This window comes from Sitophilus oryzae, unplaced genomic scaffold (assembly GCF_002938485.1).
Source record: "Sitophilus oryzae breed Bouriz unplaced genomic scaffold, Soryzae_2.0 scaffold_816_pilon_pilon, whole genome shotgun sequence".
Taxonomy (NCBI): domain Eukaryota; kingdom Metazoa; phylum Arthropoda; class Insecta; order Coleoptera; family Curculionidae; genus Sitophilus; species Sitophilus oryzae.
The window spans coordinates 25,807-140,746 of NW_022147435.1; the positions used below are offsets into that span (position 1 = coordinate 25,807).

The window sequence follows — 114,940 nt, forward strand, 5'->3', positions numbered from 1 at the left end:
TACCGAATAAATTTTCAGAATTTCATTTTGTATTATTTTTTTTACATCGCATTAGACCAGCAGTGACTGACCAACGAAGGCCATACAAAAGCAACAAGAACCGGATGCTGATCATTCTTTCTTTCGTTGTGATCTGATTTCCGCAATCTATTTACCATTTCCTTATATGTTATTATGTAAAAAAACGCGCCAGCTACAGAGCCGAATTAAGCATCAGCCGCTTTCAAAAATATCAATTTTATTCACTTATCCATCTCACTTACTTTTTACAAATAAGGAAAATCCGTAATATTTTCACTCAAAGTAATATATCTTACGTAGAAAATCGAAAAACTAACTAAAACAGCCTTTTTTCACGAGTTATATACTTCATTTCCATTAAAAAAGACAGTGGGGTCCTATTTTCTTGTACAAATTAGTTTAAGACCATCGCAGAGCTAAGGACAAACCCCCTGTGTCTATCTTAGCTAAGAAACTGCGCCCTCAATTCAAATAAATCACAAACAGTCTAAAAAACCTTCCAGTAAGCAAAATTGAAGCTCCAAGTACGAAAAGATATTATACCAAGTTCTAATAAGAATTTTTAAGTAACTTGGTCTAATTTTCCCATGTCAAACTGCGCGAATTTCGCAATTTTCAATAAAAATTCCCCGTATATGATATAACCGGCGATCTAAAAACCTACTTTTAGCAATATTACTCTCAGGGTCGACTTATTCTTTCGCAAAATACATGTTTTATTTAGAAAAATTTGTTCTAAGATACTTTTCTCGAGTAATTTTACGGATTTATAGTGGAAAAATTAAAAATATTTGAATATTTTTTTAAAAATCCATGTAATACATGTTTCCCCATCTATTAGAGTAAATCTGTAACTATTTTAAGAGAATCTGCTATATTACAGGTTTCTGTAACGTGATAAATCCGTAATTACAGGTTTCTTTACCAGCGCGTCCAACGCACCGCGTGACAGCGATCCAAAGCTGTTCCGATGTTGCAAACAATCCGCCTGTCAAATAAAACGGAGTTCATTGACAAAATAATCGTTACCCAGTATCCTCGGAAATCGTACGGTTCCGCACATTTCCTGGCCGAAAAAACCGCCTCGTAACACGCAAAGGTCAGTACTATCCCAGCGTCGGATTGGAGCGCATCTATACTCCTGAAGGAGTGTCAATTTGAATCCGCGATGCGAAGGATGCTTGATCCTCCGGCCGCGCCGCATCAAGAGATTCAAAACGTCAAAATATGGCCGACACCGTCGAACTTCTCGCAATACCAACAACAATATGAAGGTATCGCCGGTCCTCGAGTTGTTACCATCAAGAAAACGGATACAGGGTTCAGGTTTACGCAATGTCCGGGGCCAAAGTTAGCGAGGGGGCCAGCTCAGGAGCATCAACGGTGAGCTATACGCCCCTGCAGCACGTAAAGCGCTGTGCTTCCGGATCACAGGGCTGCCGAACAGGCCGGTATAAGGAAAGGAGACGGGATTTTAGAGGTGTAGAAGTAGAAGAGTTTTTGTGTTTACCTAAGGAGATTATTGATTTCTTTCCAATAACCACACAATTGAATGTTTTAATGAAAAGTAGGGTAGTAATACTAGAATGAACTATTTCTTAAGTTAAAACATTAGTGTTTTTGTCATTTTATGCTTAGAAACTTCTGTTAAATGCTAAGGAATTCTTGCTCAATGTAAATTATAAAATAGTGGGTAATGTGAGTTAATCAGCAAATAATATTGAAAATTGCTTGTAAAAGTAAAATTATCCTTATATAAGATGCTTAAACAGTTATTATTAGTCAAGTAGGCATACTTTTGAAGTGCTGTCATATTCATAAACAATTTACAGGAATCTAAAACCAATATTTATAAAAATTTGTGGGTGGATAGTAAACATTGTGTATAATTTATGTCTTTTTGATATTTTCGAATATCGGACCTCAAAATATATGTTAATTTCCTTAAAAAAAATTAATGATTTATGAATTCAATAAAAGTATGTTTTAAAATTGAAAAGACAAAATAATAAAAACAGGTAATAGGGATACAAAAATTTCAAGGATATACTTTCACATTTTCAGATCATAGTTGGCTTTGAAATAATGCTATTTCATTTGTTTATTTCCCCGAAATATAGCATTAAAAATTTAAATAATTTCGATACATTTATTAATCTTGGAAAATGTTATTTATGTTTTTTGTGAACTTTAATCTGTGGTCAGTTAATTAAAAAAAATCACTGTGTGTGCCATTACAGATAAGGCGTGTAAAACTAGCCTTCATTAATTATTGTGTTTTAGTTATATAAAAATATGTTTTGCCACCAGACATTTATTTATAATAACTTGTTTATCTCTTGTAACTTGATTTGCTCTCATTGATTGCCTGGCAGTGTACAAGAGAAAGTTAACTAAAAGCATTGAAATATTGTGAATTACATTCTTAAGTGTATTAATCTTTATTTATTTCGTTTATCTGTATAATAAGAGCATCTTGAGTGAGTTTACTTTAGATTAAAAGCAAGTATTTTGTTGGTAATAGACTTATTTTTTGATTACTATGATTTAAAATGTTGGGCAGTCATTTTCAAACTATTCCACATTCACTGTACTTAAGCTGGTGAGTTTATAAAATAGTTATTTCAGTTAATTCTTTAAACTTTTTGAGTAAAATGAATTCTTTATAAAAGCTTTTGCTTGTTCTAAAATGGTTAATCCGTTTATAGTTTTAGAAATTTTCATACCGTTTTAGAGAAAAATTCGAAAATATAGTTGAATTCTTTTCAAGTCCCAAAAGTCAAAATGTGTTACTATGGTAACATATTTTTGTTTACATTCTTTGCTAGATGGTTAATATTTTTTGATTAACGTCATATACCCATTTTGCTGTTTTAAAATATTAAAGAATTATATTACCATAGAAACAAGTTTTGATTTTGGGGACTTTGAAACAAATTCGACTATATTTTCATATTTTTTTTATTTTTCTCTAAAACGGAAATTTGGAAAAATATAAACGGGATTAACCATTTTAGAACAAGTAAAAACTTTTATGAAGAAAGCATTTTTCTCAAAAAGGTAATAATAAAAAGTATTTCCTCTTGTAAAGACATCCAAAGGGACATACTGTATACAGGGTGTTTCAAAAACATGTGCCATCTCTCATTAGGGAGAATCCCTCACGTAAAATGAATTAGCTGTAGCTACGAAACAAAAGTAGAATCGGACCTATGTTAATATGAAAAATAAACTTTATTTTTATGAGGGGAATCTCCCCATGAGAGATGGCACATGTTTTTTTTTAAACACCCTGTATCAATATTTATTGTTGTAGTAATGGAGTGAATGTAGAAGGAGCCACACACAAGCAAGTAGTAGATCTCATAAAATCAGGGGGAGACGTCTTAAAGCTCACTGTCATTTCCGTTACTCAACAGGTATGTTATTTATAAAAGACCCTGTATACAGGGTGGCCCGAACTGTATTCCGGAAACTTCGACAGCATATTCTGCAGATAAAAATAAGTAAAAAAGTTCGTATAAATGTATGTCCTAAATTGCTTAGTTTCGGAGATACAGGGTGTAGAAGTTTCATTTTTATTTCGATTTTTCCAAATAATTTCTGAAGTAACGTCAATATTTGGATGAAACACCAGTGTGTCTTGGGGTTTTTTGACATGAGAAATTTGGTTTTGAAGTCAATATGACTCCTATTTGTAGGAGGCGTTACCTAGATGTGTTATAACTGTTTTGAAGAGTAATAACTTTTCGTGTGTACCTGTATAAAACTACTGAGTGAAAAAATATACATTTCGGTGACTTTTTACGTAAAAAACGTCTCTAAATAGTCGATTCATGTCATTATTGACAAAAAAATAAACACGTTGAGTAGATAGTTATTTGACTGAAATAATAAATTTGGGAAATTTTTATTTTTTTTAAATTAATCATAAATTTTTCTTCGAAAATATTATGATAAAACAGTTTCTATTGAACTTTTGGTACAAAAATATTTCAAATTTATGATTTCAGTCTAATAACTATTTAGTCAACATGTTTAATTTATGTCAATGATGATAGGTATTGATAATTTCGATTCCAAATATCTTGAGAACCATTACTCGTAGTGATTTTTATCAAGAGTCCTTTTTTACGTAAAAAACGTCGTAAATTTATATTTTTTTACTCACTAGTTTTATACAGATACGGACGAAAAGTTATAACTCCTCAAACTAGTTAAAAAATATGTAGGTGGCGCCCTCTACAAGTAGGAGTCATATTGACATCAAAATCAAATTTCTCATATCAAAAAACTTCCACACAACAATTTTCATCCAAATATTAACGTTACTACTTCATAAATTATTTGGAAAAAAATCGAAATAAATATGAAACTTGTACACCCCGTATCTCCGAAACTATCTACCCACTGCTTTGACTGTTCCATCGTCTCTGGCGTATTGTGATGGATCCAAGTTTCATCCACGGTTACAAAACGGCGCAAAAAATCCTTCTTATTGTGGTTAAACATTGCCAAACACTCCTTTGAAGTTGTCACACGGTTTTGCTTGTTGCCGGCATTGAGCAAATGCGGCACCCATCTGGCAGCGAGCTTCCTCATTCCCAAATATTCGCGCAATATATTCTCCACTCGTTCACATGAGATGCCCACAGCCTCAGCAATCTCGCACACTCTTACCCGTCGATCGTCAATTACATACCATGGATTTTATCGACCACTTCTGGTGTGGTGACCTCTCTTGGACGACCTGAACGCTCATCATCAAAAATGATCGTACGACCGCGTTTAAATTCGGCAGTCCAATATTTTATTGTTGATAACAAAGGTGCAGAGTCCCCATACACATCATCCAGTTCGATTTTGATCTCATCTCTCAAGATTCTAATCACTGCGCGATATTCGATTTTATTCATTTTTGTAAAAATGCAAAATCTGTTCGCCTTCAATCACTGTCAAGTGCAAACTAAGTGACGCAGCTCGCTGAAAATTTGACAGAAGTCACTTGAAAGATACTTTTACGAAAAACAGTTGCGTTTGTTCCTGGCACCGCCAACTCTTGCCGAGGCCTCGTACATTTATACAAACTTTTTTACTTATTTTTATCTGCAGAATATGCTGACGAACTGTTCGGAATACAGTTCGACCTCCTTATATAGAGGAGTTTCTCAAACTGATTTGTAGCGTTATTTATTTAATATTTTTCTAGGAGGCTGAACGCCTAGAACCTTCGGAAGACAGTCAGGTGTATTATGATTATAGTGAAAAGCGTTCACTACCCATAAGCATTCCAGACTATCACTACAATGAACGAGGCGGTGAACGATATGTTTCTTTTAATATTTACATGGCGGGGAGACACTTGTGCTCCAGAAGGTACAGGGAGTTCGCCAAGCTGCACAACGATCTCAAAAAGGAGTTTATTGGTAAGTTTTTTAACAATATATTTGTCGCCTTGTTTAGTTTTGTCATGAATTTATCAGAAAAGGGTTTGAATTTGTATAGCGATGTTGGCTACAGGATGCCCACAATAGCTAGATGTGTCTAGGCAGTGTATAGTCTAAGGATACGACAAAAACAACATGTCATAAAATATTAAGACAAAATTCTATTAAATTTGCATTTTGAGACTGTATATTTATGTTGGTTACAGGTTGCCCACAATAGCTATAGGTATCTAGGTTGTTCATAATCTAACAATAGACAAAAATATATTACAGAATGATAAAAAAAATTGTAATTTGCATTTTGGGACTGGTATTTTTATGTTGGCTACAGGATTCACACAAGCTAGATGAGTCTAGGCAGTTCATAGTCTAAGAATACGACCAAAACTTGCCATAAAATCAGAAGAAAAAATCGTATTAAATTTGAATTTTGGGATTGTATTTATGTTGGCTACAGGATGCACTCAATAGCTGGATGTGTCTAGGTAGTTCACAGTCTAAGAATAGTAAAAATCATAAGATTTTTTTTTATTAAATTTGCATTTTGGGACTATATTTGTGTTGGCTACAGGATGCCAACAAGAGCTAGATGTGTCTAGGCAGTTTATAATTTAAGAAAACGACAAAAACATATCTTAAAATCATTAAAAAATATATTTTTCATTTTGGGACTGTATATTTATGTTGGCAACAGGATACCCACGGTAGCATCTAGGCATCTAGGTAGTTCATAGTCTAACAATACAAAAAAAGCATATGATCATAAGTTTTTATTGAAAATAAAGGGTCGGGGTCGAAAATGACAATGTCTGAACTTTCTTATAAAATTAATAAATAATATTTATAAGAACAATTTAATATCATAAAATTAATTTAAATAGTTTTTTTTTGACTTAAAAAAATATTTTTTATCGTCAAATAATCACAGTAAATTCTACAAAAATGTAGACCTCTAAAAATACTCTTTAAAGTACTTTTTGTTTATGTTATATATACTATTCAGCGACGCAAAGTTTTTTTTAAAAATACCTCCACTATTTATTTTAATTAGCGGGAATGTTGATTTTAACTTTTTAAAATTAAGGGAATTTTTTTAATAGAATTTTCTTAGCTTGAGTGATGTTTAATTTATCTCAAATTATATTTAAACTGATTTTTTTAAATGGTATAATGAGTAATCTATATTTTTTTGCGTATTTGTATTTAGACGTAAATATACGTATTTTATAAATAAAATATTAAAAATATTAACAGATACATTACGTGTGATTTATATTTTATGTAAACATTTCCTTACAATGGATATCTAAATGAAATTATTGGTTTTAAGGAAAACAAATAAAAAAACCACAAACCATACATATATATTTTTGTATATTTTTTTTTAGCTAATTGCATATAATGTGTACATTGTTATTGCATAAAATTTTTTAGATCTTTTTTAAATATAGGTGTCTATGTAGCTCATAGTCTAAGAAAACGATCAAAATATAAAAAAATCTTTAAAAAAAAATTCTAAATTGCATTTTGGGACTGTATATTAATATAATGTTAGCTACAGTATGCCCGCAATAACTTTTGGTATCTAGGTACCTCATAGTCTAAGACAACGACCTAAACATGTCGTAATACCATAAAAATGTAAATTTTCATTTTGGGGCTGTGTGTTTATTTTGACTACAAGATGCTCACAATAGCTAAAAGTATCTGGGTAGTTCATAGTCTAAAAATACGACCAAAAAACCAAAAAAATTTTTGGAAATGTATATTAATGTAATGTTGGACACGGAATGCCCACAGTAATAGTTATAGGTATCTAGGTAGTTCATAGTCTAAGATTACAACCAAAACATGTAAAATTACAGAAAAAAAAATGTATAAATTTGTAATTTCACACTATTATGTTGGCTACACGATTCCCACAATAACTATAAATGTCTAGGTAATTTATGGTCTAAGGATCCGACTTTTTACAGGCTACAACTTTCCTAAACTACCGGGAAAATGGCCATTCACGCTCAGCGAGCAACAATTGGACACCAGAAGGCGTGGTTTAGAGCAGTACCTTGAAAGAGTCTGCGCAGTGCGTGTTATAGCGGAATCGGACATAATGCAGGAATTTCTAACTGATCAGGATGACGAAAACAACAGCAGTCCGGTAGATCTGAAGGTAAACAAACTTTTTCGTATAAATCAGGGTCAATAGGTGTCAATTGGAGTTGAATATATGTCTGTTTGTTGACGAAAAATCTAATTTTGTAAGAGAAAAAATGTCTTTATTGAGAATTTACTTGTGAAGGCTACAGGGTGGTCCAAATTGTATTCGAGAAACTTCAAAAAAAAAATTTTAAAGTTTGTATAAATGTATGTCCTAAAATGCTTCGTTTCGGAGATACAAGGTGTAGAAGTTTTATTTTTATTTCGGTTTTTTCCAAATAATTTCTGAACTATAGTGGATTTTTGGATAAAAATTGGTGGTTTTTTGATATGAGGAATTCTATTTTGTTGTCAATATGTCTCCTATTTATAGGAGGCGCCACATACATATTTTTTATCTGTTTTGAACTTTGAATAAGAAGACTAAGGAAGGAGCATAATGCTACTACCATGTATTCATGCATGGTGGGCGGAAAAAGCACTCTAGGGTGGAGATCCTTGACAGTTCTGTTTGACAATTCATTTGACACATTTGAATTTGATTTGAAATTTTGTGGATTTGTCAGTCTTTACGGAGCTTATTTTATGGTATTTATTATTTATTCTACTACTGATAGTTGTATAAAGGTAGTAAATCTAGATGGAAATTGTGGCAGAACTTAAATTAACAGTGATTTCGCGATTTATCGAAAAAGACTCTAAAATAGTTGGTTGTGTAGCGTGCGGTAGATCTCGGCAAAAATTGAGTGAAATAATGGAACAACTTTTCGCTAGTGACTATATAATATACATACGTGTAGTAAACCGATCATTTATGAAATTCACTTAAATTAACTGAATTATATATTTTTCTTGCATTTTAGCTTTTATTTATTACTTGTCAAAGATAGATGTCAAAAAATTTAGATACGTTAATTTGACTTACCTGCTTCAGTAGCGTATCGGATGTTTGTGTTAATAAATACTTATTATAACTTATCTATTTTTATTAGAATAATATATTTTTATAACAATTTTAATAACTACCAACATTTATTCACAACGTAAAATAAAATAACAAATTATTGAGTCTACCCCACGTCTACCCTACATCATAGTTTTACATTTTTTAAATAAAATTAGAACGACACTAATAAACCGGAATTTAAGTCGGCCATATTTGATATGCTCCTTCCTCAGTCTTCTTATTCAAAGGTTTTGAAGAGTAATAACTTTTCGTCCGTACCTGTATAAAACTACTGAGTGAAAAAATATACATTTTCGTTTTTTTTTTACGAAAAAAGGTGTCCTGGTTAAAACCCCTAAGGGTAACCGTTCTCAAGATATTTGCAATGGAAATGATCATTACATGTCATTATTGACAAAAATAAGCTTGTTGGCTAGATATATTGATCGATAGCGGCTCCAATTTCGTTCAGTTTACGCATACCACCTGTGACGTCATATGCCATACAAAAAATATCCATATTGTTCTATTGCCGCTAAAAAACAAAACCTATAATAGGGAAGAATTAGGACATAACCCCAAAAGTTATGTCAAATCATCGAGCTTGACATTTAAAAAATTTATGACACATTTATTATGTGTCATCAGTTTGACAATTTGAAATTAGCGCGCGGAGCTTGCCGACCAATAGTGCCGTTTATCACCTGTGACGTAGTGACCAACCTGCGCAATATTATACCTTGTTTTCTTTGTATCATGGATACTTGAGTGAAGTGATAAATTTGGGATTTTTTTGTGTGTTTTAAATTAATCATAAATTTTTCTAGAAAAAAATAAGATAAAAATGTTTCTGTTGAGCAAACGTTTGAAATTTATTATTTCAGTAAATCTACTCAAAATGTTTAATATTTCCAATGATGACATGTATTGCCTATTTTTCTTCTAAATAGCTTTGAGAACGGTTGCTCGTAGCGATTTTTACCAAGAGTCCTTTTTTACGTAAAAAAATTACGAAAATGTATATTTTTTCACTCATTAGTTTTATACAGGTACGGACGAAAAGTTATTACTCTTCAAAAGAGTTAATAACATGTTGGCGGCCCCCTACAAGTAGGAGTCATATATACATCAAAATTAAATTTCTCAAAGCACTGTTCATTAAAATGTTGTATCCTATGTTATAGGGCTTGTTTCTCTCTACATTTTCCTGTCTCACAATGTACCGTTTGTGTCCGGGAAGAGTTCATAGTTTCATAGATGTCGAGTTTCGAAAGAAATCAGAACATGTATATTATTTCGTATATTTTTCATTTTATTGATTTTATGGAAACCACTGTTCATTAAAATGTTGTATCCTATGTTATAGGGCTTGTTTCTCTCTACAATTTCCTGTCTCACAATGTACCGTTTGTGTCCGGGAAGAGTTCATAGTTTCATAGATGTTGATTTTCGAATGAAATCAGAACATGTATATTATTTCGTATATTTTTCATTTTATTGATTTTATTGAAAGCACTGTTCATTACTACACACTAAATTATATCCAAAACTAAAAAAATGAAACTTCTACACCCTGTATCTCCAAAACGAAGCATTATAGGACATAAATTTATATAAAGTTTTTTACTTATCTTTATCTGCAGAATACGCTGACGAAGTTTTCTGAATAAATTTCGAACCACCGTGTATAATATGCAGTGGCCATATGTTTTTCGAGCGGGCCGATTTTTACACAGGGTGTTTCAACTTTCACTTTCTCCAAAATGGCAACATTTTTTTACCTTGTATATTATATAGATGGACTATCAATTTTTAATTTAAAGAGAGGTTAAAAAGTCACATAATTTAGCTATAAATTGCTTAAAAAATCATCAAAATCGGCCCACTAGAATAAAATATATCAAAATTTAAAATACATGAAAATGTTTTATTGAGATCTAACTTTTGTTGCAGGAAAAAAAATCAGTAAACTTTTTTATTATTTTATTGCTTTGTTACTAACACAAAAGAGAAGAAAAATAACGTCTTTTAGCGATGTTTACAATAATTTAATCACTAGGTTTTGCTTCCTGATCGAGAAGTCGTCACAGTAACATTAAAAAGGAGCGCCAACGCGGACGAAGTGTATGAAGCCATCATCAAGAAGATCGGTATGAGCAGGAAGATCTCCAAGTATTTTTACCTCTTCGAAATCGTGGAATACAATTTCGGTAAGTCCTAAAGGTTACCCCACACCCTATTTTGTATAACCTAAAGTTACACCTACACTGCGAAATTTACTATGGGAAAATCAGTAAGGGTGTATTCCGTTGCTTACATTGGTTATGGTTTTATGTTCCGTTTCTATCGGTTTCCTGACAGTTTTCTTATTACGGAACACGGTTCCTGAAAAATTCGGTTATAACTGTCACCAAACTAACCAGCGCGAGAAGGCTGGTTTTTCTGGTGTTGTTTGTCAAACAATGTCATTTATGTGACAGAAATCAAGCAAATATTGGAAGTTCGAGTGATCGAAAACAAACGGCGTCCAGTTGGCTTGGAAATGACGATCGATGACATATCCCATATAATTTTACAAATAATATGACAGCGATCTTCATTTCATAGCCATCGCTGACGCCGTTTTTATTCGACCATACGGTATATATTGATTATATTGATGTTTACAAACAACACGCAAAACAAAAAAGTGTTCCCTAAGTTTCAAACGAATTTTTATTTATTAGAAATTAAATTTCGTACATTCGGGCAGACTTTTATTGATTTCTCTGTACATTCATTAGAAAGGAAACTCCAACCGTCGGAATACCCACATAACCTCTACATCCAGAACTACAGCACGGCCACCAGCACATGTCTGTCCATAAGGAAATGGCTGTTCTCCATTCAGAAAGAGCTCAGCCTGATGTCGGACTCCCAGGCCACGTCATACGTTTTCTGGCAGGCTGTGGATGACGTCAACAGAGGGTACATCAACGCCGGCGAGAGGCTGTACCAATTGAAAGCGCTACAGGACAACACTAGGGCTGTGGAGTACTTGAAACTAGCTAGGGAGTTGCCTGGGTATGGGGAGGTAGTGTTTCCTCATTGCGCATGCGACTCTAGGAAGGAGGGGCACGTTGTGTTGTCGATAGGTGAGTGTTTTTGAGGTTATGTACCGTGTTTTAATTTTTTTTGTTTCAACTTTTAACTGACTATAATTTTTTTTTAATTTTTGAGTTGGTTAGCTTTGGTTTTTACGAAATAAATTTGTTCTATAATAAACGTTCTATATCCTTTTTTAATCTTTCTATAATTAGTGTTTATATTTGACAAGTTTTATGTCAACTTTTAGTAAAGAGAGATTGACCTCGCCAAAATTATCATCGATTGTCATTTTCCGGCCGTCTTCGATGCCGTTTTTTTTCGATCATACGGTACTTTTTTATTTTTATTTTTATTGTGTAAGATTTACAATAATCTCACCATATTTCAAATCCTGACACAATGTCTCTCCGGTTTTATAAATGTTGCATAAATCCAATTATAAATAAACAAGAATTAACATAACAATAACAAATAACAAGAAAGCCAGAGAAGCAAACTCAGTAAGTAATAGATAAACTCGGTACATATACTCATACATTAAAAATTATTTTTAAATTATCATTTTACTTTTGTCTAAATTAATTTTTGACCAATATTTATGTGTAAATTCTTTAAGAAATGTCATATACAGAGGATACCCGACAGAAATTATAATTTATCGTCGTGTCAAAGGCTACTATGACACTTTTTTTTCTTGATTATACAGTATTTAAAAAAAAACTGTTATCTTTGAATTGCTCCTTCTATATCTAGGTACTAGCGGTATAAAATTGCACGCGTGTCAAGAAGACGATAAGCTAGAAAGTCAGGTGGTAGTACTGAAATGGAACTTTTTACTTACTTCTCTAAAGTATTTTTTAACCAATATTTATGTCAGTTCTCTAAGAAATGTCATATACATAGGTCGACCAAATAGAAATTATCATAGATTGTTGAGTCCAAGGCTACTATGACACCTTTTTTTTTATAATTCATTTTTTTTTTTTTTCAAAAAATGATTTTTTTCGAATTTTTTCTTCTGTATTTTAGGTACCAGCGGTATAAAATTGCACGCGTGTCAAGAAGACGGTACGCTAGAGAGTCAGGTGGTAGTACTGGAATGGGACACGATAAGACAGTGGGAAGTAGATGAAGAGGGTATGGCGTTCTGTTTGAAATATAACAGACAGGACAAGACACCTCGATGGCTCAAGATCTTCACACCTTATGTAAGTATTTTTTTATTATTCGATGTAGCTTGGCCGTAAAAAACTTTAGACGCTTAAGTTTTCCCTAATTTTTTTTTAAATTATATTGTTTATGATTTGTATTTACTAATATACTAAAAAACCGTCACGAAAAAAATATGAGCCATATAAAGAAAAATTACTTCTTGGTGTATTTAAAAATTTCCTTTAAAATCCTAGAAATTTTTTTCAGAATACAAATGAGTTTAGTTTGCAAAATGTGACTTGAAACCAGTGTTGCCAGAATTAAAGGATTTCCTTCAATATTAAGGATTTTTCTCCGTTGAAGAAATTCGCTCTAAAATTTTTGGCAACACTGCTTGAAGGTCAAAAAGTTAGCGACACATACATCAAAGAAGCCGACGCTTACTGTCGCGTCTGTATAGCCAATAGCTATGGTATTCTGTGACATAAAGCCTGTCAATTTTGATGACGTATCCGCCAGTGTCTTTTCGACTTTTATTATAAGTACCGTATGATCGAAAAAAAACGGCGTCCAGTTGGCTGGGAAATGAACATCAATGACATTTCCCATATAAATTTACATATAAAATGACAGCGATCTTCATTCCATAGCCATCGCTGACGCCGTTTTTTCTCGATCATACGGTACTAGGTCTCTATTTTTTTTCTGTTATAGTACTTTTATTTGGTGGACTGTTTCGAACGGATCATAGAAGAGGGGAAATGGTTGGACGCGGGCGACTGACTGAGCACTATGAGCACTAGCTGAACACTTAAATAATAATAATAATAAGCGTTAAGTCCTCCTACTATTTCATCCACCAATAGAACATAGATATTTTTTCCCTTGTATTGTTCTGCTGGCGGAATCTGATTGGTTTAAAAGACAGTTTTTTTTTCAAAATGACAGGCCACGTCATACGTTTTCTGGCAGGCTGTGGATGACGTCAACAGAGGGTACATCAACGCCGGCGAGAGGCTGTACCAATTGAAAGCGCTACAGGACAACACTAGGGCTGTGGAGTACTTGAAACTAGCTAGGGAGTTGCCTGGGTATGGGGAGGTGATGTTTCCTCATTGCGCATGCGATTCTAGGAAGGAGGGGCACGTTGTGTTGTCTATAGGTGAGTGTTAGTGTTTTTTGAGGTTATATGCATTTTTTAACTTTCTATAACTTTTTTATTTTTTGAGTTAGAACATTTATTAAAAAAACAAATTTAGAGTTGTTTATCAAGTTTTATTACTTATGACGTCATTAATTGGCCTGTAGTATTCTAGTCGCCCACTTATTGTTTGAAAAGTTTGATCGTTTGTCAAGATTAACAAATGAATTGACTGATAGGAAATTACCGTTCTAGGACGGTTCTCTCGTCCGGTTGGAACAAACATAATATATCCTTTTCTAATATTCTCACCTTAAAAATATTAAAATGTCAGTTCTTTAAGAATGTTTTCAATATTTATTTCAGTTCTTTAAGAAATGTCATATACAGAGGTCGACCCGATAGAAATTATCATAGATTGTCCAAGGCTACTATGACACCTTTTTTTTATAATTCATTTTTTTTTCGAATTTTTTCTTCTGTATTTTAGGTACCAGCGGTATAAAATTGCACGCGTGTCAAGAAGACGGTACGCTAGAAAGTCAGGTGGTAGTACTGGAATGGGACACGATAAGACAGTGGGAAGTAGATGAAGAGGGTATGGCGTTCTGTTTGAAATATAACAGACAGGACAAGACACCTCGATGGCTCAAGATCTTCACACCTTATGTAAGTATTTTTTTTTATTTGTATATTTATAGAAATACATATATCAGGACGCCAAAAAATTGAAACTTTATAAGAGAATGTTCGGACTGAGTTGCGTTTACGTCATCATAGCGTGTTAAAAAACAGTTCATATATGCACAAAATCAGCTAACCATACAGAAGCGACACGGGCATTTTTTTTTTGGTGTACTACTACAAACTAAATTTTAAGTGAGTTCAAGATATTTCGATGTAGCTTGGCCGTAAAAAACTTTAGACGCTTAAGTTTTCCCTAATTTTTTTTTAAATTGTATTGTTTATGATTTGTATTTACTAATATACTAAAAAACCGTCACGAAAAAAATATGAGCCATATAAAGAAAAATTACTTCTTGGTGTATTTAAAAGTTTCTTTTAAAATCCTAGAAATTTTTCTGTATACAAATGAGTTTAATTTGCAAAATGTGACTTGAAGGCAGTGTTGCCAGAATGAAAGGATTTCCTTCAGTATTAAGAATTTTTCTCCAAAATTTTTGGCAACACTGCTTAAAGGTCAAAACATTGGTGACAAATACTTCAAAGAAGCCGACGCTTACTGTCGCGTCTGTATAGCCAATAACTATGGTATTCTGTGACATAAAGCCTGTCAATTTTGATGACGTATCCGCCAGTGTCTTTTCGACTTTTATTATAAGTACTAGGTCTCTATTTTTTTTCTGTTATAGTACTTTTATTTGGTGGACTGTTTCGAACGGATCATAGAAGAGGGGAAATGGTTGGACGCGGGCGACTGACTGAGCACTATGAGCACTAGCTGAACACTTAAATAATAATAATAATAAGCGTTAAGTCCTCCTACTATTTCATCCACCAATAGAACATAGATATTTTTTCCCTTGTATTGTTCTGCTGGCGGAATCTGATTGGTTTAAAAGACAGTTTTTTTTTCAAAATGGAGGAGTATATGAGAGACTATAAATATATATCAAAAAAAGTTTAGTCAATTTTGAACACTTTCGTAGGAAATATAAGAGTTTTAGGGGTTATGTCATGTATCAAGAGATTTTTAAATTAATGTTTGTTATTTTTACATTAGAGAAGTCTTTCTTTCCTGAAAAAACATAAATATACAGGGGTTTCGAAAAAACTCCTTGACAAATTTTAAAACTTTATTGTCAACTTTTAGAGCCATGACCAAGACAAAACATGACAAGTATTTATTTCTCTAAAAAAACATAATTTATATAAAACAAATATTAACTTTAAATCGCTTTATACGTGTACTTAACATATTTTTTTTAATTATATGGAATATTTTTTTAATGTTTTTTTTTGTTCATTGTGTACAGGGTGTATCATCTCTAACACACTGTACATCTTTCATTTCAAAGATATACTAGGCGTTTAATAGATGTATTAATGAAATAAAATCTCTTTCTAGTAAAGTAGTATAAGTATAGGCCACACTTCAGATCGCTCATAATATAAATCTATACAAAACTAAAATGTATATAGTATATCAAATGTCCGGGATCGCAGGGATGGGTGGATATGAAACAGTAATGTAAAAACACTGTTTTTTTACGTGTAAAAAATGGTAGGTTGCGTGTAAAAAATACTTTTTTACGTTATAGTTTTTTTGTGACAGTTGTAGAAAAATACTTTGGTTTATTATTACACAGGGTGTTCCTTTAACGACATGCTAATATATAGTGTTCACGATTTTTTACTCTATTTTACTCCAAAATATTAAAAAGGTACGCCATCCATCCCTGGTTAAGATTCACTTTATTGTGCGTCTCGAAAAATACATTTTGCTGTCCATCAAATTAAGATTAGTTGATTTTCGTTGTTGCAATGACCGTTTACTTATAATGAATATTTTGTTGAACAATCTGTATATATCGTGATAATATGTATGTATATGTAAAATATTTATTTTTCATTTTTATTTTAATATTAAAGCACAGTGATTGACGCTGTAGTTGTGATAGTGGTCGAATTATTTAAGAGATAATTTTAGTGTGATAAATCTTTGTTATTTAAATTAAAAATAAAATTGTTTAAGCAACTGGGAGCCTAGGATAAAAAAATAATTATAACATAGGATAATTTATTGTTATAGAATGGTATAATAAGCAGTTATATGTTGCTTAAACAATGTAAAATCCTATTAAACAATGCACATACTTTATTTTATCATCATTAATTGTTCAAATTTTTTAAAGTATTTTACATGTTTCCTGTTGTTTTTTACATTTTCATTGCTCTTTTTGTCATAACTCTCTGATCTATGAGACTATATATATAAGAATAATTAAAAAATATCAAACATCAACTCAATTGAATGTGTAACTAAACTATTGAATTTCATTGTTACATGTTTCTTATATATTTTATATTTTTCTGTTAACTTTCTATTGAATAAATAAGCAAATGCAACTTATTTACGTAAGTAATATGCTGAAAAATATGAGAACACAACTAGTTTCAATTCTTTTATTATCAAATTGATCAAAAAAGACCTATTTCTACATGATACCTACATTACTTTTTTATATAGTGTTTAAACGATTGCTGAAACTTGTCTACAAATAGTTATAATATGATATATCACATTTAAGGTAGTTCCAGTGAAATATTTGGCAGTTAAATATACACATACAGTATACTTTTTCCGGGGTGTTTTATTAATTAAAAATAATTTTAATTGTTCATTTTTTGAAATTTTGACGTTTACATGGATTATTCTGAAGTTAGCTGGAAAAAAAAAGTATATGATTCTGGTCGGTTTTACTAATCTGTGACTTATAGGTACAGATTAGTAATACTTTGGAGATGGATTTGTTAGATCTATGGTTGTCCCATAGAGCTATCAAGGTGACTTGAAAAAAAATAATCTGTGGTTATTCATCGAGTTGAAAATAAGGACTATAAAGAATTTTTCTTAATTTTTTTGTTTTTCCAATTAAAAATTAATGGTTTAACACACTTGACTGAAAACAAGGTATGAAAATAATAATATATTTACCTTTTACTCTACAAAAAATTTAGTATAATATTAATAATATTAGAATAACAATTTCGATATATATATATTTAATGATAAAATAAATTTAAATACAGGGACAATGTATATTAAAAAAAATGTTACGTGGAATTTTCAATTTTATTTATATCTTCGTGATCCGATTTTTCGTTTTTCTTCTCTTCTGATTCGCTGTGGCTTCCTTGATCTGTTGAAACTTTGTCCTCCCCTCTTTCAGCCATATCGACATATCTATAAAAAAGATTTTATATAAAATTAGTTAAGAAATTAATACAATTAAGAACATACTTTTGGCAGAGTTCTTTAATTTTCTGTTCACCCTCTACAAGACTCTTTTTTAAAACACTTTCTAGAGAAGGATCTTTGGTAGCGGGGTCTTCACTAAATTCGATAAAATCTAAATGGGAATCATACAAATCTTGTCTACGTTTTTTCTGAAGGATTGATCCTAACGTTTTGAGACATTTTCTACCTATTAAATACTTTTGTTAATTTTAAAATTAAATTTATATGAACTTAAACTTACTTTCTACCTTTACTTCATCATCATTCAGATTTAATTTATGTTTAGTGACTGTTTTCTTTATGAATTGTTCTAATTCATAATAGTTTGGAAAATGTAAACTATTATTGTATTTTTTTGATATTGCCTGGTTGATTTCATTGTAATTTGATGTGACAAAAGTAATTTTATCATGTGTTGCTCTACCACTATATGGATTTCTTTTAATATACTGACAATACTTTTTATACACCTTATTTAACCTATTCTGATACCTAAAAAATTAAGTATTAAGTTTGCTTGATAAATATTCACTATTATATACTATTTTTTACCTATCAAGCTGAATATACGCGGAATTATTATCTTCCTCAAAGTTAACTTCGGTAGTTTCAAGTTTCTTTATCCTCTTCTTCAATAATGCTATTGTTCTTTCTAACATTTTAACCTTAGGCAAGTTCTCCTCCTCGACTATAATAGTCGTTTGAGCTATATTCGCTTTCAGGATTTTACAAATCTTGTGAAATGCCACTATAGCTAAATTGGTACCGTTAGAATTTTTGGCTTTACTTATACTTTGGACAGAATCCGTTAGAAGGGTTTTGAAAGAATTTTCATTAACATAATCTTTACTTTTGTCAAAATATTTCTTGATAATGGGCAGTTTCTTTGGTAAAGCTTCAACATATTGTGAGTCCGCAATTTTTTCTTCAACCAATTTGAGAAATTTGTTGAATAAGGATTTAGGATCAGTTTCATCACTTGATTCTGGAGGAGTTTCTGGGATTCCATCATCAAGAGCAATTTTCTGAGTATCATCAACAGCAGTTTCCTGTGCATCATCTGAAGGAGTTTCTTGTGCATCATCTGGAGGAGTTTGCTGTGCATCACCTGAAGGAATTTCTTGTGCATCATCTGGAGGAGTTTCTTGTGCATCATCTGGAGGAGTTTTCTGTGTATCATCTAAAGGAGCTTCCTGTGCATCCTCTGGATTAGAGACACTATCAGTTATTTTTTCAGTAATTTGATTTAAGCTAGGATTTTCTTTTTCTGTTTCCTCCTCAGAGTCATTCACAATTATACTCTCATTCTTGGAATCTGGAGAAGATTTGTTGTTGCATTCTGTTCCATTTACAGCTTCTGTCTCTGAATCACTATCAGGAATCGATACTGTATCACTTACTTTCAAAGTTTCATTATTATTACTGTTTTCATTTTCACCATTTTCTGTTGTGTTTGATGGTAGAGTTGATTCATTTGCAGGAGGTATATCTTCATCATCACTAAGTATAGTTAAATCTACATTATTCACAGACTTGCTCGTATCATTCTGCTTCGATCTGGGTATTAGTTCAGTCTCATTACTAACTTTGGTAACTCCTTTTCCTAAACTATCATCATCGTCTGAATCTAATGTTACTGTAGTTATATTCTCGCTTGTCGGTTTTTTCTTTTTCTTGTTACCACTAACTACAGTTAAGGTGCATTCGGATAGAAAGAGTGTGGGTTTACTTTTCTAAAAATGCAAAATACAAAAAAATAACCCCTAAAAAACGAAAAGTATTAAATACCTTAGGCGGGGGCGGTTCAATATTTTCCTCTTCATCTGACGATGTTAAGGAAATAATAACATCGGGCATTTTCTCGTTTGAGGACCCAATTTTTGCCGTTTTTCTTTCTAAACTTATTATTAAAAAAATATCAACAATACGCTCAATACACCCGCCTCGCCAAGCGCTGCCAAGCGGGACGAACAAGTTTATTCTGTGGGGACGAATATATTTTGATCTTTTTAATCTATGGACAGTTTAGGAATTAAGCCAAAGAAATTACTAAAGAAGAAATTGTGTCTTAAATGTAAAAAAAGAGAAAAGAAGAAGAATTAATTTCTAACCCTTTTTTATAATGTCAAATTTTGAAAGAAAAATCTTTAATAATTTTATTCTTTTTCATTTTAAAGGAGTAAAACTATTTTAAAGACAATAAAATAAGTTAATAATGGAAAATTGCTAAATGCAAATACCGTATAAATGAAAATATTTAACGCTTAAATCATCTTGGAGATAGTTAAGAGAAACGGCATAGAAGGCACGGCTACGGTCTGCATCGTCTGCATCTGTAAGTGTTTGTGTTTTTAATTAATTTAGTTTTATTTAATTCAATAACAACCAATATAATACTTTCTATGATGTATAATTTTTATTTATCTGTTACGAATAAATTCTATTATGTATAGGTACAATACCATATGATTGAAAATAAACAGCATCAAAGTAGGTGAAGACATGCTGATTGCAAGTAATTTTCTCCTGATCAACCTCTAATATAATTTATTGTAAATTAACTTATAAACTTGCTAAAAATACTTTTTATATTTTAAACAAAAAGTATGTCAAGTAAAAACAGCTTGGTTCACACTTATAGTAAACAATAATTATCATCAATCGTCATTACAAAAGCTACTATGTTGCGTTTTTTTTCGATCTTCTGGTATCCTGTATGTAGAATTGATTAGAAAGTGTCTTATATATGTTAAAAAAAATTGTTTTTTGTAATGTTGGAGATGAAAATATAATTTTTATCTTCCAGTACCATATTATCTAAACGATGTCAAGTTGGCTTAGGAATGAGCAAATTGCTAGATACCATATAATCGAAAAAAAACAACAGCGTCAGCGATGGCTATGAAATGAAGATCGCTGTCATTTACTAATTTATATCCAGCCAACTGGACGCCGTTTTTTTTTCGATCATTCGGTATACATACAATGTTATCAAAAAGCTTTTATGGTGATATGGGAAAAATACCGTCTAATCGAAAAAAGACGGAGTCCAGTTGGCTTGGAAATAATGATCAATGACATTCTCCATATAATTTTACATATAAAATGACAGCGATCTTTATTTCATAGCCATCGCTGACGCCGTTTTTTTTTGCGATTATATTGTACTTAATTTTTAACTCTCAAAGCACACTTAAACATAAAACTTTTTGATCATACATTCAGTATGAGTAATAATGAAATATCGTATGATCGAAAAAAACGGCGTCTAGTTGGCTTGGAAATGAACATCGTTGACATTCCCCATATAATTTTACATATAAAATGACAGCGATTTTCATAGCCATCGCTGACGCCGTTTTTTTTTCGATCATACAGTACTTACCGTGCTGATTTAATATTAATGTTTTATTTTGTTTTCAGAGTTGAAGCTTAGCCATCGCCAGGGATCACCTACAATATCTGTTTTTTAATATATTTTTATATTGTATGTGTACTTTTTTGTATAATAAATTTTATTATTTAAAATATTTACTGTGTTTTAATTTAATATCGAGATTAACAAATATAGTTAGTAAATATCTTTTAAATTTTCCTCCTAATATTGTCAAAACATATTTGACTTATACAATTAACTTACTCTTGGCTGCTCCTGGTAGCGAAAAATACCTCCTCGCTCTTATATGCTCCTGATACAAATTTAAGAATTCTATTCTCTATCTGACATTATTTAAATATCTTGACTAAATGGCGAAAGCACCGCTTACTCCTGGTATCGAAAAATACCTCCTCGCACTCATATGTTCCTGATACAAATTCAATTTTTCTCCGTTTTTAATAAAACCGATCAAAAATAATATCGACCTGGCAAATTTTGGAGCAACTGACCAACGAGTTAGAATTGCTAGATTTTATTGGAAAAACGGCCATAACTTCTAAACTATAAGGGCTAGAGAGGAACGGAGGGCGGCATTCGATTCGCCTTTCAACCCTCTATAAGGGTGCATAATTAGGGCGCGATCGGAGACAAAAAAATTTTTTGGGCCAAAATGAAGGAAGGTTAACCCCTTACCTCATTTTTCGCCAAAATTTTTTTTTGTTTCCGATCGCGCCCTGGTTTTGCGCCCTTATAGAGGGTTGAATTCCCTATCGAAAGCCGCCCTCCGTTCCTCCCTAGCCCTTATAGTTTCCGAGATATTAGTCGTTGAAGTTTGGAAACGAGTTCGAAGTGTTAGAGATAGCAGAAATGTCGTTGAAAAATACTTTATTTAAGTGTGGTAGTAAATTTGCTCCTCACCTCTTCAAGCTTATGCGATCCTGATAGAAATCGACGATTTTGGACGCGGTTTAAAAATATTCGTGCAGTCTTTGACAAAAATTGAATTTTCTCGGATATGTATCAGGAGTACATAAGAGCGAGGAGGTAAATTTGGTACTCAGTTGACTCTACACCTGTTCACACTTATGTGCTCCTGATAGAAACCGGTGATTTTGGACAAGGATTAAAAATTTTCGTTCGATTTTTGTTAAAGGCTGAATTTTCTCGGATTTGTATCAGGAGTGCATAAGAGCGAGGAGGTAAATCTTAGGTATTATTTTTATATGAAATTCTGTTTATTTCTGAACAAATTGTTAAGTTGTTTATTATTAGAATATATTAATTTTGTGATAATTAAATGACTTTTTCCAAAGCTTTTTCTTTTTGTTCAGGATTAGACAGTATTTCTACGAGGTATATTTTGGTTAAATTAAACACATTTATTTTTAATAATTATTTATTAACATATTATATTTTATTAACAAGAGTAATATAAAAAGTATCTTAACATCCAAGATGTTATTGATGGACATGCTGGTGTCTATGTTGAGGCAAATAAATCTTCTGGCTACTCTTCTGGAAAGTCTTGGTTCTGTAACAAACATATAAAGAAATAATTAATTATTTGTTCACTAACAAGCTTGATTAAAAACTATTACTTCTATAACTTTAAATTTTCGCTAAATTGATAGGGTACATAAAATAATATAAGATATATAGGAATCTTGGTAACATAGAGCACATTTTTTAAAACTAATACAAAGAAAAACGTGTTTAAGCTGTTTTTGTAATTAAGAAATATTTTAATTATAATATTAAAGCCTGAAAAACTAAATTAAAAAATTTAAACTTTCTATACAGGCAACTCATTATACACGTTAAGTGTATTTTTAGTTGCCTATACAATAAGTAAAATAGGCGCCAAAACGTTTTATTTGAAATCAATCATTTATACATCTACATATTTAATATCTATATGTTTTACTTATAAAATACGATATTACCTATTTATTAAACAAATTCAATTTAAAAAATACATTTTTTATTATAGTTTACCTAAAATTAATAAGCATCTTCTTCAATGATGAATTCCATACCCACTCCACTGTTGAATGTTGAATTTAATCGACCTAATGGCATCTTGAAGAGGGTGGCTGCATTGAAGTGCAGCAGTTCTAAAAAGTCCTTGTTCCAAAGTTTCCAAAGCAGTACAATATAACAATATGCCATTTAAAAAATCAGTTTTAAACGGACTTAGAAATGGAATAAAAAGCAATTAGAAAATGAATCCAGAACAATACAGAAATCAAATCAAAGAGTTTGAAGTCTCAGAATAGCAGCTATAAAAAAATAAGCTGTAATTCTATACAGGCAAATCCTGATACATTGTTGGTAATTATATGCCTATATGATGGTGACGATATTTGATGATTTGGTGAAATAGAGATATTATGGATTGGAAAATGACATGAAATTATTAAAAAATAGGGGGTACATTCTATTCAGGCACTAGAATTGATAAAATATATCGTAGAAACGTCTCACAAGAATGACAAAAATAATATAGAATTATATATATAACAATCATTGGGAGAGTTTATAGAATTCATGAATGATAATATTCCAATAAAGAAAATATGGCAGACAAAAATAGTGAAATAGAGGTAGGCCAAAAGCAAGATGGGACAAAGAGTTTTAGATGATATTAACAAAAATAAAGAGGTATGTGGTCAATAAGAACTGGAAAATTGACAAAAAGTTATGCTTAGCCTCCTCTCAGGAATTTCTAGTCAAAATAAGACACAAGCACAAAAAGAAAAATCCTCCAGAGCATATAATTTCGCCCCCCTTCATCAGATTTAACCCTTGGCCGACGATTAAGCCTCACCAGTCAGTTCCCATCCCAGCTAAGCAGCCTCGTCTCAGGTCACCCTCGTCACCCATCGAGCGGACATCCACCGGGACCCCCTACAGGCGGACCCCCCTCATCATCTTCAATGTGTCCGATATCCCGCCCCCTCTACTGTCGAGACGTCACGGGATACGTGCACGAAGAAGTCTCGTAGCTTGGGTGCCAGGTCGTATCCGGCCGAAGCCTCTAGCGTTAGAACACCTAGCTCGTAAACCAGAGGGTGGTGACTCCCTTGGGTACCTATGCATGCTACATAGGTCATCGATGCCCGAACAACCAGGTTAGGGGGTGACCCGGGTCTCCTCCTCTTAAGAGAGGCTAGTTATGATGCTCTGGAGTCGATGTTACTCGGGAAAATTAATTGGAAAAATGCTGGGAAAGGTAGAAGTGATATCCTGTGGGCTAGTCAGGTTTTTAAATAAATGGCGAATGCGCCAGGAATTGCTCAGAAATTAGTCCTCAAATTTTTAAGTGTGTTTAAATTATATTTAAACACACACAAACTAAAGCAATAGAATAAGTAAAATGACAGAAATTCATGGCATATGATCTGAAAAAATGGCACGGAAATAAATCCATCAAAACTGAAATTTTGTACAAGGAATTACACAAGCAAAAAATATTAAATTACACCATCAGAAAAATAATACAAGTAAAAGAAGACTTATAGAAATATAATCGATAGAATATTTTATAGAATCAAGAAAAAATAAAGCTATTATAGAGAAAGGAAAGTAAACCAAAAACAACATGACATGAAGTTCTAAGTAGATGATCTTCTCCCAAAAGGAATAAGGAGTGACCAAAAGCCAAAAATTGGTCCAAATTAAAAGCAGATGTTCTGAATTTTCCTATGACAATAAAGAGCCATAAAAATGTAACTCAGAGACTCATTGGAATTTTTTTCCTACTTAATTAAATTTAGAAATCATGAAATCCACTGAAGAACATTAAAAACCAGTTTAAATATATTTACCCAAAAGATTTAAAATTTTAGATATACTTATAAGTCCTGATACATTGTTGGTAATATTTGTGAAAAGGATAAATGTACTGCCCTAGGAACTGTAGACATTTGTTGTACAAAATCTGTAACAAAAAAGTAAATACTATTACATTTCATCATAATTTATATCAAAATATCTTAAAACAAATCAAAATTATTAGATGTTTAATATATTTGATTATAAAAAAAAAATTTAGAATAATATTTACCTAAAATTATTTAGTTCCTCTTCAGTGATGAATTTCATCCTTATTCCATCCAGTTCCAAAGCAGTAAAATATCCCATTCACAAACTCAATTTTAAAGGGAATTAGAAAAGGAATTAAAAGAAAATTAATTAGAAAATGAATCCAGAAATAAACAATTCCATGTAGGCATCAGTAGAAATGAAATCAAAGTCTTGGAAATCTTAGAAGAATGGGGGTAAAATAAACAATAGTACACATAAAAGAAGAGATTTAGAAATACAATCAATATAGAAGAAAAATAATAAAGAGAAAGATTCTTAGCCTTGTTTGATAGCATCATATCTCTTAAAGAAAATTGAAACTTTGTGAAATGTGTTTTATGGTCAGGAGATCCTAAGATTGTGACTGTCAGTATTTGCTAGTTCATTTGGCGTTATCCAGGGTGCACCACGAGGAGGCGAACTAGCTTTGCACCCCTCCAGAATGAAGACAATAGAAAGAAAAATACATCAGATAACTAAAACTGCATAAAAATGAGAAATGAACTTAGAAAAGTCTCAGAAAAATAACACAAAAATTATACAAGGAAGGCTTTTACAAATACAATCAATGGAAGAGTTTATAGAATTGATGTATGACATTCTTATAAGGAAGAAAATATGGGGAGACAAACAATGAAACAGAGATATGATGTACTGCTGAAAAACTGGCATGAAAATGAATAGAAAAACTATAATTCTATACAGGTCATAGAAGTCACGAAATAATATGATGCCTTAGAAGAGTATCAGAAGAATGAGACACAAAAATGTATACAAATATATAAAAAAAACTTTGGCAATCCCATAATGAAGAAATTATGGGAGACACAAATAGTGAGATATAAGTTGAAAAAAAAAATGGCATAAAAGCCAGGGATATAAATTAGGAAAAAAATGGCATGAAAATGAATAAAACACAAAAAAATATACAAATATTTAAGACACTCATTGGAAAGGTATATATAGAATAAATGAATTATATCCAAATAATAAAAGAAGTATGGCAGACAAAAATAAAGAGAGGTAGGCCTAAAGCAAGATGTATTAGGTGATATTAAAAAAATATGAAGAAGTATATGTGGTCCATAAGAACAGAAAAATTGACAAAAAGATATGCTTAGCCACTTCTAACAAATATCTATTCAAAATATGACTGAAGCACATAAAGAAAAAAATCCTCCAGAGCATATAAGTTCGCCCCCCTTCATCAGATTTAACCCTTGGCCGACGATTAAGCCTCACCAGTCAGTTCCCATCCCAGCTAAGCAGCTTCGTCTCGGGTCACCTCGTCACCCTTCGGAGCGGACATCCACCGGGACCTCACCCTACAGGCGGACCCCCCTCATCATCTTCAAATGTGTCCGATATCCCGCCCCCTGCCTCTTCGAGGGTCACGGAATACGTGCACGAAGAAGTCTCGGAGCTTGGGTGCCAGGTCGTATCCGGCCGAAGCCTCTAGCGTTAGAACACCTAGCTCGTAAAACCAGAGTGGTGACTCCCTTTGGGTACCTATGCATGCTACATGGGTCATCGATGCCCGAACAACCGGGTTAGGGGGTGACCCGGGTCTCCTCCTCTTTGGGGAGGCTAGTTATGATGCTCTGGAGTCGATGTTACTCGGGAAAATTAATTGGAAAAATGCTGGGAAAGGTAGAAGTGATATCCTGTGGACTAGTCAGGTTTTTAAATATATGGCGAAAGCGCCAGGAATTGCTCAGAAATTAGTCCTCAAATTTTTAAGTGTGTTTAAATTATATTTAACATAGGGAAACCAAACCAACAGAATTGATAAAATTACAGAAATTCGTGGCATATGGTCTGAGAAAAATGACATGAAAATGAATCCATAAAAATTAAAAAATTGTACAATATATGTTATTATACCCACAACGAAGAAAACTTATAGGAGTCAAGCTATTATAGAAAAAATTCTACAATCAAAAAATATAGGCCAGCAGCTATTATAGAGAATGGAGTGAAATCAAAAACAACAATCACAAAAATAAAAAACTATATTTGATGTACATCAAGTAAAGTTCAAAGTCAATGATATTATATTAAAAAAGAAAAAATGAAAAAAAAGCCAAAATTGACCAAACTAAAATAGATGATCTGAATTTTTTCTATGATAATAAAGAAAGAAAATTTAACTCGGACACTCAATAGAATTTTTTCTACTTAATTAAATTTAGGAAATCATGAAATCCACTGAAGAACATTAAAAGCCAGTATAAGTATATTTACCCAAAAGACATATTTTAGACATACTTATTAGTTCCGATGCATTGTTGGTAATATTCGTGAAAAGGATAAATGTACTGCCTTGGAGCTGTATATGTCCATCGATTTGTTGTACAAAATCTGTAAAAAAAGAAATAAATAATATTATATTTCATTAATAATTATGCTATAATAATTGTGTTTATTTTTTTTTGTTTCATATAAGATTAAACATATCATAAAAAATATGGTTAGTCTGTTAATAAAAATTTAATAAGTTTATTAAAATTATTTTGAAAAAATAAATTAAACTTACTTTTAATCAGATTATGGAAGACCAACTTGTAAACCAGAATGTTGGCCAAACATCAGGAAAATACAAAAGGTGATCCAGGTCTGTTCTTTTAGGTGGTCTTTATGTGCTCGTGTGTATTATTAATAAAGCTCCTAAAAATAAAATTATAATTAATAAAGCTTTATATTAACAATGCAAAACTACTAACTTAAATATGACGACAAAGTATGGCATTAAACACTGAGCGTAAAAGAATTTTATCTAAAATTATTATGTAATTATTGAGAATGAGGCCCTCTTTAGGTATACTAACACTGACTTATTCTGAAAGACGTAGAAAATCATTTGTCTGTACGAATAAACAACTAAAAAAAAACTTTAGGAATAAAAACATCTTTAAACACTACCAAAAAAAACATGGTCCAAAAAATACCAAATATTTCTAAATATGGAGCATTTTTCTAAGTAACTTTATTTTTAATGTACAATAGAGACATCAAGGAATGTATTTATATATCCATGCACTCGATTTTGAAAAAGAAAATTATGAAAATAGGAAAAATTTGTCAGCTTTTGTATGATGTAATTGAAGTACTTAAAAAAACTACAGAAAACAGGCAAAATAATTGGTACTTACATTTTCACGGAGTGAAACAGGCCGTAAAGAACAGAATGCACTCAAATCCTCTACAGAAAAATCATTTTTTCTCTTAAAAATCAGAAAATTTTTGAGAACGACATAACTTCAAGCTGCTAACAACGGAAAATGGCGCACTGTCAACGTTGTCAGATTGATCATTTTTTGCTGTATATAATGCCAGGATAATGCTAAAAAATTATTATAAATTTTATTGCATTGAAACAATGTTTATATTATATTTTATTAGATTTACCATGATTTTATAACGGTTTTATTCGTTATATACTTACAAATATATTGAACTAGATTAGTTTTCATGACTTGAATAATGTCTTGGCAACACCGACGTAAAAAACAAATGAAAATCTTGACAATCCATATACAATCCATTACTTAAAATAATTCTTGTAAAAATTGTCGACTAAAAAAAAGATTTACTTAAAAAAAGAAATACTTGTAATTTCGCATAAAAATATGAAGCTTTAGAACAGAGAAAAGTGGCTCCTTCGGAAGTATGATTTTAACATTTTTGTATTACTGGTTGCATGCAACCCTAAACAAATTTAGTTGATAGGTTTTTTTTGCAAACCAAAATAAACATGGATTATAAAAAACTCTTGAATCTCTTGTCAAATAAATAAACAATATCTTGATAAAACTTCATGGTGTTTATTTTTTTCCTCTGTGATATTTATAAAACATAGAAGAAAAAAGTTGCTATTTTCACCAACAGATGTCGCTACAGGTTTTTTAATTGCTAATTAATACATAAATTTTTCAATAGATGGCGGTGTTCAATATTACTAGTGGCGCCATCTATTACGTTCTAGCAAAATTAATATGGGATTAGTGGCGCCATCTGTTACAAAATAGCTAAGTTATAAGTTAAGTGTAGCGACATCTCTCAATATTTTCTTGAACTAGGGAATGCTCGGCGCCATCTCTTGAGCAAGTGCCGAACTACATGTTCCTGTGGCTCTACCTATTGAAAAAATTGTGAACTAAGCGTAGTTCAAGCAAATTCCACCAGAGGGCGACTGCGGTTGTCATATACAGGGTGTTGGAAATTTAAATTTAGAATATATTTTTTAGTTTTTCTTTAATTAAAAATTTAGAAATTGGCCGCTACTGCAAAGTATGTCTTACATAGTAATAATGTTATGTTAAAGAACTAAATCAGGACACGAATTTTCACCAATAAGTCTTACTTAACCTAACTTTATTCATAAATTTTGAAATTGAAACATAGAAGACGAGGAAATTCTCGATTGACGCATGAAGTTTGAGATAACGTCACATGCCCGGTTACGTATTCGACTTGCTGCGGTTCTGAAGCCTTTCTACCGATAAACAGCACTTCTAACACGCCTTCGACCTCAGTCACCTTGAAAAAAGTAAGCTACAGTAGCCTGGAACAGCCAAGATAAGGTACAACTTTCCTAGTCTTTCAAAACCCCATATAGTATGGCTTCGAGGGGCACAATAACCATGAAGAACATGACCACATTAGGTAAAGTACTGAGCAGAAGAAACTTCTCCACTTCAAAGGCTTTGGGAGCCAAACAGCTTACAGTAAGGTAGATATTTTAACACAATTAACAGTAATTTATTCATTGTGGATGCTAAAAGAATCAATTATCTTCTAGAGATGCCCTGAACTCAGCTATCGATGAAGAAATGGAAAGGGACGAAAGAGTTTTTGTTATGGGTGAAGAAGTAGCTCAGTACGATGGGGCTTACAAAGTTACAAGAGGACTGTGGAAGAAATACGGAGACAAAAGAGTTATTGATACCCCTATAACTGAAATGGGCTTTACAGGTAAAGATCTTATTTTATTAAAGCCATTTTTCCAAAAAATAATCTATAAACAAAATAATTACTAAGGTTAAAGTATTTTACTATAGTTTGTGAAGGTTATTTAAAAAGTTTTTAGACTGATTTCCTTGCATTGGAAAAAAGTTTGAATGTCAAATAATTATTGAGATAATTTCTGTTATTTTCTATATAACTAATGATCATTACGATGTAGGAGTAAATTTAGAGAAGATAGGAATATTATCTTTTAAAATGCTGGGATTTGCTATTATTTTTGTCATCCATTATGTAAGAGATAATATAAACACACAAATGATCCAGAATACTTCATTTGATTTTATTTTTCTGTTATATTTCTTGAAAAAACTTTAGTCTAATAATATATCAATATTTATTTGTGGATTAATAATTTAGAACTAAAAAATTAAATCTTATAGATTAATTAAATTATTTCTCGCTTATTAATAAAACATGAAACATAATTTTAAATACATTTTAAAAATCTAGATAACAGGTAGGTATATTTTATCTACAAAATGTACCTATTAATCTAGTGTATGTCTTAAAAAAATCATACTGTTTTTATATATTTAATTATATTGACATATCTTCTTAAGATGGCTTTTAAAAAATAAGTTGTTTTTCTGGCTAATTTAAACTCAATAATTTTGTTTTCATTTCATTAAAAATAGAATTTAGAATTAAAATCCCACAAATTAATTAAAGTATTTCTGGCGTATTAATAAAATATGAAAAATAATTGTAAATACATATTAAAAATGTAGACAACACGTGTATTTATCTGCAAAATGTATTAATCTAGGAATGTCTTTAAAAAACAAGATTGTTTTTGTATATTATCATTTTTTTTATCAACATACAGGCTAGCTGATATGTATGGGAACGGTCGATTATTAGGTAAAATATACAAGGTACCGCAAAAAGTTAAGTACATAAGTTATAGGGTTTTTAAATGTCTAGTAGCTAGTAGTAAATTTAAGTATACAGGGTCGGTCATAAAGTTGTGGCATATTTATTTTTTTTAAATGCATATTTCAATTCATCCTTCAGTTTTAAGCAATAATTGTAATACACAATATACATAAATTGAAGAATTAAAATGTTAAACGAAAATTTTGTAATTTCCAGACTTGATATACTCTCATTTTATACATCTATCAATGCTAATAACTTGAGAATTAATGTCAAATATTATTAAGTACCACAGTTTACGAAGTTAATGAAATCAAATTGTTTAAGTGATATTACTTGTGAAGGTACATTGTGTGTATTTCGATTTTTGCTTAGAATTGAAGGAAGAACCGAAAAATGCAATAATATACAATTAACAAAATTAAACTTTTATGTGCCACGACTTTATGACACCGACCCGCTATACTTAAATTTATTACTCGCTAATAGACATTCAAAAACCCTATAACTTTTATATTTAACTTTTTGTGGTACCTCGTATATTTTACCTAATAATCGACTCTTCCCATACATGTCAGCGACTCTGTATTTTTAAGGAAATAACAATTAAAATATTTAATTAAATGTATATGCATTGACATTATCTTTAAGATGTCTTTTTTAAAAAATAACTTGTTTTTCTGGCTATTTTAAACACCATAATCTTGTTTTCCTTTCATTAAAAGTATGGATGTATTATTAATTATATTGGCTTTAAAGTTACGATATGGTCACGACCTTCCTTATCATCTTTATACTTGATTGAACACAAGACTTGAACAAAGAAAAATATAAAGGAAATTCCTACAAACATTTTGTAGTAAATATTATTGTTTTATATAGGTATCGCCACGGGGGCGGCTATGGCAGGCCTCCGCCCCATCTGCGAGTTCATGACCTTCAATTTCGCCATGCAAGCCATAGATCAAATCATCAATTCGGCGGCAAAAACTTTTTACATGTCTGCCGGTAGAGTAAACGTTCCTATTGTATTCCGGTAGGTAAAAATTTAAAAAATCGCGATTTTAAAACTATTAATTATGCTTTTTAATAAAAAAGGGGCCCTAATGGAGCTGCAGCAGGTGTGGCAGCTCAGCACTCTCAGTGTTATGGCGCGTGGTATGCTCACTGTCCTGGTCTCAAAGTAAGATCACTTTTCTAAAACTTTTACAATGTGTATCGTCTCAGTATTCTCTGTTTTAATAAAATACTCTAATTTTTTAAGGGTATCCTGTTAAACCAAGAGTTCTATCCTTGTTTCAATAACACGATAACTCAAAAATCGCTAAACCGATTTTAACCAAATTTGTAACAAAAATACTGTGGCACCCGAGAATCTGGCCAATAGTTTTTGGTGGGGGTGGGGGTGAGGGGTTGGTTATGGGAGGGGGTTAAAAATTTTAAAAAATCGTAACTCCAAAATTACAGTAGCTAGCGAAACGCGGTTTTTAATTTAAAATTATGAATATTATTTGCAACAAAATTTGTAATAACATCAAAATCAGTCAAAGTCGTAGTTTTTGAGATATTCCGTGTTTCCGTAGTCCGTTTTTGAGAAAATCCGTGTCGAGAACTCCAAACTCCCGACCCTGGGACGCGACCCCAGGTGGCGGATAGGGGAAATAACCGCCGACCAAAATTGGAAAAATTCCTTTACTTTGAAACTAAAAGAACTGCCTACCAACTTTTTATTAACATATTTTAGTATGGGCGGCTATACGTGCCTCCCGGCGCCAATTTTTTCAAATAAAATGGGATGAAATGATGAAATATATTTCTTCAAAAAAGTCCTATGGTTATTTCGCCACCACTCTAAAAAAATCTACAAAATAAAATAATTATTTTTTCTGAACACTGCTGCGTTAACCCAACGGAGACCAACTTGTGAGAATGAAGTCGTGAGAATGCGCCTTTAGATTTGCGAAACAAGACAAAAATCTTCAAATTTACTATGCAAAATAAAGTATTTTATTAGAACAGACATATTGAGACACCCTGTATATTCGTAATTCAAAGATATTTTCAACAGGTAATCTCCCCCTACACATCCGAAGACCACAAAGGTCTTCTCAAGGCAGCTATTAGGGACCCAGATCCTGTGGTCTTTCTAGAAAACGAATTATTGTACGGTGTTGCCTACCCAATGTCTGATGAGGCGCTAGGAACGGATTACTTGTTACCCATTGGCAAAGCGAAAGTCGAAAGACCAGGTAAGACAGGAATGGTTCTTTTGAACTACTTTTTAATTATAACACAATCAGCTACCTAGCTTTAATTTTTTGAGCTATAACACTCTTTTAAAAACTAAAATATAGGATTTTTAGTCAAGTTTAAAGACTTATTAGCAAAAATGACATACACTGTCAAATGTCACCAGTTCTTGACAAAAAATATATATTTAAATAGACAACGCGATATTTTAGAGATTCTAAAAGCGTATTGGTAATTTTGAAGAAGTATAATTTGTAATTCTTCTAATGTTATTTTTTGTGACACAGGTAAACACGTAACTATCGTAGCACATTCTAAGGCTGTCGAGACGTCGTTAGAAGCTGCAAAAACCTTGGCAGGTAAAGGTATCGAAGCTGAAGTAATCAATTTAAGGTAAAAAATACTTAAAAATCGTTAAAAATTATTTTTCATCAAGAAAATTATCGACTTTTACAGATCTTTGAGGCCTCTAGACTTTGAAACCATTATAAAATCGGTCGTCAAAACGAATCACTTGATCTCAGTGGAACAGGGTTGGCCGTCGTGCGGTATAGGAGCTGAAATTTTGGCTAGGCTGATGGAAAGTGAAGTTTTCTATCACCTAGACCAACCTGCTGTTAGAATAACAGGTAAGTACCGTCAGCACCTTTGAATAAAAAGATTAAGGAATGATCTCTCCAAAAAAAAATCCTTTATGGGTATTTCGCCACTGCACTGCAAAGAAAAATCTACAAAATAAAATAGTTATTTTTTGTAAACACTTCTGGGTTAAACCTAAACGGACACTGCGTGACAGAAGTTTTTACAGTAATAAAAATTTGCCTAGCAAAGAAAAAAATGCTTAACGTTTCGGAAAGTTTATCTCTTTCCGTCGTCGTAAGCAAAAAAATACAAATAAAGAAAAAAAACTATTTAAAATATTTAAATTGAACTATTTGCATAGACGAACAAATAAAAAAAGACTGACAAATCTCATGGTAAAGAGTGGGACCGCGTTCCCGTAGCGCAACTCAGAATAACAATTTTGAAACCAATTAGCAGGATCATAGCAGGACGTACGTCTTTATTGCTATCTTTCTTTATTATGTATGCTTTATATGAAAAAGAGAGAGAGAGAGAGAGAGAGAGATAGGTATAAAACGTATGGTAAGACATTATCGCACATTCTGGCTGGCGGAAAATTTAAATTAGCCATTATTAGTAGTATTCTTTCATTCTGAAACTGAAAATTTTCACTTAAACTGATTTATTCCCGATACCACGTAAAGGGAACGTGGTGTAGGGAATAAATCAGTTTAAGTGAAAATTTTCAGTTTCTTTCAGAATGAAAGAATACTACTATTATAAGGGAAATTATAAAAAAAGCAAAAATTGTACTGTTTTATAAACATATCTATTTATACATAAAAATAAATAAACTTTTATAATATAATAACAAAAAAAACAGTGTTTATGCCACCCACCTACCAATTTTAAATGCAGAAGAACTGACTGTTTCAGGAAACGATCGGCCAATTTTTTTTTTTTTAAGGGCATTAAAAATCTCATTTTCGAAAAAACTGCCTAATTGCAATAACAAAGTGAATATCCAAGCAAAGAAGACTTTACGAGAATCATGATCCTGAACCATTTTCAAGTCCAGTTTTAATCCTAAAACAAAAGTAAAATAGGTATATTAATAAAGTTTCTGGTTACTATAAACCAGCTATAAACTACCTACCCAAAAAATGAAAAAAATTAATTGTATTAATTTGTTATGTTAAGAGAGGGGACTTCTACTTTTTTCTTAATAAGATGATAAATATAACTACTTACTTTTATTTTACCGGGTGTCTTTAACATATCTATCAGAGAAAAGGGGCACCAATACATACAAAAAATAGATGATACTGGCTCCTGCAGCAAATAAAATAACAAACAGTATAACCGAAAATTATAACTAACAAAATATAAATACCTATATAGAATAAAGGAATTTGTTCCCTATCCATAGTCATCCATATTCATAAGTCATTAAAATGGAGAGTTTAGAAAAAAAGGTAAATCACCAAAAGAAAAATTAACAAACATGACGAATTGTCATGATGTTGTCATCTTGGTTGTCATGATGACGTAAACGAAAGGCGACTGTTCTAATTTCTATTTAGAAATTACGTTTTATATGGTTGCTTCTTTCTCTCTTGTTATATTAGAATGAGATAGTGGGCCCAATAGACGCAATGCGCAGATCAACATAAATAGAACGAAATGTTGCGTTCTGAGTTGCGCTACGGGAACGTTGTCCCTCTCTTTGCCCTTTAATTTGCCAGTCTCTTTTTATTTGTTTGTCTATGCATTATAACAAGTTAAACTTCAAAATTAACACACAATTACTACCTGATAACAATTACTTAATAATGTAAAACCAAAAAGCCCAAACTTTCTGTATGATTATTTTTAATTTTTACTTATGTTATGTTTATTTTTACGTTATGTTCTTTAAAATCAAAAAAGCGATTGTCATACATTACTATCATCTACAGATGCATGAGCAATACATTTATTTTTTATTCGATTGTATTAAAAAAGCCTCTTTTATTTTTCTTTTAGAGGCTATCGCTTCTTTCATTATAATTTTGGCGTTATTAAAATTTATTCTGTGCCCTGTGTCCCATAAATGCAGACAAATCTTAGATTTGTGAAAATCTCCCTTTCTTAAATAATCTTTATGTTCTTTAATTTGAACATTTAAGGGTCTAGATGTTTCACCAATGTAAAATGTATCGCATTCACATGGTATTTGGTATATATATTTGGTTTTTTGAATGCGATAAATTTCGATAAGTTTTTTTATATGTTCCTTCTTTAATCTCCTTATTCAAAGGTCAGCACAGAATTACTTAATCTAACTGAAGAGATAAGTAAAAGTCTGAAGAATAGGAAATCATAATATAAATCTCCATCAGATTTCAGATCACATCATCATCAGTTATGAACTAAAAAATAATTTTTATCTATAGGTGCTGATATTCCCATGCCATACACAAAAAGTTTAGAAGCTGCAGCTTTACCGCGCCCCGAAGACGTGGTAGAAGCCGTGAAAAAAATCCTCAAGGTCAAGTGAGCACGCCACTGCCATAAAAATGCTTTACCAATCGAAAAACACGAACTGCTTCTTGTCAACAGACAACGTCAAAGTTAAATGATAATACAATAAGGGCCTTGTTACTGAACGTGCTCATATTTTACATTATTTCTTTTTACCCCCACTTTATACATACATATTTATACATATTATATATCACTATTGTGTTGTTAATGTTATTTTTCTAGATTTATTTTTGTTAAAAATGTATCAATTTTCATCGAAATCGTCGAATGGTGTCACTGCCAAGGCCCTACTCTTTTTTGTTGATATTGTGTAAAAAAGATTTTTCTGTTTTATATATATTTATTTTAAGAATTGTACAAAATAGGGAAATTAATAAATAATTTGTTCTGTTTTATACGAGTGTTTTAATGAGTATTTTCCCAATAAATCAAATAAAAACACCAAAGTATGATGAAATTCCAATAAATGATAATGTGCGTAGACCTTTATAATGTTATAAAAAATGACATAAAAATTATACCGTATTTACATATAAAATGACAGTGATCTTCATTTCAAAACCATCGCTGACGCCGTTTTTTTTTCGATCATATTTTACTATAAGAACGAAAAAAGCATCAGGGTTGGCTTTGAAATGAAAACTGAAATTTCCCATGCCCATGTAATGTTTACATAGAGGATATCATCGGTCGTCGGTCTTTTGACGCTGGATTTTTATCACACGATGCATTAATATAAGAAAAAAGGCACAGCAAATTTTGAATAACAATTTTCTAGTTTAAACTTGTGATTAAATTATGTTTGAAAAATAGATTTTTGTGTTAGAAAATTTTATAGTATATAATTTTTCTATATAAAAATAATTTTTTACAAGTTATTATGTAGATATTGAAAATCTAGTAACAGAAACTTGTAGAGCCGCAAAAGTTTCAATGAGAATATGAAATTTGTATTGTCAAATACCATACAATTGAAAAAAACGGCGTCAAAGACGGCTGGGAATGACAATCGATGATAATTTTGGCGAGGTCAAGCTCTAGACGTCGTTACTTGGCCTATACTCTTCTTTATTTTTTTAATGGCGCTTACTGCCAGTTGGAATGTTGTAATTTTTAGAAGATGACTAGTCTAGAGATTGACCTAGCCAAAATTATCATCGATCTCATTTCCCACCTGTCTTTGACGCCGTTTGTTTTCGATCATAAGGTATTATGAAGTAGCCAGAAAAATAGAGATAACAAGTAAAAAAACGTCCGAAAAAAATTCCGAAATCTTCGGAAGTATTCGGATTTTTTAGATTTCGAAACCTAATGACGTTATCAGGATTCAGCAAGGCGTAACTTTTCTCTAATGGGCATTTTTACTTGAAACACCGTGTATATGATGTAGTAATTTCATAAAAAAAAATAAGATTAAAAAAACTACACAAGAAAACTGAAAACTGACAGAAACATGTTTTAAAACAATATCTCAATTATATATTATTTAACCAAATGTTTTTGTAAAAAATTAAATGCATTAAGTATACTTAAAAAGCACTGCATAATAAATAAATGCGTTTGTGAACATTCAGTGCATTTTTCGCGACATTAAATTACTTTGTTATCGTTCAATATATTTAAGCCAATATAAACAAAAACAATTTATTTTGCTTACCAGAATCGCAGTATATGCATAATCATAATGAAACAACAATATCCATATTAAAAGCATGCAAAAACTGAATCACAAATCAAGAATTTATCTTGTTTTATTTTAATTATTAATCTAGTTAATAAGTAAAAACAAAAATAAATTAAATTATTCAAAAGACAAATTAATATTTGACAGAAGAATCGCATCAGCTTTGCCATGAAACCGCGATTTTCAAAACAGCAAAATTGTTTTTTCTTGCGTTCAATCTGACATATCGATTAAAAAAAAGTGAAGAAAATTATAAACAATAATAATACATTCCAAAGAAATGAAAATTTATTAGTTTAATGGAAAATTAAATCAAAAATTCAAAAAACAACAATTTATCCTTAATTTATGCAATAATAAGGCTGTCGAAAAATATCGAAGTCGATACCGACCTTTGCCAAAACAAATCCATGACTTGAAGAACAATAGCAGTTTTTTTCGATCAAAAATCACAAATTAACAAGAAAAACTTAAAATTTCGAGTACTTACTTGATAGAAAGGCTAAGTAATGCACTAAAATAAAGATTATGAACAAATACTCTATGCTAATTTATTTTTTTCTAAAACAACTGAAAAATCGTTGAAACCTACGAGGGAACCTGCGATGTTGTCAAGTCGTTTCCGAATAGCTATATAAAATTACGTAACAGAAAAATATCATAAAAGCTAGTGAGTTTATTTTAACAAATTCGTAAAAAAACGTTCAAATAATATACATAAGTCTTTAAAACAGTAGAAGATGAAGATGTAATGATCAACGTTGTAATGATCAATACTAGCCAATAAAAATGCGACAAACCACTTTCATTGAGCATTGTTTTTAATTTATTCACGAATTAAGAGAAAATATACCGAATTTAGTTTTAAAATTGCTGAAAATAACTGAATTAAAGTTATAAATACAATTCCAGGCCCCTTATACCGTATGAGCGAAAAAAAACGGCGTCCAGTTGCCATGGAAATGACGATCGATGATATTTTACAAATAAAATGACAGCGATCTTCATTTCAAAGGTTACTGTGACACTGTTTTTTTTTTCAATTATTGTATGGTATAGGAAATAATGTTTTATCTATTAATAAAGCACGCTTTTAAATCATATTATCCTTAAAAAGGAACATATTTTTAAAATAAAGTTTATTCTTGTTTTTAAATATTTTACCAACCAAATAAACTTATAAATATAAAAATTTAGTGAATAAGTTTGTGTCAGTCACTTTAAAAACAAAATAACACCTAGTAGGTAATAATACACTATAATTTGTACTACATAGTTCTAAAATACTAAGTAAACAAATTAAATATAACATGATACGCGTAGAAAACGATATAAAATATTTTAAGTACACAACATAAATGCTCTGTATAATAACACTCTTCTTAACTATCTCTAAATCTTTTAAGTAAATTAATAATAAACTTACGAGCTATATGTGCACACAGCGATAACAGTTTAGAAATTTGGTATTAATAAAGCTCTTTATCTTAGATACACTAAAAACCAGGGATGGGCAAGCCAAAGAAAAACTTAACGTAAAAAACTATTTTTTACGTGTAAGAAATCAATTTGTTTAGTGAGACCCATCCCTGCTAAAAATTATGAACACTTTTTTTTCTTAAACTACGAAATATATCTTAATAAAAATAAAAAAATCAAAAAATGGAATATACCAGGTCTAATAAATGCTCAAAAAAGTGAACTATTTTAAGGCCACTGTTTCTGATACCTACCTGTTTAAAAACAGCCTAAAACCTATGCAAATCTATGGTGGAATCTTACACCAAACTACTAAATCCTTTAATTCTATGACAACTCCCCAATAGGAGCATTTTCCAGCCACAAAGTATGGAGAAACTGATACAAATCATCACTGACAGACACTTTGTACGGTGTGGGATTTAGCGTTCTCTTGATGTCAGGCCTCAAGATTTTCAAAGACTGCTCCACAGTTTTTCTAACCTCCTGTAGATTTTTCAGAGGTTTACAGATTTTGCCTTGATTAAAACTCAACTGGTGAAGTTTTTTCACGCTGGAGGGCTTAACAAATGCCCTTTTAGATTCTTGAAATGGGTGTCTACAAAAACAATTTTTACTGATGTTATTACTTGAAATATCCATTGTACATACCTGCATAAAACTTTCTTCCCTTCAGCAGGAGAATCTTCTAAATTCCTTTGCAAAATATCTATCAATGCGTATCCAGTTTCACCATACAGCCTGTAAGCATCTTTTTTCCCTGGAATTGTCACTTTTTCCACATCCTGACTCAGTTTAATACGTGGACGTTCATCCAGCTCGACCATTTTGTACACACACCCTAGAGCAGGCTGTTTTTGACAAGTTACCTGTCAAAAAAATTGATTTAAAAAAATCACAAAACATAAATTTCAAAAAATTACCAGGTGTGTACCGATACCGAAAGCATCAATGCAATGTCCTTGTTCGTTCAAGCTCAATATTGTTTCCTCGTTTATATCATTCGATGCCATGATTATTAGGCTACTGAAGTATGAAATCTTGTACTCTTCTTCAACTTTCTTGAAGTATGATCGGGCAATGTTAGAAAGATATGCTAAGTCTCCACTGTCTAACCTGATACCAACTGCTCTGTACCCTACTTCATTCAAAGCCAAAGCAGTTGCACAAAAATTAATTAATCCACTCTTTTTAACATCATACGTGTCAACCAGTGCCATAAAATTCTCCGGAAAAGCTATGGCAAACGACACAAAAGCAGCTAATTCCCCATCACTGACTTCAGACAGTAAAACATTAAAAATTGATATGAGACGTTTCCTAAACCCTATAGCTAACTCCAGAATATCTTTAGAAGGTCCACCATCTTTTGGATGTAGTTCTTTAGTGATTAGTTCAGAGAAATCACTGAAAGATGTTACATATGAGTGGGCATGAGTTCCTTTAACAGGAATATTAAACAGTTTTCCAGCCAGGACGTTGCTAGTACCGTCAAAACCTCCTATGTAACTGTATTTTGAAGCTGAGAGACCTCCATCGGGTCCTTGAGCTCTTCTAAGGCCGAATTCAAACAATTTCAGGTTACCTGCAGCCATTCTGTATCGTGCAGCATTGGTAGCCATGAGACTTGCAAAGTTTACAAGGGTTAAAAGAGTTGTTTCGACTAACTGTGCCACTATAAGGGGCCCTTCAACTCGCAACAAAGGCACTCTAGGAAAGACAACTGTTCCTTCTTCTACAGCATATACTTTTAAATCTTTTGCGGTTAGGGAACTCAAGTATTCATAAAATTCTTGTTCAATGTGACTGGGTAGGATTTGTTTTATATATTCTATATCACTTTCTGAATATGAGAACTTCTCAAGAAACTTAAGGCATTCTTCTAAACCGGCAAAGATGGTAAATTCTCCATGGAACGGGTTTTTGCGGAAAAACAAATCAAATACCGCGTTTGCAGAGGTTTTTCCGGCCTTCCAATACGCATAGGCCATTGTAATTTGATATAAATCAGTTAAAAGAGGCTGCACGATTCCATTTTGCCCCATTTTTTTAACGCAAGTCAAATTGCAGGGCTGAATTGTTTCGCTCGACATTATGTTATTTTTATAAATACCTGGCGCTTGGAGTTATATATCAAGTCGATGAATTGGCGTGATTGACGCTATAAATACGACACTATCCCCCCTGCAAATGTGCTTGACAAACTGGATACAATATAAATGATCACGCAAACAGGACATTTTTATCATTTTTAAATAGAAAAATAAACATACATTTTGTTGACAACGTAAAAGTCAAGGTTGTTTGTTTTGTCAATCGTCTGCTGTCATTTTTTTTTGTAGAAAAAGAAGTTTGATCAATAAATCACCAAGCGCGATAAAGATAAAACAAAATATTTTCTAGTCGTTATCTGTGGCACGTAAATATCAACGATTTTATCTGTGGGCAAAATTCAGATTATTTCTAACCTAACTTACGGTTGTCAAAGTCAAAATTTTCGAAGAAATTATTTTAAAACCTGAATTTTTGTTTAAATAACATGGCAAGACAACGTAAAAACTTGCCGGAAAGCAGTAAAGAAACAAAGAGTAGAAATAGCAGTAGTAGCAATGGAAGTAGTTCTCCAAACACAAAAATCCCGAGGCAGAAAAACGTCTTTCACTTCTGGAAGCAATTAGTTCTAGTTATAGTTTTAGGTGTTGCTATAATTTTCGGTTATATGGGTTACTTAGAAACTAGAGTAAACACCCCTTTCGATAATAAAAAGGTAACGTTTCCACAACTATTATTTTTTATATACAACAAGCGTCTTACTTTTAAGGTGGTAGCTAGGACAGGCCTAAATGTACCCGAACAATTTTGGGGTTCTTACAGGCCTGGAGTATACTTTGGCCTGAAAACCAGGCATCCACATTCCATGGTAACAGGTCTAATGTGGTATTTTCCAAAGAGATTACGACCAGGAGGTGATGGTATCAGGTACATTATTAAAATACTTTCTTGCTTATTTTATTATTATTTCCTTTCTTTTATAGACACTGGTGTGAACAAGGAGATAATTTAAGTAAATATGGCTGGTTGCAACATGATGGAAGCAGTTTTGGTGTTCAGGATATAGAGGATGGTCCTTTTATATTGACCACATCCTTTGTAAAAAATCCAGGAGGCCAAAATGGTGGTGAATGGACTGCAAGAATATCTGTGGATGTTATTGTGAGTATCCATTATTTTAGTACACTGTTTGAACACATTTTAAGACATATTTTACTAGAATAAGTATAAGGACATGATAGATCCAACAGAACAAGTGTCTATAATATGGTACGCTGCTCTGGATGCAGAAACAGAAGGCTTCATAGCTCCCACGAACTCAGCAACAGAAGTCACAGGCATAAGAGGAGAAACTTCGAGTTTGGGGGAGTTTAAAATGAAACTTTTCCCACAAACAGGCGAAATTGATCACGAATCATTTTTGAGCACTGTATCTCCTGGACTTAACCTATTAAAAGAAACTGTGATATCAGCTTTAAGACTTGCTCAAGACAATCCAAAAGGTCCCAGAAAAATAATTTTAGGTGGACAAATCAACCCTGTAGGAGTTGAAAGAGTAAGTACAATAATTTATATCAGTTCAAGACTTAGATATTGCTTTTCGCAGAAAGATCCAAATTTTGTAGCAATACAAGTCACAGCTAAACTACCGTTTAGTATAGATGTAGTCTTTGAATCTAAGACAGTAGTCAATAGAAAAGATAAGTTAGTTGGAGAGTTATATTCAGAATCCTTAGAATGGCATCAAAGTAGATTTAACCAAAGGTTTGAGGACACTTTTGCATTAAAATCAAAAGGGTATTAATTATATACTTTATTTTAACTTAATCTACAGCTAATCTTTGTAGTTATAACCAGAAACAAATTAATTTCGCGCAAGCAGCACTAAGCAATATGATTGGCGGCATAGGGTACTTCTATGGCGCCTCAAAGGTACAAAGTTTCTATACTAAAGAACCCATAAACTACTGGAGGGCACCACTGTATACAGCAGTACCATCAAGGAGTTTCTTCCCAAGAGGTTTTCTATGGGATGAAGGCTTCCATGGACTCTTAATTTCTCAATGGGACCTGGATATAGAGCTGGACATTATTGGTCATTGGTTTGACTTGATTAATGTGGAAGGTTGGATACCAAGGGAGCAGATTTTAGGCTTGGAGGCTGTAGCGAAAGTACCTGCCGAGTTTGTGGTACAATGGAATACGAACGCGAACCCTCCAACGTTTTTCTTGACCTTACAGTATATTTTGGATAAGTATGAGGAAGATTTTACTAACGAGAGGTTGGCAATGCTTGAAAGACTGTATCCTAGACTGCAAGTAATTTAAAAAATTGTATTTTTTTTTCATTCAGTTAAAAAATAATAAATTTTTATACAACAGGCTTGGTTCCAGTGGTTCAATAATACACAAATTGGACCTGTGGCGGGTTCATATAGGTGGAGAGGTCGCGATCCTTTAACGGATAGAGAATTGAACCCAAAAACGCTCACATCGGGTTTAGATGATTTCCCTAGGTACCAAAAAATTTTATTTTTGAAAAAAATCAGCTAAAAAATGTGTTTTAACTATTTTAGAGCTTCACATCCGACTGAACTTGAAAGACATATTGATTTGTACTGTTGGATGGCTGTAGCCTCCAGTACTATGGCGCGTTTAGGGATAATTTTAGGACGAGAATCGTTCTTAAAGTACCAGCAAACTGCTGATTATCTGTACAACAATGAGCTGATGGATAACTTGCATTGGTCTAACTTTTCGGAGAGGTAAGAATACTTTGCCGAGTACATAATATATTCAACGTTTTTTAAGATTGTATTACAGAAAAAAAAACGGTGTCACGGTAGCCTTTGAAAAGACGATCGACGGTAATTTCTGTCGGATCGAGGTTAAGCTTAGTTTTCGTGCATCCGAATTTCGTATGTTTTCTGAGACAAAAATAAATGAATAAAATATTCATTTAAAGACAGGAAGACGTCATTGTTTCGCACAAAATTTGCGAAATTCGTATCCAACGTACAAATTTGTCAAAAAAATAATATTTATATGTAAAAAAAATATTTTTGAAAAATACATTTTTGTCTGGATTTTCCTTGATTTCTTTTCTATAATAAATATTAATTTTTGGCAAATTATTATAGCGATTTTTAATAAATGACACATAGAGCTTGACCCGACAGAAATTATCATCGATCGGAAATTCAAAGGTCACTCTTACGCGTTTTTTGGATCATATTGTACTTATATCTCTGTACAGAGTGTTGACGTATTATATAATAAAAAAAATGTGTTCTAATACCAATTTAACCTGTATATTATGGTCAAAAATGTGTATACAGGGTGACCCAGCCTTCCAAAAAATATTTGAGATTTTTACTCCAATCTATAATTTTAGATAATAGATATACAGGGTGATTTAAATACAATAATTTCAAATAGAAAACTTTATATGGAGATTTTTAGAAGTATTTTTATTTTACACTCTAGATACGCCGATTACGGACTTCATACAGACTCTGTGAAATTAGTACGACCCAAATCACTGCCCAGACAACAAAACCAGAACCTCGAAATGATCAGAACCGTCTCAAAACAACCGGAATACCGCTTGGTAGACTCCACGTTCGGATACGTCAACGTCTTTCCATTTTTACTGCAAATTTTAGAACCAAACTCACCAAAACTCGGCAAAATACTGACGGACATCCGCGATCCTAACCTCATCTGGACCGACTACGGACTCAGATCGCTGTCAAAAAATTCGCCGCTTTACATGAAAAGGAACACTGAACACGATCCGCCATATTGGAGGGGTCAAATATGGGTGAACATCAATTTTTTGGCCGTCAAAGCTTTGGCCCACTATTCGAAAACCGAAGGGGCGTATCAGGATCAAGCGAAAAAAGTTTATGAAGAACTCAGGAAGAATGTGGTGGACAATGTGATAAGACAGTACTACAAAACGGGGTACATTTGGGAGCAGTACAATGATAAAACAGGGGAGGGTAGTGGGTGTAGGCCTTTTACAGGGTGGACAGCCCTGAGCGTTGTGATGATGAGTGAACATTTCTAGGAAAAAAATCAAAACAGGGATGGGCGTGGAAAAAAATATTTGTTACGTGTAAAAAACTATTTATTACGTGTAAAAAACTATTTCTTTACGTGTAAAAAATATTTTTTACGTGTAAAAACTATTTTTACGTGTAAAAACTATTTTTTACGTGTAAAAAAATATTTTTTACGTGTAAAAAACTATTTTCATATGTAAAAAGCATTTTTCTGAGGTTTTTACGTTTTCAGAAAACGTAACGTATGTATATAAAGTTTTAAAGGTCCTTTAAAACTATCTGTACGTTTAAGCTATTAAATTACCTTTGTAAAAGTGATATTTTAATTTGTTTTATCCTGTTTGTTAATTTTTTTATTATATTTGTTTTTTATTTTGTGTAGAAGTCGAAATTTAGACAGAACGAATAAAAAATGTATGTTCAGAAGAAAGGGAAATGCCATTTTTAATTTTTTTATTAGTGTTTTTTTTACATTTTATACTGTTTTTTACGGGTATTTTACGCAACAAAATACACAAAAACGAGATGAGTCACGTAAACGTCCATCCCCGATTCAAAAACTATTTCAATTTTGGTTTTATTGATAAAAACCATTAGATTGTTAAAAAGCATTTAATGTATACAGTATGGTCAAACGACAAAAAAACGGCGTCATATTAGCTTTTGAAATTCCAATCGATTATAATTTCAATCGGGCGCCCTCTATACTAAGTCGTATATTAACAAAAAAATTAAAAAATCAAACCCAAATAAATTTTTAAGAAAAGTTAATCTTTTTACTTTCTTTGTTATTTAAATAATTATTTTAATTTTGCATTTAATCAATACGTTTTTATGTAAATTTTAAAAGAAATGCCATATAGAGGAGGACCCGACGGAGAAATTGTCATGGTTTGTCATTTTAAAGACTACTGTGACGCCGTTTATTTTTCTATCTTAAGTTAATTAGGATTTTTTTATTTAAAAAAGTGAAACTTGTCTATTAGAATCGATCTCTCTTATTGTGACAATACATTGTCATATTGCAATTAGGAAAAATTAGTCAAAATATTTTTCAAAAAAATCATGACACTGTATAGGGAAGTTTTTGTTTTGACTTGTACATAGGTTAAACTAAAAAATTGCTTTATTTATCAGAAATAAAACGACTTCAAAAATTAATAACCGTGTTTTTTTTTTCAACAAAAAATTAATAAAATAAAATTCTATACTTGAACGATTTTACTACAGGGGGGCGTCCAAAAGGAACCATAAAGATCTGCACTCTGTAGCTTCTTTTCTTACTATTCTCTTTCTGTCATCTATGCACTGACCTAAAGCCCTAATAACTTTCTGTTGGAAAGGCACTAATTTATAGATTGGATAGTTATTCGTAAAACCTCTGATAGCTTTGATAGCTGCTATACGTACTTTCTATAAAAAAATGAGATAAAAAAACATTTTTTTAACACAAAAAACGTCAAAAATTACCATGGAATGCTCAAAAGTAGTCAAATTAAGCAACCTAAGCAAAATATCTTCCAAATTATCCTCAATAACTGTCTCCTTACTAACTACAAAATCGGTTATCCTTAAAATTAATATTTCCAAAACTTCGGGATCCCTACTATTTTCTAGACAGAGAAACGTCAATTTTAAAACCTAAGAAAAAAATAGTATTACGAAAAATACCGCTTCGAAAAAAAAACGGTGTCATTGTGGTCTTCGAACTAATCAATTAGGTCACTGTGACGCCGTTTTTTTTTCTCGATCATATGTGTGATATTTACAGGGCGTTCCAGATTAATTCTGACACCCTGTATAATATTTATTGTGAATTACTTTTTTAAATTGTCCTATAACAGCCTGCCTGGGTGCATGTTCAATTAAATATCCTATAGTATTGTAATATGAGGCTTGATCGTGTCCGTTTATTGTACAAATCTTGTTGGTTACGTATATGTAAAATTTCTGTTTATACAGTGGCCTAAAAAAGTATTTTTAAAATTTTTAAGGGGCTTAAATAAAAAACTTCATCACCCTACATAATATTACAATTATTTTCTCGAGTTAAACTGCTATGAACTTCGTCCATTACTATTCTAAAACCGATGGCGGTATTTGCGTTTTGATTTAATAAATTTATTAATTTATCAGTCCATGTCCAAGCTGTTTGATGGTTTCTTGTTACCAAACCTTTAACTACCCAAGAAGTAAGCTTAACTTTTTTATTTATCTCCTCACAACCCTCACAGATTTGTTCAATTTTTTGTAGTTCATTTTGTAGAAAATGTTCTTCAGTAATTTTATTTAAAATATTCGCTAATGTTTCTGTTGCAGTGTCTTGCACAAAATAATCAAAACTGTTTAAACAACAATTTAATAAAAAATCAGTTTTACTAAAATCATCAAAAAGTGACTTTTTGAAAGGAGTAATCAATCCACTGAGTACTGTTAACAAAGTGATTTGATTTTGATAATTCTTCTTAACTTCATGAACATAAATGTCTTTTTGTACAGAGGCATCCTGTTTTTTTAATAATTCAACCAAAACATTTCTTATATTCAGTAAATATTCTGTATCTATACTATCAGAAGCAGGTATATTTTGTAAAAATTCTGTTAAATTTGATATGAACTTTTTCCCTAATAAAAGCCCTATAAATCTGGAATTTTGGCCCAAATAAAATGATAAATGCCTCAAAACAACTTTGCTACAGTCCAAGTTTTGTACAGAATATCTAATTACAGTATCAATAACATAGTTTTCAAAATATGGAACTTTCACCAAACAACATAAACTTCCTATATAACTGTCAACTTTAACTACATCTTCTATTATTTCATTATATAATATTTTATTTTCAACTTCCTTATGAAAATTCTCAGCCATTTTCGCTAAACATTCATTAATAACACTTTTTAATGGTTCACTATGGTTTAGAACAATCAATTTCTTTAAATTTTCAAACAAAACGTTTCTAACACTGTCATTTAAAAACTTGGCTGTTTGTATAAATCCTTTGAAACCTTCAACAACAAGATTAGCATCATCTTGAAGTATAGCTTGTAAAAACAAAGCTGGTGCATTAGAAATTTCCTCAATGCTGTTTAAATCAAAATCCTGATTGTTTTGAACAGCTGTTTTAAGAAAATCTATATAAACTCTAAGTTGTTGAATTTTTTGAGATGAATTTGCTGTAATTTGGTATGAAGTTCCCAAAAAGCCACATACTATTTTAGCAACATAAATAGCTGAAGTTTTGTTAGCCTGAGCCACAGAAAGTAAAATTTGGGAAGTTTGAACAAACATTTTTGAATCAGGCAATAAGTTTTGTTTCAATGATAAAGTTATATCGGATAGAGTTATATTAAATTTGTTCTGATCTGATTGAGTGCCTAACTTTCTGACAACCTCTTTTACACAAGCGAGATATTTTTGTCTTATCTCTTCATCAGGTGTACTAAAAATATCTTTTTGTAGTTGATTATAGATTTCTAAAGAAAAATTTGAGTAAGTTTCTGCATCAAAATTCTTACAACCATCTACCTAAAACATTTATAAACTTACAAATACATAACACAAAATAATTAAATAATTACTAGTAAATTTAAAGAATCGTTTTTGGCAATCTTTAAAGCTGAATCCAGCTTTTCTAAAGCTAAAGGAATAGCAAGTGTACCAAATTCAGGTATAGCAGTGAGACATTTTGCTAGACTTTCAGCCAAGTCTTCCCTTGTAATTTTCTATAAAAAATAACATGTTTAAACACAGATAACAGTCTAAAATATAGCTTACATTTTTGTCACTAGGCGGTGCTTTAAAATCAACTGGAAAATAACAAGCCAGCACGTCAAACATTTCCTCACTAAGATGAGCAAGTTTTACTTTTTTTAAAAACACTTGCAGCCATTTAAATAAGTAAATAAGATTCTTTGGATCTCTTTCTCCATCTATAGACGATATTACACCGTAAACAAAGTCAATTCCCATACTTTCAACCACTAAAAGATAGATATTCACGTTTGAATGTAATGGGACAGATGAACTACTTTACCATTAATGTGTTTATTCAAAACAGTTTCATATATTTCATAAATAAGGTATCTGTCTGGCTGTTGCTGTTGTTGACAAGTAATATGATTAAAGAGAGTTGTTAGAAGGTGTACTACAGATTCATTTGGAATATGCTGAATGTTAATTAATGCATAAACACCTTTTAAAGCTGATGTAGCTACCTAAAAACAGCTTTTTTTAATTATTTTGTACAATTTTTATTGTTATTATACTACTTGGTGATGATCCTTTAACTTCTCTGAAAAGTATGAACATAAAAAAGAAAGCTGTTCAGGGTTTAATGCTTTAGAATCGATCTTTTGAACTGTTTCTGATAATATCAATACCCCGATTTCTCGCTTGGTAAACGATGCGTTAACTAATAAATATCCCAGCTTCTCAACTACGTCTAATATTGATATTTTTTTCTCTGCAATATCTGCAATGTTTTTTTAAAAAATATACTATGGTTAGATCAAAATATCAAGATTGAATTAACTAACATACCTTTGGTAATGTTTACAGCAATGTCAACATGCTTATTGTCTTCCTTATCTAAAATTTCGAGACGTTCACTGTTTAAATAACTACAATTGTTGCTTTCCATGTTTTTACCAAAATAAAATAAATTTTAAAATACATGAACTTAAACTAATTCTAACCTAACTTTTTGCATCTGTCAGCGAAGAAATTCTTCTTCTTTTTATTCTACCTGGCTTCAAATATTCTTTATATATGACAAAAAAATTAATATATGACAGACATATATGATTGTAATTAAAAGTAGTGCCTAACTTCAGACTACTCGTATTTCAAAAATTAATAAATATGATCTGATTGAAAGAAATATTTTGATTAGATAAAGTAAAATTAAATTTTTAGTATAATTGCACAGTAATTAAAAACCAATGATGCATAAAACCACGAAGAAAAAGTTCCCTTGAAATCTTGCTTAATTCTCTAATCCCCTTTACCAGCGAACTACCTACAAAATGAGCTCAAAAAGTGCGATACGCAATCTTCAATTAATTACAGCGCTCGTAAGTATAATATTATTATAATAAAGATTATTAATATTATTGCATAATATGTTTTAATAGGACTCACTCAGCTACGGCCTAATATACGCATTTATTTCACCATACATTTTGAAACTTGGAGGTAATCACGTTCATGTTGGAATTCTAGCTGTTGGAGTTATATTAGGAGAACTCCTATCTCCAGAAGTTACAGTAAGAAATATAAATAAAATATAAAAAATTATATTATTTTTAAAAAACCTTCATTTTTTAGAAATTATTTTCTCATCTTAATGGCAAACGATATGCACTATTTCTTATCCTTAACACATCCCTAGTAACTCATTTGCTGCTGGTCTTAACTGATAGCTACTGGTTTACGATATTAGTTAGGATTTTGTTCAGTAAGTGCAAATACAAATTAATTTATCTACCATGAAATTTAGATACGTATTTTAGGCTTAACAAATCAATCACAAAAATTATGCCTGGAACTATTACTTAACCGTGCCCAAAATGACGATGAGAAAGGAAAAATACGCTCAAATTACAGTATTTTAAGTGGGTTGGGCTTTATTTTGGGCCCCATTATCAGCGGACACTTATTTGACATAGGATTTGGCTATATCGGTGTTTTAGTTGCTCTTCTAGCCTCCATTAACTCTGGTAATAAAATTATTTACTATTTGTTTACATGACACAGCATTTATTTTATCTCTTTACGCCTAGGTCTACTTATGAATGTAGCTAATGATAATAAAGATAAGAATCCAGAGCACACAGATAAATCAGTATTACAAAAAGCCATAGGAAATGTATCAGAAAGACTGCAAGATTTACAAAAATCCAACTACAACAAGCACTGGGACATGCTGTTTATGAAATATTTATTTTCTTCCAGTGTTATGATCTTTTTTTCAAAGTTTTCACAAATTCTAAAACACAACTATGCAGCAAGTAGTATGAGGATAGGATACACAGCATCATATATCAATATTTTAGTGTTTTCTGCCACATACCTAACTACAGTGATTAAATCAAAGACTCAGGAATATCCGGAAGTGTTTTTAAGCGAAATAGCCTTCTTTTTTGAAACAATTTTCCTGCTATTTGCTTGCTACGCACCATATTATGAAATGTTCGTGATACTACTGATTCCAATCATAGTAATCAGGAGTTTTTTGACCGATTTATGGAAAGAATTATTCTCAGAACGGAAAGATAACAATCTTATAAAGCTAAATCAGTCGGCTAGTATTGTGGCAGGGTTAACAACACCTGTGTTGTTTGGTTTTACATGTAATGTGTTTGCAAAGGAAGCTGTTGTGTTGTTTTCATGTGTTCCCATTCTTTTGTGTTGGATTATAACGAGATTTTATTCGAAAGATTTAAAAATTGAGGAGACAACAAGTGATAAAGATAAATAAAATAATTGTATATAGTTCTCTGTACTGTATTTTTTAGACAATATAAAAATATTTATGTTTAATGTGTTTTTTTTTTAATACAAAAGATTAATCTATTTGCAAAAATTTTCCCTTAAAACATTATATAACCTTTTAGCTTTTTTAGGTCCTATTCCTGGACATTCTGATATTTGAAATTCACTAGCCTTTATAATACCTTCAAGTGTGTTAAATCTACTCAATAAATTCATAGCATCTGTTTTATTTATCGGTTTAATTGTTGTTAGTGCCTGAATTATCTACAACAAAATACCTAACTAAGAATATACATACAATGTGCTGCAAAAGTGTGTTGGTAGTACTTATAAAAAAGAACTTGAGTGTATACCTAAAGTATGTACTAGGGCCTATTTCAGGTAACTATTTTAACTTCTACAGAGTGACTCAACAAAGTATGAGTGAACTGGGATGATTTTTTGATATAAATAAATAAATGAAAAAAATATTTTTCAATATTTTCTTAGAAAAAATACTAAAAATATAAGATGTTTTCTGAAATCAAAACTATGCTAAATACTTACTATGGTTGGTCTGTACTTAATTTTAAATATAATAATCTTAAATCGTACAGTAATTTTTCTTCTTTTTTTTTTAATCGAACACCCTGTATATAATTTTGTTGTTAGATGGAGAATTAAAAAATGAACTTAACCCTGTAGAAGTTACAACATTTTCTTGAAATACTTTCTAATAAATACCTTAGGTTTCCACAAAATTTCTAAGTTTTTTATTACAGTAGCTACAGATGCACACACTGTTGCAGGACCCTGTATAGTAAGATAAGCACTTACCTTTAGATATGGAGCAGATTCACTTTTACCCATTATAAGATCTGGAGGTTTATTTTCGTACATTTTGTAGGTCTCTAAAATTTTACCTGCCTCATCGGAACTCCAAGCTAAGATCAATGTTAAGTCTGCCAAGATGCACATTCTTGTTAAGTTTTTTAAGGTGTAATGAGGATCCTTTACATCTACCTGAAAATGAAAAATATAATTCAATTATTTCACAACATAATAACTAAAATACTGTACCAAAACTAATAGAACTCGCAGCTTGTACATATCCTTTAACTGTTTTAACCTTTCATGAATGTAATCTGGCTTTAAATTGTGATATTTTATCGATAAAAACAAGGCACACATTTGTACCCCCATTTGGTAATCAGGTACAATTTCTTCAAACTCCCATACCACACGAGTTATTGATTTTAGTAGAGGATTACCTCTTTGGTTGGGGTTCACTAAAAGACTATTTTTTCCACCTTTACTCTTTGCTGTTATTTGTTCTGTAGGTCTTGAAGCACCTTAAAATACTGTTGATTATAATTCAAATCATTCTAAATAAAAGTTACAACATACCTGGCTTGTTTTGAATCGCTTTAGAGACTTTGCTTGTATTTTGTACATCTTTGGAGGTTGAAGAACCTGGTTGATCACCTTCAAGTGGAACATCTTCAAACACAGAATCACTAATACTTCGTTTACCTTTGTCTTTTGGTCTATGAATTAATCCAGAAGTTGAAGGGCCTTAAAACATTGCTGATTATAATTTCAGTTAAGTCTAATAAAAATTACAACTCACCTGCTTGGTTTTGAATATCCTCAGGTGTTGAAACTGTAATTCTTGAGTTTGATACATCTCTTGAGGTTGAAGGGCCTGTAAATAACGTTATATAAGTAAATATAGCATAAACTAGATCAAAACAAACCGGGTTGATCATATTCAAATGGTCTATCTTTCGATCTCAGAGATGTTCTAGAAGTTGGCGGCCCTTAAAATGTTTTCTGTTATTGTTAAGATATTTTTTTAGTAATATAAAATCTACCTGCTATGTCTTGATAATCTTCTATCGGTATTTGAGCTAATAAATCATCCTCCGAATCAGAATCCAACTCCATTTTTGTTTATTGAGGTTACTTATAAAATCTTCTTCTTATGTTTTTTTGAAAGGCCTAAGCTACTAGATCTTCTTCTTAGAACTTAACTGGCATTTCCTAAATCAGTGAAGTTAGAAACACATCAAGCCACAGAAAGAATTATTTGTGACAGACGTTTCTCCATGTTTGTTTGTTTGACCTCTGAGATTGACGTTATCAAGATCTGATTAATTAAGAAAAAAAGGGCGAAACCCGGAAATTACAGCTCTAAAAGGTATTTTTTCTTGTAAATACACATTTTCGCAATATATTTTAACATTATATTATGTTTTCAGTGCCAAAGAAGCGCAGATAAGCTCAATTTTCTGAGTGTTTGCAACATAGGTTTGACAAAAACGATATATATGGACATGGTAAGTTTTTCGTTTTTTACAAGTAATTAGAGCTAATTGATTCGTGATTTAGGTTGTCTCAAATCTTCAACAGCAACGCGCTATCACCGAGCAACTCCGCCGTGAAGCTGCGATTAAGAGAATGCCAGTATCTCTTTCCGTAAAGGAGATTGTAAGATACATCACCGAACATGAACAAGACGACTGTCTTCTTGTAGGATTTTCAAGCCAGCGTGTGAATCCCTTTCGTGAGAAAACCCCGTGTTCCGTGCTGTAATTGTATAGCGAAAACGGAATAGCGGGGTTTGTTCAAAGTACACATATTAAAATTCCAAATATTTACACAAGGGGAGACTTGAATTTTTCTATTTTACCGTTAGGATAAGGCCTAAGAGCGATTTTTATTAAAGTTTAAACAAAAACAGGGTAACTAAATAAGGTAAAAGTATTTTTTGAGAAGCTTTGGATGTTTTTTACTACATAACTCTGAACGTTAATAGAAAAATTTGATTCTACTTATTATACAATTAATTCCACAATATATATCAAAATAATTTGCATTTATTGAATATATTAATGTTAAATGACTCTTATATTTGCATTTAATAAAAATTAATATGACCACAAAAAAATACAGGCATTTTTTTTTAAATTTAAAAGAAAAAACAGAATAGTCAATAATATTATTTTTATTTATTTGCGATAACAATATACCTCAAGGATTTCTTTACAATAAAATTATTAAAATATATAACTTGGGGTGACCATCAAAAAAATATATTTATATCTTCATCTATCTCTGAACCACCTGTTATTTACTATATACCTTCTGTTAAGTAGAAACTTATATAATTGGATATAACTTAAAAAAAAAATGATTAATTTGTAACGAGTATAACGTATTATATAATTACATAAAATTAGTTGGACTACATAAAAAAAATAACTTAAAACTAAAGTCTTACGTTCTACGTATTAAAGCCGAATTTGCACTAAAACAATACAGGGTGATTCTAAAGAACGCCTAAGAAATTTCAAAAAAAAATCCTACAAACATATAAATTTTCCCAAAAAAAAATATTTAAGAAATTTTCTTGGCGTACTTTTAACGACCACCCTGTATAAACAAATCATCGTATACAGGGCTATATCCGAAAAGCCTTGTATATCTTAGCAAAACAATTAACTAGAATGAGGTATCACTCTGATTGTTCCTTTTTGTGAATGCGAGAAAAATATGTACGGAGCAGAAAAGTACTTTTCGTTCGAGTCCAAAGATATTTTCTTTAATTTTGGTCAGTTTTATGGTATATTGAGACTGGAAAATATACTATACTGCTGTTACATGCTTCTTTTCTACTGTTTTTGCACTTTTAAAGAACCCTGATACCACACACAGCTCTAAAATGCTTTGTTTCCTCTTCAAACCTACCTAAAAAACTGTTAACAACATTTCACCTATATAGGGATGCCTGACACTATCGACCTTTAAATATCGATATATTTTTAAAATAAAAATATCGATATTTCAAGACAACCCTACCGCTATACCATGAAATCGCATGGTAAAAAAGCATTTTTATTTCTTTTATTTAAAACGGAATGTAATAACAATCTTACTAACGAACTAGTATGTCGACTAAGGCTCGCTGAGCTCAAGATTCACTGCTCACTGTTTCAATCACAAATGTCTATAAAATCGTCAAAAAGGGGGTGTGATAGGATTGAAAACGACGAAACGGGTGAACGGTTACTAATACGGTGCGTTTTAGATTTTATTTTAACTATTCAACAACCCTGTAAGCATAAGTTTGGTTAGAGCGGGATTTGGGGCCCTCAAATTATAAGCATTATCAAAAATTCGCATGGAATATAAGCATTAATGCTAGTCTGGAATACAATAAATAAAAATTTTCAAGGCATTATTCATAAAGTAGTTCAAATGTCCCGTAATCAATTTTTCTCGAAAACACACAAAATTGAAAAAAAAATCGGGAATTATAATTTTAGATTTTATTCCATTTGAACGTCTTTGAACAATTTTTGAACCGTATTATTGAAAAAAAGTATAGTAGTGCCCTTTTCAAGGCATTATTGATAGAGTAGGTCAAATGTCCCGTAACATTATTTTACTCTAAAAACAATAAAACATTATTTTATCAAATGACTATCACGTTTAATCATTGAAAAAAAAAACCGGAATTATTTGTGTTAATTTTTAAAGAAAACCTTTTTATAATTTTAGATTTTATTCCATATGAGCGTCATTTAACAATTTTTAAACCGTATTATGGAAAAAAGAAGCATCATAGTGCCCTTTTCAAGGCATTATTGATAGAGTAGGTCAAATGTCCCGTAAAATTATTTTACTCTAAAAACACTAAACATTTATTTTTCAATTGATTATATGTTAAATGATGTAAAAAATCCCAAATCATTTGTGTTTAAAGCCTTTTATAATTATATTCCATTTGAATTTGTTAATTTTTTAACGAAAAAAAAACAGAAGCAGAAAAAAATGTCAGTTTTAAAATACCTATTTTTTTTTCATTCTACAGAAATATACAACATATTCTATAAAACAGAAAGTCGATTTTAAAAATCCCCAAAATATACAGGATGTAGTTTTTAAGGTATACAGGCATTTCAAAACTGAGATTTGCTTCTATCTAGTCGATAATAATATACAGAGCGTTAGAAAATGTTTTGCTTTGCGTCAACAATATTCTTATTTTATTTTTGCTTCAAGCAATAATTTATTTCACGCTTATCATTCACACATCACGCATTCCAATAAAAATATCCCAGATAAGTAACTCTTTTTTTTTCAGTTAAAAAATAGTTATGTAGCTTCTTTTTATCTCTCTCTCTCTCACATATTTTTTTATCTTCAAATAGTCGAAATAACGATATACGATTGGCACACACTTATAACGTAACAAGTAGCACTATATTAATAATAATATTAGTTCATTTTTTTATCTATTATCTCTTAAAATTTCCTCTCTTCATATTATAATATACTTCTTTTATTTCATGTTTTTTTTAATAAAATATTGCGTCTTATCACCTGTGTGTAATTAATAATACTAGTTTTTTTTAATCTCTCGCGATTGCGGCGTTGGGTTTTGAGCTAGAATACGAGGGGGAGGGACACGAAAAAGGGGGGTTAGAATTATGTCGGAGCGCCACCTGGCTGGAAGTACCTCAAACCATTAATCTGCAAAATAAAAAAAAATAATAGTCTATTAAATATACAGGGTGACGTCTCAAAATAAATCATTTTGATTGGTTAAAACGTACCGGTGTAAAATTTTAAGGAAAAATGATTTTGTACTATTGAAAAGTCAACGAAACTTTTCAGACCACCCCGGTATGGATTAGCAAAGGGTATTATGTGGATAACCCTCGTATCTTGGATAATAACTAATGGTATAAAATGTTTTAATGACATGAAACATAAAATGAATGAATAATATTTTATACTTACGGTCATATCGTATTCTGTGATGAATGCTGGTATTTCTAGCTGGTCAGGAGACATGACAGAATACAAATACTCCACGCCAGGTAAACTGTGGACCTTCTGTTTGATCGCTGGTGCCATGAAAGTAGTAAACCACCACGTCATCATCTAGAAAACAATAAAAAGAACTACTAAAAGAAAGAAAGACATTCCATATTTTTTGTAAAGTGACCAGACGTGATGTCCGTCCCCAAGATTTGTACGTCAATTGAATTCAATCAATTTATTCAAAATTATGTTGCCTTAGAAAAAATAACGAGTGGTAGCAAAATGAAAATAGATATAAAATGGGTGGAAGTTTTTTTTGCAATTTTCTTTGGAAGATAATTCCTACTTTAATGTATACAAAAAACACCCTGTGCAATAATTTCGTGAATAACTTTTCCTAAAACATTATTTTTCGATCATAACCATGTCTCCTGAACATTTCTTTTTTTCACTCATGCATTTTTTCACACATGCCTTGGTTAATTTTTAAGAGCGAAATATGAACTTGCCACCAACAACTTGCCGTTAAAAAGTAACGATACAGGATTGGTTAACACTAACAGAACTAAGGATGTTAAAAAAAATAACTGTAATAACTATGTACACTTAGTTACAACAAACAAAAAACTTGTAAAAAATACTCTAATACCACAGATTAAGTATACTATATGTATACAGATAAAAATCTTATCCCTAATTCGGGGTACGAAAATTGTTTTTTTATGACGATGTGCAAACGAGTAAAATTTCCTGTGCGCAAAAATAAACTCGCGTAAATAACAATAAACAGCGTAATAGAGAGATATCGCTAAACCGAATAGCGTGCATGGAGGTTAATAAGGCCAGGTGTTATTTCCTTTACGTGAGGTGGTATTAACTCTCTTCATTTATAGTTATCGGATCGGAAAGAATTCTGTTCGCGTCGCGTCCGCTATTTAAACTTAACCTAACTTTGAATTTAAAACTTTGAAATTGTTTTGTTTACTAGGTATTTTAAAACTAAAGGGCAAAAGTGCTTATTTCCAGTGCTTTATTGTTCAACGTTTGCCAGTGGGTTTAGGGCAACAAGCAACAAATTCTCTTAGAAGGGCTAAGTTGTCATCTGCTGTAAACCTAAGCCTCTTTATAGGTTCTTTAATATTGGAAGAGGTGGAATCCATATTTATTTAATTAAAACTAATCCCAGCTACTTAAATATCAAATTACCTAATAAAACTAAAGTAATAATTGAAAACAATTCAAACATAACCTAAAATAAAAGATGTCGCCGGCCGGCCCCGGTTGTCAAATACCCGCACATGCCCATTTAAGCAATTTTTAAACGTTATTTAGAAATAGCGCTTGGTGTAATTGATCCGCAAATTACGTCAGGCGGTAACGTTATTAGAGGGTGTTGCATTAAAAATTGACTAGCGCCTTTACTCGCGCATATCGTAACCATGATAAGGTACGCGTAAATACTGCATGACGCTATTGGGTTTTCCGATATCTCTCTAATAACTGTGCCGGTCAGGCGCTGTGCACAATTTTAGAGGCCATAAGTGGGCGTGCTATGTGCGCAAACTAGTAACCTAACTAGTGTCCGATTCCGAAAATTGGAACCACGAAAAACAATAAAGAAAAAACAAACTTTATAATCTGTATAATCTGTGCTAATACTTTGTATTGACTTCCCCGACTGTTATAACTGTCTGTCGGTTCATACTGTTAATGAGGTTACAAATATATTGTTTTATGTTTTTCCATTCTTCTTCAAGGACCAAGCGAATATTCATAATTTCTGCCATCTTCAACAAAATCAATGACTTTTGCACAATCTTCGACACTAAGAACCATATTCAATGGTATAGAGCAATAATCACCAAAGCCAATTCGTCATTATGAAGAATAACATCAAAAAGTAACAATAATTGAAAAAATTGCAAAATGTTTGTGGCAAGTTCATTTTGATCTTAAAAATGAACCAAGGCATATGTTGACATCAGTCAAAAACAAAATGCCTAGGAAACATGGTTCTGGCCGAAAAATAATGTTTTAGGAAAAGTTACTCACAAAATTATTGCACAGAGTGTTTTAAAATTAAGGTAAAAAACAACTATTCAATTAACTTTGTATAATAAGTCAAATACTAAAGATTATAATAAACTGAGTTTACGTATTAAAGTTGATATATATTCATCCCTGATTGACTTAAAATCTGATCACTTTACATATTAATATTTTTTGGAATTTAGAATAGATACAGGGGTAATCTGAAATTAACTAATCATGTCCTTACCTTTGTCCAGAATGTGGGATGCACCACGTAGAACGCTTTCAGATTTTTTTTGTACTTGTACGGAAGTACGTTGTATACTTCCCTCAGCCAAGAAAATGATGGATAGTTACTGCTTGACGTCAACGTGTGGAAGTATGCTATGACGTAGTCGCCTTTAACTATGGGATCGAGTAAGTAGATCAAGTAGAGTAACGCCTGTAACAAGACGTAAAGTTGCATAAAAACTATGTTCGTTTATGACAGAAAATACAAGGTGATTCATTTGAAATTATTGAGAAAAATATATCTAGTTTTGATTAAACTGTTTTACTATCGCTTTTTAAAGCTTTCTTTCAGAAAGAATATTTAGCTGTGATTTTAAAAATAACAAAACATTTTAGAAAACAAAAATATATTAATCTATACTAATATATAAAATCCTTAAGTGACTGACTCACTGATTAATCACGATCCTGCCCAAACCACTCAACGTAAGAAGCTCAATTTTGGCATACAGGTTGATTCTAGGGTGTAGAGGTTCGATAAGAAGGGATTTTTCGAAATTCCAGTTCCAAGAGGGTGAAACCACCCCTCAAATATTACAATATTTTTTATTTAAAAACGGTCAAGTTTCCGAAAAAACGCTTAAACAAGTATATTTTATTTTGTTTTTTTTTACATATTTTAAAATTTTTTTAAAAATGTATACAGGATGTTTCGAAAAATCTGGTCATTGATTAATCACGATCCTGCTTAAAGCGCTTGACGTAAAAAGCTGATTTTTGGAAAACGGATTGACTTTAGGGTGTAGAGGTTCGATAAGAAGGGATTTTTTGAAACTCGAATTCTAAGGGGGTGAAACCACCCCTCAAATATTAGAATATTTTTTATTTAAATTTTTTAAAAATTTATACAGGGTGTTTCATAAAATATGACCATTGAGTAATCACGATTCTGCTTAAACTGCTTGACGTTTAAAGTTGATTTTTAACAAACGGATTGACTGTGGGGTGTAGAGGTTCGATAAGGGGGGGTTCCTCGAATCTCAAATTTCAAGAGGATGAAAACGCCCCTCAAATATTACAATATTTGTTATTTAAAAAACGGTTAGTCTTTCGGGAAAATGCTTGGACACGCATAATTTATTTAGTTTTTTTACATATTTTGAAATTTTTTAAAAAATCATACAGGGTGCTCCAAAAAGTTGGATAATTGATTAACCACGATTCTGCTTAAACTGCTTGACGTAAAAGGCTTATTTTTGGCAAACGGATTTTTCGAAAGTCAAATTCCAACGAGATGAAACTACTCCTCAAATATTACCAAGTTATATAATAATATCGCCATATTGTTTTTTCTCATGCTGACAAATGTGAGAAAATTTTAGCCAGTTTGTATGTTAATGGAAATTCTTGCTTTGAATATGTTGCAACTAAAAATTTAATTGGTATTGCATATAGTTTTGCCAAATTAAACTGTTTTACTATCACTTTTTTAAAGCTTTATTTCTAGCTGTTTTGACTGAACAGGTCAGACCTAAGGAAAACGCAACGTGTGGACAAGTCTTAAGACTAGATTTAATTATGTACAAAGAAAACTGAGATGAAATCTGAAAATTCCAGATTCAATTTTTTTAACGGAAAGTGTATTAGTTATAACTACAATGTACAATCAAAAATACAAGAGACGGTAAATTAAAAATACCGTCAAACTATGGACTCTTATCGCTAATTGATTTCTTTTGTTGCTCGTAATGAAGGTATTTTTTGCGAGATAAGGATTTTCTAATCGACATCAGACGAAATTACTTAAAAAAGTAGACTTAAGAGATAAATTAAATTTTCAGCACTATTTCGAAGATTCTACTTTACTAATTTATAATAATATGTGTCAAAAATCCCAAAAAAAACTAGTTATAAAATTAAAAAAAAAGAGTAATATAATCAAAACAGTGTAATTTAACAGTCTATATCAAATCAATATAGATGCACTATTATACCATCATTACAGACCGTATTATTAAGATTATAGTTCATGGTAAGGAACGGACAGCCTTGAGAAAAAATATGCTCCTAGCAATTTCGGAATTAGCGAATAATAGCATATAAGTATCGCACGCTATATGCACCTACCTTGTCCAAGTTGATTTTGTTGAAAGGAAACCATTTTCCCACGAATACCACCACGGGTCTACCCAGGCGATCTACGCCGCTTTGGTAAAGACAGCCTATACCAGACACTTCCGTAAGGTCCTCACTGCGTGCTCTCCTTAACAGTTTTTCATATCTACAACAAAGAAAAAGGAATATAATAACTTAGAAAACAATCAAAATACATGTATCGTATGATCGAAAAAAAAACGGCGTCAAAGACGGCTGTGGCATGAGAATCGATGGTACTTTTGACGAGGTCAAGCCCTAGACTTCATTGTACAGCCTTAAAAAAGTTTTTAAACAAAATTTTTAAACCGTATTAACGAAAAAAGCGTCATAGTGCCCTTTTCAAAGCATTATTGATAGAGTAGGTCAAATGTCCCGTAAACTTATTTTACTCTGAGAACACCAAAATTTTTTTTTTCAAATGATTATTACGTTAAATCATTGAAAAAAATCTGGAATTATGTTTATTTTGAAACGAAGCGTTTTTATAATTTTATATTTTAATTGAACGTCTTTTACCAATTTTTGAATCGTATTATCGAAAAAAAGCATCATAGTGGCATTATTGATACAGTAGGTCAAATGTCCCGTAAAATTATTTTACTCTAAAAACACTAAAAATTTATTTTTTCAATTGATTATACGTTAAATCACGTAAAAAATCTCAAATCATTTGCGTAAAGTCTTTTATAATTATATTCCATTTGAATTTGATAATTTTTTAACGAAAAAAAAACAGGAGTTCAGTTTTAAAATATCTATATTTTTTTTTCATTCTACAGAAATATATACTACATCTACAGATTCTATAAAACAGAAAGTTGATTTTAAAAATCCTCAAAATATACAGGATGTAGTTTTCAAGGTATACAGGCATTTCAAAAGGAGAGACTTGCTTCTATCTAGCCGATAATAATATACAGAGCGTTAGAAAATGTTTTGCTTTGCGTCAACAATATTTCCAAAGTCCTGAACCCTACTGGAAACGTGCTATCGTTTTTTATTCTTTCTATAATTAGTGGCAAGTTTTGATAAGATTTATGTCAATTTTTAGTAAATGACGTCTATTCCGCAACTGTCTTTGACGCCGTTTTTTTTTCGATCATACGGTACTATCGCTGGACAGACAATATTTTTTATAGGTATATAAGCAATTATCAAACGATCACTCAGAGTACTTTAGATATTCTTAGGCATTTTTTTCTATAATGCTTTTTCATAAATTAGTTTTTTACTAGCATTTTTCTCTTCTAGGTGTGCCGATTACGTGTTATAGAAGCATCATGTTTTCTCAAGTTATTTTTAATGCTTATACGCGTCAGTAGGGAAGTAAAAATAGATCCATTGATGTATATTTCGTATATTTCACAAAGTTGCGCATATAAAAACCATATTTCCCAATATATTTATACAGGGTGTCACACTGTTTCGAAAAAACTCTATATTAGGTTTCCTGTATGAGATTTTAGCTTTTTGGAAAATATAGACTAGCGACATCTCATATTTTAAATACCTTTTTATATACTCCTGTATTTTTAATATACAGAATAATTGCAACTTGATTTCAAACTACATTACTTCTAAATGTACCATTTTAAATGAAATCATCATTCAGCAGCTTATTCAACCAAGGTAGAAAATGTCATTTTCTTATAATTTAGGCCTCAACAATATACCTACGGAATATTGACATTTTAGATTATTTAGAATGTATTTGAAATTGTATATAATATATAAAATACGTATATAAATAATTAAAAATTATATATGTTTTGGCTCAGCGGATTCGACATAAATTACCTTTTAATCTGGACTGAGTAGTTAACAGTTTCTATGCAAAAAAGTAATATTTCTTGAGTCATTTTCTATTAGTAGAACATTATCAGATGGACTAGTATTCATAAAATTAATTAAAATGGTTTACAAATAATACAAAATTTTTAATGCCGCTTTTAATGCCAAACGCCATACAAAAATGTAAAATTTCGAGAAAACTTGTGATAGACTTTTCGAAATTTATTAGTAAAATATTTAATCAGTGATTAACTGCATTGATTAACATCACAAGATAATAACAAAGACTTTGTACACTATGAGTTACGTGTATTGTTTTGTTACGCATCATGCCTATGATATTTTTCAATTTTTATTTAATTTATCAATTTTTTTATTTTTATTTTTTATACGATTAAATTAACAACTTAATTTAAGTTTATTTTTTCTGAATTTAATAAAAATCTAGCATTTATAAGTATTTGTTTTTCCCAAATTTTAGATCTCATTATTTTTTCTTTATTAGACGCCTTTGATTATCAGGCAAGATCTACAGTTTGACGAGCCTATATAGCAGCTTCAAACCTTGATACAGTCAAGGACTTATAAACTATACATCCCTTCAAATAACTAAGAATAGAAAAATTGTTGGGAAAACCTTCTACAGTTTATGACCTTGCGATACCAAGGACATTGTCATAAGCTGTAGGCTTAATAAAAGGTCTACAGTGTCAAGACTTATAAAGTGTAGGTCTTACATTGCCAATGTTTACAGTATATTATGTCAAAGTCTGTAGAAAACTGTAGACATTGTCAAGGTCTACAGTTATAATACCATACCTATATAATTCTTAAGGTCAATGAACCGTAGACCTTGATAATGTCAAGGTTTACAGTAGTGTCAAAGTTTATAAACTATAGACCTTGACATAGTCAAAAATTACAGTTTTTAAGAAGAAGATTCTTCAATATATGTAAATGTCTTTAATGACACGCATTGACGAATAATAATAAATATAAACATTTTCTTTTAAAGACAATACTGAAAAAATATTCATTTTAATTATTTGCATATTGAAAAATATTAATAAATAATAATCTTTTTGCACAAGAAGGTTTTAAAATTGATGCAATATGATCGAAAAAAATCCGGCGTCAGTGATGGCTGTGAAACAAAGATCGCTATCATTTTATATGTAAAATTATATGAAGATGTCATTGATCGTCATTTCTAAGTCAACTAAACGCCGTTTTTTTCGATCATACGGTATTTAGTAACTAACTTCTTGAAAAATAGTGCCAGTTAGGTATATTAATTTAAGTATAATTCTAAAAACAAAATTATATATACATTTAATAAATATATTTAAAAAATTCAAAGAATTTTTCATACATTAGATAAAAAATACGGGAAAAAGTCAATTTTGTTTTTATTACTAACTGTAGTAACAATATTTTTGTTTCTTGACATTTTCTAAAAGTAAACTTTTTAATTTTCCAAGAATCAATTGATTCAGTTATTACACTTTATACTTTCCCATAAAGAATTTACATCTAATATTGTTGATTTAATTTTACAACATTAAACTTTTTAACTAATTTTCTGTGTTTGATTGTTTATAATTTTTTAGTTTCTTGTTGTTCCACTGTTTCTATTGTCACTTTACCTGTCTTCCTCAAACTGGACACTGGCCTCCGCCGTGTTAAGTCCAAGAAAACTGGCCACACTGGACAAAATGCCGGGATAATCAGCGTCCACTGACATTTTTACGCGAAAACCGCCCAACGCCGAGCGCAACAGATCGCAAACTGAACGCGAACCGCACAGCTGGCCGATTTGACTCAACTAGAGCGCTCATACCAGAATCTAACAACTCCAATAACTCTTTTAATCCATGTATTTCGTAAAATACGTAAACAGTTTTACGCATACCCGTAGTTTTACGATTTAAATTTTAATCCAATCGCTAATTAAAATATGTTTTATTGTCTCTACTTGATTGCATCTAGAGCCAGTGGCGGTGCTTCCTATTCACCAGTGGCGGATCTAGAGTTTTTTGGTAGAGTAACAAATCGGCAAGAAATGGATTTTATGGAAAGCACTGTTCATTAAAATGTATCCTATGTTATAGGGCTTTTTTCTCTCTACAATTTTCTGTCTCACAATGTACGGTTTGTGTCCGGGAAGGGTTCATAGTTTCATAGTTGTCGATTTTCGAAAGAAATCAGTACATGTATAGTATTTCGTATATTTTTCATTTTATTGATTTTATGGAAAGCAGTGTTCATTAAAATGTTGTATCCTATGTTATAAGGCTTGTTTCTCTCTACAATTTTCTGTCTCACATTGTACCATTTGTGTCCGGGAAGGGTTCATAGTTTCATAGTTGTCGATTTTCGAAAGAAATTAGTATGTGTATAGTATTTCGTATATTTTTCATTTTATTGATCGTATGGAAAGCACTGTTCATTAAAATGTTGTATCCTATGTTATAGGGTTTGTTTCTCTCTACAATTTTCTGTCTCACATTGTACCATTTGTGTCCGGGAAGGGTTCATAGTTTCCTAGTTGTCGATTTTCGAAAGAAATTAGTATGTGTATAGTATTTCGTATATTTTTCATTTTATTGATCGTATGGAAAGCACTGTTCATTAAAATGTTGTATCCTATGTTGTAAGGCTTGTTTCTCTCTACAATTTTCTGTCTCACATTGTACCATTTGTGTCCGGGAAGGGTTCATAGTTTCATAGTTGTCGATTTTCGAAAGAAATTAGTATATGTATAGTATTTCGTATATTTTTCATTTTATTGATCGTATGGAAAGCACTGTTCATTAAAATGTTGTATCCTATGTTATAAGGCTTGTTTCTCTCTACAATTTTCTGTCTCACATTGTACTGTTTGTGTCCGGGAAGGGTTCATAGTTTCATAGTTGTCGATTTCCGAAAGAAATCAGTACATGTATATTATTTCATATATTATTCATTTTATTGATTTTATGGAAAGCACTGTTCATTAAAATGTTGTATCCTATGTTATAGGGCTTGTTTCTACAATTTTCTGTCTCACAATGTACCGTTTGTGTCCGGGAAGGGTTCATAGTTTCATAGTTGTCGATTTTCGAAAGAAATCAGTACATGTATATTATTTCATATATTATTCATTTTATTGATTTTATGGAAAGCACTGTTCATTAAAATGTTGTATCCTATGTTATAGGGTTTGTTTCTCTCTACAATTTCCTGTTTCACAATGTACCGTTTGTGTCCAGGAAGGGTTCATAGTTTCATAGTTGTCGATTTTCGAAAGAAATCAGTGCATGTATAGTATTTCGTATATTTTTCATTTTATTGATTTTATGGAAAGCAGTGTTCATTAAAATGTTGTATCCTATGTTATAAGGCTTGTTTCTGTCTACAATTTTCTGTCTCACATTGTACTGTTAGTGTCCGGGAAGGGTTAATAGTTTCATAGTTGTCGATTTTCGAAAGAAATCAGTCCATGTATAGTATTTCGTATATTTTTCATTTTACTGATTTTATGGAAAGCAATGCTTTTCCATAAAATCCATTTTTTAAAAAATATATAGAGATACTGTACGAAACGAAAGAACCCAAGATATACAAAACAGAAGTAAATAGAAAAATGCTAGGGTTCCAGTTATTAAAAAAGTTTATTTGTATGATTATAGTACCGTATGATCGAAAAAAAAAACGGCGTAGGGCTTGACCTTGCCAAAATTATTATCGAATGTCATTCCTCAGCCTCCTTTGACGCCTTTTTTTTTCGTTCGATTGGCACTTATTTATTGATACTTATTTAAATAATGTATTTAAATTCATTTTTTTATAATATTTAATTCTTATATTTTGTCTACTACAATTAAAAATATTGTAATAAGTGTAATAGTGTGATACATTCATCTACCGATGCAATTAGACATAATATTGAATTTTATTTAACCTTATTTTAGTTACTAACACAATACTAACGAGACAAGGGCAATAAACCTAGCAGATCTCTTCTTATTACACGCCACTGTCTCGAAGGTTTTTAAATAAAAGAAATTTGTAACGCATCGCACGAATAATCAAAACACGAATAAGAAAAAACTGCATTATTTTAATTCACTTTCTCCTATTTCATTTAATTAGTAGTTGTGTATTACTATATTCTATTATTATTTATAAAGTCTGTATAACAAGCCAGAGAAAAGATTTCGTTAGACGTCATTCAAAAAATGACAGAAAATACAATTTACCTGTTAGTTAAAATGACAGACACAACTGTCAATGTCATACATTTTTTCCTTATATTGCAAATAAATAACTTCTTATTAACATTAAATAGTATGATTCAAAATACCCAAATCACATTATTTTATAAACTAACGGTACTCCATTTTAAATAAACAATTAGATATGTAACAGTGTTATGTTAATTCCGATGCGTTTAGAACCCTATACGATAATTGAGGTAAATATAAAGAACGTCATCAAGTGTTTGCTTAGTTATATTGCAGCATAATAATAATTTAAATTAGGATTGTTAAAGACGCTGTTCTGTTTAATAGACCCTTTAAAATCGACGTCATAGATGCTATATATAGTTAGGTAATCGTATGATGAAAAACTAAAATAAATTATTTTTCAACAGTTTAATACAAAAAATATATAGTTTCAAAGAAAGTTTAGATAGTTTATATACATTATAGGTAACTATTTATAACAAAATTCATTGGACTGAGACTGTTGGCCATTCTTCCGTATTCCGACACCGGATTTCAGCAAATAATGCAGAAACAAAAGACGGCCGCTCATGTGTTACTGCGATTTTAATTACCCTCGACCTATTAACTTGTTTGTTTTTGTTTTTTGTCCACGTAGAATCGGTATATTTTGATTAATATTTATAAAACAGTGATATATAGTGTCTGTCCAACGAATCAGGGAAGATTTTGACAGACGACATCCCAAAAACGACTGAATATAATTTGCCTGTGAATTAAAATGGTCATAACTGTCACTTTCAGGGATCTTGTCATTACATTGGCCAGACTATACTTTTTGACTGCTTAGAGAATAGCTATTTCAGACAAAAAATGATATATTAGACACAGTGTGATATAGTTTTTAAATAATATATTGAGTTGCTGAGGCTTTAGAAATAGGAATTTCAACAGTCCAAAGGATTGGAATTAAAGGGATCATAACTGATGAAGAGTTCAAGTAAAAATAGAAAAAACGGAACTCGCTCAGAACAAAACGACGTCCAGTTGACTGGGAAATGACGATATGACAGCGATCTTCATTTCACAGCCATCGCTGACGCCGTTTTTTTTTACCATACGGTACTAATGACACTAATGCTGGAGAATGACAATCAAAGATAATTTTGTTGAGGTCAAGCTCTAGACGTCATTACGAAGATTGTAAGTTGTAATTAATTTTTAGATTGAGTAAAAATTATTTTTAAATTGTGCAGTTTAAAATTCGAGAAAAAAACAATTTTTTTGAAATATATGTAGAATAGATTTCTATAATTAGTGTTAATTTTGACAAGTTTTATGTCAATTTTTAGTAAACGACGTCTAGAGATTGACCTCGCCAAAATTATCATCGATTGTCATTCCCAAGCCGTCTTTGACGCCGTTTTTTTTCGATCATACAGTATTATTCTTCATTGTCAAATGGAATGACGAAAAAAAAAATACACAGGGACAAAATTAGAAACTAGGTGAGCCTCTAACACATGACTTTTCCGCCTATTAATCGATAAGAAAAAAGAGGACACGCAAATCAAAGGTCGGGAAACCGTATGACGTCACGGTGGTTATTTACACGCACCCGTGACGCAATTTATTACTCTTTCCCATACAGACACGAACTCCTTAAATAAATAATTCGAAAAATACGGCCATTGACAAAGAACAAACAAAGTTTTAATATTTAAAACCCAAAAATAATCGATAGGTTTATTTGTTCTGTACACAGTAAGTCCCTGGATTGTGTACCAGAGGAAAAACCTTTTTTATTATTGATAATTTGAGAAAAAAGCATTTTTCATCAAAATTTTTGCTTGTTCTAAAAAATCCTGTTTATACTTTTCCGAGTTTCCATACCGTTTTACAGGAAATTAAAAAAAAAACATGAAAATCTGGTTGATATTTTTCTAGACCCTAGACCCCCGAGTACTTCAGCCGGAGACAAGCTCCTCGACTATTAACGACACGGAGGGCCAAACCCTAACCGTGGAAGATTGTATACCCTCGTAGGAGGTATATGTCCACTCCTCGGAGGAAGAACATCTGTTATAAAAAGTGGATGGGAAATACCCTGTCCCCCCTACAACAGGAAAATTCCCATGTATGAGTTATAGACTGTATGATGAGTTATAACTCAAGAAAGAGGAACATACTATATATTTAAGTTCGTTAAATATAATTCTACATGGTGATATAATCAAAATTATATTACCTACAATTTGTGTCCAAAAAAATTCGTTCTAAATAATAACTGGCCACTTTACCGAAAAAGTACTGTCGCACATTTTACGGTATTTTTTATTCTCTTATAAACGATTATTTTTACGATCAAAATAATCTCGTTCTCTTAGAACAGTCGAAAATAGGTTTATAGGCAATTAAAAGATACGAGTGCTCGGCACGAAATAACATAGAAATTTAATGGCATATATTCTTCGCCAATTTATCATTCTATTGTATGGTTAAGTTTATGTGCATTGATCACGCCATTTATAGTTCTTGAATAATTTTATATTTGATAAAAAAGTTTATTTTTTTATTTCTCTATCTCTTATTAGTATAAGCAAAATATTTTGACTGAACGACAACCATGTAATGAAGTTTGGTACGATTGATATCGGAGATGGAGAACCAACCTCTGTAAACCCGTCTCAGATACTGGCTTTTGTCAAAGCCCTGAGACTGTATGATGAGTTATAACTGAAGAAAGGGGGACACGATAGATCTGTAAGGTTGCGATTTACAGATCTGTAAAACTTTGATTGCAAACCATTTATAGAATTGGTTAAAATTATGCTTTAAGGTTGATTCTCACTATATCTTCCATATCAGCTCCCTTCCGTTTACATAAAATATGATATCATGTAAATGAATAGGACAATACACACTATCCGTTCCGTTTCCCTTCCGTTCCATATCCTTTGACATTTTCGGGCAGATTTGTCCAAACTTCGTTAATTTTATCTATCAAGGATTGTTTATTTGGAAACATTTGGGTACGAATACGACGTTCTACTTCTTCCCAGAGATTTTCAATGGGGTTAAGGTCTGGGTATTGTGCTGGCCATTGCAAAACTCGAACGTCTCATTTTCCCTAAACCACTGTTGAACAACTTGTGAAGTGTGTTTTGGATCGTTGCTTCGGCGTCGCTTCATAATGATTTAAAACAAATTGTATTGGATATACTAACAAACCCTTGATAACAAACTTTATTTAATTGTAACTAAAAACCCTCCGATGTTATAATACCTGGCTTTCCGCATCCAAACATAGAACGCGCTCTTGAAGGGGACGCTGGAAGGGATCCTTTCCGGCACGTAGTTATCTTCGTCGATAGTGTCCGTCATTTTGACGAACAACACGTCGTCGTCGCGATAAAAAACAAAAGGGGGGATCTACTTGAGGAGCCCTATTTTGGGGCAAAGTTTCTGACACACGATGCCCGAAGCGGCGGTTGAATGAGCGACTGGCGGCGGGGATGTATTGTCGTTGGGCGACACGAAATTGACTGAATAAAATATGAACGTATTATTGTCGGGAGCTAAGGGGATATTCCCTGTAATAAGCTTTAGACACGTAGCCGTTTATACAGGGTCAGTCTTAAATAAAGGCTTTCAATATTTAGACGTATACTCTGTTTTTTTTCTCAGATAAGATTTCGACAGACGGTGACAGAAAAAAAGCAGATGAGGTCCCATACCAATCTATTTATTTTACTAAAAAAAGTTTCTAATATTTTTTAAGTTAACTATGGATGGGTTTAAATATATGTATATTATTTATTTTTTTATTTTATATAGTCTCTTGTTGTTTTTAACCAGTTTTATTGATTTATTTCAAAATTGACAGATCATATTTCAATTTTATTGGTTTGACGGAACGATGAACGTCAAACGGACGCCGATGCGTATGAACTCGCCTTTAGATTTTTGAAGCTTGTCAAAGTCTTGCCAAATTATAGGTTATAATTTTGTGTCAACTTATGTCAAATATCTGCGTATATTTCGACCCGAGAAAAACGTCTGTCATAATACATTTTTCGTATAATTGGCTATTTAAATCCGTGTATATGTGGGTTATTTACGATATTCTCCGATGGTGACAACACCAGCCTATACTGAACATTTATGAATATTGAATTTCGGTATTGAAAAAATAATTAGTACAAAACTCTAATACGGATTTAAAATATGAAGGATTTTTCATAACTTAAAAAAAATTATTAATATTAAACAAAAGTAGTTGAAATGCATAGGACTATCATACAAAAACACCCTCTTAACATTGGTAATTGTAATCAATAAAATATAGATTAGTGAACAACGATATAAAAGCCAGGCCAAGCTTTTCCATATATGTATGTATGTTTGTAGTCACACAAATTGAGGTAACGTGGAAAAATTATTTGTCCATTACAATTAATTATAATTACATCAAATACTGGTACGATCGAAAATAAATTTATTTCCAACTCAGTCTGGATATAAACTAGATTAGTTAGTCTGTATATAATCCAGAATAATTGTATTATTAGTTGATTTTTGATCATATAAAGTATAAATATAACGTCTTATTTTTTTTATTAGTATTTATGGAAAAAATGTCAAAAAAACCTTCTCAGAAAAATAAGTAATCGTAGGAAACAATTGGAGTAAGTGACTTCAATACTAAATACAATAGACCTGAGTCTAAACGGTCCTTAAGAGTCTATTACGCTGTACTGTTGGGTCGCTATCAGGGGTGGGGTAAAGCGGGTGTGTGGCAGATGAAAAGATATATTATATTTCAGAAATCTGCCTAAGGCTTAGCCCGATCCTGTCGTGTTAAGCCACACCCAAAATTCCAAACACACGTGCTTGGATTAAGGCTTGATTAAGGTTTGCAGATCTTCAGCATTTGCCATAAAATAGCGAGCAATTTGTGACTAAACCATATAAATTATATATCACTGTAATCACAAAACTTCAATCTATTTCCGTATTGTAACGGAATTTTAAATTACGTCTTTATTTTCGAGAAAACTTAGTCCAAACATAAGCAATATTTTGTTGATGTTGTTTTGACCATAAAAATCTTAAAAATAAAGAAGTTGTCTAAAAATGTGCTACACTACGGATATAGTATAATGTTTTATCTTTAATTTTCTTCTTAATTTGTGTAAAAATACCTAGCCAGTTTTACCCCAAGCAGCATTTGGACGTCGGGACAACGTTGTGTCACGCGACCAAACGTCGTGGCGCAACATCGGCACAACCTCGTGCCAACCCTAGTCTGCACTAGTTTGCAGAATAATTTTTGGGTCGAAACGACGTTGGATACCGACGTTGGCTAGCAGCCTAATTTAGTACAAACTGCAACGTTGTTTAAAATCCTAATTCACAGAAATACAAAACTATAATAATATGGCGTTTATCCTATAAGTCGCGTTTTATCCTAAATTGGGATAATTATAGTAAAAATATTATTTTTATGATTTAGTTAAGAGACATATGCCAGATGGCAGTAAAGGAAAACAAAACAAAAGTATTTAAGTGTGGAGGATGTTTGAAGATCATAATTATTGAAACACTTTAACCGACTCTGTAACTCGTTACCCAAGGCAAAAAAGTAAAACGCAAACAACTTTATTGATAAATGTATTGTTTCTACTTTGAAAAATACTAATGGGCCTTGAAATTAAAGAAGTTTTAAAAAAATTCTTGAATTTTTTTTTTAGTAAAATGAGAATAATTTATTCGCAGTCGAAAAAATTGTTTCCGCGTGTGTGGGTCAAATATTTCAAGTTAATGTATTCAAAAAGCAGGAATTGCTATTTTAGGAACGAAACATTTTCTTATTCAACAACATGGCGGCTTTCACTTTGTTGTTTTGGAGATTAAGATGGAGTAGTTCGAGTAGTCGCATACTGGACTAATAAAGTCGCAGTTCAACCTTAACAGGTAGCATACTAGTCGCAAGATTGCCTAATTTAGTCTAGCTTGTGCCGCCCTCTATATTCTAAATAAACGAGGGAGTGGATAAAGTGTCGGTAATATGTCGATGTATATTTAAATTTAGTTTTATATGTACCTTTCTTATGTCCTCTATTTTAATTAAGTTTTTTTTATAAAAACAAAAACAGCACTGAACTGTCTGACTGAAGAGAACAATGAAGTAAAAATTTAAGATTAAGGTTATGGTTCAATACAGTTGCAAAAAGGTAGTGGCTCGACGTCCTACCAACGTAAGAATAAGGAAATCTAAACAACGTTGGAATTAGTAAAACAGACGACGTTTGCATAACATTGGAATAGGTCCTGAAAGTGACGTCGGAAAACTCTTTATTGCCCAACATTGTAACTACGTTGTCCGAATCACCTAAAGATCACTTAAGCAAAAAAGGTTACAAGACAACGTTTATTCGACGTCGCAGAAGCTTTTACTTTGTTGTAGTACTAGTTCAACGTCGGCACAACGTTACAACAACGTTTACATTTATTTTAATACCCAAGGTACGGAGCTAACTATTTTTTGTAACTAATACAACGTTGTGTTAAATGCCGAACGCTTATTTTGCTACTTTATCGGACTAGTGAAATGAACTGGTCTAGCCTTATCGTAACTCAAGTCTTACAGATTTATACGTTTTGTATAAAAATAACAAATATTAAAAAATAACTCCCACAAACTTGTCTGGACTGTCCAGAAAAAGTCAAATAACACTAAAACAAAAAGTAGTATCCGAGTTCTTCCATAGTTTTTCTAATTCAATGTTACTAAATAATGTGAAGAATTAACCAGTTTCTATGTAGGTCCTTACCTCTCTTGATGCTGGATCTCCTTGAGCATGATGTCAGCTATAGGGTCGTGCAAAGGCCTCTCCCCTAGGAGGCGTTGTCTGTCGGGGTCGGCCTGCATTTGAGCAAAGGTCCCAGCATCACCAAGAGCGACCTCTAGGTGGGATCCGATGGATAACGACTCATCGTCAGCTAGAAGAAATGAATAAAATTCCTTATTAAACCTCTTATTTTTTTAGAAATCCAGCGTTTAACTGTAGCCAAACATATTAATTTTTATTATGCTTTAAGCATAATAAAAATTAAGCAAAAGCTCTGTATCAGGATTCCTATTTGAGATTTTTACTTCAAACCTTTTACAAAATATATGTTTAATGGTAGTTCACATTTCAAAAATATTTTTATAGATATACAGGGTGAGTCAAATATATATATATCTATATTTGTTTAGTTCAGAAAATTTGCTATAAAATTCTGGTTCCAAAATAAAAAAATATACTAAGTGGTTTTTGAATTATGACCACAACCATGAGGACGTCAATCTAGACGTCCAGGAACCTTCGTATGAGAACTTCTAATCGAGACGATCGACTTATTCAAACTTTCACCAAAATATCAACATTTTGTTTTCCCTCGTATAATTAACAGATGGGGAGTTTCATTTTAATTTAGAAAAAGATACTAAAAAGTCAAATAATTTGGCTACACACTGCTTAAAAAATCATCAAAATCGGCCCATTAAAACAAAATATATTAACCTTTAAAATACATCAAAGTTTTAAGGTTCCGATTTTTCGTGCCGATGAATGTATTTCAAAAACTATACATTTTAGTCATATACGTTTCTAATAAAACAAACCTTTATTTTTTTACTAGAATCCAAAAATCAATAAATACATAGGGTGTTCCATTACAAAAAAACATAACTTTGATGTGTAACTTTTTTTGGGGACACCCTGTAGAACTCTACATAATTTTAGAAAATGCTTTAAATTGACTTACATAAGCTCACAAAATTTAACTTCAGTACAAACTTCTCCTTGCAAAAACGTATATTATTATTATTTATATATTGTTCTCCTTGCAAACGCGTCGTATATGTCGCGTCACCCTATATAATTCGATTTCAATCAAAATTTCAATGACTGGAATATAAGCAGAATAGGTATAGCTTATGTATTAGATTTATTTACTTCAATAAATTTACTTAGAAAAAGAATTGAAAAAATCAATAAATTAAGAAGGAAATAAATAAGAATTTACTAAAATTACTAAAATAAAAAATTAAAAGCAACGAAAAAAATGGGTAAACATTTTAGTATTTTATCTATAAAACACAATACAAAAAGTTTCACAGTAATTGAATTCCGAGGTAAAAGTCTCTGGTTACTCCACTATTAATCAACTCATAAAATCATAAAAAAAATAAATTTAAAAAACTTCAAAAAAGAGAAGAAAATCAGACTCAAATATACTTACAGAACCAATCAAATCCTTCATTAATCATATTCCTTTGATTATAATATAAAAATAATACGAAATTATACACTTTTTTCACAGGATTAATAATAATTTGAGTTCATTTTCATATTTTACAGTTTGTAAACTTGAAAACTAAAGACATCTCTAAAGACATCAAGGAAAATACACACTAATAACTCGCAATTGGACCAATAAAGTTTTAATCTAAGTTAATTAACCTGTTATGTGTTACTTTTAAAACGTAAATCTAATTTAAGAAGCAACTATTCAAAATTATCAAGTTTAAAAACAAAATTAGACACAGATAAGGTGTTTTCGACTATTTGAAGACATTTTTAAAAGCATTTGAGGGTGAAATATCGTTAAAATTATTGTTTCCTTACCGTGTAATGTGTGTTGCGGGTTGTCTATAATCCTGATTTGCCGGTCAGGCATTATAGGCTCGCCATAAAAACCGCCTATATCACTAGGCAGTTGGTATCTGTAAATTAAGAACTTTTTGAAATACATACAGGGTCATTAAAAAAAGTTTATGTAGAACTTTTTTTAATTTTATTACTGTTATACAAATTTGCCTACCAAACAAAAAAATGCTTAACGTTTTATTTCAAGTATTTTATTTATTACGAGTAGAAAAAATATTGTGCTGGGTTCGCGTTGGTTTCTATGTAATTTGACAAATAAATAAAGCTGTCTCTTTAGTTGTCAGTTTTGAGTCAATATTTTTTAATTCTTTTTCGTGTCGATTGCTGATTGAATTGGAGCCAGAAATGGCTCAAAACGAAATAAGTAAATTACCAACAGATATTCGGGCTGAGGCGACAAATGCCATATCCAAACTACTTCCATTTAAATCCCGAATAACTTATGAAAAGGAATACAAACATTTTCAAAAATGGAAGCAATTAAAAAACGTGCGAGAAGAAATAAAGTTTTTAACCTATCCTCGCTGTTAAAGTATCATTTAATCTACCCTTGCGGTTAAAGTACTATTTTATCTACTATTTTTGATAGACATAAGGCAATTTTAACAGTTGCTATGAAAAAAAAATGAAGTATGCGAACAAATACGAGAGGCGCTTTATTTACTTTCATTTTCTTAACATGACAGATGAAGTTTTAAAAGGGGATGTTTTGTGATTCAAATGTGTCAAATGAATCGTCAAGCAGAATTATCAAGGATCCCCACCCTAGGGCCCTATGTCCTTCTACCATACATGGATGGCATTATACTCCTGCCAAAGAGTAGATAAGACAAGAGACGACAGTTCGCGCGGTACCTTTCATGTTTGAGTGGTGGGGAGAGTGACCTCGTCTCGCTTGTCCCTTTAAATTTTCGTAATTTTTTCGCGGGAAATTTGAAATAGACTATTATTAAAACTTACTTGTATAGCTTATGAATAGTTACTGTATGGGTAAAGGAATAAGTAGAAACTTAAAAAAATGAGTTTTCTAAATATTATATAAAATAAATTATAATTAGAAACATATTTGTCGGGGAATAAAGATAATAAAAGCAATATTTTGTATATCGTTGGTAAACAAGATCAAGTGACCAAGTCGATTTGTAAGAAATGTTTTATTTACGTGTATTTTTTTACATATGGACTTGAACAAGTGTAAAATCACAATGTGGAGTTTATGTACAAAAAATAGAGTTGCTCAATTTTTTTTTGTAAAAATATATTACAAGCTTCTAACCATGTCTTCGATCTATGGATTACATTTAGTTTAATAACATAATTATATAGTATATTCCTATAAAAATTCTATTCAGGATCGTTTGGAAAAGAGTGAAATATTATGTTTGTCGAAGAATAAGACCTATTTTTGCAGTCTTTATAAGCACACAGACTGCCACCATCTCGTCTTTTCCTGTTACTCGTGTCCTGTTCAGTATTCATATTTAACAATATTTACAAATTAGTACGCAACAAAAACGATACTAAAATTAAACCTTAAAAACTCTCAAAACGATAATATATCGAAAAACTCTGAAAACACACTTTAAAAAGGCAAAAAAGCAAGAAAACAACTAATCAGATTTGTTTATGTTTAAGCCTGTATAGCACAGCTGATTAGCGTCCTAAAATCATAGGTTAGATTAGATAAAATACGCCGTTGTCAGATTTTGAGATTTTATCTGTTTATCTTTGAAATCGATCAACTTAGTCATTCTGTTTCTTTGATATTATCAGTACATTGCGAAAAAAGAGAGGTGTCTAGCCCTAGCAGTCAACTTTTAAGCTTGACCAATCAGGTTGGTTAGCGTGGTTATTTGAAGTGTGTTAATTCATTTGTGTTTGTCAAAAACTCTAACGTGATTGGTCGGACTTAATAGTTGCCTGCTAGGGCTAGGCACAAGTGAAAAAAGAACCTAAACCAACCCAAACTAAAAATTTACATTTCCGTATTAACATACGTTACTTATATCCTTCTTATATTATTAATTTATTTTCAGAAAATCTTGTTTATTTTTCAAAGAAATATTCTTGGCAACAGACAAAATGGGACCTTTAAATTTTAATATATCTGCGTCTCTCTCGCGAAATTCGACATCTTTGTTCACTGTCGTCTCTTGTCTTATCTACTCTTTGCTCCTGCCTTAATATTTTTATTCAAAGACAATAACACAGAGAGATGTTATGTGTTACACGGTTCGGCAACTAGACATACGTACCTAGCCGCGCTCTCCTCCTGCTTCGACCTCGGGAAGTACAAAGGCAACAACACTTCGTATATACCTAAATCTAATTTGTCAACGACGAATATCACAGTGTCGAGGGTAGCGCCGTGCGTCTCCATGAATCGGCGCACCGTGCGCAAAGCTATGTGCGCGCCCTGGTCCGGGGGGTAGTTCCTCTTCACGCTATTGATGACGGGGATGGCCAGGGAACGGATGTTCAGTTCCTTCGCTTTTTGAAGGACGTTTCTGGACAAATAGAAACGAAAATATATAATTCTGTTATTATCAATCATATACATACATATGGTGTCCCAAAAAAAACTGCCTGTCAAAAAAATCGGTATAGCCTAAACGAGAGATTTAGTGATTACTACTAGCCACTGTGGCATAAATAGAAGACATCTGGCTAACTATTTCAAAAATTGAATTGTGCGAATGTCATATAATATTGGCCGTAGCATGGAATTGAGCGAAATTAAAAAATTATCATAAATATTTTTTTTCAAATGGAAACCAGCTTTTTTATTTCACTAGTAAAAAGGTTTTTTAAATCGTTACTTTTTGATTATATGTACAGGGTGTCCCACTAAGAAAAGCTCTCGGCTGTATCTCGGAAAGTATTAGCCGTAGGGGCTGCGGAAAAAAATATTTATAACTAAAGAGGCTATGGGAAATTGCTGGAAATTATTTTCAAGTTTGTAGAACACAACTGCACCAAAAAATAACAAAAAGGAGTTTTTACACAATTTTGCCTAGATAAGGTGTACTATAAGCAATAGTTTCATAATATTCAGTAAATTTTGAATATTTTTTGTTAAAGCCATTTTCCCCTATCTACCAAAATAAGTGGTGGGGGAAGGTTACATCTGTTTTTATTTAAATATTAATAACTTTGGACTGGGTGCTCAGAATCCAACAAGCGAGGGCTCGTTTAAAAGAGCGTTTCTTACTCCATATTGTACCATATAAACAATAATAATAAGTTTTTGAACGCAGACGCTAGAGGGCGTTGTCTTACAATTTAACAAACATTGCGCGTTTTTTAAAAAAATTAAATGCAATAGTATATGTAATTTTAGCTGATAGTAAAGAGTAGTAAAAGCTTAAAAAGTCAGTGAAAACCGCATCTTGATATCTTGTTTCAAACCGAAGATATTAGCAAAATTATAATAAATAACAAAAAATAAGCCCTTAATTACCTTATTTTTACAACACGGTATCAGTAGCCCTCTTAATTATGCCCATTCTAACAAAAAAATAAGATAGAAAGAGTTAGTTTATTTTAAAATCGACGAAATACCATAATACCAGAGGTATTAATATCTAATAATTAAGATATTAATAACAGTGAACAAGAAACGATGATTCAGTGAAATCATGGTAGGCTTTAGAAAAAAGTTGCTTTTGACGTAATAGTATAAACGTCAAATTGTTATTAAATCAACATTTTGATAGTCTTATCAGCGTTTTTTTATCTTTTGATTGCTTTTTCAAAATGCCAACAACTCCAACTATTTCAAATAATAAAGCCAATAAAAAATGAGGGTACCCGTTTAAAATAAGAAAGATGCTGTCAACTTCCGGTACTTCGCGTATATTGAAAATACTTTTAATCGATAGATCTCGTTGTGAAACAGTGGTGTGCAAAAAATCTCCGATCTAGATATTGTAGTTCTCTAAAATCTTCTAATGTACGTTCACCCTGGGACACCCTGTATAATTGACAGTATTAACAACTGTTGAAGAATCCGAATTTTTTAAGAGTTTTTGAAATAAACGAGTTTTTTTTCTTTTTTTAATCTTTCTTATTTATTTTATAATAAGTTTTATATGCAAGGTATATAAATCTGAAAAGACAGTGTGTCAGGACTTGAACTATAGTGAGATTATGATAAATCTTTATTACTTGAGCAGCTTGCGACAAAAATTATGAAAAATAATGTACAGTGTGTCCCGTTTTCGCGTCTTTTAGGAGTTTCGCGTTTATATGTAGATATACAAAGATGCGAAAAAGTAAAAACTAAGCCCAGCATAAAAAATTTCACGCAGAATTCAGTGGCGCAAGTAGTTTTTGGTGATCGTTGTTGAAATATGACCCAGACTTATGTTTATTTTTAAACAGGACACCCTGTGTATTTTTTTTATTTTATTTGCCTTGTTATGAACTTTCTAAAAATATACTTATTTTAATAAATAGGGTAAAAAATGCACAAACTTTTAATAAATGCACCCAGACAGCCTTAATCTTTCGATCTATCCCACTTCTGATGTTAAAACTATGTTACATGGTTAATGTAATAAAAAATATCAGATTTATTGATAATATCACGCCTCACGAGCTGCCAGTGCCGCAGTTTCGCTATCATGAAGTTTAAAAATATTTATTACAGTAAAGTCTAAATTGGAATTTAACATTTTTATCTAAATGATGAATTTAACCCCTACAAAAATGTCGAGAGACATTTTTTGTATAAGATGAAATGCTTGTGGGACGTGAATTATCACCGAGACGCCAAATATGATAAAAATAAATAAAAAAAAAACATTAAAAATATATCAAACAAAAAAACAGCAGTCAAAAAATGATTACATTACAAATTATAATAAAAATGATTTGTTTTTTACCTTACCTGTAACACATATGGAGAGTGTTTTCGGAAGCCGTTTGATATTTGATATTGTACTTGGGGCCCACAGTGTGAATTATATACCGGGCGGGTAAAGAATAGCCCTGCGTCACTTTTACCTCTCCAGTCTGACACTCTGTAGAAGAATAAAACGTCAAAAATTCGGTATAAATAAGCATAGAATGTTAATTATTTTTCAAAAACATTTTTCATTGATACTTTTAGAATAAAATTGATACCTCTAACATCCATTCTAATTTCTTCTTTCAAATTTGGCCCAGCCCTATGGAATATGCTATCGCTGACAGGGTTGCTGTCATTCAGCGACTCGTTTGTCGAATTGACTACAGCGTCAACTTGTAACGAGGCGATATCGCCATCCCTAGAACAAATTAAATAAAGTTTTTCAAAAAATACATATCAGTTGGACACACCTTTCGTGTTCATTATTTTGTAAATATTATTATCTATGAACAATGTCATTTCAGGATTTAGAGTTTTAGGAATTGGAATTTTTAAACTTTTATTGTTATTGTTAAATAAATATACAAACCACACCTTGTTGTTAAGGTTTTAACTAAATGTATACCAAAGTTCTTACCACAAAATTATTTTTCTGTTGATACTGTCGTCCAATGGAAAGGGGGAAGAATTAGGTAGCTTGGGCCCCCCAGAGGGTATGCTGACGGTGGTGTGCATACCAAGTGGGGCATCTCCCCACCTTGGTAAGTCCTTGAGGCGCACTAGAGGCGCAGGGATGCCCAAAGGCTCGGGCTCCATCACAATTCGCATTTAGGACACCTGTAAAATCACAAAAAATGTTTTAATTTTAAATTTATATTTCAGAAAATGACATCTTATTTTGTCACACAGATTTAAAATTTTTAGTGTTTAAACTAAACAATTCATTAAAAAACAAATATTAGCGTTTTTGGTCAAGTCATTGTCAAAAATAGTATACTCCAGCAAATGTCACAGTTATTAATATAAATTATGTATATATTTTTTTCTAAAAAATGGAATGTTTTATATAGCACATTTTTTTTAATTTCAAAATAACGATATATACAGGATGTCCCAGAAATAAGTGTAACTATTTTAAGAGGTGATAGATCTCGATAAAAGAAACATACTTTCTCTTTATCGTTTTTCAAATAAGTCCAAAATAACGGAGTTATTTTACTTTGAAAATTTCCAAAAAAATGATTTTTTGCCAAAATTTTGAGAACCACTGGATCTTTTCTGGATTTTCTTTCTTGTAAATTTAACCTAATATCTATGTTGCCATATTATCAAGAAATTATGTTTTTTAGCTAAAAACTAAAAAAATTTCCAAAAAATTTTTCAAAAAATTTCGAATTTTCAATTTTTTTTTGCGAAAAAAAACTCATAGGCGTGTTTCTGGGGTTGAACTAAACTACCAGTTAAAATATTTGCACTTATTTCTGGGACACCCTGTGTATGTACTATGTCAGTGCCCATCTACGTTTCCGTATTTCTCTGAGATTCAATCAAATTATTCACTCTAGAAAATTAAAAGTAAATATCGTATGATTGAAAAAAACGGCGTTGGGAATGACAATGATAATTTTGGCAAGGTCAATCTCTAGATGTCATTTACTAAAAATTGACATAAAACTTGCCAAACCAAAATGATTATCGATTGTTATTCCCCAGCTGTCTTTGACGTCGTTTTTTTCGATCGTATGGTACAATAACCCCAAGAACCATGTTTTATAACTATTCAAAAAAAAACAATGTTTTAAGACAGAGCATTAAAGAAAAAAAATGATATTAATTAGGAATGTGTAAAAATATCGATATATCAATATATCGATTTTTTCGAAATAATATCATTATATCAACTTACAGGTGTAAGTGAATAAGCACGAAAAACTTTGAAGGTGAATGTAATCACATTCTTTACCTGTTGAATGTAAAACAAAAAAATCGAATAATTATTTTCTATAAATTAAACAGTTATTACACCCTAAAAAATAAATCAGCATACGCTACTGTTATACTACGATTAAACTAATATATTTTGAATGCTAATTATACTCGGTATAATTCTGAAATAGCAAAAATTTTTAAAAAATCGATAAGAGAGTTCCAAACATATGACGCAAATCATTTTTTTCAATGACGCTAGTCTTCGTTAGGAGGTTTATTTATAAAACATAAAATATTTTAGAAACATACGACGTCTAAAAATATAAAACACACAAATTATGTAGAGATTTAAAAATACTTTAAAACAGTTTATTTGCCTACAATTTTTTATACAAGTTAATTCAAATTATTTAACAAAACCATTACAGTTTTTGACTAATAAAATATATGAGATAAATCACTATTGTCTCTAAAGTCCCGCATACACATAACGTTTTCCCTGTCAGTCTTCCCTGTTCAGTCAAAACGTATGAAGTAAAATAATGTGTAGAGAGAACGGACGTTTTACTTGAACTGAATTAAAACGGAAGACAATATAAGTAAATTTACAAAAAAATAATATGAAGATATTACAGCGACTTTTAAAAACCTAATATTTTTATTTTCACAAAATAATGTGAATTTACAAAATTCTTTGGAGATATTTAATGTTTACTTCCACAGGTTTTGTATGTTTACAAACGAAATTTAAACCATAAATACAATTTTGCAGTAAAATGACATATTTATAATTTTCAATTTCATTAAACACAATACACACAAAAGCATGTACAGTGCATCCTCCACGATTTTTACTAAAAACTGATCTAAATCAGCAGGTAAAACTTTAACGGTATGTACGCTAGTTTTTCATCCGTCTTGCCTGACAGGTAAAACGTTATGTGTAGTGAAGACTTTAACGTATATTTTCTAAAATTTAAAAATAACTATAAGTGAGTTAAAAAATCGGAAAAAACTGGTTTTATTTAAACAAATATTAAAATAAATAAAAAAATCCACCGAATAACCTTGAATAATAATGCAAAAATACTTTTAAAAAAGTTAATTACTTACAAAAACAATTTATAGAATTACCACAACGTGTTTACTACGAAGGATTAATTTTAAAACTACAAAATTAATGAAGTTTTAACAAAGTACTGTTTGAGTCTAAATTTATTACATTATCGAGATATTGTCTTATCTTTCAATAAATACAATTTTATTATTACCAGTTTATTGACTTTTATAAACAGTTCAAATAATATTTTATAGTAGGGGCGCTAAAGATACTAAATGGGGAGCCTGGACAGGGTTTTCAAAAATGTAAAAACAAAACAGTCAAAAGCAGTATTACCAGAATTAAACGATTTCCTTCAACATGAAGTGTTATTTTTTTAATAAAAAGTTTATTTAAATATATCGCTGTCCAAAAATCACCAGAAATAAGTTTTTAAAATTTTTCTCCTAATTATGAAATAGGTAAAATACACGAAATTTGGAGATTTTTCGCAAGATCTGGCATTTTTTGTGAAGTTGACCGAATATGAAGGTTTTTTACCACTGGCTTCCCTACTATAATATTTATTCAGATGTGAATGAAGTGCTGCTTTAAGATAATAAAAAATGATCTATTTTCATTCCAAGTTGACAATCTCTGATTTAAATACAGGGTGATACATACATTATCCCCAAAAAGACCCAAATCAGGTCTTCTATTTGAGATTTTTACTCAAATCTTTTTTATAAATATATTATCTCAAACAGATTAATTTAAGCTACTAAACTTTTAAATAATAATGAAATAAGAGCAGTAAGTAGCTAAAATTGAGTATAAACAAGCCAAAATAGAGTTTTTTAATGAATTTCAAAAGGTAAACAAATTTTAAATGCAGGTATTGATAAAGAAAATGCAATGTGACTAAAATGTCAACCTATCGACTCAATCTGACCTACTTTTTAAGGGTTCTTTAGTTATTTAGCAAAAAACCGCATGCACTTGTACAGAATCACATCAAAGAGTTTAAAACTACAACAGTTTTTTTTCCAATACACTGACTGCTTCATTCAATATTAACTTGGAATATTTACTTCGAAAATATAATAGAAAATTAGTTAGAAATGTTATATTTTTAAGCAAAATAACTAGTTTTACAACTAATATTTCAAATAAACTGGTATTAATTCTAAAACAATTAATAAAAGCTTATAAAATGTAATTCAAAACTAAACATTAATAGGTATGACTCAGAGAACGTTAAGACAACAATAGAAATCTCAGAACAATTTTAGACACAAATTCACTTGAACTAAACCCTTTCTAAACATCCTATTTTACGTAAAATGTGTACTTTGGTGTCTGATAAGTAAAAAAATACTTACATTTGATGACTTACCTTAAAATATTACAACAATTATTACAGTAGAATCTCTAATTATAAAAATATCACTATACCTTTAGGAGTATGTCAAAGAATATCCAAAGGCTACTGCGAATAATTCATAGGAAACTCAAGGACCCCCAAAGCAGAGACAAACAAGAAGTAAGTGTTCATCAAAAATTCACTTAAAAATTCATTTGAATGACCATGGTTTTTGAGTAGACTTTCAGTTAGGTACAGTTAATAATTCTCCAATACCACACGTCGGCATACAATTAATTAGTGTAAACAATAAATGTTGGATCAGATACAGGAATAATTAATAAACAAAAGACGCGAGTAGTAAGTAAACTTAACAATAATGTGCATAATCAAATGTTTTGTGGGAGGATTTGGCATAGCCAAGGTTAATGTCATTTAACCCTATTTGTGAGGGTTTGAGGGAAGTTGTAATTTGTTAATAATATTGGAAATAACTTACCAAAAACAATAACAAAAGGACGCTGGTCAAAGAGCACTAGTTTTCGTTAAACATGTCAATTTCCACGACCGACGCACCACATACACACACCTACAAAACGTATGCAACTGTCAAAAAAGAACGGGTTATGATTTTTTTTTGTTTTCTCTATTAATTAACTAATGATGCATTGATTGCTAGATATGCCAACTCACCTGCATAAATTTATGTAAACAGATGATATAAAGTAGCTAGAAAACGTGGAAAACGAGTACTTTAATTGTTTTTTTTACAAAATTACAGAAAGGAGCTAAGGAAAGGAGCGAGGGGCGTGAAGAAACGAAGAACTGTACTGTGTATGTTTGGTTGCCTAAGAATATTCTCAATTCCAAAAATAAATTTATATTAATTAATTCCATTAAAATAGAAGATTGTCCAAATATGTAAAGTAAATTAAATAAAAATTAACTTAACAAAATCTTTTTCACTTTAAATGTATTGTGCAAATGCAAAAAATAAAATTATTCTTGTTTACTGTATACTGTATGAAATAAGATTATTTCTACTGCATTTATTTACTGGAAAACTGCGCATATATTTTTTGAAATATATGTATATTTTTTAATTAATTATATTATATTAAGATGTTATATTGATAAAATGATTATATTAACAAAAAAAAATAGAAAATAAAAAAGTTTTCGCCCAACGTGGGGCTCGAACCCACGACCCTGAGATTAAGAGTCTCATGCTCTACCGACTGAGCTAGCCGGGCTTGTGGTAAGTTTTCTTTAAAACTTGTAAAGAAACGTTGGATTAAAAATAATTTTTATAAATAAATTATATTATTTTTTAAACATAATAACGCCATATAGGTTGTTTATAGAATATTAATTTGTTTATAATTTAATAACCAGAGTTTGACTATACTATTTTTTAAGATTAAAGAAATATTTAAAATAACACTGACCTTTGACACGTTTGACACTGAATTTTGACAGCGATAAATAATGGGCACTTGAAGATAACTTTTCTTCCAATATTTTTAGGAATTAACGTGTTTTTTTAAAAAAATCTTTATAACAACTCTTAGATTTTATATAAGGCGATTCCCTAGGCTAGGACACGCTATAAAATGTCTCAGGAACACATTGGTTACCATTCGAAAAGAAGTTCTTTGATCAGTAATCATTCTGGTACAGTAAAACTATTTTAATGTTTTTTATTTTACTTTCCATTAATTACTGCTGGATTATATAATGAGAATGCTTATTTATTTTAGATGAAGACGATATTGAGGTAAAGCATTCATCACTGAGCTACAAAGAACGCAGAAGGGAAGCTCATACACAGGCAGAACAGAAAAGAAGGGACGCTATTAAGAAAGGATACGATACTTTACAAGAACTAGTTCCTACTTGCCAACAAACGGATGTATCAGGTAATACTTCAACTATATATGATCTAAATAAGTGTTTTAGTAAAATATTTTAATTAGGGTATAAGCTAAGTAAAGCTACAGTTTTACAAAAGTCTATAGACTATATCCAATATTTACAACAACAGAAAAAGAAACAGGAAGAAGAGAGAAACGCTCTACGTAAAGAAGTGATAGCATTGAGAATAATGCAGACCAATTATGAGCAAATCGTGAAGGCTCAACAGTCCCAGCCTGGACATACAGAGACACCGGTTTCCGATGAAGTAAAATTTTCTGTTGTAAGTAAAAAAAGTTTTTCTTCTAGGGTAGACAAAACTGTTTTTTTTTATAGTTTCAGGCTATTATGGAGCAGTTGTTTGTAACATTTAGCTCAGTCTCTGTGAGTAATTTTACAGAGTTATCTGCCGGAGTTTTTGGATGGTTAGAAGAATATTGTAAGCCACAAACACTAAAAGATACGGTTTTTCAAGTGTTACGTCGGCACAACGGCCAATTGCGTGGATGATTTTTAATATTTACCAGGAAAAAAACCTTTATACATATAGAATTTTATTTTTTTATTATTTAGAAGTCTATAAAATAGAATTTTAGTACTTTTTACGTTTAAATTTTGAGAGAAAAATCAAGCTCAACATATATATGAATATTTCGATGTACAAATATGAATTGTGAATAGTTTATATAGCTTTTTGTGTATATGAAGGCGAATGTGATGGTATTTATAGAATATTTTTGTTAATTGTTGCAGTATAATATATACTTTATATATTTTTAATATACATATTAATGTGTTTATGTTGAAAAACGAAAAAAAAAGTGAAAATTTTGGTAAAATAATTATATTTTTTAACCCTCTTATTGCTAGGTAATTAACAAAAAATATATTTTTGGTATTTTACATGTATTATTAAGCACCATAAATGCTGCTTTTTCAAGTCAGTCCATGTTTACTAATACAAATATAGCCACAAGATTTTTAGTTGATAATTTACAGTAAAAATGTACAGAAGAAAAAAAGAAAGTTAATATTATAAAATATAATGCTGCTTTTTGAAGTCAGTCCTTGATTATAGCCACAGGATTTGTATTTTGCAATTTACAGTAAAAATATACAAATAAAAACAAAGTTAATATTATAAAGTTGGATATTCTTGAGCTATATTTGAAAAATTCAACAAAGAACAGTTGAAACTATTCCTGGTATCCCATAGAACATTTTTGACCATATTGGTAAAAAAGCCAGTATAAAGAGGCTTTTCTGTGTATCTACAAAGGAAAAAAATCATAGAAAATAACATAAAATTAAATTTAAACACTTAAAAAGCACCTTTCATAATGGTCAAGTAAATCTTGCAATTTTAGTGTCAAACTGTCATAGTTCTTTTTAACTATGTCTAATATTTGTTCTTCTGAAGGCGTGGAAAGGTTTGCATTGGCCAGCCATTGCTCAATTTTCGGGGAAAAATGCTTTATTATCGCCCTAACGTTAAACAGAGCGTTATTTAGCTTTAGAGCGTCTTCTTTGAAGTCCCCGTCGCCCATGGAGTATCTCAAAGCTGTTGATAAGGAACATTTTTATTGATAATAAGGTTTTTATTGTTATAAAACTCTTACCCATTGAGTACACATTATCAAAAACCTGGTGCATTCGAATAATTTCATAATACAGCTCATCATAGCTACCAGGGGTTGGTAAAAAGTTATCTCCGTAAGTTATAAAGAAATTCAGTATGTTCACTACCTTGATGGACAGTTCAAAAACGTTCATTTTTTTACCCAAATAATTTTCGTTCTGTAATATAAACCTTAACAAAGATATCAGGGCTGTCCAAAGTCCTTTCCAGACGTAATTAACCCTAATCCTACATTTTTTTTGGTAACAAAGAATTCTTTGTATAATCCCTACACAAAGAATGTATAGTTCCATAGGGAATTTCTTCATCATGTGGCTCAACATGAATTCTTCCAACAAATCTGTTAAGAAATCATTTTTTTTTAGAAAATAAGTTCAATTAAACTTACAAGAACAATTTACCCAGTAAAGTACAGACTAAAGATTGACTAGATGTTGTTTTATCATTAGTTACTTTCCTGTGTCTCATTGGTAATCTATGAAGTCTAACTTTAAAAGTCAAACTTACATCGTGCATCAATGAATTTGCATACTGATCCTCTGTGATACAACCCAATATAAGAAAACAGAGCTTTACAGTGTTTGTTCCTGCCTCTGTCTTTGTATCTTGCATGACTATAGAGCTGGAACATTGCAAACCCACAAATACAATTAATTTTGAACATATCCTACCAAGATATTTACCAATACTGAAAGAACGAAACCAGTAGGTTGGATGGTTGTGAATTCACATCAAAAGTTAGATTGGACAGGTCAGAAAGTCCTTGTACTTGATTGTGTAAAGTATTATTTGGTGATGGTGGACTACTAGTATCAGTTTGGGTTTGAGCTAGCGTAGTTATGAAGTTTCTATTCAAATGGACAGCTTCGTAAAACGCCAATAACAAAGCGTTATTTGCTCTAAAAAAAATATTTTTACATGAATATAAAGATTCTAACATAAAAATTTAAATATATTATGCCTTATTTGTTGGTTCCTATAGCCTCCTTCCTCCGAAACAAACATATTTCCCACCATATTCGTTAAAGATGAAAACCAGCCAGAATTCTGTGTCTCTACATGTTCCACGTTATACTGATTACAAAATTCTGTAAGGGATGATGTTATTACTTGACTGTACCCATTTAAAGCTAGTTCATCATCCAGAATTGACAATTTTACTACATACGGGTTTGTAGCATCGTATTTCCTGTAGTTTACTAATAAAGTAATTATTAATACTACGTCGTATCCGTGTTTTTGTCTGGTAGGGGAGTGTGATAACAGTTTAACTAAACAATCAAACAAGGGAGACAACATAATATATTCTATAACACTATTATGGTTGATATTGTCGGTTCCAATAATAAAAATTATTAATAGTTTTAAGCATAGTCCCTTTACAGAGTCCGTGTAATCACCTAGACAAAAGAATAATAAATTTTAGCTAAGTTATCTTTTAATTATTAAACATAAATACCTATTAAAAATGTTTGGCAAAATTCCAACAGTTTTTGGATATTTTCTGCATAATTATCGAAGCCAGATAAAAACTCTATCGCGTGGACATTGCTGGCTGGTTGATTTTCACTAAACTTTTTAAAAATACCGTGCAATAGTGCACATAGAGTTTGTAATCCGTAAGGAGCTCGAATAGTATTTCCCTGGCTCAAAACTTCAATACAATTGGTAAAAAGTTCGTTTAAGTTTAATTTGGCCGCTTGGAGTTGCTCGAACGTTATCTTGTGGATCTCGTTTTCCAAATTTGTTACTTTGGGTTTGAGTAGAAAGAATTCGTCCCATGATAAGGGATTATTTGATGCCAAATCTTCGCCTTTTAATATTGTCTCGTAGATTTGAACGACTTTTTCTTTGAATTGGCGTTTTGATCCACTGCCGCTGCGCTTTCTCGACATTTTAACATAAAAATTCTATTTATTTATTTAATTCTTTAAGATAAAATAAAATTTAAAGCCGCAAAAGGAGTGTTGACATTTTTTTAAACTTTTTTTGACAATTAAAAGTAGGGTTAACATCTAATTAAGTTTCCTTCTGTCATCTGTGGTGGCCACCATAGAGTAAGTAAGTGATTGCTTTAAAGAAATTATATATGATAGTGATAATAGTCATCAGAAAAAAGTGAAATAAATTGGGACAGACAAATAATATTTCCAAATAAATTCAGATAATGAAGTTGTTTAAATGGATCTACAAAGAAATTATCGCCAATTTAAACAGACAACAAAGAAACGAAAATTAGAACCTTTGTTTACATAAGATTTTGGCGTTTTAATCAGCTGTTTATCAACCTCCAAACAAATAAACATGTGTATATATAACAATATTAACTAATAAATTATTTCGTATTTAACATAATGTCTGAACCGTGTCTATTGTCGAAAGTGGCAGAATTACTTCGCCCAGTTAGTAAGGATGTGTTTAATGGCAAAGGAAAACTGTGTCTTTCTACGTTGTACTTGCAAAAATTGAACAGTGCTTTCGATGAACATGTTCCAGAAGACTTGTCCTCGTCCTTTAACGTTACTGATACCAAAGCACACCTACAAAGAGACCTACACTTTCTATTAGATCTTGTTACAGGTACAGTGGCCTTAAAACTAACACCAGACCTTATAGGTAACGAAGAACAACATGAAATCAGTCTAGGAAGGTTTGGAAATTTAAAAGCATTAGAAATTCATAAGATAGACGTGAAAACTATCACAGGGATACAGAAATTAAGGCCTCAAATACAGGAATTGACCAATGTGCACAATTTAGGTTGTTTAGGAGATGTTTTAGATAAATGCGGAGGTGATATGAGTCAAGGACACTTATGGAGTGAGCTGAAGAAAGCCAATTTTTCTCATAATCATATAACGGAAATAGACAATAGTTTAGAATGGACGCCTTGGTTGGTTACTTTGGATTTAAGCCATAATCAGCTGAAAAGTGCGGATTTTGTCAATACATTGCCTAATTTGAAGCATCTGAATGTTTCTTTTAACAAACTGGACAAAGTACCAAAGTTCAAGGGGCAGATTTGTAAAAGATTACAGGTATAGTTAATCTATTTGAGATAAACCATTATATTAATCACAGATTATTGTTTTTTTTTATCTTTTTGTTTAAACAGGTCCTGATATTGAGTAATAACTTTGTAGAAGACTTAACAGGCTTGATAAATCTGTCTACCCTTCTTCAATTAGATCTAAGTCAAAATTGCTTGATGGATCACAACAGTCTCATGTCTATAGCACACTTACCCTCCCTGTATTTCTTAAATCTTCAAGGAAACCCTGTATATTTCCATCCCCATCACAGAAACACTACTTGTCAGTACCTGAACAAAAACACGGCAACTTTGAACTTTGTTTTGAACAACATTCCTTTGAATAAAGCTGAAAAATCGTTCGCCGGTAGCAGGCATCCGATAACTCAGAGTTCTCTAAGTTCTAGTAACGATTCTTCGTTGAATTCTCTTGAAAATTCTGTGAATGAGAGGCAGAGGAGGGTGCGCAATGTAACGATACAGGAAGGGCATAGTGTGGTGGCAGAGCCAAAGAAGACTCCTGTGTCTACACCTAAACCGAGTACTGTTCATTTGGAGATGAAAAAACAGGTGGGTAGTCTTTATTTGGGGCGTCAAGTTGCAAAACCCGCCTTATCCATTTTTTTTAAAAAATGGCATAATGACATTTATATTAATAGTGGACCCTGAAATCTACATAAACATAGTCACAAACAGCAGCAAAAGTCGCCTATTCCTATATAAAAGTCACTACCAAATATGTTACTGCAACAAAATCCATCTTATCCGAATTATTTTTGTGTTTTTTCTATTTAAAAATTAAATATTCATTTTTATTTCTAGAAACACGAGATAAAAAACAATGATTCCATGCAATGGACACGTTTTTTGTAAAATAACGCTTCAAACATTTGCTAAAACAGTTTTTGAATATTATCTCGAAACAACGTTTTTGGGATAAGACAGGTTTTGCAACTTGACGCCTCATACTCTTATTTACTTTTTTATATTTTTATTTATCTTTTGGTTGTAGAAAATATCTCACCTTTAGAAGAGGGTAAACGTTTCTTATTTCCGAATATTTTTCCCTTTTTCTTCTAACAATATTATGTATTTTGTTTGATTTAGGAACATTTATACATTGATTCTAGAACACCATAAAATATGAGAGTAAATTTTCTAAAAAAATATATTTACAATTTTGTTCTGACCCTACTACAAAAATTGAGATATTTTAAAATTTCTTTCAAAAAAAAGTGTGAGTTTTTTAGGAACGTTTTTTAAACCACCCGTATATAAATTCTAGCTTGTGACTATCACGCTCGCTTGAAAACTTCTTTTATCTGCTGCTGATAATTTGTACCAAATTTTCTGCTTCCCATACATAGTAGTTCATTTGTACCAGTTTTCCTGCTTCCTATACATAGTAGTTTATTTGTACCAAAATGTCTGCTTCCCATAAATAGTAGTTTATTTGTACCAGAGTTTCTGCTTCATATACATAGTAGTTCATTTGTACCAAAATTTCCTGCTTCCTATACATAGTAGTTCATTTGTACCAAAATGTCTGCTTCCCACACATAGTAGTTCATTTGTACCAGAGTTTCTGCTTCATATACGTAGTAGTTCATTTGTACCAGATTTCCTGCTTTCTATACATAGTAGTTCATTTGTACCAAAATGGCTGCTTCACATACATAGTAGTTCATTTGTACCAGTTTCTGCTTCATATAAATAGTAGTTCAGTTGTACCAACATTTCTGCTTCCCATACACAGTAGTTCATTTGTATCAGAGTTTCTGCTTCATATACATAGTAGTTCGTTTGTACAAAATATCTGCTTCCCATACATAGTAGTTCATTTGTACCAGAATTTCTGCTTCCTATACATAGTAGTTCATTTGTACCAAAATTTCTGCTTCCTAGATAGGATTCCAATGATCCTTGCTTTGCTGGTTTATCGACTTTTTCGTTGCCTTGGATCACCTAGAATAATTTAATTCTGTTCTGATTAAATTTTCTGCTTTCTTATTTTAACACCAGAAATTGAAGCTCCAATTGTATTTTTTGCTAGGTCGAACAACTTCGAAAAGAATACGGCGACACCTGGCTATACCGACATTCCGGAGTAATCTTCCAAGACGTTCTAGGCTTTGAAAAATCCACAGTCCTGAGCTCCACACCCTCAGAAAACCACCTAGGCGACCTCTACTTCGCCAAAAACGAAGCTTCGAACGACAGCGGCCTATTTGAGACAGCCAAAGAGGAACAGACCACCACAGATGCAAAAGAGAACTTCGAAACAGCCGAGGACAGCGATTTTTTCATTTCGCATGATGAGCCTGCTGTTGAAGAGGAAGAGGAACCTTTGTCAGATGATGATGACGCTTTCAATGGCGAAATGTTCTACGCTGCGACGGGATCTGACGGAAAAGAATGCGACTTGTGTCTTATTGTGACTGAAACGCACTTGTCGGAGAGGGATAGTGTATCTGTCAAGGAGAAAGCAAGGTAAGTGCTTTGAATAAAAATATTAAGGAAGGAGTATAATGCTATCTATGTATTCATGCAGGGTAGACGGAGGTGGGGTAGAGGTGGGAATTCCAGTTCCTTGGGAGAAACTAGTTCCTTAGTTCTTAGTCGGAATAGTTCATTGGAACTAGTTCGTTCACGAACTACACACCTCTGAGGTGGGGATCCTTGACGGTTCTGTTTAACGATTCATTTGACACATTTGAATTTGTCAGTCTTTACTGAACTTATTTTATGTTATTATTTATTCTACAACTGGTAGTTGTTTAGGGGTAGTAAATCTAGAAGGAAATTATGGCGGAAAAGTTAAATTATCAGTGTCACTGTTAATTGCGATTTATCGAAAAAAAAAACTGTAAAATAGTTGGTTGTATAGCATGCGGTAGATCTCGGTCAAAAATCGAGGGAAATAATGGAATAACTTTTTACTAGTAAGTGACTATACCGTGCTGGCAACTGTTACTTTTGGGTTGGTATTTACATGTGTGGAAGTAAATTGCATAGGGATCTTATTAAGTCGGAGTGAGAGAAATGCGACGGTGTGCTGTTGCGACGTTGCCGGTACACCTTTCCGTATCAAGTAAATTAAAATCACGACCGCAAACCGCCTATGGGCAAAGTCACCCCACTTCACGCTACCAACTTTTCAACTACCAACATTTATTGACAATGTAAAATAAAACAACAAATTATTGAGTCTATCCTACATCATATTTTCACGCGTTTTGATTAAAATTAGAACGGCACTGATAAATCGAAATTTAAGTCGGCCATTTTTGGTCCCCATCGCGATCAAGCTCAGTTTTTTGATATGCTCCTTCCTTAATTTTTTTATTCAAAGTTACTATCACTTCTGTATAGCTAAGTTATTATTTTAATTAAACTTTTTCTTGACAGGTGGAATTTGAACGTGGTTATATCATGTGAAGTAGGTTCTCTACCCAACGAAATACAAATAACATTCGACACGATGAGAAAAGACAGACAGAGCCGGACTTATTACATAGAAGACACCGAAAAATTCGTGAATTTGGTCCAGTCAAAGATAGTTAACGAAAAAATCGACTACCAATGCATGAAGTGCAATGAGTCCTTCTCGAGGACAAAAAGTAGGGATAGAAGAGAAAGAGAGAGTGAGAGCAGCGTAGTCTGTCCGAAATGTCAAAGTATTCATGTTATAGAGGTGTAAAAATTAATTTTCCTAAAATATATCAGATTTTTTTATAATAAATTATATTTTAGTTGTCTGTATTAAAGACTGTTAATTATTTAAACATTGTCCTTGTAAAATTTTATAAATATAGCGTCTAATTTTATTAAATTTTTATGTGTTTTATTGATCCTTTTAGTTTATTGGCTTATCTATACCTACTAATACAGACCGGACCACCGTAGTAGTAACATAGGCAGAACCGGACGAATTAGCGTATACCCGTCCGCCGGATAAAAAGCAGGCGAAAAAATGCGATAAAATAAAAATAGGTAGATATGTGATAAGAATTTGTATTTATTCGTGTTTTAATAGCCAACGAATACATTGATTCTCGCGATAGTTCTCGTGTAAAATTTATTTTTTAAGTAAAATAATGGATGTTTACGAAGTTCGTGAGAAAATTCAAATTGTAAAATGGTATTTCCAAAATAGGTCTTATCGGGATATACAAACAATTTTTCCACAAACTTTTGTAAACATGCCAATTCCATCTCTACCTACTATATCAAGAGTTAATAATAATTTTGAAGCACATGGGTGCGTGTCCCCACAAAAACACAAAAAGGCTGATGTGTTGATTAATGAAGAACAGGAGTTAAAGCAAGTGTTCATTTGTGCTACCGCGGATCAAAATCCCACGTTTTCAAGTAATCAAATTGCTGAGGTGGTTACCCTGCCCACAATGCCTGTATTGTTCAAGAATATTTGAACAATACTTTTCCCAGCCGTTTAATTAGTGGATATGGAACTATTTTGTGGCCCGCTAGAGCACCAGATCTTTCTCCCAATGATTTCTTTTTGTGGGGTTATGTAAAATCCAAAGTGTATGGTCATAATAGGGCTAGAATTTTTAGAAGAATTTAGAATGAGTGGGAGGGGGGTTAATCACCTCGACCTTACAGATCCATTGTGTCCCCCTTTCTTGAATCATAACTCATCATACAGTCCCAGGGCTTTGACAAAAGCCAGTATCTGGGACGGTTTTATAGAGGGTAGTTCTCCATCTCCAATATCAGTCGTACCAAAATTCATGGCACGAATGGTTGTCGTCTCGGCGCACTCAGTGATGAGGTGTACTGGTGTTTCACCATCTTCCCCACAGAATCTGCATTCGCCGTTTCTTCTTAGTTTCAATCTACTGAGGTGTTCATTGATGAGACAGTGTCCTGTTAAAACCCCGTGACAATCCGAAGATTGTTCTTACTCAGACCCAGGAAGATCTGTGATTTTTCTTGATCATAAGCCCTCAGAAACTTCTTCGAGTGTCTTAGACCATTGCAAGATTTCCTTTCCAGGTTGCGGATGGAATCTTCCAAGTTCTTGAGTTCCGCCTTGAGTTGGTTACCACTTGGAAAGCAGAATGGTTCTGGTCCAGTTAGTGGAGTGTTCGATCCTTTCCTAGCTAGATTATTTGCTTTTTCATTGCCTTCTATCCCTTAGTGAGCAGGCACCTAGTGTAGGATAACTTTGTTTTCTTTGCCTAATTTATTCAGCTTCTCTATGCATTCTTTGACCAATTTCGTATTGATTGATACTGAGTTGATCGCCTTTAACGCTGCTTGACTATCAGATAAGATGGCTATTTCTTGTTTCCGATAGTTCCTATCTAAGATAAGTTGTACGCATCTCTCGATAGCGTAGATTTCTGCCTGTAGGATACTAGGGTAAGTGCCCATTGGTTCGGAGTAATTAGCTCTCGGCCCAAACACTCCGATCCCTGTTCCCGTATTGGTTTTGGAAGCATCAGTATACCAAGTTATGGTATGGTCTTTTAACTGCTGGGCAAGCGTTTCGCTCTTCCAATCCTTCTTATTGCTCAATACTACATTGACATGTTTGTCAAAGTTGTACGTTCTTGGCATATCGTCCACTGGGAGTTGCAGGAGTGGTATTTCCTTTTTGAATAGGGCTAATAATCTGGATGAGCTTCAAGTAAAAACGCGAGAGGCTTTCCGAACTATTAGCCCTAATATGTTAGCCAATGTCAGACGGGGATTTTACGACGTTCTGTCTAGCACAAGAAGGTGGTCTTTTTGAACAAATCGGGTAAACGTAAATTCGTCCGGCAACTTGCTATGGTACTAGTAGCCTTCTCAGTATATAAAATCCCAAAAATTGTGCAACATTAGCCGATTCGTTTGATATACACAAAATTCAATTTCGTGACAGATGGGGGGGAAATTTCAAATTTTCAACCGCTTATAACTTTCGTCAGAAGGGTGTGCAAAATTCAAAAACAGGTGTGCAAAATTAGCCGAATCGATATACATAGAAATAAATCAATTTCGTAACAAATGGGGGGGAACGGTCAAGTTTGCCCCCCGTTTAAAAAACGGCTCTAGTTTCTCTTAGGTAAGTGTACAAAATATCATTTATGGTGTGCAAAATAGTGGTATATCTCTTTTTGAATTTCCTCTAGTACGGGGGGCAAACTTGACCGACCTGGCAAATACGACTGTAGTAGGGGCAAAAAGAAACAAAATAGCGAATAACGCGGCGCGTTCGGTGCGACTCAGTGTGCGCGACAAGAAAGAAATGCGCGATTCGTGCGGCAAGTGCGGCGCGGGTCAGTGTGCGCGTACCTTAAATCGAAATAAAACACCAAACTTCGTACTTTTCACACAAATAATTTATTAAGTAAATAAAATATATGGAGTACATTGTACATTCAATTTTTAAAATAGACTTTTTTTGTAATTTTTTGTCCTTTTTTTAAATATAATGTTCTTTCTATCACACCTACCGACTAATCGTTCAAAAATAAACAAAAAAGGTCACTTTTGAGTCAACCGAATCGTGTGTTCTTTTTCATTATATTTTTTTTTGTATTATTATTATTATTATTTATTTTCGTTAAAAGTTTAGAGAGTGGGGGGTGAGGGGGGTGATTCACGGGGTGAAATTATTTTAATTTTGAATTTTACCATTTAACCTGAATAAAAATTGTTTTAATATACAGGGTGGTTCGAATTGTAGTCGAGAAACTTCGGCAACATATTCTACAGATAAAAATAAGTAAAAAAGTTCGTTTATGTAGATAGTGTCATTTTTATTCAGTTTTTTCCTAAATAATTTCCGAACGAACTTTGTCTGGGTGTATTTTTACATGATAAATTCGATTTCGATGTTAGTTTGACTCCTATTTGTCGGGGGCGCGACTTACACGTTTCTCAACTGTTTTAAAAAGTAATAATTTTCGTCTGTACATGTATTACACTCTACTGAGGGAAAAATATACATTTCTCATATCAAAAAACTCCCAGACACCAATTTTCATCCAAATATTGACGTTACTTCAGAAATTATTCGAAAAAAATCGAAATAAAAATGAAACTTCTACACCCTGTATCTCCGAAACTAAGCATTTTAGAACATAAATCTATACGAACTTTTTTACTTATTTTTATCTGCAGAATATGTTGCCGTAGTTACCCGATTATAATTCCGACCATCCTGTATTATCGATTTTTTGACTTTTAAGAAAAAAAATCAATAAAGAAAAGATAGCTTAGAATTTGCAAACATATACGATACTTTAATAAATTCGTTCAATAAAACATCTGGAAAACTCCTTCGTTCAATATGCCTAAACCTATGCCATAAGTAATTTTTACAATATTAATACTTTTTTTCCTGAAAAAAAAGTGTCAGTAAAAACGAGAGAAATAAAAAAAATAATATTTTTTAACACCCAAATTTAATGTTTCAACGTTTTTTTTTAGATCTCGCAAGTTCATAGGCGGTACGTCACGAATTGCTGAAGAAAAATATACGTTTTTTTCTACCCAAGTGAAGCTACAACAATTAAAAAACAAGTCCCTTCGTTTTCCTTTATATTGCACCGTATTTCTTTTTAAATGCAGCTCAAGATTTTTTATATACTCAGATGCAAAAAAAAACGCAACGGAAAAGATTTTCGTCGAATTTAAAGCATTTTTGTAAATTGTTAGCCCTATTGTCATGATTTTTTTAGCAAACTGTATATAAATATATCTACTTTAATTAGTAGTAAACTCAGTTTTTTTTATAAGTTTAGTATCTTGCTTATTATACAAAGTTAGGGTAAAAAACAACCCTTCAATTAACCCTGTATAATATGCCAAATATTAAAGATATTTATATACAGTTTGCTAAAAAATTCATAAAAATAAGACCAAAAATTAAAAAAATATAACGCTTTGAATTTGATAAAAAAAATCCTTTGTGTTTTTTCATCATCTGTATTATTTTTCTCGCACCAAAAACCTTCTGAAACTTGCCAGACCTCTTTTTTTTAAGATACAATAAGAAAACTAAGTAAACAAAATTGCTTCTCTCTTAACTCTATACAAAAAAAAATTGAAATTATATTATCTAACTAAAAGTGAGAATATATTATGCTACAAGAATCATTATTATTAGAAATTAAATAAATGGTTTTTGTTTTTATCGTTATTATTGTTTCTTATATTCTTCTCCTCCTCTGTTTTAGGGTTCACAATAATTAGGAATAAAAACGTTAAGTTATTATTATTTAAAACTTTTTTCTTTACATACTAAATTAGGTACTTATCATGTAAACACAACAAAAATGTGTTGTAATATAATTATGAAGCGAATAAAAATTAAAGTAAACTGGCAATATACAAACTTTTTTTGTGCTCTGAATCAACTAAAACATGTATCCGCTTCACTGAAATAATTATCAAAACATATATACACAGTATGTAGAAGAAATTTGAACATATATGCGAATTTTTTTTAATTATTTTTTATTTTTAGGTCCAATATCGTGGTTATTGACGCAGATATGAGAAAAGTTTTGTATAAATATATTAAAAATATTTTGTTTTATACAGGGTATCCCAAAAAAAGTAATGATCAAGTTGCAAGCTTTTTAAATAATTGTAATCCCCTTTTTCAGTACATGTTTTGATTCAGCATAAAATTCCGAATATAGTACACTATTTTTATTTGATGGAATATGCGCTGTTGCCATGCTGTTTCTTGTTTACTGAAAATTTGGTTAAAAACAGTATATTCGAAAAGTGGTTAAAACCTACAATGAATTTAATAGCACTTAGCTTCATTTTCTTAAAGGCCAAAGATAGACGGAATAAGAAAAAAGATGCAGAATTAAGTAACGAACATTTTTTGTATTTAAAGTGTTCCTGAATTTCTAACGGTTCTGCAGATATTCGCGATATTACATTGCATATGGCCCTTTCAAAAAAAAACTTTGATAAAAATTTACTCTTGAAAGAGCCATATTATGTAATATAACCCCGAGAATATCTGCGAAACCGATTCCGAATATAGTACACTATTTTTATTTGATGGAATATACGCTATTGCCACGCTGTTTTTTGTTTGCTGAAAATTTGGTTAAAAACAGTATATTCGAAAAGTGGTTAAAACCTACAGTGAATTTAATAGCACTTAGCTACATTTTCTTAAAGGTCAAAGATAGACGGAATAAGAAAATTCCATATCTCATTTTTTTAATGCAACACCCTGTATATTATTTTTCTTTTAGATGCAGAATTTAGTAACGAACATTTTTTGTATTTAAAGTGTTCCTGAATTTCTAACGGTTCTGCAGATATTCGCGATATTACATTACATATGGCCCTTTCAAAAAAAAACTTTGATAAAAATTTACTCTTGAAAGAGCCATATTATGTAATATAACCCCGCGAATATCTGCGAAACCGATTCCGAATATAGTACACTATTTTTATTTGATGGAATATGCGCTGTTGCCATGCTGTTTCTTGTTTACTGAAAATTTGGTTAAAAACAGTATATTCGAAAAGTGGTTAAAACCTACAGTGAATTTAATAGCACTTAGCTACATTTTCTTAAAGGTCGAAGATAGGCGGAATAAAAAAATTCCATATCTCATTTTTTTTAATGCAACACCCTGTATATTATTTTTCTTTTAGATGCAGAATTAAGTAACGAACATTTTTTGTATTTAAAGTGTTCCTGAATTTCTAACGGTTCTGCAGATATTCGCGATATTACATTACATATGGCCCTTTCAAAAAAAAACTTTGATAAAAATTTACTCTTGAAAGAGCCATATTATGTAATATAACCCCGCGAATATCTGCGAAACTGATTGCGAATATAGTACACTATTTTTATTTGATGGAATATACACTATTGCCACGCTGTTTTTGGTTTGCTGAAAATTTGAAAACCTACAGTGAATTTAATAGCACTTAGCTACATTTTCTTAAAGGTCAAAGATAGGCAGAATAAGAAAATTCTATCTCATTTTTTTTAATTTAACACCCTGTATATTATTTTTCTTTTAGATGCAGAATTAAGTAACAAACATTTTTTGTATTTAAAGCGTTCCTAAATTTCTAACGGTTCCGCAGATATACGCGGTTTTACATTATATATGGCCCTTTCAACAAAAGCTTTGATAAAAAATTACTCTTGAAAGAGCCATATTATGTAACATAAAACCGCGAATATCTGCGAAACCGTTACAAATTTAAGAACACTTTAAATACAAAAAATGTTCGTTTTTTAATTCTGGATCTCAAAGAAAAATAATATACAGGGTGACGCATTTAAAAAAATTGAGATATAGCATAATAAATGTTGCAATGTTGTATAAGTAATGTAAGTTTTCCTTATTCTTGGTGGTTAGGAAAATACCGGTATTAATAAAAAGTTAAATTTACTCTAGGTTTTTTTAATCAAAGTTTCAGTAAACAAGAAATAGCATGACAACACCGCATAGTACTTCAAATAAAAATAGTGTACTACATATGCAGAATTTTATGCTGAACACAATACTGTGCCGAAAAAAATTGGGGGTTGAAATTTGAAATAACTTTTAACAAATTTATCATTCCTTTTTTTTGGGACATCTTGTATACAACGAAATATTTTTAGGATATGCACCTTTATAAACCATGCAACATTTATAAAAAAACTTTGTCAAGAACGACGCTATTGGACGATAACGTTCACATTCATAAATGTGAACTTTTCCCCCATATGTGTTCGAATTTCTATTCCACTCTGTATATAGACAGTTTTGAACATAACGAAATATAAACTCGATTCATAGAAAAGAAGATAACCCCGATAACTACCATTTATCGACGGCTTCAAACCAGCAATAACTGACGAAGGACTGATAATACAATGGCTGAACGTCAGTTATAGAGAGGTAGAATATCCAACCCTTAGTTGGCAAACTCTCGTCTCGCGTAAAAAATAAAACAGGTAAAATGTTTTTTTTTCTTTCCTTCTAGGACAATTATTAGTGAAAAAAATTAACTGAACTTTAAAAAACAAGACAAAAAAAAAGTGTAAAAATCACACATTGGATATTTTCGATTCTTAGGGTTAATACTAATTCAAAATTAATTTGCGCATGCTCAAAACTAGGGGTTTTAAGAATTTTAGAAATAATATTTGACATATTAATGTTTATTCACAAATAAGTAAATGAAAAATCTCTAATTCCTAAAAATATCTGTAAAGTTAGGTTAACTCACAACATACTGTAACTCACATGAGCGCAAGCGCATACTAGGATATTTTTAAGACAAGTAGGAGAAGTATTAACGGCATTTCCTTAAAATCTTAGGGTCAATGTTCAGGATACGGTTAGGACTTAGGACTAATACAAGTATGAACCAATCAAAAAAATTGTCACTGTCAAATCAGGAATAGCCTGTCATTACAAACTGTCAATTTGATGACGTATATGGCCTTGGATATTGTTTCTCCAATTTTACTAGTCCTGATAAAAAGCATATAATATTCAATCTAGTCAATATTAATATTTTTAAAAACATAAAACTTTTTTATATAAGATTTAGATTTTTTTTAGGAACAAAAATAGTATATTATTTAACGAAAAAAAAAATGAAACATGATACCAAATAGGCAAGTTATAGATTATTAGGAAAAGCTAACATTTTGAGAACCGCCGATTTATTCTTGACTTTTCTTTTTCTAAATTAAATTAACTACCGATGTTGCCGCATTAACACTAAAGTATACTATTTAACGAAAAAAAAAATAAAAATAAAAATAACCTTCAAAAAAAACCTCTCCGAGAAAAACTAAAAAAATATACATTGAGAAATAAACAATAAGAAACTAACTTAAGGCCATTTTAAGGAAAGAAATGGTACAGATAATACAGAGAACCTGTTTCATTTTCAACGCGAGACCTCAAAAAACCGCTGACTACAAAAATATGGCCATTTCTGCTCGACGCCAATCATAATAATAAAAATATACAAGGGAACATGCGATCCTTACTCTGTGTGTATTATTATTTTTAATTCTTCATCTTTGTCGCTTATTTTTTCATTTTAAATTTAGACAAATAGAGAATAATTAAAGCCCCTGAACGCAATCTTTTTAATATTAACATTATTATTATTATTGTACTGTCTACCTCGCTAAGTTTTTTATTTATTTATTTAAAACATTTTCTGCGCTTGTGGGATGTTTGGTATTTCGTTTTTTTGACTTATTTTCTTTTGGACAGAAAAACCTAAGCGTGTAAGTACTAAAAAAATTAGAAATCACGTAATTACACTTCAGTTAATTTTTGAAGAAAATTCGGGATTATTGATTTTATTTGTCCAGTCACTTTTTTTTCTAGTACCAAAGCAAAATTACTGGAAACAAGTCACGTAAAAGCTACAGAATACAGGGTTGTTCACCACATACGACACGGAGTATTGTAGCTAAACGATTATATTTTTACAAATTTCAAGTTTTGGGTTCGATGAAGGATTATTAGAGATAAGATAAGATACAGAGTGTCCCAAATAAGTAAAAAATATCAAAGTTGTATTTTTTAAAAGGAACACCCTGTATATTATTACATTTTTAGTTTCTACGATTAAAATAAAGGTAAATTTGATTAAGGTTTATTATACTTAAACCTATATTACCTTACCGTTTTTGAAATATTTTCAATTTTGTGAAATTGCAGTAAAATTTTTAAGGCTTCGTTTCTCCAAGGGTATCAACGTTTTTAATACTCAATATTTACTTATACGTATAAGGTAGTATTATTTTTATTATTACAACACAATAACTGATCAATAAATAAACTTCAGTAAATATTTAGTATTAAAAACTTTGATACCCTTGGAGAAATGAAGCCTTAAAATTTTTACTGCAATTTCATAAAATTGAAAATATTTCAAAAACGGTAAGGTTTAAGTATAATAAACCCTAATCAAATTTACCTTTATTTTAATCGTAGAAACTAAAAATGTAATAATATACAGGGTGTTCCATTTAAAAAAATACAACTTTGATATTTTTTATTTGTTTGGGACACTCTGTATGTTGTAAAACTATTTTTAAATTGTACCTCTAATGGTCCTTCATCGAACCCAAAACTTACAATTTGTAAAAACCTCATCGTTTAGCTACAATACTCCGTGTCGTATGTGGTGAACAACCCTGTATAATACATTTTTTTATAATATCAAAACTACGATAATTAAATTATTTCACTTCTTATTTCCACTATTTTTTCTTCAGATATATCAAAAGATTCATAAAATAGACTTTTATCAATAACCCCATAGGTTTTAGACGGAAAAAAATCATATACAGGGTGAGTAGTTTTTAATATCCAATCAGAGAGTATCTGAAGTTCTTTGTAATAAAGCCCAGTTGTCATACAATCAGTTCAGAATAAACCAAAATAATTTTTACTTCCCCAAAAAACTCTCTACAGAAAAATGTATTAAAATTGTCTGACTTCAAAACTGTCTCACCCTGTATATAAATCTTGTGGAACGCGGTGCAAGAGCATTATTGTACAAGCTACATCTAGAGATGTCTGGGAAAAAGAGTTAGGTATTTTCGTAGTTCTTTATACTTAACTTTAAAAAGATATTGTTTCTTCTTCTTTTCATAGTATTGGAGCAGGACCCCTCGGAAAAAATTCTTCGCTACGCCACAGGATTCAAAAAACATTTTGATATTGCAGTTCTGATTTTCGGAACGTACCTGTATATTATGTGTATAAATATTTGTATGATTTTTTGATATTGTTAAATTCACTGAGATGGGATTCTGTGGCTCTAGAAGTATATAGATTTTTGATACTCTGTATAACTTTAAGTGAAAATGTCTGTCAATTTTTTGTTGTGTAGATTAATCATAATATGTATATTAAATTTTGACAAAAATTGGATTTTGGATTTATTTTTACAGAAAGTAAAAGTGGTTTTTAAAAGTTATTTTGTTATGATAGCTGGTGAAAAATTTGTTAAACCTGCGGTTCTAAAAAGTTTTCCAAAATTTTGAGGAAAATATGACGATCTAATAATACAAAATGGCCCAAAAATTATTGGAACACAATACATACACCACAAATTCAAGATTTCACAGAATCCCACTACAGCATCGTTCTAAACAGATGTGCGGTACAATTATTTGAGGTTACAGCGATCGGGAGGGTAAAACCAGAGGCGTACCGAAGAAAAATTCAGAGGCGCGCGTATTGTACCCTACATTGACATTATCATTATTTTTTAGATTTTTGGCTAAAAACTATTTTAACTGGTTTTGCAGGCTGCAGCTACACATACTACGGAATTGAAGCGCTATATCGTGTGGTTTTTATTTGTTTTAACGTGTGTTGGAGGGGTAGTGGGGTCAGTGTAAATTATGCCGGACCCCGTGTTAATTTGTAAGTTAATTTGGTTGATTTTGTCGACAGACTCGTTATTTCGTCTATCCACGGCATCTGAAATCAATACATACACAAAATTGTTTTTTTTTTCATTTAAAAACTTTCATTTAGTAGTTCCGTAGTAAAAAGGTAAGGAATTTTTTCCCTAAATTTAGGGATAAAATTAATAAACTGGCAACATCGCACAAAAACTGAGTTTCTGTAAAGATCAGTCTTACTGCAGCTAATTTTTGTGTTCAAACTACTCCTCTTTCATAGCAAAAGAGTAAGGATTTTTTCCCTAAATTTAGGTATAAAATTAATAAACTGGCAACATCGCATAAAAATTCACTTTCTTTAAAAAAGATCAGCCTTACTGTAGAGTACTTTTGTGTCCAAACTACTATTGTTTCTTAGCAAAAAGAAAGAATTTTTCACTAAATTTATGTATAAAATTACTAAACTGGCAACGCTGCAAAAACTGACTTTGTTTAAAAAAGATCAGTCCTACTGTAGAGTATTTTTGTGCTCCAACTACTACTGTTTCATAGCAAAAGAGTAAGGAAGATTTTTTCACTAAATTTAGAGAAAAAATTACTAAACCGACAACATCGCATAAAAAAATGACTCCAGTTCAAATAAAACCGGCCCTATTGTCGAGTGTTTTAGACTTCAAATTACTATTGTTTCATAGCAAAAAGTAAAGAATTTTCCCCCTAAATTTAGGGGAAAAATTAGCAAAGGGACAATATTGCATAAAAAAATACCCCAGTTTAGGAAGATTGCTGTTATTGTAGATTATTGTTTTTTGTTTCAATTATTATTGTTCCGTAGCAGTTAAGTAGGAAAGAATTTTTCCCTAAATTTAGGCATAAAATTACTAAACTGACAACGCATGAAAAAAACTACAAAAGCTGAGATTGGTCTTTTAGGGTGCTTGACTGTTTCACTGCGCGTAATTACTATTATTCCATAGCAAAAAAAAAAGAATGTTTTCACTAAATTTAGAGAAAAATTACTAAACTGATAACATGAAATTTTCAATAAAAAATTTAAGGGAAAAATATTAAATTGACAACAATGTCAACAAAAAAATCATTGGTTTACTTCTACAGCGTTTTGGCGATCAAGTTTCCATAGCAAAAAATGGAATTTTTCCCTAAATTTAGGGAAAAATTATTGAACTGACAACATCGCATAAAAATCGACCCAGTTAAAAAAACGATTTATCTCATTGTAGAATGTTTCGGTGTTTAATACTGACCTTTATTTCTTCTCAAAAACCGATCCAAGACCGTTTTACACCTTGCCGCACCGTTTGCGCATCTTCGCCGGCTGATGTCTCGTCTTCTTCTTGGTCGACGGCTTTTCTTCTTCCTTTTCTTCTGAAGATTTCCGTTTGACGCCTCGAATTGAAGCGGCCGTGGCCGGGGAACTAGGTGGGGTATCGATCTGCCGAAGAAAATCGAAGAATTGTAAATCACCCTGTATATATATATATATAAAAAAATAAACGTACCTTTTTATCTTTAATTGGAGCATCTATTTCCGGTTTGGCCAACGCTTCCGGTTCAACGTCGACGGATTTACTAGAACCCTGTTCTGAATTCTGTACATTTAGTTCAGATATTGGTTCTAAACCTGCAACAACAAAAAAAAATCACTAAATATTCCCAACCCTTGTTCATAATTCAATTTTCCACCGGCCTGTACAAATATAGAAATATCATGCCGCCGGATGGCGGTATTTCTTGTTTAGTTAGCTTAGTCTAACAAGTTTTTTAGTCTAACAATACCGCCGGCGCGGTGGTTAAGCCAGTGCGAATTTAACAACAAAAAAAACAGTACTTACCTAAACCCTCGGGATTCACGCCTTGATTGACCAAAGCCTGTAACTCTTCGGGATGGGGAATTACGGGACTGCCACAGGCGTTACATACGGCGGGTGTAGCGGGTGATTTGCACCGCCAATATTGCAGTTCCGTTTTGCATTTGTTCAGTTCCTGAAGCAGGGTGCTGAATTTTCTAGAGATCTCTTCGTTTTCTTGTCGTACTCGTCCAATCTGAAACGATTTTAGTGCTTGGAGTCTTTGAATAAAGTTAATTCAGTGTTTACCCAATTTTATCACTGCAACTAACTCATAATTCCGTTAGATAATTTATTAAAAATTTGCATTCACTAGTGCCATAGCAAAAAAGTAAGGAAGATTTTTCCCTAGATTTAGGGAAAATTACCAAACTGACAACATTGCATAAAACTGACATTAAAAAACATTAGTCTTATTGTAGAGTATCTTTGTGTTCAAATTACTATTGTTTCATAGCAAAAAGGTGAGAAAGACTTTTTCCTTAAATTTAGAGATAAAGTTACTTTGGTGGTAATTTTTTTCTCTAAATTTAAGGAAAAAATACTAAAATGACAATAAAAACGACTGGTATTACTGTAGAATGTTTTGGTGTTCAAATTATTATTGCTCCATACTTCAAGTGAAACTTTCCCTTAAATGTAGGGAAAAAATTAGCAAAGTGACAATATTGCATAAAAAATTACTTCAGTTTAGAAAGATTGCTGTTATTGTAGATTGTTTTATTTTGTTTCAGTTATTATTGCTCCATGGCAATAAAGCAGGAAAGAAAGTTTCACTAAATTTAGGGATAAAATTACTAAACTGACAACATCGCATGAAAAAAAAACGACTAAAGCTGAAAAGGAGATTGGTCTTATTTTACAGTGTTTCGCTATTTTGTAAATTTAGTAAAAAGGAAGAATTTTTCCCTAAATTTAGAGATAAAGTTACTAATCTGACAACACCGAATGGAAAAAATCCAGTTGAGAAGGAGGTTGGTTTTACTCTAGGGTGTTTTAGTGTTAAATTAACATGGTTGCATAAAAAGTAGTGAAGAATTTTTCCTGAAACTTAGGGGAAAAAGTATCAAACTGTCATCGCATAAAAATACGACTCCAACTGAAAAAGAGATGAGTCTTCATTTAGAGTGTTTCAGCGTTAAATTGCTATTGTTAGAAGTAAGAATTTTTCACTAAATTTAGGGAAAATTTACTAAACTGACAACATTGCATAAAAACTAAACATAAACAACAATTATCCCTCGAGTCTTAGAATGAACCCAATTCAGTACAAAAATCAGTACCTGGTTGCATATTCTAAAGTCTGTTTCTGCTGATCGGCCAGCTGCTTTTGCTGGTTTACAACACCTATATAATGTTTTTCTCTAAGATGCAGAATTCGTAAAATTGCATTTTTTGTATTTAAAGTGTTCCTGAATTTCTTTCAGTTCATAATATCGCGATATTATTATATAACAAAAAAAAAAACTTTGATAAAAATTTACTCGCAGAAGAACCATATTAATATCAATAAAACCAGAATATCTGCAGGCTCAGGACCAGGCATCTCAGATACTATTTTATTTGATGGAATATACGCTATTGCCACGCTGTTTTTTGTTTGCTGAAAATTTGGTTAAAAACAGTATATTCGAAAAGTGGTTCAAACCAGTAGATTCATATAAGGTCAAATTTACATTTCTTAAAGGTCAAAGATAGGCGGAACAAAAAATTCATATCTCATTTTTAATACAACACTCTGTATTATTTTCTCAAGATGCAAATTAGTAACAGACATTTTGTATTTAAAAGTGTTCCACAGATTTCTAACGGTTCTGCAGATATTCGCGATATTACATTACATATGGCCCTTTCAAAAAAAAAACTTTGATAAAAATTTACTCCTGAAAGAGCCATATTATGTAATATAACCCCGCGAATATCTGCGAAACCGATTCCGAATATAGTACACTATTTTTATTTGATGGAATATACGCTATTGCCACGCTGTTTCTTGTTTGCTGAAAATTTCGTTAAAAACAGTATATTCGAAAAGTGAAGAATAAAAAAAATTCCATATCACATTTTTTTTAATGCAACACCCTGTATATTATTTTTCTTTTAGATGCAGAATTAAGTAAAGAACATTTTTTGTATTTAAAGCGTGCCTAAATTTCTAACGGTTCCGCAGATATACGCGGTTTTACATTACATATGGCCCTTTCAACAAAAGTTTTGATAAAAAATTACTCTTGAAAGAGCCATATTATGTAATATAAAACCGCGAATATCTGCGAAACCGTTACAAATTTAAGAACACTTTAAATACAAAAAATGTTCGTTTTTTAATTCTGGATCTCAAAGAAAAATAATATACAGGGTGACGCATTTAAAAAAATTGAGATATAGCATAATAAATGTTGCAATGTTTAAAGCAACGCCGTAAAAAAATATCCTGTATAAGATAATGTAATTTTTCCTTATTCTTGGTGGCTAGGAAAATATCGGTGTTAATAAAAAGTTAAATTTACTCTAGGTTTTTACCAATTTTCGGATATATACTGTTTTTAATCAAAGTTTTGGTAAATAAAAAATAGCATGACAACACCGCATAGTGTTTCAAAAAAAAATAGTGTACTATATGCTGAACCCAATACTGTACAGAAAAATGGGGGTTGAAATTTGAAAAAAAGTTATAACTTTATCATTCCTTTTTTTGGGACTCCCTGTATACAACGAAACATTTTTAGGATATGCACCTTTATAAACCATGCAACATTTATTAAAAAACTTTGTCAAGAACGACGCTATTGGACGATAACGTTCACATTCATAAATGTGAACTTTTCCCCCATATGTGTTCGAATTTCTTTTCCACCCTGTATATAGACAGTTTTGAACATAACGAAATATAAACTCGATTCATAGAAAAGAAGATAACCCCGATTACTACCATTTATCGACGGCTTCAAACCAGCAATAACTGACGAAGGACTGATAATACAATGGCTGAACGTCAGTTATAGAGAGGTAGGATATCCAACCCTTAGTTGGCAAACTTCAGTCTCGCGTAAAAAATAAAACAGGTAAAATGTTTTTTTTTCTTTCCTTCTAGGACAATTATTAGTGAAAAAAATTAACTGAACTTTAAAAAAACAAGACAAAAAAAAAGTGTAAAAATCACACATTTGTTTAAGAATTTTAGAAATAATATTTGACATATTAATGTTTATTCGCAAATAAGTAAATGAAAAATCTCTAATTTCTAAAAATATCTGTAAAGTTAGGTTAACTCACAACATACTGTAACTCACATGAGCGCAAGCGCATACTAGGATATTTTTAAGACAAGTAGGAGAAGTATTAACGGCATTTCCTTAAAATCTTAGGGTCAATGTTCAGGATACGGTTAGGACTTAGGACTAATACAAGTATGAACCAATCAAAAAAATTGTCACTGTCAAATCAGGAATAGCCTGGCATTACAAACTGTCAATTTGATGACGCATATGGCCTTGGATATTGTTTCTCCAATTTTACTAGTCCTGATAAAAAGCATATGATATTCAATCTAGTCAATATTAATATTTTTAAAAACATAAAACTTTTTTATATAAGATTTAGATGTTTTTTAGGAACAAAAATAGTATATTATTTAACGAAAAAAAAAATCAAACATGATACCAAATAGGCAAGTTATAGATTATTAGGAAAAGCCAACATTTTGAGAACCGCCGATTTATTCTTGACTTTTCTTTTTCTAAATTAAATTAACTACCGATGTTGCCGCATTAACACCAAAGTATATTATTTAACGAAAAAAAAATAAAAATAAAAATAACCTTCAAAAAAAACCTCTCCGAGAAAAACTAAAAAAATATACATTGAGAAATAAACAATAAGAAACTAACTTAAGGACATTTTAAGGAAAGAAATGGTATAGATAATACAGTGAACCTGTTTAATTTTCAACGCGAGACCTCAAAAAACCGCTGACTACAAAAATATGGCCATTTCTGCTCGACGCCAATCATAATAATAAAAATATACAAGGGAACATGCGATCCTTACTCTGTGTGTATTATTATTTTTAATTCTTCATCTTTGTCACTTATTTTTTCATTTTAAATTTAGACAAATAGAGAATAATTAAAGCCCCTGAACGCAATCTTTTTAATATTAACATTATTATTATTATTGTACTGTCTACCTCGCTAAGTTTTTTATTTATTTATTTAAAACATTTTCTGCGCTTGTGGGATGGTTTTGGTATTTCGTTTTTTTGACTTATTTTCTTTTGGACAGAAAAACCTAAGCGTGTAAGTACTAAAAAAATTAGAAATCACGTAATTACACTTCAGTTAATTTTTGAAGAAAATTCGGGATTATTGATTTTATTTGTCCAGTCACTTTTTTTTCTAGTACCAAAGCAAAATTACTGGAAATAAGTCACTTAAAAGCTACAGAATACAGGGTTGTTCAACACATACGACACGGAGTATTGTAGCTAAACGATTATATTTTTACAAATTTCAAGTTTTGGGTTCGATGAAGGATTATTAGAGATAAGATAAGATACAGAGTGTCCCAAATAAGTAAAAAATATCAAAGTTGTATTTTTTTAAAAGGAACACCCTGTATATTATTACATTTTTAGTTTCTACGATTAAAATAAAGGTAAATTTGATTAAGGTTTATTATACTTAAACCTTACCGTTTTTGAAATATTTTCAATTTTGTGAAATTGCAGTAAAAATTTTAAGGCTTCATTTCTCCAAGGGTATCAAAGTTTTTAATACTAAATATTTACTGAAGTTTATTTATTGATCAGTTATTGTGTTGCAATAATAAAAATAATACTACCTTATACAGAGCAATCTAAAAATTTATTTTAAATAATTTCTAGCTTTAAACGCCAATTACTTCTTTAATTTAAATGGAACGCCCTGTATATTTTAGGAGAATCAGATGCACAATTTAATTGTCTATCAAATTGTATTATACCATTTTTTACCTATCCCTTCAAGTTTTCGTAGAAAATGCATTTTCTTATAATTTAGACCCAATTTATCAATATACCCATGGAATATTGACATTTTAGATTGTTTTTAAAGCAACAAATGTACAAAATGTCAGGCTAGTAATATTATCGTTTTTAGCAAAACGATAATATTACTAGCCCATTTGTATGCAAAAAGAAAACTATTTAAATCTTTATAAAAGAGTATACCATTAATTAAATATAACACCATTATTTCCGCCCATATACTAATTAATTACATACTTAATTATGTTCGTTAATAAATTATTCTAAATAAATGTGGATTTGAGTCAGAAATGAATATAATAATAAGTTATCAACATTAACGTCTCTGTTGTTATAAATAAGCATTTATTAAAAAATGAAATATTATTTTAAGGTGTTACTTTTTACCACACCGTCAAATACATATACAAAACACAGTTTTTTTAGTATTTGGGGCAATATTATTAATCAACGCAAACAGTCAGTTAATGTAGTTTGAATACTGGAATCATATTAATTGGTTCTCTTTAACAAATATTTAA

General features: G+C 31.4%; 12 protein-coding genes, 3 long non-coding RNA genes and 1 other non-coding gene across 19 annotated transcripts; 8 read left to right on the forward strand and 8 right to left on the reverse strand.

Moving 5' to 3' along the window:
- Positions 1–1,455: 1,455 nt before the first annotated feature.
- On the forward strand, positions 1,456–17,075 carry LOC115889612 (sorting nexin-27-like; the record flags this gene model as incomplete). 2 transcript variants are annotated; one of them, XM_030909661.1, is given in 9 exon segments in its annotated part: positions 1,456–1,503; positions 3,338–3,440; positions 5,231–5,447; positions 7,445–7,638; positions 10,631–10,781; positions 11,355–11,491; positions 13,759–13,972; positions 14,442–14,620; positions 15,325–17,075. In XM_030909661.1, coding segments are annotated over 9 exon segments (1,312 nt in total), but the record flags the coding sequence as incomplete, so codon positions are not given.
- Positions 17,076–17,686: 611 nt separating this feature from the next.
- Positions 17,687–19,974, reverse strand: LOC115889623. Its single transcript, XM_030909674.1, has 5 exons — positions 19,722–19,974; positions 18,486–19,666; positions 18,175–18,425; positions 17,937–18,120; positions 17,687–17,879 (listed from the first exon to the last, which is right to left on the reverse strand). Exons 1-5 carry the CDS (start codon positions 19,788–19,790, stop codon positions 17,750–17,752), a joined length of 1,815 nt encoding a protein of 604 aa, XP_030765534.1. The 5' UTR covers positions 19,791–19,974; the 3' UTR covers positions 17,687–17,749.
- A 9,665-nt stretch (positions 19,975–29,639) lies between these two features.
- LOC115889617 (pyruvate dehydrogenase E1 component subunit beta, mitochondrial-like) lies at positions 29,640–37,037 on the forward strand. Its single transcript, XM_030909666.1, has 8 exons — positions 29,640–30,130; positions 30,200–30,372; positions 32,185–32,338; positions 32,401–32,485; positions 33,371–33,551; positions 33,840–33,945; positions 34,009–34,181; positions 36,552–37,037. The coding sequence occupies exons 1-8, from the start codon at positions 30,018–30,020 to the stop codon at positions 36,653–36,655; spliced, it is 1,089 nt and encodes a 362-aa protein (XP_030765526.1). The 5' UTR covers positions 29,640–30,017; the 3' UTR covers positions 36,656–37,037.
- Positions 37,038–38,595: 1,558 nt separating this feature from the next.
- LOC115889615 (nicotinate phosphoribosyltransferase-like) lies at positions 38,596–42,123 on the reverse strand. The gene is made up of 3 exons (XM_030909664.1): positions 40,729–42,123; positions 40,457–40,674; positions 38,596–40,403 (listed from the first exon to the last, which is right to left on the reverse strand). Exons 1-3 carry the CDS (start codon positions 41,896–41,898, stop codon positions 40,133–40,135), a joined length of 1,659 nt encoding a protein of 552 aa, XP_030765524.1. The 5' UTR covers positions 41,899–42,123; the 3' UTR covers positions 38,596–40,132.
- A 138-nt stretch (positions 42,124–42,261) lies between these two features.
- LOC115889614 (mannosyl-oligosaccharide glucosidase) lies at positions 42,262–45,957 on the forward strand. Its single transcript, XM_030909663.1, has 9 exons — positions 42,262–42,572; positions 42,627–42,784; positions 42,841–43,018; positions 43,077–43,412; positions 43,464–43,654; positions 43,705–44,176; positions 44,240–44,373; positions 44,434–44,622; positions 45,344–45,957. The coding sequence occupies exons 1-9, from the start codon at positions 42,345–42,347 to the stop codon at positions 45,927–45,929; spliced, it is 2,472 nt and encodes an 823-aa protein (XP_030765523.1). The 5' UTR covers positions 42,262–42,344; the 3' UTR covers positions 45,930–45,957.
- Positions 45,958–47,077: 1,120 nt separating this feature from the next.
- On the reverse strand, positions 47,078–50,648 carry LOC115889613 (MMS19 nucleotide excision repair protein homolog). The gene is made up of 9 exons (XM_030909662.1): positions 50,468–50,648; positions 50,197–50,399; positions 49,962–50,142; positions 49,703–49,908; positions 49,507–49,650; positions 47,949–49,453; positions 47,746–47,890; positions 47,395–47,565; positions 47,078–47,337 (listed from the first exon to the last, which is right to left on the reverse strand). The coding sequence occupies exons 1-9, from the start codon at positions 50,565–50,567 to the stop codon at positions 47,149–47,151; spliced, it is 2,844 nt and encodes a 947-aa protein (XP_030765522.1). The 5' UTR covers positions 50,568–50,648; the 3' UTR covers positions 47,078–47,148.
- A 127-nt stretch (positions 50,649–50,775) lies between these two features.
- On the forward strand, positions 50,776–52,468 carry LOC115889616 (major facilitator superfamily domain-containing protein 9-like). The gene is made up of 5 exons (XM_030909665.1): positions 50,776–51,000; positions 51,061–51,192; positions 51,254–51,383; positions 51,439–51,645; positions 51,709–52,468. Exons 1-5 carry the CDS (start codon positions 50,953–50,955, stop codon positions 52,404–52,406), a joined length of 1,215 nt encoding a protein of 404 aa, XP_030765525.1. The 5' UTR covers positions 50,776–50,952; the 3' UTR covers positions 52,407–52,468.
- Positions 52,417–54,377, reverse strand: LOC115889618 (DNA excision repair protein ERCC-1). Its single transcript, XM_030909667.1, has 7 exons — positions 54,274–54,377; positions 54,157–54,219; positions 54,030–54,104; positions 53,807–53,974; positions 53,480–53,751; positions 53,237–53,422; positions 52,417–52,684 (listed from the first exon to the last, which is right to left on the reverse strand). The coding sequence occupies exons 1-7, from the start codon at positions 54,344–54,346 to the stop codon at positions 52,499–52,501; spliced, it is 1,023 nt and encodes a 340-aa protein (XP_030765527.1). The 5' UTR covers positions 54,347–54,377; the 3' UTR covers positions 52,417–52,498.
- A 127-nt stretch (positions 54,378–54,504) lies between these two features.
- Positions 54,505–55,344, forward strand: LOC115889610. Its single transcript, XR_004051472.1, has 3 exons — positions 54,505–54,599; positions 54,661–54,738; positions 54,791–55,344. It is a non-coding gene; the product is annotated as an uncharacterized LOC115889610 (long non-coding RNA).
- A 44-nt stretch (positions 55,345–55,388) lies between these two features.
- On the reverse strand, positions 55,389–87,360 carry LOC115889609 (protein GDAP2 homolog). Of its 3 annotated transcripts, XM_030909657.1 has the most exons (12): positions 87,246–87,360; positions 87,052–87,141; positions 82,859–83,058; positions 82,497–82,639; positions 82,261–82,393; positions 79,625–79,876; positions 77,328–77,425; positions 75,486–75,654; positions 62,621–62,774; positions 60,510–60,704; positions 58,208–58,351; positions 55,389–57,937 (listed from the first exon to the last, which is right to left on the reverse strand). In XM_030909657.1, exons 3-12 carry the CDS (start codon positions 83,047–83,049, stop codon positions 57,893–57,895), a joined length of 1,524 nt encoding a protein of 507 aa, XP_030765517.1. In that variant the 5' UTR covers positions 83,050–83,058; positions 87,052–87,141; positions 87,246–87,360; the 3' UTR covers positions 55,389–57,892. The 3 variants fall into 3 exon arrangements, with proteins under 3 accessions (XP_030765517.1, XP_030765519.1, XP_030765518.1); XM_030909659.1 differs by lacking the exons at positions 87,052–87,141; positions 87,246–87,360 and adding an exon at positions 86,645–86,762; XM_030909658.1 differs by lacking the exons at positions 87,052–87,141; positions 87,246–87,360 and adding an exon at positions 85,264–85,355.
- LOC115889611 lies at positions 86,419–87,508 on the forward strand. The gene is made up of 2 exons (XR_004051473.1): positions 86,419–86,732; positions 87,334–87,508. It is a non-coding gene; the product is annotated as an uncharacterized LOC115889611 (long non-coding RNA).
- A 224-nt stretch (positions 87,509–87,732) lies between these two features.
- Positions 87,733–87,805, reverse strand: Trnak-cuu. The gene has a single exon. It is a non-coding gene; the product is annotated as a tRNA-Lys (tRNA).
- A 195-nt stretch (positions 87,806–88,000) lies between these two features.
- On the forward strand, positions 88,001–89,250 carry LOC115889608 (max-like protein X). The gene is made up of 4 exons (XM_030909656.1): positions 88,001–88,226; positions 88,313–88,471; positions 88,529–88,749; positions 88,803–89,250. Exons 1-4 carry the CDS (start codon positions 88,166–88,168, stop codon positions 88,974–88,976), a joined length of 615 nt encoding a protein of 204 aa, XP_030765516.1. The 5' UTR covers positions 88,001–88,165; the 3' UTR covers positions 88,977–89,250.
- Positions 89,251–89,403: 153 nt separating this feature from the next.
- Positions 89,404–92,093, reverse strand: LOC115889606 (armadillo-like helical domain-containing protein 3). The gene is made up of 7 exons (XM_030909654.1): positions 91,565–92,093; positions 91,067–91,505; positions 90,789–91,004; positions 90,507–90,727; positions 90,086–90,445; positions 89,799–90,027; positions 89,404–89,737 (listed from the first exon to the last, which is right to left on the reverse strand). The coding sequence occupies exons 1-7, from the start codon at positions 91,998–92,000 to the stop codon at positions 89,605–89,607; spliced, it is 2,034 nt and encodes a 677-aa protein (XP_030765514.1). The 5' UTR covers positions 92,001–92,093; the 3' UTR covers positions 89,404–89,604.
- A 116-nt stretch (positions 92,094–92,209) lies between these two features.
- On the forward strand, positions 92,210–96,964 carry LOC115889607 (serine/threonine-protein kinase 11-interacting protein). Its single transcript, XM_030909655.1, has 4 exons — positions 92,210–93,143; positions 93,221–93,706; positions 95,190–95,626; positions 96,545–96,964. Exons 1-4 carry the CDS (start codon positions 92,460–92,462, stop codon positions 96,834–96,836), a joined length of 1,899 nt encoding a protein of 632 aa, XP_030765515.1. The 5' UTR covers positions 92,210–92,459; the 3' UTR covers positions 96,837–96,964.
- A 5,001-nt stretch (positions 96,965–101,965) lies between these two features.
- LOC115889625 lies at positions 101,966–105,315 on the reverse strand. Its single transcript, XR_004051474.1, has 2 exons — positions 103,046–105,315; positions 101,966–102,665 (listed from the first exon to the last, which is right to left on the reverse strand). It is a non-coding gene; the product is annotated as an uncharacterized LOC115889625 (long non-coding RNA).
- Between the last annotated feature and the right edge of the window lie 9,625 nt (positions 105,316–114,940).

What these genes read in the sequence shown, in the direction of transcription:
- LOC115889623 (XM_030909674.1), bottom strand. Translation starts at nt 19,790, where the DNA reads ATGCCCGATGTTATTATTTCCTTAACATCGTCAGATGAAGAGGAAAAT. An exon ending in TGATGAAGTAAAGGTAGAAA is followed by an intron (nt 18,121 to 18,174) that starts GTAAGTTTAAGT and finishes AGTATTTAATAG; the next exon opens with GTAGAAAATGTCTCAAAACG. An exon ending in ATTAAAGAACTCTGCCAAAA is followed by an intron (nt 17,880 to 17,936) that starts GTATGTTCTTAA and finishes TCTTTTTTATAG; the next exon opens with ATATGTCGATATGGCTGAAA.
- LOC115889617 (XM_030909666.1), top strand. Translation starts at nt 30,018, where the DNA reads ATGGCTTCGAGGGGCACAATAACCATGAAGAACATGACCACATTAGGT. An exon ending in GCCAAACAGCTTACAGTAAG is followed by an intron (nt 30,131 to 30,199) that starts GTAGATATTTTA and finishes ATTATCTTCTAG; the next exon opens with AGATGCCCTGAACTCAGCTA. An exon ending in ACCTGCTGTTAGAATAACAG is followed by an intron (nt 34,182 to 36,551) that starts GTAAGTACCGTC and finishes TTTTATCTATAG; the next exon opens with GTGCTGATATTCCCATGCCA.
- LOC115889615 (XM_030909664.1), bottom strand. Translation starts at nt 41,898, where the DNA reads ATGTCGAGCGAAACAATTCAGCCCTGCAATTTGACTTGCGTTAAAAAA. An exon ending in TCGGTATCGGTACACACCTG is followed by an intron (nt 40,675 to 40,728) that starts GTAATTTTTTGA and finishes TTTTTTTGACAG; the next exon opens with GTAACTTGTCAAAAACAGCC. An exon ending in GGGAAGAAAGTTTTATGCAG is followed by an intron (nt 40,404 to 40,456) that starts GTATGTACAATG and finishes TTGTTTTTGTAG; the next exon opens with ACACCCATTTCAAGAATCTA.
- LOC115889614 (XM_030909663.1), top strand. Translation starts at nt 42,345, where the DNA reads ATGGCAAGACAACGTAAAAACTTGCCGGAAAGCAGTAAAGAAACAAAG. An exon ending in GAATATCTGTGGATGTTATT is followed by an intron (nt 43,019 to 43,076) that starts GTGAGTATCCAT and finishes ATATTTTACTAG; the next exon opens with AATAAGTATAAGGACATGAT. An exon ending in ACCCTGTAGGAGTTGAAAGA is followed by an intron (nt 43,413 to 43,463) that starts GTAAGTACAATA and finishes TGCTTTTCGCAG; the next exon opens with AAAGATCCAAATTTTGTAGC.
- LOC115889613 (XM_030909662.1), bottom strand. Translation starts at nt 50,567, where the DNA reads ATGGAAAGCAACAATTGTAGTTATTTAAACAGTGAACGTCTCGAAATT. An exon ending in ACGATTCTTTAAATTTACTA is followed by an intron (nt 49,454 to 49,506) that starts GTAATTATTTAA and finishes TAAATGTTTTAG; the next exon opens with GTAGATGGTTGTAAGAATTT. An exon ending in TTATAGGACAATTTAAAAAA is followed by an intron (nt 47,566 to 47,745) that starts GTAATTCACAAT and finishes TTTTTTTCTTAG; the next exon opens with GTTTTAAAATTGACGTTTCT.
- LOC115889616 (XM_030909665.1), top strand. Translation starts at nt 50,953, where the DNA reads ATGAGCTCAAAAAGTGCGATACGCAATCTTCAATTAATTACAGCGCTC. An exon ending in TCCTATCTCCAGAAGTTACA is followed by an intron (nt 51,193 to 51,253) that starts GTAAGAAATATA and finishes TTCATTTTTTAG; the next exon opens with AAATTATTTTCTCATCTTAA. An exon ending in TCTAGCCTCCATTAACTCTG is followed by an intron (nt 51,646 to 51,708) that starts GTAATAAAATTA and finishes CTTTACGCCTAG; the next exon opens with GTCTACTTATGAATGTAGCT.
- LOC115889618 (XM_030909667.1), bottom strand. Translation starts at nt 54,346, where the DNA reads ATGGAGTTGGATTCTGATTCGGAGGATGATTTATTAGCTCAAATACCG. An exon ending in AGATTATCAAGACATAGCAG is followed by an intron (nt 54,220 to 54,273) that starts GTAGATTTTATA and finishes AAACATTTTAAG; the next exon opens with GGCCGCCAACTTCTAGAACA. An exon ending in GGATATTCAAAACCAAGCAG is followed by an intron (nt 53,975 to 54,029) that starts GTGAGTTGTAAT and finishes CAATGTTTTAAG; the next exon opens with GCCCTTCAACTTCTGGATTA.
- LOC115889609 (XM_030909657.1), bottom strand. Translation starts at nt 83,049, where the DNA reads ATGCGAATTGTGATGGAGCCCGAGCCTTTGGGCATCCCTGCGCCTCTA. An exon ending in AATTAGAATGGATGTTAGAG is followed by an intron (nt 82,394 to 82,496) that starts GTATCAATTTTA and finishes ATTCTTCTACAG; the next exon opens with AGTGTCAGACTGGAGAGGTA. An exon ending in TCACAGAATACGATATGACC is followed by an intron (nt 57,938 to 58,207) that starts GTAAGTATAAAA and finishes TTTATTTTGCAG; the next exon opens with ATTAATGGTTTGAGGTACTT.
- LOC115889608 (XM_030909656.1), top strand. Translation starts at nt 88,166, where the DNA reads ATGTCTCAGGAACACATTGGTTACCATTCGAAAAGAAGTTCTTTGATC. An exon ending in TTTGATCAGTAATCATTCTG is followed by an intron (nt 88,227 to 88,312) that starts GTACAGTAAAAC and finishes TATTTATTTTAG; the next exon opens with ATGAAGACGATATTGAGGTA. An exon ending in CCAACAAACGGATGTATCAG is followed by an intron (nt 88,472 to 88,528) that starts GTAATACTTCAA and finishes TATTTTAATTAG; the next exon opens with GGTATAAGCTAAGTAAAGCT.
- LOC115889606 (XM_030909654.1), bottom strand. Translation starts at nt 92,000, where the DNA reads ATGTCGAGAAAGCGCAGCGGCAGTGGATCAAAACGCCAATTCAAAGAA. An exon ending in TTTAGTCTGTACTTTACTGG is followed by an intron (nt 90,446 to 90,506) that starts GTAAATTGTTCT and finishes ATTTCTTAACAG; the next exon opens with ATTTGTTGGAAGAATTCATG. An exon ending in TGATAATGTGTACTCAATGG is followed by an intron (nt 90,028 to 90,085) that starts GTAAGAGTTTTA and finishes CCTTATCAACAG; the next exon opens with CTTTGAGATACTCCATGGGC.
- LOC115889607 (XM_030909655.1), top strand. Translation starts at nt 92,460, where the DNA reads ATGTCTGAACCGTGTCTATTGTCGAAAGTGGCAGAATTACTTCGCCCA. An exon ending in AGATTTGTAAAAGATTACAG is followed by an intron (nt 93,144 to 93,220) that starts GTATAGTTAATC and finishes TTGTTTAAACAG; the next exon opens with GTCCTGATATTGAGTAATAA. An exon ending in TCTGTCAAGGAGAAAGCAAG is followed by an intron (nt 95,627 to 96,544) that starts GTAAGTGCTTTG and finishes TTTTCTTGACAG; the next exon opens with GTGGAATTTGAACGTGGTTA.